Source organism: Hyperoodon ampullatus, assembly GCF_949752795.1.
Source record: "Hyperoodon ampullatus genome assembly, chromosome: 2".
Taxonomy (NCBI): domain Eukaryota; kingdom Metazoa; phylum Chordata; class Mammalia; order Artiodactyla; family Ziphiidae; genus Hyperoodon; species Hyperoodon ampullatus.
In genome coordinates this window covers 34,830,126-34,972,692 of record NC_136915.1, presented here as the reverse complement: position 1 = coordinate 34,972,692, position 142,567 = coordinate 34,830,126, and the positions used below count along the sequence as shown (strand labels likewise).

General features: G+C 51.4%; 1 protein-coding gene across 2 annotated transcripts; it reads left to right on the top strand.

Annotated features, from left to right (window-relative positions):
• Window positions 1-67,128: 67,128 nt before the first annotated feature.
• HIVEP3 (HIVEP zinc finger 3) lies at window positions 67,129-124,654 on the top strand (the record flags this gene model as incomplete). Of its 2 annotated transcripts, none has more annotated exons than XM_079697368.1 (6): window positions 67,129-72,201; window positions 76,063-76,208; window positions 110,874-111,049; window positions 117,399-117,485; window positions 121,827-122,725; window positions 123,845-124,654. In XM_079697368.1, 6 exons carry the CDS (start codon window positions 67,129-67,131, stop codon window positions 124,652-124,654), a joined length of 7,191 nt encoding a protein of 2,396 aa, XP_079553494.1. The 2 variants fall into 2 exon arrangements, with proteins under 2 accessions (XP_079553494.1, XP_079553493.1); XM_079697367.1 differs by having other exon boundaries at window positions 123,842-124,654.
• Window positions 124,655-142,567: the final 17,913 nt, after the last annotated feature.

Genomic DNA, 142,567 nt, shown 5'->3' with positions numbered 1-142,567 from the left:
TGGGCTTGTGGGAGTCACAGGACGTTGCACTTCTAACCTACGCTGTCATTCATTCATTTATTCTTCGGCTGTGGGTGGAGTCCTTCCGTGGGCTCAGCGTGGGGCTAAGCACTAGGAGTGCGCCTGCGTCCTCGCGAAACTCAGAATGTAGCTGATCCAACCACTCACTAGCCATGTGGCGTAGACACGTTGCATTTCCTCTCCCGATGTGTTTCATCATCTCTAGAATGGCATTGTTCTGGCTACTTCACCAGAGGCAGATCTTGGTGTTTTGAGGCCCCACCCCTCTCTGGAGTGCTGTCGAGGTTTTAGAGTCTCTACTAGAGCGGGCGGGCAGAGGACAGGGCTTCGGAACCGGCAGGAATTCCACTCTGCTGCTGGCTCTGCCAGGTACTTGCTGTGTGAGTCGCTGCATTTTTCAACTTCTCTGCGTTTCCTTTTCCTCGCTTATCGAATGTGGTTATGGCACCTTTGTTGTAGGGCACTGTGAGTGTGAGGTGAGATGATGATAAAGGGTACCTGGCTGTCAGTAAATGTGACCCCCATTTCCTTTCTGTCTGGCTCTTTACTGTCCTGCGTTTTGCTGCTTTTGGAACGTGACCTCTACCCACTGCTGCCCAAGATCATCAGGTCCCTGGGAATGGGCAGGGGCAGGCAGACAGCCCACCCGGAGCTCAAGGAAATAAGCACATGTCCCTTGGTGAAAAGTGGGCCTGGGGAGGTGGTTCCAGCCCAAGAGGAATCAGGGCCAGGATGCAGAGCCAGGAGTCCTGGGTTCTGTCCAGGACCTGCCACCAGGTCACTGTGTGTCAGTTGCCAGTTCCCTCTCCTCCCTGAATCTCAGTGTCCTCACTGAGGCCAGTCTTCCAGATCCCCTGGCATCTTCCTGCCCTGAGAAGCCCATGGGCCTTTGATGTGCACACTGAGTAGCCTCAATAATGGAGTGGGCTGGTGGGGTATGGGGGTTTCACCAGTTTTTTCTAGCCTGGGCTCTACTGGAATTGATCGTGTGGAGAAGCCAGCAGACAGACTCTGGTTTCTAATTGGCAGAGCTGCTCATGGGAGGGGAGGCAGATGAAGGGACATTAATAGCATGAAATTAAATTAAAAGAAGGGCATCACTCCATTTTTCTCCCTTAAAGAAGACCCAGAAGTCTCAAAGCCACCTGCTTGACAAATAGCTTTTCTCTCATTTGAATTCAATAGTGTGTTTGGATGGGAAGAGTTTGTTTTCAGATGATCAGGATGGAGGCAAGAGGTTGCAGAGTGACCCTGGGAATCCAGTCATTTACCGAACGTCTGTTGAATACTTCCAAGTTCTAGGCACAGGGATGCAGCAGTGAACAAAACAGACAACAGTCAGTGCTCTCCTGGAGCTTATAGACTAGCAGAGGGAGGCATACCGTGAACAAAGGAGCTCATAAATGTGTAATATGTGAAATGGGTTAAGTGCCATGGAGGAGAAGCAAGTAGGGTAAGAAGTTCAGAGAATGCCAGGGGAAGGATGCGGGGGCTCTTGTATGTAGGATGGTCGGAGAAGTTATCACTAAGGTGACATTTGAGCAGAGCCTCGAAGGAAGCATAGAAATGAATACACAAATTTAAGCAGAGTTGTCTTTCTCTACGGTGTACCTGAGAGCCTATGGAAAGATCTCATTTGAGGCTGAAATGGTCAGCTCAGTCAGGCAGCTCAGTCTCTGGGCCATCCTGCTTTAGATACAGGATGCCAAGTCTAATTCATGATCGTCGTTACACCCGCCTTAATGATAATAACAGTGAGCTGGATACGACTCTAAGTGAATGGGTCCTTAAATCTTCAAAACGCCTGTCCACATAGACTGTCTTATTCAGTCCTCTAACAAGGTAAAGGTATCATCTCCATGTTGTAGATGTGGAACCTGAGAACTCTATATATGGAGTGACAAGCCCAGGACCATATCCCAAGTGAGGGACAAAGTGAACATTCAAACCCAGACTCTGCCACCCATCAGATCTGTGTTTCTCCCTGTGGGGCAGCTGGGCACCCAGCCTACCACCTTGCATGAAGCAGAGGATGATATTTATTTTTTTGAAAACAAAAATAAAACCATAGACTAAGAATAAATCCACATACACTCCGACTCGCCGGCCTCCTCAGGTTAATGAGGAGAGCCATAATGGGTCATCAAGTAATTGAATCCTTGCTGCTATGAGTCATCCCTAGAGTTGCCTGTGTGAGAAGGAGCAAAATTATAAACCAATGCCTGTAACCACGCTAGAAGAGGAATGGAGGAGGTATCTCCCCCGGAGGCTGCCCCTAGGTGAACTTCTCGTATACCGTATAACCTATATTTTAGGCTATACCAAGTTTGCCCTTTATATGTGATGAAAGGTCACCAACTCATTCTCACTTGATGCTGTAGCAGACAGATGGAAACCTAGTTTTACTTGTAGGGCTGCCTCATGTGACTCTATGAATCGGGGTGACTAATGGCAGTGAAAGAGTGGCAGGAGGTGGTGAGAACAGAATCGGAGAGGGAAGGTGTAACGCCGGTTGTCTCTTATGGTAGAAAACATCAGGGCCAGGGAACGGTGTCTCCTGGAATGAAGGAAAGAGAGCAGGGTCAAGGGCTTCCTTGCTGTGATTTCCTACTCACAAAGCAAGCGGGCTGGGGATCAGTCCCTCCAGCTGAAAACCACTGAGTCCAGAGCAAGTGATTGGTCCAACCTCGCTGTGCAACTGCCCGGGAGACACAGCTTAGCCTGTCTGGGTGACCTGGCCTCCTAACGGTTTCCAGAGGGCTTGTTCCTTGGCATGTGGGCATTTGGTTGGTGTAGCCCTGAAATGTAGGACAGGCAGAAGATGCTCAAATGGACAGGAAACCATCACCACGAGTCTGTTAGAAAGCATCTAATGTTTAAAAGAGTAGGGCAGCCACTCCAAGATAGACTTTATTTTAAGCAGGCTCTGATCTTGTGAAATAAAGAAGTCCGGCATTTCCCATAGTGTGTTTTCTAGAACACAAGTGCCATGGATGGAAAGATGTGTTACAGGGAGAAAATAAAAGTGCTCTGTGTGCAGTTTTCCAAGCTTGATTGATCAGAGCACTCATATATATACACATACGGTTTTATATATATACTTATATATGTGCATATAAGGAATAGATTTTATATACGCGTGTGTGTGTCTGTATAAGGAAGATGTATACATATATAAGATCGCTGAACTAGAGTGCTATACAGAAACATTTTGGGAAACACTGAAGTTATCTGAGGTCAAAGCTGAAAAAAAACACCCCAAAATGAATGCTAAATTGTGACTCTAAAACTTGTTTCTGCATGTTCGTTTTAGCAAGTCAGTTTCCCACATTTTTTTCCTGTTTTGTTAACTTGACTGCCCTTTTCTCAGAAGAAAAACGGCAAATGGCATGCAGATGATCCTTCCCCCTCCGTTGTGTACTGTGTCCAAGGGAGACTGAAGCACTGCGTGTGTTCCCTGAGATGAGGGTAGCCAAGCCATGTGACAGCTCGGTGGTGGGTCTCTAACCCAGAAACCCACGTGTGACATTGGTATTTGGGGAGCTAAAAAAGAACCTCAGTAAAAATGCCACTGGAGCCCCAAATTCCGCCTCTGTCAGGTGTGGTTTTCACACAAGGGATCCCCAGCACTTCCACATACACAGGTGTGTTTGTCATCCTGTAAGACGAGCATCTTTACTGCTCCCAGTGCCAGGTCACTGGACATACCAGGCTAGGTGAGATCACTCGTTGACTACATGACGATTTCTAGCTAAGCTAATCCTCACCCCACTCCCTGGTACCAGACTTTCTCACCCCATGTTGCCCCCAGGGGAGAGTCCTCAAAACTGCCGACCTGACCTTTGGAAACTGCCTGCCAGCCCCTTCCCAGCCGGGGTCCCACCTCAGCTTCCACGTCCCCTGACTCTTTACCCCCATGTGTAAATTCTGCCCCCACCCAAATCCTGCTTCTCACTCCTCCAGGCATGTTCCCAACACGTCTGTGTCCCGTCTAAGGTACAGGGTCCAGTTCCATTTTGTGATTGCCTCTGTTAGAAACTGAACTTCAGTTTCCTACCTGGCATATTATATCAATATGTACTTAGACTCCACAAGTAAAGTAAAGGATAAGTAACAGAAAGAGGGACAATTTAAGGAAGGCATTTTCTTTCTCTGTAGGTTAGATGTCGGGGAGAGGGAGCTTTTCAGATATCTCATTTGAGGATGAAACGGTTGGTTCAGCGAGGCCCTCAGACTCTGGCCTGTCCCTCATCAGACATGTGTGACCTCAGACGTCATTTGAAGTCTCCGAGCCTCTCTTTCCTCGGCCATAAACATGGATTGACGCTCCCACTTCCCTCTTGGGGTTTTGATTCAATGCTGTGAAACTTGCGGGGAGCCTAGAGAAGTGCCTCCTGCATAGAAAGCTACGAGTTGTTATTCTTAGGATGAGAATTCCATCAACCAACTAAAAAAACAACCAAGTTGAAAAAAGTGTGCGAAGATGTAAACAGGTAGTTCAGAGAAGTGAAAATGGCTCATAAACATATGACTAATGCTCTAGGTACTAAAAAAACAAAGGATGATAAATAAAAATGCTTATAGATGGCAAAAATGTGAAAAAATAGAGACAATCTAGTGCTGGCAAGGGTCAAGGGGACTTGTGAGCCTAAATTGGTATCAATGAAAATGATAAAGGCACATACCTGCCCTGATCCTGAAATTCACCAGCTATGGAAGCACACATGTACACAAAGATACACACACACACACACACACATATAAGGGTGTTCCCTTGCAGTGTTGTTTGCAGTTGAGAGAGCTTAAAAATGACCTCAATGTACAGCAGGGACGGCGCTTTAGAAAATTATGGTGAATTGGTACTGTGGAATACTTTACGGCCATTTAAAAAGAAAGAAGTGAATCTATAGGTCCTGACATGGGAGGACATTTACAACATGCTTTTAACTGGAAAAAGGTTTCTGTGCGATATGTTTACTCTGATCCCATTTTTATACAGAAACAAACAGTTATATATGTGTGTGCACGTGTAGATGTGTTTCTGTGTTCATGGAAAGAGCATGGGAAAATACCAGGGAACTGTTAGTGGTAGCTTCATCTGGGGAGTAGAAATTGGGAGGGTGAAGGGGAACTGGTCCACATTTTCCTTTAAATACTTCTGTAGTTTTTAAAAAATATAGTTTTAAACAAAGAAAACAAAAAAGAAAGCCCAAGAAAATGAAGAGCAAAGACTAATCTTTATAGCACAGGATTATTGAGAAGATGAAATGAGATCATGCTTGGCAAACATCTAACACAGTGCCTGATGCTTACTAAGTACCCAATAAATGCTTCTGTCCTCTTGGCCCTCCCTCCATAGACTCTGGGCCACCCTGCCCCTCTGAGTCCATCCGGTGTTTTCCCCAGACCGCGAGCTCAATAAACACGCAATGGTGATCACAAGCTGGACAGCACACCAGGCGCTGTGTGCACCACCCCAGTGCCTGCCCTCATGGAGCCCCTGGTCTGGGGAACCCACCCTGTTTCATTTCCCAGCCGTTCCCTGGGTTCTTTCTTCTTGGTCTCCTTGTAAAAGGCTGCCTTCCTTCACTGGTTGCTGCTGGCCACACCTCCTCTCTCCCAGAAGGAGCCTCTCACCACCTCCCAGCGTGGGGCTGGCTTTGTCACCAAGCACATTCCAAGGGTGAATCTTATCATTTGGGTCAGGTCTGCTCACTGCTTTGTTTCTTTTCTGTTTCCGCTCATGGCCAGGCTTTCCCACTCCCGGGCGGGTGTGTGGGCTTTCCTGGGTCCCTTCCCCCACTAGCTTCCACCTGGCTTTGATGAATTCCATCATGTCTGCTTAAAATCATTTCACTTCCAATTTGCTAATTTAATTCTAGTCTTACAGAATTTTGGCAACCCTGCCAAATTGGGTGCCAGATGCAGATTTAATGAGCATATTTTCAGTTCTTTTTTTTCTTGTCTGCATGGAGATGCCGAAGAGAACGGGTTCTGGAACTAGTCCCCAGGGGGCTCCCTGGAACACCCCACCCAACGTTTGACCTTGAGGCCCCAGGCATGACCTTCCAGCCAGGTCTCTCCCAGTCTGACAGGTAGAGTTCATGTCTGCACCCCTGGGAAGGGAGCTGTTATTGCATCATCCTCCCAGTCCTAGAAGCCTCAACCCAGTTCCCATCGTTTGGGCTTCACAGGAAGTGTATTTGGAGAAAATTACTTATTTCCTTCAGCCCATGTCTTCCAGCAGCCATGTGCAGCTCAACAGATGTTCACGGATTCATCTCTTTTACAAACACATACTGAGCGTTTTCTAGAGTGATTTCTCAAAGTGTGGTCTGTTGACAACCTGCAGTGGAATTCGGGGGGGGGAGGGGGCGGATAATGCATATTCCTGGGCCCTGCCCACAGCTGTAGCATCAGTCTGGATTCCACCCCTGAGGGGATGCTAGTGCCTCCTGCAATTCCAAGTGTTACCTCATTTCAAACTCATATGGACCCATTACAGGGACATTTTAATCTCCAAGAGAAAGACTCAGAGAAGTCAAAGGGGTGGCTCAGGATCCACAGTGGCGAGTATCAAAGCTGGGACTTGGCGTGAGCCTTTCGGTTCTCAGTGTAGGGCTCTTGCCGTCTCTGGTCACAGTGGCTCAGGGCTGAGAGCTGTTGTTCTCGATCCCAGCGGATTCACAGCAGGCCTGTGCCTGCCCTTGTGCATCCACACACACCCTGCTTCACAGATGAGGACACGGAGACCACGTTCCCACCGCCAAGCCAGCAAGTCTGCAGCGCTGTCAAAGCAGGGGCCACGACTCATACCACATCTGGTTCTAAATTCTGTGCCAAGAGATGCAAAGGGCTGAATGGTGGAAAATGGTTGTTCCCTCGAGGACCAGAAGAAATGGGCAGAGCTCTCCAGTTCTGGCACGGAGGCCTGCCCTGCTGCTGGGCGAGTCACATCTATTCCTGAGCCTCGGGCTTGTTGTCAGTACAGGATAGGGTTGGCTACGGTCGGTGATTTCCAAACTTCTTTGGAAAGTTCTCACTTTGTGGCCCCAATAAAATCTTGTACAGTATGTACAGAGAGACAAAACTGGAGATGCCTGGAGTGGCTCAGAGCTTTCCAGGAGGCAATTTGGAACATCTCCTGTAGCATTAGCATGGGTCATCTGTGTGCGTCCTCCAGCCACCCCGCCCCCCAACATGACAGGTGGCTACAGCCTAGCCTTGGGGTCTGGCACCTCGGGCTCCCGTCCAGGCCCTACCACTTTCTGGCTGTGTGACCCTGGCAAGTTGTTTCCCTTCTTTGAGACTCAGTTTCTTCCCTGTGAAATGGAGACCATAGCAGTTGAGGTGAGGATGAAATGAACTAGTGCATGCAAAATACTTAGCACAGTGCCTTGCATGTATCAATAGAAGGTATGGTGACTCTTGTTTTCCTTTGATGGGATAGGATGTAAAACATGAGAAGTTAACAGTCATGGCAGAGATTTCCCAGGGCCCTAGAAACACCATGTCGTATGAGTGAGTGCTGTGGACGGTGAGGCCCGGATATTTGTGGGTCTATATATTTCAACAAATTTTTTAGCCCCTGCAGGGGGTGAGATCTTCTAAGAGAGAAACTCCTTGGTGGAGTGAGAGGATGGTTTCAACCGAGATTCCCAGGTGGGAGTCCCAGAATGGGAATGCAGAACAGGCTGGCAGGGCTCACCTGGAGCAGAGGCAGGGCGGGGAACAGCTGAGCTGCTGTGAGTGGGCCTCTGGCTGCCTCCTTCTGTGGGACCTGCTGCCTCAGGGCAGGGCCCAGTCACATCCCAGAGGCCCAAGGACGGGGCAAGATCAGAGCATCATGGGCTTCAAGCCCACGGGGGTGCCCAGTGGATCCCAGTGCTGGTGGCGAGAGGTCAGAGAAGGAAAGGTTGGGACACTGTAGGGACCTGCTGGAACCTCCCGTGCCCACAGTGCCACAGGGTTGGGGACAGTGAGAGTGAGAGAGTGAGTGGCACCGAGGGGGGGATGTTTTCCATCTCAGTGGGACTATTTCTGGCTCTGCTCCTGCAGTCACTGTGGAAACTGCACGTGCCCAGTTCAGTGTGGAAACATGACGAGTTTTTCTAGAGTGATGTATACTAAGCAGCCAGCCAGGAAGCTGCCGCCACTGCTGCTGGCAGGGTGAGAGTGTGTGTCTGCCCGCCCCCCCTCCTCACCCCACCCACCCCCCATCTCCTTCTCTCTCTGCCTGGGCTGCCTTTCTCCTGGAGCTGTATTTGGGAGAGATGTGTTCTGTGCAGCGTAGTAGGTAGGCAGAAAAACGGCCTTCAGCAGACGTCCCCATCCTCATTCCTAGAACCTGTGAATACATTACATAGCAAAGAGGAATTAAGATTGCACACGGAATTATGGTTGCTAATTAGCTGAATTTTTTTAAATAAATTTATTTATTTATTTATTTATTTATTGGCTGCGTTGAGTCTTCGTTGCTGCACTCAGGCTTTCTCTAGTTGCGGTGAGTGGGGGCTACTCTTCATTGTGGTGCGCGGGCTTCTCATTGCGGTGGCTTCTCTTGTTGCAGGGCATGGGCTCCAGGCATGCGGGCTTCAGTAGTTGTGGCATGCGGGCTCAGTAGTTGTGGTTCGTGGGCTCTAGAGTGCAGGCTCAGTAGTTGTGGTGCACGGGCTGAGTTGCTCCGCGGCATGTGGGATCTTCCCGGACCAGGGCTCGAACCCATGTCCCCTGCATTGGCAGGCAGATTCTTAACCACTGTGCCAGCAGGGAAGTCCCTAACTGAATTTTAAATAGGGAGATTATCCTGGATTGTCCACTTGAGCCCCGTGCAATCACAAAGAGCTTTAGATGTGGAAGGGGAAGGAGACTCAGTGTCAGGGATGTGATGTGAGGGAGGCTCCACTGCCGTGGCTGGCTTTGAGGATGGAGCAGGGGGCCGTGAGCCCAGGAATGCAGGCAGCCCCAAGACGCTGGAAATGGTGAGGAAATGGACTCTCCCTAGAACCTCCAGAAGAAACAGAGCCCTGCCAGCACCTTGATTATTGCCCAGTGACCCGTTTCGGACTTGTGACCTCCAGAACTGTAAGAGAGCGCGTTTGCGTTGTTTTAAGCCACTGCGTTTGATGGTTGTATGTTACAGCAGCAACAGCAGGCAGTGACCGGGGAGGCTGAGACTATCATGCGGAGAGGTCCGCAGAGAGGAAAGCTGCAGCCACCATCTTTTGTTTTCCTGAGGTCTGATCATTGCCTGTTGCCTCACTCTGGACATGGGTCCCCTCTGGCCAGCTTGCTCTCTGAGTGGGCAAGTGACTGTCCCCTCTTTTACCTCCAGGCTCCCTGTCCTGTCCCTTCTAAGTGACTTCTCATTCCTCTGACACTTGGCGCCACTCCTGGGGCTTGTCACTTGGGGACCTTGCGTTGTCTGCTTTAGCCACCAGCACGCTGCTGCCCCTACTCCCACACCCCTCCCCCCCACCAGCCACTCGCTGGGCATTGCCAGAACTTAGGGGAAGAATTAGTGACTTCTGCCTGTTGAAGCCAGTTGTGCTCCCAACTGGTCGGAGCCACGCTCTGTGCTGTGTGCTGAAAGGGCCTGGACTTGAACACAGGGTGCCTGGGGTTCGGTCCTGGCTGTGGCACCCGGTAACTCCAGCCCTCGGCTGATCACGTCCCTCCTTCCTCATGGAGAGGCTGGAGGGAAACAGGATTGGTGTGAAAGGCTTTGACAACACTGCTGTCCCGGTGAGCGTGGCTGTCAGTGTTACTTTTCTCTCCCAGAGCTGAGTCCAGAAGTAAGAGCTCCTCTTCCCACTGTGGCATATGTCACCACTCTGCCTGGAGCCCTTCTCCCCTTGCTTTAGACACTTCCCTCATGCCTAGACCTGGAGAAGCCTAGAGAAAATGTGGAGAACCAGGGCTGGGATGTGGGTGAGGTGCCCAGGGTGCAAAATTTCAGGAGGTCCTCACCCTCAGCATCATGCAAATGCGGTAGGGAAGTCTAACCCCACACTCCCTTAATAGACGAGGAAACTGAGACCTAGAGAGTGGAATGCCTTGCTCCAGGGCACATCGGGGGCTGGCGGTAGAGCTGGGACCAGAACCCAGGTCTCTCCCCTTCAGCTCCAGGGCAGGTCCGCTCTTCTTCCAATTAAATGCATGAGTGAGTGGCTGAATGACTTTATTACTCCAGCATGTATTTATGGAGTGCTTATTCTGTGTTAATAGTGTGCTAGGGACTGGGCTTCAGTTTGGGAACAAGGCAAGCAGGGTGTGGTCCTCCCCTGAGAATTTATATTCTGTGAGGAAAGAATAAGTAATGAGGCAGTTAGTTCTTTAATTACAGCGATGATGAATGCTAGCCAGGGGTTGGAAGTCATGGGCTGTGAATGGTTGTGTAGGTTGTGCACTGCACAAGTGCATGTAGCGGTCCTACCTTGGGGCCTCCATTAAGGAGGTTACAGTATAATTTGGAAGACAGGACTAGTATATCCTTAAAGTACCAGTACAAAATCATGAGTACTGGTTTTAAGTACCATCATTGTGTTTAAAACAACAGGCTGGAAGGAGGGCCCAGAATTGCAGCCCTCGTTCCTTCTTCTCCAGGGCTCTGGGCCCTCACCTTCTTTCCCTCCCTGTTTGATAGTCAGATCACCTGCAGTCAGCCCTCACTGGGAGTCTCAGAGGAGGAGCCCTGCAGCCAGAAGGGCCTGGGAGACCAGGAGGAATGAGGCATTGCCCTCTCTTTGGGGGCAGAGCTCCTGTTGTCCTGGATAGGGTTCAAAGGCAAGGAGTCCTGTGATGGCAGAATAGGCTGGAATCTTCAGAAATAAAAGCTTCTCTGCCTGGACAAAGTCCAGCTCTCAGCATCACCTGTTTTCTAGAATGGTGGGCCTGGAAGGAGTCTGGCTTCTAGGAATTAGGTGTCTCCCTGCCACCAGCGCATTGCATGGTTTTGCACTCCGCGCATCTCCAGATGTTTCCACAGGCATGGAGAAAGTGCATGGAAAAGCATGGGGAGGTGGGTGTTGCTTTACTAAAGTATCTTGCCTGTCTGTCAGGCAAGGCCAGCTCCTGGGCAGCCGTGGTGTGATGTCCTGTGGGCCAGCAGCACCCCTCCCACACACTAGTTGGGGGACTTTAACAAGCCCCTCACCTCCCTGAGCCTCACTTTATCTGTAAGACAAGAGTGAGACAGACCTGTCTCATCCAACTGTTAAATTTGAAAAGAAGGTCCAATGTGTGCAAGGGCGTTTTAAGTCTCTGGTTTATAAGGACACAGAAATTGCCACCAAATGAGGGCATTCCTTCAAGAATCAAAAGGCCATCTAACTGAATAGATAAAGAAGATGTGGCATATATATACAATGGAATATTACTCAGCCATAAAAAGAAACAGAATTGAGTTATTTGTAGTGAGGTGGATGGATCTAAAGTCTGTCATACAGAGTGAAGTAAGTCAGAAAGAGAAGAACAAATACCATATGTTAAAGCATATATATGGAATCTAAAAAAAAAAAAAAAAGGTTCTGAAGAACCTAGGGGCAGGACAGGAATAAAGACGCAGATGTAAAGGATGGACTTGAGGACACGGGGAGGGGGAAGGGTAAGGTGGGACGAAGTGAGAGAGTAGCACTGACATATATACACTACCAAATGTAAAATAGATAGCTAGTGGGAAGCAGCTGCATAGCACAGGGAGATCAGGTCGGTGCTTTGTGACCACCTAGAGGGGGTGGGATAGGGAGGGTGGGAGGGAGATGCAAGAGGGAGGAGATATGGGGATATATGTATACGTATAGCTGATTCACTTTGTTATAAAACAGAAACTAACACAACATTGTAAAGCAATTATACTCCAATAAAGATGTTTTAAAAAAAAAGAATGCATTGTAGAGTTGCAGTAAGTTGAAAACTTAATTATAAAGATTTAAATTTTTCTTGAAAAAAAAAAAGAAAAAAGGCCATCTAACATATTTCCTGAGTGAGAGATCCATCCTGGGTTTCAGGAGGAGCAGAGAAAGACACGTGGTACTCTGTTTTTTTTTAAAATAAGGAAGAATTATTCTGACTGGTAAATAAATCAACTCCTTGGCAGGGAGTTAAAAGAGAAGGGGTCCTTAGAGATGGGCTTGTTCTAGTCTCTGGTTTGACAGAAACTGAGGGCTAGAGGAGAACATGATTTGTCTTCGGTCACATGGCTGGTTAATGGCTAAATTCTGGGAATTTAGCTATTTAAAGAACAGTAGGTAGAGACAACCTGTCAGGGAAACAGGAGGGTGACCCCGGTGAGAGTAAAAGGATAGGAAGGTGGGCACAGTCCGGACAGGGGGTGAGCAGGATGGGCAGGAGGGAGGCAACAGCATGGAAGGTCTTGGTTCCAGAGGCGGAACGCCCTTCAGATTCCTCTCCTCCTGGAACCGCCCGAAGCCTCAGCCCATCTCCGGGTTCCCAGGATGTACAGCCGCCACAGAGGTAAGCCTCAGGCTGTTTGGGGTCCTAGGCTGCTGCACAAAGGGCGATGCTGGGGACCATGGACCTGCTGGTTTGGCAGAGTGACATGTTGCTTGTCCTGGAAAGTGAGTTCCTGAATGTGGTGATGTCAGGGGCAACACCCTGGAAGGCAGGCCAGTGGGGGTGTGTTTACTGGCTGTTACTCATCACTCATTCACTCCGCACGCCAAGCGCTGTGCTAACAAGCACCGGAGGTACACAGACGGTACACGTTGTTCTTGCCCCAAAGGCGCTCGCCGTCTGTGGGGAAGACGGACACACAGGAAGATCACTATCACAGTGTGGTGGGGCCGGTGTTGCAGCAGAGCTCTGGCTGGAGAGTCAGGAGCAAGAGAGAGGGTGGTTCCAGCCCGGTCCCTGGATGGTGGAGGGGCTGGGGGAGAAGGAGGAACTACCAGGGCCAAGCTTTCAAAGGGTGGGTGGGAGTTCGCCTGGCAGAGAGGGGAGGGAGGATCTTCCTGAAGAAGGGTTTGGAACCTGGGAAGCAGGTGGCGTGTCCAGGTATTAGGTAGCTGAAGAGCAAGGAGTAAGGAAGAGTGTCAGGTGATGGGTGAATCTGGAAGGTCACGGTGGCCGTATGGGGAAGAGGCTCTGACACCCACTTAAGGAACCTGGATTTCTAAGGGCGGTCAGCAAGCTCTGGAAATGGTTATGGCGCACCATGATACTTGCTTACTCTGAGATGCAGAAACATCGCTCTGCGTGGCGGGTAGAGTGGGCCCAGGGGCAGGGGGTGGACAGGAGTCTAGGGGCTTGAGAGACTCTTACGGAGCCAATTCACTGAGAACCTGGGGACACGTGGAATGTAGGGGGTGCAGGAAAGGGAGCAGTCAGCCACAGCTCCTGGACTTCTCAGGATGCCTCGGATGCTTTGCAAGGACCCTAGGCTGAGGTTCAGGGTTCCACCCTGGGCGGTGGGCTGCTTACCTGGGACAGCAGTAGAGCCAGGGCTGGTCTGGGGCTGTGAGCCCCTTGAGGTCCTGACTGACACCCCATCTGCTGGTTCCCTCAAGGAGAGCTGAGAACATGTGGATGCTCTGGGGCTGTTGACTCATCTTCACCAACACACCTACACTCAGGGGTGGTCAACTGAGAGAACTCAGAGTTTATCCCCTCGTTCATTGTCATGAATTATGCTCTAAGCTCTGTGAGTGATACAGAGATGTATCACACACATCCTAGTCCTGTCCTCAAAGGTCATGTGGTTTGTCTGTGATGCTGACAAACATTTGTATAAGTCTTATGTTCCACATATACAGGGGAGAAAAGGGAAAGGCCACAATAAAGAGACCACGTGCTGTAAATGAGAGATCATTTCTCTCCAGAGAGGGGAGGGCATGGAGGGCTTCATGGAGGAGGTGGCATATGAGCTGGGCTCACATGGGTGGATGTGGTTGGATGTGGCCACAGTGAAATGGAGAAGAGCATTCCAGACAGGCAAAACTGCACAGAAGCAGGCCAACTGTGAACATGGTAGTTTGGCAGGGGCAGGGGTTCTATAGGGGAGCATTGATGTCAGGAGCAGCCTGGCTATTAATAGAGGAGATCTCAAGTGTAGACTTTACTCTCCAGGAAGAACCACTGAAGACTTTGGTACAGGGAGGGGCATGGTGAGAGCTGAGTGTCAGTTTATCTGGCCTAGTGGAGAGGGTGACCTTTCAGACGCTGCTATGTACTGGTCCAGAGGAGGGGATGACTACTGAGGTCTTAGCAAGGGTGATGGAAAAAGAGAACTCTATCCATATTTATTGACGTTTATTGAGGTTTTAGGCCAGGCACTGTTCTAAGCACTTTATGTGGATGAACTGAGTCTCCCCAAGTCCAGCCATGCGGGTGCTACTGTTATTCCCATTTTACAAATTAGTTTACCGCAACCAGAGATGTTAGGTAAATAGCCTGCCTAGGCAGGTCACACAGCTAGGAAGTGGAAGAGGCAGAGATTCGAACCCAGGGGCCTGTCCTCTTAACTTCCACCCTAGAAATGGCTTCCCAAGGGGCCAGAGCAGATGAAAGGTGGCCGTGCCAAGGTTGGAATGGTTTCTCCCACCTGTCAGACCCACCCCGGAATGGTGGGGCTGTCTGGCTCTGAGGGCTGACCCTGGTGCTCTTCACCCCAATAAGCTGTGGGGGCCCCTCTGGGCCTGATTGGTTCACCGATTCAAAACAGCCTACGTATAGGAGGTGACAATGTAAATAACTGATGCAATGGAAACTTTCTATGGAAAAAGGTACCCACTCAAACAGCTACAAAGTCCAAAAAAAGGAAGAACAGCAGAGCAGACCCAGAGGGCTCTGTAGCAAACAGTTTCCTTTGGCACAGCCTTTTCTGTCTGCCTGAGGCTCTGAGCTGGTGGGGGAGGAAGCCAGCAGTACTGGACAGGTGGCAATCTAGACCAGAAGCTTGGCTGGATCCCTGGAGGGCCCGGGGTTGTCAGGCTTCCCCTCTTAGCTAAGGAGGTAGCCGTGTGGGTGCAGAAAGCAATTCTTCCTCCAAACACACACCCTGGTTCTCAGTCTCCTCCGAAGGCCTTGATTGGGGCCCCTCCCCTCTGCGGACCAGTGGTTGAGGTTTTGCAGTCCCCAGTGTCTCCCAGGGCTTCAACCTACTTTTTTTACCCCCGTGCCCTCCCTGTCAATAAGTTGCATCAGTCTTGTTATGGGATCTGAAATCTTCTTATTTTAGCACACAAAATCATTGTAAATATAAGTAAAGCTAAAAGATCAGAAATAACCAAAAGAGGAAGAGGAGAAGGCCATTTTTTGGAAAGTTGACTCTGTATTATTTAATTCTTACACCGACCCAAGCTCTGCACTGTTGCTCCCATTTTAGAGATGAGAAGACTGAGGCTTGAAGTGTTAAGTGACTTGCCTGAAGCCACACGGCAACAGAAACCAGTGGTGCCTGGTTTTATCTAACACTGAAGCCTGGTGCTCTCCTTCTGCTGTGCAAGGCTGTCCACATCTCTGTTTCCTCAGCTGTCAGATGGTAGCATCAGTGTGACAATGAGATAATAGAAGGGCAACACTGGCACATGGTAGGCACTCAGCAAATGTGGGTTTCCTTCCCTACCCCTCCCTTCTGCCTCTACAAACTGGGGAGATGTGATGAGCCTTCTTGTGGGGAAATAGCCCGAGTTTGGGGATCCTTGGGAGGAAGGGAGGTAACCATTGATTTTCTGGCCCGTCTCCCCTACTTGATCGAGAACACCCTGTGGCAGGGGCCAGCCCTTCTTCACCTTTGCACCCTGGGGTCTAGCCCAGTGACAGGGAGTGTCTTGTCCAAGGTGGCTGGATGCAGCTGGACCTCAAAGGTGGACCAGTCCAGTGGGCTGTTTATTGCACCCGGCTGCAGGAGATTTCCGGTGAGAGAGGGCCATCGCTAGGTGTGGCCTGGTATGGCAGGAAACAACTCCTCTACCCTTCTACCCCTGGCAGCTGTCAGCACCTCAACCTCACGTGCAGGCCCTGGGGTTTCATCTGCACTTTCTCTTCCTGCCACTCTTTATTCTCTTAGACTCCTGGGCTAGGTGCCCTCTATGTGCATTCAGGGCCTTCCTCCCTGCTTCCCTTCAGTGTCTTAAAACCGTGGATGTTTCTCCTGCTAATCCCCATATAGAGTTTGTGGGACCGGATATTCTTGCCTATCACTAAATGGAATCCATTACTCTGCACTTGAAGTTCCTCTTTTTCTGTCCTCAATACAAATGGAAATATATCACCATCCCCTATTTTTAAAAACTCTGCTTTTACTGGAAAACATTTCCCAGGTCTTGTCAAAGTATGTCCTGTCCATATCAAAGGCTCTAAGCTCCACTGCCTCTTCTTTCTGGTCATTTTTCTTGTTTGGGACACCTCACTCACTACTCCACGGGAGAGAGCAGCTTCTTGTCTGGAGAATGGAGCGAGGAACCAGGAAGGATCCAGAAGCAGCCCGTGAGCTGTCCAATGCCTGTGGCAGTGTTCTCACACTGAAATGCAGAAACGTGAAGCAAAGGAGCGCATCCCAGGAAAGGGAGAACCCGAAGCCTACCACAGGGAAGGAGGCAGGAAACCTTGCAGAGCCAACCCCAAAACAGGATCCAGAAAGAGGAGAAGTGAACAGAGAGAGGACGACTTGGATGGTCCCCCACTGTAACTGAAGAAGAGCACAGGCATTAATTGAGTGCCTTTTGTATGCTGGGTCCACGCTACATCTCTCACGCACTTTGTCTCATCCAGTCCTCACAACAAACCCAGGGAGGGGTGATGTTCTTCACTTTTTACTCATGAGGAAAGAGGCTCAGAGAGGTTAAGTAATTTAGCTGAGGTCACACAGCTATTAATGGGTGAAACCAGGGTCTGAAACCAAGTTCCTGTGGTATCAGGGCTGTCTCTCTGTGCTTTCCTGTGCTGCTTCCCTAGTGTTAGGTAAATGAGGCAGTAATTCTCCCCATTTCCCCTCCCAGTTGCTAAGTAGCCCCACATGATCCCCTGAGATTATTCCATGTGATTCTGCCATGTGCGTCCCGGTGTCTTGGATTTTTGTGTTTTCTTATTGGTTTACAGACCACCGTAACAGAAATAAAGATAAAAATTAGAAAAACCCGTCCCACAATTCCCTGCCCCAAGCAGATCAGACTCAGCTTATCTGTGTGCCAACCCCATCTGCCGATGTCCCATTCACAGTGGAGGGACAGTCTGTGTGTCAGGAGGGCAGCCGTGGCCTCAGAGCAGGCCTTGTCTACTTTCTCTGGGATCAGGGTGTGAGGCCCCTTGCTGGAAACCCAATCCCCCAGGCTCCCCTGCCAGCCCTTAGAAAGCCACTGTGTTGTGACCCAGTGAGGCTGGCCCCTGCAGGCATCCGGGGTTTTTCTTTAACCCTTCATCAGCTGAACTTCCCCTGCATTGATAACCAACCCCCAGTGCCCAGGCCGGATGTGAGGCGCCCTCCACCTGCCAGCGGAGGCCGTGCTGTGATGCTTTGGTTCCACAAGGAGGGTGGGGAGGGGAGAGGACGGGCCTCCCTCCTTGTGGTTTTGAGTGGGGCCTGCAGAGGAGCTGGCCCTGGTCCTTCCTGCCCTGGGTGGATGCCACCTTGCAGATGGGCCCCTCTTGCCCTAGTAGGCCTTCCATGTTCAGCTGCTTTCTAAAAAGAAGGCAGTTTTATATCATTTTAAAATTGAAATTTTAAAATTCTAAAAGGGATACATGCTTATTGTAAAAAAAAAAAAAAAAAGAAAAAGAAGAAGAACAGAATAGAAATGTACAAAGAAGAAAATGCATGCTCTGAACCCCACTCACTGCACAGTCCCACCCCTAGGATGTGCTGACTACTTAAACCTGCAGGTCCTTTGTGGCATTAAAAGCTACACAGATATGTGTGTGTCTGTGATGTTGCTTTTCCCCTTTTTTCACACCGTCCCATTGAGGGGAAGTGTGTGTAGCAGCTAAGTGTGTAGGCTCCGGAGTCAGACAGGAACCAAGGTTCACCACGTGTCAGGTCTCTTCGCCTCACTAAGTCTCATGTGGAAAATGGGACCAGCAATAGTGCCTTCCATCGAGCAGGCTGTGAAAAGTAAAGGAGGTCACCGTGAGAAGTGTTGAACCCAATATTCAACACATAGATGAAGTCACAACAAATCTCTATTATTGGTAGGAGTATATATTTTTAATTAAGAAAAGCTATTGTCCCATTATTATACCATTGGGTGGATTTATCATCATTTACTTATTAGGCCAATTCCCTACTGATGGGTATTAAGGGTGTTGCCATATTCACTGATAAAAATAATGCTGCAGCCATTGTGTGTGTGTGCATCTGTGCGTATGTTGTGTAAGATGTGTGTGTATTTGTGTGTGTGCACTTGTGAAGCTGCTGGGTCAACATAAATTTTGGTCAGTCCTTCTCTTCAACACTGGATGGTTAGCAGTCATTTTCTTCTTTGCCAGTCAAATCGGGGAAAAGGTGATATTGACTTTTAACATATATCCTTTAATTATTAATGAGGTCAAGCATCTTTGCATCTTTATTACACATTTTAATTTCTTGAGTAATGATCTGTTTATTCCCCCTCTCCATTTCATTAGCTGTGCATCTTTTCTTATTGTTTTGTGGGTGCTTTCTACGTATTATAGATGTTGACCCTGTTTTATATATGTCGCAGATATTCCTATCTAGTCTGTCATTTGCTTTGTAACTGTAAATGGGGTCTTTTGTTGTATGTAGTGCTTAATTTTTTTATGTAGTCAGTTTTATTAATCTTCTCCTTTAAGAGCACTGAGATCTACTTCAGGCTTTGAACGTTATTTTCCAACACTAAATTATGTAAATATTCTAATAGTTTTGGTGTTTTCATGGATTTGCTTATATGTTTTGTTTATATCTTTAATTCAAATAAATTTTGTTGTAAGTGTGGTACATGTACTCTATTTAAAATAGAATTCTACACCCTCCCTCACTCCGTATCCCATTTTATTGTCATGCCACTTATTATACCTACATGTTTGTTTCCTGCTCATCTCCCCTGGCTAGACCCTCAGCTCTACAAAGGCAGAGACCCTTTCTGTTTTGTTCATTGCTGCATATCCAGTGCACAGAATAATGTCTAACATATAGTAGGCACTTAGTAAATATTTGTCAAATGAATATACAACCAGCCAGTTGTCACAGCTCTCTTTAAGTAATCCATTCTTTCTCACTAATTTGGAATTCTATCTTTGGTAGCCTTTTCTGTTTCTTCTTTTGTTATTGATCTATTCAGATTTTCCCCCTCTTCTTTAGTTTTACACTTTATGATTTTCTAGAAAATCATCAATTTTCAAATTCACTGACATCAAGTTATGTATCACATTCTCTTAAATTTAAAACAGTGTCAATATACATGATTACATGCCTTTCTTAATGCTTATTTGTGATTTTGCTATTCACTGCTAGTCAGATTAGCCGGTGGTTTGTCCGTGTTGTTTGTCTCAGAGAACTAATTTCTTTTGTTGTGGTTGCTGTACTTTTCTCATTCATTCATTTTTGTTTTCAGCTTTATTCATTTCTTCCTTCTAGATTTTTCTGGTTTATTTTATTCTTTTTCAGCTTCTTAGGTTAGATGCTTAATTCATTTAGTTTCAATCTTTCTTCTTTTATCATAAAAGCATTTAAGGTTTGTATTTTCCTCTAAATGCAGCTTTGGTTATATTCCACAGGTTTTTAAAGTAGGATTCTCAATGTTGTACACTTATAAATATTCTACAGTTTCAGTTTTGCTGTCCTCTTTGACTCAAGTTTATTTAGAAAAGCATTTTTAAGTTGTCCTGTGCACAGTTTCTTTTTTTGGGGGGGGGTTGGTTGGTTGGTTTCTTTGCTCCTTGTTACTTTCCAATTCTATTGTATTGAGAACTGAGCCTGTGATATCCATGTTGGAATTTGAGATTTTCTTGTTGTCTACTACAAAGACATTTGACATAAATGTTTTGTTTCTTGAGTATAAATGAAGTTAAGCTTACTATCTTCAAATCCTCTATATTTTTCTTATATGAGGTTACATGTACCATCAAATTTTGAGCAATGAGCTCAAGATCTCAAGATGTTTCCTGGGTTTTTGGTTTGTTTTGCCTTCTTCTTGTGGTCCTAAGAATGTGTTATTTCATATACTTTATGGTTCTGTTGTCCAGGGTGACGGTAAAGGTTCATGATTTTTGTGTCTTCTTGGAGAAACAGACTCATTAGCAATATAAAATGCCCCATTTATTCTAACAGTTTTGCATTTTGACTGATATTAATATTGACTTTCCTGCATTCTTTTTGTTACCATTTTGCCTATTGATGTCTCTTTGCCATTTCTTTGATTTCAACCTTTATCAATTTGTGTGTTACTTCCAAACAGCATATGGCTGGATTTTTTCCCCCAATCTAATCTGTCCTAGAGTAATTTCATTTACTCACATTCTTGTATTTATGATATGTTTGGTCTTACTTTCATCATCTTACTTTATGTCTTTTGTTTGTTATACTTTTTCCTTTCTTGTTTTCTTTTCCCTTTCCTAACTCTTGCTGAATAATTGAATTTCTTTGCTCCCCCCAACAGTGTTTTAAAAGATCTGTATCTTATTTTTCTTCAGAAATGGTTACCCTTAAATAAAAAATAAAACCCATACTTCTCTGTCAATGTCAAGAATTAAATGGTATCTAATTTCCAACAAGATGAGACCATTATTATCAACAGCTGTTTAGATTTGACTGTGCGTTTTTCTACTCTTAGTGTTCATCATTGTTTCCTGTGTATCCTGTCTTGACCTTTCTTGAATTACTTATTCTGATACAGTTTTTATTTTGTTGGAGTAATTCCTGGAGTAATTTTTTTTTAAGAAAAGATAAGTGGGTGGCGTACTATTTTTAGTGCTTCTCTGTTTGGCTTTGAGACTTGGCTGAGTAAGGGATCTGAGGGCTTTAACCGTTTTTCCTCAGAGCTCTGTAGTCTTGGCTTTGTTGCCCTCTAGCAGTTAATGATGCAGATGTCAAGTGCAAAGTCAATTTGATTCTCAAAATTTGTATAGAGACTGTCAGAGAGGAAGCTGAGTTTATTGCTCACTGGGTAAGGGGGAACTTCACCTCCATGGAGCCTTGGCATATCTGGAGGAGCGAGGCAAGGTCAGGATTTGTTGAGGATTGGAAGTCTTTAAGATGGATATGTCAGCATGGGGGTTGACTAGGACTGTGTAAGAAATACAATACAGCAGTCGCGGACGGGTAGAAACAGTGAAGAGGAATTTTGAGGCAAGACAAGGGATTCAGAAAGCTTATGGAGCCTTCAGCACATTTCAGTAATGAGCAGTCAAGCCATTTGCCAGGGCTAGAGTCTCGTGGAAGCACTAAGTAATACTCATGAAGACAGTAAGGTGTGTGGGCAGGTGGTTTCTGTCCCCCGCCCCCACCACGCTGGTCTCTCTGGCACCTGAAGGATTCACTCATTATCCTTGGATTTCAGGAATTCCATCCCTCCTGCCCTGCCCCAGCTCTGCTGCCTCTGTGTGAGTTTCCTGGGTGTTTGGCAGGTGGGCCTTTCCCTTGCCGATGTTGGGTGAGGCTGGCTGAGCTCTGATTAGACTCTCTGTCCCTCCCACTTGTCTGCTTTTCCTCAGACTTGCTGGCCAGCTGGTGCTACTATGGATCTGTTCTTACTTGTACATTTCTCTTTTCATTTCAGTGGTGTCTGGGGGAGAAGAGGTAGACAGATGGGCCCAGTTTGCCATATAGAACCTCAAGTGTGTGTAACATTCCTGGTGACCCCAATGCAGGTGTGTCCGCCGGGCTCTCCCACCTGCCACCAGAGGCCGGAGTGGCATTTAGCTTACGCTGAATGAAAGAGAGGAGAGCCGTGGCTCACTCCTCCCACCTCATCCCATCTTCTCCTCTGGCCACACCCCTGGGCCTGACCACATTACCTCACTGATTAAAACGGTTTGGTGACCTCACTCCCCTACGAGATCAAGTCCAGACTATCTCATATACCAAATTCTTTTTTTTATACTTTTTAAAATAGATTTATTTATTTTTATTTATTTATTTTTGGCTGCGTTGGGTCTTCATTGCTGCGCACAGGCTTTCTCTAGTTGCGGCGAGCGGGGGCTACTCTTCGTTGTGGTACGTGGGCTTCTCATTGCGGTGGCTTCTCTTGTTGCAGAGCACGGGCTCTAGGTGCACGGGCTTCAGTAGTTGTGGCACACAGGCTCAGTAGTTGTGGCTCATGGGCTCTAGAGCTCAGGCTCAGTAGTCGTGGCGCATGAGCTTAGTTGCTCTGCGGCATGTGGGATCTTCCCAGACCAGGGCTCGAACCCGTGTCCCCTGCATTGGCAGGTGGACTCTTCACCACTGTGCCACCAGGGAAGCCCTATACCAAGTTCTTTCCCTGCCCAGCTCTTCCCTCATGAGCTATCACTGCCCGTTACCTCCAGCCATATGGCCCGCATGCAATCTCTCAAACCTTCGGTCAGTTTGGGATCTCCTGTCTATTTACACTGCTTCCTTTGTTTGAGATGCCCTCTCTCTCTCTCACACATTCAGATACCATCAGAACTGACTGCTCTTTTCTTTCTGCCTTCACCGTGTAGCAGCTTAAAACCAGCGATGCTGTAATGCATTCCTTTGATTTCTTGCCCCTCACCCATCCCCACCCCAACTGTGATCCCCTTGAAGGGAGGGAATAAATCTTTGCTGTCTTCTATCTCCAGGACCTACTACCCAGCCTGGCCCCAAGTAGGCACTGAATGCACATCTGTTACATGAATGAACGGCCGAATTAGGTTCTAAAGAGAATTGTTCTGTGCTGTGTGTGACACACCATGCCTGGCTCTAGGGGTGGGGGGATGAGTCAGACCAACCTGCCCCAGGTGTAGGCTGTCTACCGAGGCTTTAAGACTCCTGGAGTCTGTGCACAGGGGGTGCTGTTACTTACCCTAAGAGGCCAGCAGATGTGCTCTGGGCATTCTGGGGAAGCAGGACTTAAGTCCAGTTTGGCAGGAGCTGGGTGAGCCTTCTGAGGAAGGATGGGTAGGATTTGGCCAGGTAGACATGGTTATGGCGGGGAGGGGAGTAGCATGTGAGCAAAGGCTCAGAGGTGGGAAATTGTAGACTGTGTTTATAGAATAACATGTTCTGAGACATTGGTGTTTCTATACTCGGAGGGATAGAGCCAGCTGTTTTTATTAATAATTTGAGATCCGTTGGAGGGCATGAGGTCAGATCTGGAGATGATGGAAAAACATGGAGTGGTGAAAAGTTTGGGTGCCTTGGACGACAGAATTGGGAAATCATAGACAGGAGCCACAGAGCAAGTTCAACCATTCCTCTGTGTGGTGGTGCGATGCTGCCCTGGGGTGTGGGACAGGGCTGGCTGGATTTGAGAGCAGCATGTATAGCAGGGAGGGGACAGCAGAGGGGCTTCGGTTAGCTGTGCATTTGTAGGAATCAGCCGTAGGATGTAGTTGCCAAAACATTAACTATTCCAAGGCTGTGTCAATATAAAGCATGGTGCCCAAGAGAAGGAAGGTGACAGTGCCCCAGGCCTGCGTGCAGGTTACCCCAGACCTAGATCACTAGATGCACTGGAATAGTATCCATAGTATGACATGGGCTGAACCACGTGCCAGGCATGGGTCTAGGCCCTTTACATGTACTGAATCGTTAAAACCCTGGGAGGTACTTGCCATTCTTAGCCCCCCTCATCAGGCACAGCAAGGCTCAGCAACTTTCCAAAGCAGAGGTAATGAGGAGAAGGCCCAGGCTGGAACCCAGGTATCCCGGCCTTAGGTGCCCTGTTCTCAGCCACCACTCCACACCACCTCCAGCAGACATACCAGAGTACAGCTCAAGGCAGCAGCGTGGATGTGACACGCCATGCTAGATTCAACTAGAACAGCTCAGGCTTTCTAGATCATGAAACGTGTTCCTCTGTATTTTCTTGTTTGATTCTTACCACAGACTGATAAGTTGATTGTTAAAAACTGGTGCAATAAACGTTGTTGCCTCCCTTGGCCCTGAATGCTCTGTTTTGTTTCATGGTTTGGGGAATACAATGCACACTTATGTCTATTATTGCATTAATTCTCACCCAGGCCCCAATATGGGTCACTTTTGCAGGTTGTCTTGGTTTTTCTCTTGCCATGTAACAAATTACTCCCAACACCACGGCTTGAAACAACCCTCCTTTGTTAGCTCACAGTCCTATAGGTCTGAAGTCGGGCACAGAGTGGCTGGGTTCTCTGCTCAGGGCTGAAATCAAGGTATCTGTAGGCTGAGTTCTCATCTGGAGGCTCGGGGGAAATGCCGCTTTTCCAGGCTCATTCAATTGCTGGAATCCAGGGCCTAGGGGGTTGCAGGGAGTCAGCAGGGGGTTGCTCTCAGCTCCAAGAGGCTGCCCTCAGGTCCTTTCCACACGGCCCCCTCCACCTGCAAGTCAGCAAGTGCATGTCAAATCCTCCCCTTGATTCTAAGCCCTATGACTTCCTCTTCTGTGACAACCAGAGAGAAATCTGCTTTTAAAGGACTTTCTCAATTAGGTCAAGCCAGGGAATAATCTCCCTATTTTAAGGTCGAGTGCGCCCTATAACAGAACCTAATTGTGAGAGTAAAATCATTATATTCACAGGCCTAAGGATCATGAGTGATGCATACACCAGGGGGGACAGGAAACCTAAGGGCCGTCTTAGAATTCTGCTTACTTACTGGTGAAAAAATAGCAGCTTATAGAAGTTAGGTGCCAGGTACAAGGTAGAATATGGTAGGTGCCAGGGCCACCATGCCACACCGTCTCCCCAGGGATCATGGGGCTCTGGCCTGGAACCAAGACAAGCAGCCTGGGAGGAGTTGGGGCCTGGGCTCCTGGGACCAGGCAGACACTGTTCTATGTCTGAAGAAGTTGACCAGACAAACTCTTTGACCATGTTTTTCGACCGTCCCCTGCAGGATTCGGGGTACGAACCCGGCAGCCTCAAACTAGTTCATGGAGGAGCCTCAAGCAACGCTGGCCAGGAGAGCTCTCCCTTCCAGAGGGAAGAGCAGAGCGTGAGAGGAGGCAGCTGCTGCAGGAGTGGACATGAACGCTGGTTTTCAAAGAGAACAGCGTTTTAGTTTTGGTCATCGAAAGTGGTGCCTTCAGCACAGGTAGGAAACGGGCGGTCAATGAATATGCTTGCTGGGGGTTCCATGGGGTCTTTCTTGCCTGAGCTTGCTAGAGTCCTTCCTCTTTAAAATGGATGATGATGGTGATGATGGTGATGATGATTGCCTTCCTTGAGCCTCTGTGAAAGTTGGACGTCCTCGGGACTTCCTTGGTCAGGAGTAGAAACCTTGAGGGCCAACACTCTTTCACTGCCCCACACTGTCTCCCCCAAAATGCAGTCCTGTCTCCCCAGTCCCTCAGTTTCCATTCTGTCCTTGGCAACAACACCGCTTAAGGAACCACGGCCTCCCTACATGCCACCCCCACCATGCCGTCCTGCTGGCCAGCTCCACCCACTTCTCTGTGCCCCACCTCTGCCTCCCAGGATGGCTCTTGCCTAAAGGGGCCCTGCCACCCCCTCCCTAGTTAGAACATCACAGTGGGTATTGAAGACAGAGCAACATCTTTCAGGGCCCTCCCGGCTATGAAGAAATGAAAGGATGTTGGGTTCTCAGCCCAGGCTGCATATTAGAATCACCTGAAGTTTTAAAACATTCCAATAGCAGGGCCCCATCTCCAGAGAGACTGCCTGAATGGCCCTGGGAGAGGGCTCCAGCATGGCTATATATATGCCCATTTAATTTGTTTTTAGCTCTTCAGGTATGAGTTGTGGTTTCAGGTTAGAAGTTCAGGCTGTGAGTCAGGTTAGGTGTGTGGTGTTAGAAGCTCTTTGGGTCAGGAATATGTCTTTGGATGTTTCGTCTGGCTGTGGAGTGCATCAGAATCACCCAGGGAGAAGGAGAGGGAGGGGGAGAGTGCCTCTTTTTAAAAAAAAAAATAGACTTCTTGGCCCACCCAGGCATGTTCTCTGAATCAGACTTTCAGGAGGTGGAGACACAGGCATCTGTGTTTTTATTCTGATGCAGCCAAGTTTGGGTGCTCTGGGGCCTCTTTCTGGGGCCTCTGGAGATGCTTATCCTGTGTTTGGGTCTGTGGGCTCAGCTGTGAGTCCCAGCGGGTGCTTCCCAGCCTGGTGTGCTGTGAGCAGTGCTCATTCCCTTCCTCCAAGCAGAAGTGTTCTCCCTTACAGAGAGGAGGACGGGGACTCAGGCAGCCCTCAGAGACAGCATCTCTGTAGCTGTCTGAACTGTCCGGTGGCTGGGCCTGGGCCTCTGCCCACAGCTCTGCTGTACCACGTGGACCCCCCTAGACCCAGGCCATGATCAGGGTTCTCCAGAGGAGGTGGAGGAATCATCCCCAGGACTCTGATGAAGAATGACTGGGCATTTAAGCCTCAGTTTGAGGGCATGTTTGATGTGGTACCTAATAGTGGAGGCTCTGGATCTTCCCAAGCTCAAATTCCAGTTCCAGCCTTTACTGCTTTGGGAGGGAGATTGCTTAGACTCTCTGCCTCATCTTTCTTCCTTGGAAAATGGGAGAGTCATGGCTCTTGCCTTACAGGGCTGCTGGCGAGATACAGGTGAGGCCCTGGGATGTTGCCAGACACCTAGCAAGGGCTCCCCAACATGAGCAGCCCTCTGACTCATGCAGGCAGGTCTACCACCACTCCGCCCTCCTCACTGCAGCCCTGTGACACGTCTGCCATACTGTGCCATCTGGTCCCGGTACATGAGTTCCTAAGAGAGAGGCAGGGTGAAGTTAAGGGCCGCTGCTGTGCGTGGGGCCTGGCGATTTGCAGACAAGACTGAGTCCTGCAGAAACCACAGTGAGGCTGGTTCTGTTGCCTCTTTTGTACAGGAAACTGAGAACAGAGAGGTCCAGTAATTTAAAGACAGTCACACAGCTAGTAAGGAGCAGAACCTCTGGCTACAAAAGACCCAGTACTTTCTTCTCCACTAAGATGCTTCCGAAAGAAAGGCAGTAACAGCTTCAAGGAGGACTTCTCCCCCAAGAGTATCTACCTTTTTTTTTTTTTTTTTTTTTTTGCGGTACGCAGGCCTCTCACTGTTGTGGCCTCTCCCGTTGCGGAGCGCAGGCTCCGGATGCGCAGGCTCAGCGGCCATGGCTCACGGGCCCAGCCGCTCCGTGGCATGTGGGATCTTCCCAGACCGGGGCACGAACCCGTGTCCCCTGCATTGACAGGCGGACTCTCAACCACTGCGCCACCAGGGAAGCCCGAGTATCTACCTTTTAATAGAAATCAGTAGCACCATAATACAAACGAATGGGTCCCCCTTCCTCGGCATCCTGGGATACCTCATTGTACCTTGATTTAGCATTTGTCTCCTGTGCACGTATCACAGTTAGCTGTACATGGTCTCCTCCCCTATAGCAGTCTCAGGGCAGGGTCTGAACTTATTCAGCTAGGTGTGCAGTAGATACTTGAACTATGCTGAAAGTAGAAACTTCTGAGGGTTGCAAGCAGAGAAATTGGGACACTGTCATGGGGAATACAGATGGGGGAATCCTCCCCAGACCTGGCACTTGCCCTTTCCTACTTCACTCTCAAACTCTCTTTTTTTATCCACGGGGGCCCTGGCAGCTGCATGGAAGCATCTGCAGGGGATGGGACCGGCCCAGAGGGAAATGAGCTGTCAGTTCCAGCGAGAAATCTGGTCCCCACCCCTTCCCGTGCTCCCTCTGGGGAATACAAGCATACCTGATTAATGGGGTGCTGACTCAGTGCTTCTGGAGTGTCCAGGCACTCAGGGCCCACTGCTGGCACAACTTCCCCCAGCCACCAGTGGGGAGGCTGGAATATATGGCATCTGAATGAGGTGGAAGGCTCAGGCCCAGGCAGGCAGGGGTGCCAGGTAGGAGCTGGCCGCGTGTCGGTCTTCCACGGCCTTGCAGAATCCCCCGTGCCAGGGGGGCCCATTAATACCATTTGAGGCTTGGGAACAGGTATGTTGGAATTATTTCAGAGCAAGGAGTTGTGGAGTCATGGCCCCTCGCCTTTAGTACAGGCCTGGACTGGGGCTCTCTCCAGAGTAAAGGTAATATTTGAATAAGCGATTGGAGGATGAATCTAATTTGAAGATGGGTGTGAAAGCATTTTCTTAGCAGCAAAGCTTTCTGCTAGTAATTTTCAAACGTTTATAGTTTTAGAAACCATTTTAAAAAGTCAAATCCTGCATGGAATGCGAAGTTAAAGTGATAGTTTATTAACACACATTTATTTTCTAAGTTTAAAATGTTAACATCTATTTATTATGAGAATCCATTAACAGAGCAATGACTCAGCTTTGATGCATAAAAACATTGAAAGCTCAGGGTCTAGATCAAGTGTCAGCAAACTACAGCCCGTGGTCCTAACCCAGGCTGCCGCCTGATTTTTGTAAATGAAATTTTATTGGAACGCCACTATGCCATTCGTTTAAACATTATTTATGGCCGCTTTCTCACTCTAATGGCAGAGCTGAGTAGTTGTGACAGAGACCGTCTGTCCCACAAAGCCAAAAATATTTACTATTTGGCCCTGTATAGAAGAAGGTTGCTGATTTCTGTTCTAGATGATCGTTGTATCGGAATATCAGCTGTAACATCCAGGATCGCTTTGTCATTTTTGTTTTGTTTGGCTTGGTTGCACGATATTAAGAAAATTCTAAATAAGACAATGTGAATTGGTAACAGATTTCTCATAGCTGATCTTGCGGCCCAGGATGGTCTTCAGTTCAATGTTATGTAGACATTTAGGGAGGAGGAGAAGGGAATTCTGGTTTGCATCACTAACAGTGTCAAACATTTTCTTGGATTCCTTCTTATTACAGCACTCAGGAAGCACACAATCATTTATGACATCTTCATGATAATCCATGTAATCCGTTCTCATATCACTGAAAGCTTTAGCATGTACTTGTTTGTGTGGTTTTACAGAAGTGTGTATAGTCCTGAATTTTTAAAACAACAACATAAAGATGCCCAGTTAGAAGCTCCAGTCCTTCTAGTTGAAGACACATCTCAATACTGAAGTTCAAGATCCACCCAGGCCTTAGTCCAAGGTCTGTACAAACCAGGTTCTGCTGGCCGCCCCCGTTGGCTCGACTCCGTGTTACAGTGTGCCGTCGAACATGTTTGGAAGTTCAGGTCCGTTTTCCATAACAGTTTTATTAATAGGAGTCAAACTATATTTTTAGAATAAAATTCTCACATGACATTTGAAGAACCTCTGAAACACCTCTGCAGAACAGAGTTTGTAAACCGCCCCTTCAGCAAATATTAGTGGTTCTCGTTTCTGTGCTGAAGGATAACAGAGAAGCTAAGGATGCTGAGAGTTGGGGTTGGGAGGCAGAGGAGTAGGTAGTGAAAGACGGTGGAGGAGGGAAGTGAGGGGATGCTGTCCACGGTGGAGAGAGTCACGGGGCAGGGAGCGGGGGGTGGTCAGTAGTGGGAAAAGTACTTGGGAAACACAGAGAAGCCCCAGGAGCTCCTGCCAAAGCTGGAGGTGTCTCCTAACCATTGTTGGTGACTTAAACACAGCCCTCCGGAGCTGCTCTAATAACTTCCAGCCATGGGCTTGGAAGAAGAGGTCCAGAAGATTAAAATATGCTCAAAGACATGGTGGGGGAGAGTGTGGAAGGCTCTTACAGATCGCTTCTAATCATCATGCCGAGGACCTCTGAGGTCACTCAGCAGATCCGGGCAGGGGAGGGGCGCAGGGGAGAGGGAGAGGGATGGCCGAGGGGTCCTCTGGGTCAGCATGCCACGCTGGTTTATGCAGGAGGAGGACACGTGAGCATGTGCAGTGCTTGTGAGTGACCTGGATGGGGACAGATGTCAAGGCCCCAAGGAGGTGGTGACTGGTGTTGGGCAGTGGCTTTGGGCATTCGAGGCAAAGCCCATACAGCCAGGACTAAAACCCAGGAGTCCCGGCTCCCAGGCCCCCTGCCTTCCCCTCAGAGGGTGCAAGGAAGGGAGGGGCAGGCTGGTGCCTTCGGGAGGCTGTGGGCTGGAGAAGGCCTCTCGGGAATAAAAAAGCACAAGTTCTTTCTGAGGTTTTGCTGCTCACCCCATAGAAAAAGAACAGTGTTAGATTTTAAAAGGGTGACCTCATTTTTTTCTTATTTACATAGCCCTGTTTGTTTATATAGCCCTTTAGAAATAGCAAACGTGTGCTAAGCTTAGTGCTCCCCCCACCACCAGCGGCAGAACCACTGTGTGGGGAGAAACACCTTTTCATCTAAGAGAGGGGCAGCCTTGTTTCCGAGGACAGATGGGAGCAAAACAGGACAGGTAGGAAGTTTCGTGGTTTTTCGTGTCGCTTTTCCAAAATAGCCACATGCCTGCCTCCCACTTCCTGCCTGGCTCGACTCAGGGTAGGTTTTCTCCTGCAGAGGACTTGTGTTCTGTGAATTCTCAGAGAAGCTTGAAGAGATCCATCAACAAGCAAACAGGCTCGACCCCGGAGACCTTGAGCTTGGCACTTTGTGTCCCGCCTCTGCTGCTTACCAGCTGTGTGACCTTGGGCAAGCTGCTTCACCTCTCTGTGCCTCATCTGTAAAATGGGGATAACAACACTACCTGCGGTGGCTGTGCAGATTAAATCAGGGAGTATGTGTGAAGGGCCTAGCCCAAGGCGGTCACACAGCAACTCTTAATAAATCTCTTAATCCACAACAGCGATTGTGATATGCATCCCCCACCTGGACAGTTAGTTATAGCAGCTTCCCAGCCACCTTCCCTTCCTGCCGGCGTGTCTGCTCCAGCCCATCCCTATGTTGGCCCAAAATAATAGATAAAGCACCAATCTGACCGTACTGTCTCTTCCTTAAAATCCACCCAGAGCTTTCAAAGCCTGTGGCCAGGATCCACGACACTTTCTTTCAAAATGGCCAGGTGTAAATCTTTTAAGCTTTGCCAGCCATACAGTCTCTTGCAGCTACTCACCTCCGTCGTTGCTCCGTGAAAGCGGCCATGGACAGTGTGTAGAAGAACTGGCGTGCCTGTATTCCAGTAAAACTTCATGGACGAAAACAGGCAGCGGGCTGGACTTGCCAACCTCTGACCTAGAGACGAGTCCAACTCCTTAGCTCAGCATTCTTAGTCCAGCCATTCCCATCATCTCCATCCCTCTTCCTCCTCCTCCCTGGCTCCTGGGGAACTCCTCACACTTTAATCCTTTGCGCATTCCCCTGCCTCCTGTGTGCCCCTCCCCCATGGCATTAGGAAGCTTTGCTCTGGGATTCTGTGGTCCCCTATCTTTACTCCTACTCTGTCTTTACAGTTAGAGCACCCCCAGGCAGGAACTCTGCCAACCTCCTATGACACTGCAGTGCATGTTTTGGTCTTTGTAGATGCTCAGTAAGTGTTTGTGATCAAACACAAAGATCTGCGAGATGATGGTTGCCCTCAGGGAGCTTATGGGCTGGTTAGGAAGCTAAGATGGGAGCTGGTAAAAAGCCAGCCAGCAACCTAGGCAGGAAATGAGAGTGCATGGATGTGTCGGGATACCGATGACAAGTTGGAGGAAGGAGAAGGCATTTGAGTCGGACCTTACAGGATGGAAAAAAGACTCTCAGAGAGAGGGAGGTCAGGAAGGCTTTCTGTGCTGGGGAAATGGCAAGAGAAGAGCAGACTCAGTTCTGGGTTCAGGGTGATGAATGGACAGACCAGTAGGGTGAGGGTCTGATCAGGGGTTGGGTGGGTGGTGAGGGCATTTGGACTTTATCCTGAGAGCCAGAATTTCTCTAAGTGTGATCCACAGCTCCCTCCGCTCCAACAGAATTGCCTGGGGTGTTTCTTTAAAATGCAGTTTCTGGGGCTCTGTCTCAGACTGGAGGCTAGGAGCTGCAGGGGGTTACCGCCACGGTCTATAAGAAGCTGCAACATTGTTGGGGGTGATGATCATGAATATCCTTCAGATTGACGTCACCTGCAGGCATCACAGCCAGGCTGGGGAGAGTTGAGGTAGGGATGCTTGATCTTCTCCCAAAGCAGATGAGGACACTCAAGCTCAGACATGGCAAGTGACTTGCCCAAGGTCACACTGCAAATTACTTGCAGTTATGGACCTGACTAGTTCTGGAACAGGGCCTGGCGTGGTCCTGGAGATTCCACAGAGGGAGGAAGGACAGGCATGGTGACTGTCCCAGTGCCCAGAACAGCCTGGTGCACACTGGTACTTGGTTAGCAAGTGCTGAACAAATGAGGGAATGGGTGGGGTGGGTGGATGGATGGATAGTATGAGGGCAGAGGAGAGTGGAGGTAGTTTTGAGATAGTTCTGATGTTGCAAGCCTGAAGGTTTAGAAGAATAGTGATACCAGAAGCATAGGAGAAGAAAAGATGAGTTTGGTGCTAAGCATATTGAATTTGAGAGGCCAGCAGGATGGCCAAGCCAAGAGGTTGGCAGCTGGAAAGGCAGGGTTGGGGAGTTCCGGGGACAAGGCAGGTGATGTGTGCAGCTGTGGAAGCTGCTAGTAAGACAAGGTGAGAAATGTAGAGAGAGACAAGTAGGGGATTAAGGACCAAAACCTGAGGAACGAGCGCAGGCATCCAGGAAAAAAATGGTTCGGGTGAAAGAGTCAGAGAAGTGCTCAGAGGGCCGGGAGCGGAGTCGGGATGGGCCGGGGCAGACGGAGAAAAGAGAGATTTCACCAGCCAGTCACCTGGGTAACTCAGCTTGGGCCCCCTCTTTAGAATAAAACCAGCCAACCTCAAAGAAATTGTGCCATAGGTAAATAAAAATGTCAATCCAAATAAAACCAAAATCACGAGTTTCTGTTTGCTTGGGATTTGTGCTCCCTGCCGGCAGAACTGCAGGTGTGGGAGAGTGGGCGAACCCTGGACCCGCCTGTCCCACCTGTCAGGACAGGCCCTGCTGTTTTGTCTCTGCCCGGTTCTGGTTGGCATGCTTCCTGGGGATCACTCTGCCGCTTGGAGCCTTCGCCTTCCTCTCCTGTGCCTCACTTTCCCCCTTCCCTTCCACCTCTCTCGTCATTCATCCAACAGATATTTATTATTGGGAATAAAGCTCTGTGCAGAGGAACTCAGCTGAGGCCCCTAAACACAGCGGGCCTATAAGTCACCCACTGGAGAGATTTTTTTAAAAACATAGAGAGATTCCTGAACTTGCAAATTCAAGTTGCCTAAAAGCAAGAAGGAGCCAGCGATGCCTGCGTGCTCACAGCCCCATCTGGGCCGCTTCTGTGTGGCTGGCTCTGTGAATGAGCCATTCTGGATCAACTCTGCCTGGGCTGGGTCGGGGAGACACTGAGGCCCAGGTGTCAGGGTGTTTCCCCCATAAGGCCCTAAAAATATAGCATCTGGGCCAGCTCTAGCTGGCCTCCCTAGAGCTTTCAGAGTCTCTCCTTTCATTGATTCTGCTTGTGCCACCAAACTTGTCCCCTCCCTCCACCCCTAACACACACACACACACACACACACACGCACACTATGTCACAGTGACACCAGGACCTCCGTCACTATCATCCATCCTCAAAGGGGTAGATCACCTTTAAAATCAGCCCTGCCTGGACAGATGGTACCACGCACCGTTTTAAGTGACAAAACACACACATTCCTGCCTCTGAATATATTGTCACCTTATCACATATTGTTTTGTGAGATATTAAAGACATGAACATATTATCTATAAAATAAATATAAAGGTGTCTTTTACTTATATAAAGTATGTAGTACATGACAAGATGACATCAGGAAAGGAAAGGAATCAGGTGGTTAGGGCGGGCCCACCAGAGAAGTGGCATTTGAGCAAAGACCTGAGGGGTGAGAGAGTGAGCCCTGGGGCACCTGGGGAAGAGTGTTCGGGCAGAGGCAGGATCCTGCCAGGTGGGAACAGCAAGGAGGCCAGTGTGGCTGGAGGGGCAGGGGTGGGGGCGGAGGAGGAAGATGGTGGCAGAGGGTGAGTGTGTGCAGATAATTGAGAAGCCGCTGGAGGTCCAAGCCCTGGAGTGGCCTGATCTGCCAAATGTTCTGGAAAGCCCAGCCAGCTGTATGTGGAGACCACACTGCAGGAAGCCAGGGCAGCATGGGAGGCTGGTGCCGGCATCAGGAAGCGATAATGTCGCAGACCAGGGTGGCAGCTGTGGCAAGTTGTTGGGTTCTGGGTATAGTCTGAAGGCAGAGCCGACATGATCCACCAGCAGATGGGATGTGTAGTGTAAGAGAAAGAGATTAGGGAGGAGAGCCCTGCTGGTGCTCACATTTGCTCACTCTGCTCTCAGGCTAGTCAACCTCTCTAAGCCTCAGTTTCCTCATCTGGAAAATGGGGCAGTTGGATCGATAACTTCCCAGATCTCTTCTGGCTTGAAAACTCACCACTTCAGCTTAGGTCACTGGTGGCTGGCTTTAAGGATGTGGGGTGGAACTTGTGCTTTAAAAAGGGGGCTTAGGGCTTCCCTGGTGGCGCAGTGGTTGAGAGTCCGCCTGCCGATGCAGGGGACACGGGTTCGTGCCCTGGTCCGAGAAGGTCCCACATGCCGCGGAGCGGCTGGGCCCGTGAGCCATGGCCGCTGAGCCTGCGCATCCGGAGCCTGTGCTCCGCAACGGGAGAGGCCACAACAGTGAGAGGCCCGTGTACCGCAAAAAAAAAATAATAATAATAATAATAAAAAAGGGGGCTTAGACTAGACACAACTGACAGAGAAAGAAAAGGGAGAGGAGCATTCCAGGCAGAGGGAACAGCAGGAGCACAGACTAGGGGGCAGGGTCAAGAGGCCCAAGAGCAATGCTGAGGAGCAGTGAGCAGACTCCATGGCTGGGGCCGAGGACCTCGGGAGGAGGATGCCGGGGGCTACAGGGATGGGCACACTACGCCCTTTGGAATAAACCAGCAGGTTCAGGGCCTGAGCATTTTTTGCAAATACTGAGGCCCTCAATTTTGAGCCTTTTCAGATGGATACACTCAGGCAGGAAGGAACAAGGCTTGGCTGCTGTCCGGGGAGAGTTAACCTCCTGGCCCGGCATTGCATAACCGCAAAGCCTGCTGAGTGCAAGGAGACTCTTCTGTGTGGCAGCCAGAGTGGCAAGCCTGGTGGCTCTGGGCTCTGGCACCGTCCCGCAGCGGAACAAACAGCCCTCCCTTCCTAGATAATGGCCCTCATTGAGCATTGTGTCCATGGCCAGCACCCAGCACAGGGCAGCTTAGCCTGGGTAAGTTTCCTCTCTTGGCTGCTTAGCAAAATGTTTACACTAAGCCTTTCTAGTAAGACGGTTCCTACGAACCAGCAGGCGGAGAAGCTAGAGAAAAGTGCCCCCCAGCGACCCTGCTCCCGGCTCAGAGAAATGCTTTTGCACACCCCACGTGTGAACCTGGGTTGGTCATTGCCCTCCAGGACTCTTTTGTAAAATAAGGCATTGAGCTGGAAGATGCGTGAAGGTCTGTCCGGCTCCAAAATTATTAGCATTTTCTCTAAGTGAAGAATGAGTCCATTTTCTCATTGGGTGGGGATAGAATTAGTCTGTCCTTTAATATTTCACAAAGGGCCTTTTTCTCAGGAAGGCATGTGTGTGATTGGGGGGAGCTGAAGATAAGAACTCTGAACCCTACTGACTTGGATCTCTCCTACTACACCGTTGGCACCAGCAAAGACGCTGGCCCTCTGTGCGTGTGTCCTTCAATGGGGAGGAGGTCACCCCAGAGGATGCTGCACTTTAAGAGGTATCTGGACCAGCCGTAGGGGACACCAAACCATGTGGACAGAGGAACATTTGGGGAACCTGGAGTAGAGAGGACTGTCATCAACCATCCTAGGGGTCATCCTGGAGAAGAGGGGTCAGAGGTGTTCTGTGGGGTCCTCGGGACAGAATCAAAACCAGTGAGTGAAAATCTCATGGCTCATCCTTAGGAAGACGCCTGGAACAATAGGCCCCATAATACTCCAGCCCAAAACACACATACCCTTTGACCCATGGTCCCACTTCTGGGAATCCGGCCTATGGAACAATAGCACCAGTCCGTAAAGATATGTGTACAAAGGATGTTTATTGCAAAATTCCAGTGGCAAAAAAATTAGAAAAAAGTATGAAACTCAACAGTAGGGAAAGCTCAAAGGTATTATGTTCAACCCGTGGCCCATCATTCAGCTATTAAAAAAGAATGAGGGGATTCCCTGGCAGTCCAGTAGTTAGGACTCTGTGCTTTCACTGTTTCACTGCTGAGGGCCTGGGTTCAATCCCTGGTTGGGGTACTAAGATCCTGTAAGCCAAGGTGTGCGGCGTGGCCGAAAAAAAAAAAAGAGAGAGAGACAACCCTGTGTCTGTTTAGAAAGGCAGTGGAGTGCAGTGGTTAGGAACACAGAGGCTGGAGGCAGGCTGCCAGGGTTCAGATCCGGATCCCGCAAACTGTGTTACATGACTCTCTGACCATCAGTCTTCTCTTTGGTGAAGGAGGAATCATAACAGTGCCTGCCCTATAGGCTTGATGCAGGTGCCTGGTATATAGGAACTGCTCAAAAAATGTTGGCCTTTGACCTAGAAAGATTGTCCGTGAGAAAAGCAAGGTATGGAGAAGTGTACACAGGGTGATTCCATTTTTACAAAAACAAAAAAATGCTTCCCCCACCCCCCCTTGAAAAAAAAGAAGAGCAATTGCTGCCGCCCCAGGTCTTGAGTGGCCTCCTGAGAGCAGTCCCTAAGGGAGGCTTGAGTCGTGGAGAGGAGCGTGCACCAGCGCTCTGAAAGGTCCCTTCCAACCCTGAGACTCTGAGACTTTGTAGGCCCATCTTGTCAATCTCAGTGTACATCCTTGCCTGGCATTTGACCCAACCAAATAGTCTGCTGTTCACAATATGTATGCCAGGAAAGACTTGTCATTTTCACAGACAAGGAGCGAGGACTTGTTGGTGGCTTGGTTTTATACAAATGCTCATTGCCCCAGTGTGGTGCTCATTAGTGGGCCCCATGTGGATCCAGCTGGGACTCTCCAAGTGGGGCCCAGACCCCACTTGGCTTGTGTGAGCCACACCAAGGATGCTATGGCCTAGGCTTGAGATGGACTCTGCCTCGGTTGGCCTCAGACACACTCGGATTCACCCCCACCAAGTGCCACAGGCTTCGGGAGTAGAGGGAGAGATGGCAGGCTGAGAAGACCCCCAGCTGGGGTGTACCTGACATGGAAATCAGAACCATTTCCTCCGCTCCAGTTAGAGCCGCTTGAGATGGGCGTTATATTAGCAGAGAGAAAGCACACTTGTTTAAAGGGCTAGTACTAGATTTATTCATGTATTTAACAAATACATTTAAATTTTTAAAAAATATTTCAACCAAACAACGACAGCAAAATGCAGAATAATAGAACAAACAGTGGTAAACCCACTAACCCACTTAAAAAAGACTTCAGCAAACACAGCAGAAGCTGCTGCATATCCTTCCATAATCGCACGTCTCTCCCTGCACCCCCCCAGAGGTGACCATCCTCCAGAACTTGCTGTGAACATCTCAGGGTTGTTCTCTGAACACCTACTATGTGCCAGGCAGAGTGCTGGGTGCCGATTCACCCTGGGGAACAAAACAGACACGGTTCCCACCCTCATGGGACTTGTGGAGTTGGGTGAGACCCCGGTCCCTCTATTAGAGGCCTTCGGTGAGCGCCAGTCTTTGGTTACGTAAATGGTCACCTGTCCATCTGGGGCAATGACATAGGCAAGCCTGGAAGAAGTCCTGACACCTGCCCTGTCACCGGCCTGTGACTGGGGACAAGTCTCCTGAGTGTCGGTCTGTCACACATGAGTTTTGAACTAGATGACATTCAAGGGCCTTCCAGCTCCATGATTATGGGGGGCATGGGGGAGCCTAAACCACATCTGCCCAGGGACCCGCTCCATCACTCTGGCAGGTGGAGGGGGTGAGGGGGAACTTGGCTGTTCATGAAAAGGGGACGCACCCTCGTGCATCCGAAGTGAAATGGTGGGGGGAGGCTTTTGTGCAGGACACAAACCACTAGTAGAACATGAGGTGGTTTTAGGGGAACATGGGTGAAATCCATTTTTTGAAGAGTAATTTCTTAATATTAAAACAGTTAAATAAAAACCTAGAGTTGAGGTCTTCCCTGGTGGCGCAGTGGATGAGAGTCCGCCTGCTGATGTAGGGGACACAGGTTCGTGCCCCGGTCTGGGAAGATCCCACATGCCGCGGAGCAGCTGGGCCCGTGAACCATGGCCGCTGAGCCTGCGTGTCCAGAGCCTGTGCTCCGCAACGGGAGAGGCCACAGCAGTGAGAGGCACGCGTACCACACGCACAAAAAAACCCCTAAAGTTGGCAGTTACACCCATGATCCCTACTGCTAAGATGAGGCTATGTTTTAACAAGTCAAATTCAAGTCAATGTAAATTAAAGTTTTATATAAATAACCGTACAGATGGTATGTGTTTCTGGCGAAACGTGGCATGGTGGTCACCAAATGGCACAGCATTTCCCAAACAAGAGCTAATGATGTAAAGGGTGGGGCCCACCTGGCATCTTTAGAGGCCGGCAGAGCCAGCCTGGAGCTGGCACGTCACAGCCCAAGAAGTACTGGAGGAATGACTTCATGAATGGCTCCCTCTTTGAAACAGCAGGAGAGAAATTCCCTTCAGATCTTAGTGCCAAGAAGAGCTGCGCTTTTTCTGAGAAACTGCTGTGTTTATCGTCAGGACACCGAGAAGGTACGACTAACTGTGTTGTCCTTCCTTCTTTTACTGCCAGGAAGCCCTACCCTGAACCTAAGGCCCAAACAGAGCCACCACGTGGGGCTCCCAAGCTACTTATCCATGGTCTTTTACCCCTTCTGCTGTAGACCTTACGTCTTCTATTTCCCCTGGGTTGATGCATCATTTTTAACTCAAGCTCCGATTTTGTTTGTGTAAACCAGCTCAGGTCCTCTGTGGAATAAAGCAAATTAAAATTGAAAAAAAAAGGGAAATTAATTAATCAATTCCTGTACAAACTGCCTAAGACCAAAGCATTCTTGGAGCTACTTAGCCTGTTGGGATTTCCTGCCAGGAGGTGCTGCTTCCCGGCTAATGTCTGGGTTAGACAGAGACGGTGGCCACTGACGGTTCTGCACCCCTAGATCTGAACCAGCCAAGTGCTGGGGACCCACTCCTCCAGGAGTTGAACTTTGAGGCCACCTCAGAAATGGGACTCTCTCTCCAGACTCAGGGCTGGGCATGGCTCTCTCCCTACCAGAGAATCGGGTTTGCAGGCAGCTGTTCCCTTGGGCATTCCTGAGTGCACTGCAGGGCTCTCAGTCCCCCTGTGTGATTGGTTCCTACCAGCTGGTTCTGCTGCTGGCCCTAGACTGCCCAGACTGTGACAACATCTTCTGTCTGACTCCCATACTCCCCAGTCCCGTACATCTGCTGCCAGACCCTATGCTGTCCTGAGGGCTCATAGCACCCACTCCAAACTGTATGATCTCCCTGGCATTATGGCCTCAGAACCTCTGGGGGCCAGGGTGCTCTTAGAAGCACCATGAAATACTAATATTTTTAAAGCAAATGAGTAAAAACATTATGCTAAGTGAAAGAAGCCAGACACAAAAGACCATGTTCCATTTATATGAAATGTCCAGAATAGGCAAATTCATAGAGACAGAAAGTAGATAAATTAACAGTTGCCAGGGGCTTGTGGGGAGGGGAATGTGGATTGACTGCTAAGGGGTATGGGGATTCTTTTTGGAATGATGAAGATGTTCTGGAATTACATAATGATGGTTGCACAATCTTGTGACTATAATAAAAACCACTTAATCATACATTTAAAAGAGTAAAATTTATGGTATGTGAATTATACTAGATACCGTCTAATAGAGCAGGTTCCAAAAAGTTATGTTCATGAGAAAGACACTCAAAGTTTAGAAAATTCTATTTATTAATAGATTACTATCGTCACTAGTCTTGAAAATGAATACACCCCCTTTTCCAGAAAGGAATCAAGGTGACTTCTGTAAACTGTCCATTAACTAAGGTTTTCCACAATTAAAACTTCATTCATTCATTCGTTCTTTCACTCACAGACACCCATGAGTGCCTACCATGGGGCAGGCACAGAGAACGTCAAGGGAGTTAAAAACACAGTTCTGGGGACTTCCCTGGTGGTCCAGTGGTTAAGACTTTGCCTTCAAATGCAGGGGGGGTGCGGGTTCGATCCCTCGTTGGGGAGCTGGGGTCCCGCATGCCTTGCGGCCAGAAGGCCAAAACACAAAACAGAAAGAATATTGTAACAAGTTCAATAAAGACTTTAAAAATGGTCCACATCAAAAAAAAATCTTAAAAAAAAAACAAACAAACAGCTGTGCTCTATAAAATCTGTAGCTGGAGATACGATATGTGAAACCATCAGTACAGTGAGGGGTACGATAGAAACTGTCTTGAGCCCAGCATGTAATAGTAAGCATTCAAAAATTGGCAGCGGTCTTTGCCACAGGAGAGGGGAGCTATGAGTGACCTGGACAGGGAGATGGGTGTGATCCTGTTTGGGAAAGAGAAATCACTCACTTGGGCCAAAACCCATTAGGAAACCCATTTGGAGAGGTTTGTGGCATGTTAGAAGGACTTGGAGTTCTTGGGAAGGGAGTGGGGAGTCCCTGCAGGCCAGTGAGCAGGGCTGTGCCTTGCCTGGCACCCAGGGAGGTGACTCAGCAGCCAGCAGTCCTGGCTGCTCTCCACCACTCCCTCCCCGGGGCATCCCTGTAGTTCCCCCTTCTAGGTGCCCCAGAGCCTCCAGGTCCGTGCCCTGGAAGGGGGCACCGTATTAATCCTGCCAGACTCGTGGGGACAACAACTAGCAGAGGCCACCCCCTTTCTGCATAACAAACAAGAAACACCATTGGGTCTCCTGAGTTTCTGGGTGAAGGAAAAAGAGACCAGGATTTCAGGGTCTCAAGGTCCCACCCCTGCCCATCTTCCAACCCCTGCCCATGTGTCTTTTTGAATTATGGTTTTCTCTGGGTATATGCCCAGTAGTGGGATTGCTGGGTCACATGGTAGTTCTATTTTTAGTTTTTTAAGGAACCTCCATACTGTTCTCCATAGTGGCTGTATCAATTTAATTCCCACCAACAGTGCAAGAGGTTTCCCTCTTCTCCACACCCTCTCCAGCATTTATTGTTTGTAGATTTTGTGATGATGGCCATTCTGACAGGTGTGAGGTGATATCTCATTGTAGCTTTGATTTGCATTTCTCAAATAATTAGTGATATTGAGCATCTTTTCCCGGACAAAACCATAATTCAAAAAGACACATGCACCCGAATGTTCATTGCAGCACTCTTTACAATAACCAGGACATGGAAACAACCTAACTGTCCAGCAGCAGAGGAATGGATAAAGAAGATTGGTACATATATACAATGGAATATTACTCAGCCATAAGGAGGAACAAAATTGGGTCATTTGTAGAGACGTGGGTAGACCTAGAGACTGTCATACAGAGTGAAGTAAGTCAGAAAGAGAAAAACAAATATCGTATATTAATGCATAGATGAAGAATCTGAAAAAATTGGTATGGACGATCTTATTTACAAAGCAAAATTAGAGACACAGACATAGAGAACAAACGTATGGATACCAAGGGGGAAAGGGGTGGGTGGGATGAATTGGGTGATTGGGATTGACATATATACACTATTGATACTATGTATAAAATAGGTAACTAATGAGAACCTACTGTATAGCACAGGGAACTCTACTTAGTGCTCTGTGGTGAATGCTCTGTGGTGACCTAAATGGGAGGGAAATCCAAAAAAGAGGGGATATATGTATACTATATATGTATAGCTATATATGTATAGCTATACAGCTATATATGTATAGCTGATTCACTTTGCTGTACGGTAGAAACTAACACAACATTGTAAAGCAACTATACTCCAATAAAAAAAAATTTTTTAAAGGTGAAAGGTTGGGGGGGGGCTGACCTCGTAGGGCTCTGGATGGGGACACTTAGGAAGATGATTCTAGGCCCTGATGAATTAATTTTTCACATCAACATACCGCTCCTGGTTCCTGAGTTCAGGATACCATGTTTGTCAGGGCTAAGGGTGGGCCAGGAACACAGAGTCAGATCCTGGGTGCAGATCAGGGAGCAAGGTACCCTCGAAGAACATTGGTCTGAGAATGAGAGGCCTGGGCTGTGGATCCCGCCTGGTTACATTCCAGCCCTGTGTCTGGGGAGTCCTTCAGCCTCACTGAACCTCTGTCTCCTCATGTGCAAAATGAGATGATAAGGCCCTAACCAGAGGGCGGTCTTGGGGAACTTTTCAATTGGGAAGTGATGTTCAGACCTTGTGATTACAATCTAAGGGGGGAGAGGGAGCATAAACAGTAGGTCGTCTCTGCAGGGAAGAACCTGGTAAAATTAGATGAGAGGATGACTATGAAAGCCTTTACTGAGCTGTAATCATGGCACCCATACAAGGTAGCATTATTCATATTATTGTTATTATTTGAAATAGAGGTGTAAGCACAACCCAGAGGAAGGGGGAAATTGGTTCTGTCTGGGACACTGGAGGAGACCCCAGGGAGGGGGCTGGCAGCATTGACAAGTAGGATTTGGCCAGACAAAACAAAAGGGAAGAAGGGGGACCAGGCAGCAGGGCTGAGGGAGGGGTTTGAACCCTGGCCAGGAGGCAAAAGGGGTGGGAGGAGTGGGGCACAGGTGAAAGGGAGTGGAAGTAGGGGGTTGGGAAGCTGGAGAGGTGGAGGGCATGGGGCCCAGGGTGGAGCATCACAACCAGCCGGAGGGCCAGGTACTGTACAAGAAGCCTGGAATGTCCTGGGCAAGGGGTGGTCTGTATCCACACAGGCCTCATCAGAAGGATTGTTTGAGGGCCAGACTCAGGCCTTCTGGGGGAGTGGGCCTCAGGGCAGCTGGGAAGACCCAGGCCAGGGAGCAGAAGCATCCAGGGCGGTCAAGTCCTTAGAAACCAACTATGGTCAATACCCTCTTTTTCAAATACGGGAACAGGCAGCACAGATCGGGGACGACTTGCTCAGGGAGCCCAGTGAGGCAGGGCAAAGCCAAGTCTCTAGATCTCCAGGCCTGAGCAAAATTCACGCCTTAAGCAAAACTCCATTTTTTCCTATTTCCTCGATTAAATGTGCCAGTGCCATGCGTGGAGGTTATATGGGGAGGTGGCTGCAAGCACAGCACACTCGTGAGCCACCTGCTTGCCTGGACTCCCAGTCCAGCCTTTATTGAATGTGTGCCCCTGGGCAAGTCATGTGACCTTGTGTGCCTTATTTGCCTCATCTGTCAAATGGACTTAGAGACATTACCTACCTCGTGGGGCTGTGTGTTTCAAATGCGTAGCAGCGTGCCCGGCACGTAGTCAGCGCTCAGTAACATTAGCAACCCTTGAAGTTATCCCAGTTGATTGCCAGTTTGTCTCTGTCACAAAATCCGATTCATCCTTCTTAAACCACCAGTCCCTTTATCAGTCTCCAGCTTATCTTTGCTTCTGGTTCTTTTTCTTTTTCCTGAGTTAAATGCTCTTGGCCTGAGCTTGTTTTATAGGGAGGAACTTGGGGCATGTTATAATCCATTCAATTTAGCATCTGTCTGTTCTATTCATTCACTCATTCGTTCGTGCCTGATTCCCTGGGCAGCCAGTGACCTGTGCTTAGAGCTTTGGGAAACACAGAGCCCTGATTCCCAAAGGGTTCACCTCCTGCCCTACACCCCCAGCCCATGGCCTTCTGCCAGGTGGAATTTTCAAAATCATCTGGTTTGGATGGAGAAAAGGATGTGTGGATTGCAAGAGCCTCTTTTTGTTTTTTCCCCTGTAATGCAGTCTTAGAAAATTATGCCTGACTATGTCTCCTTGCTTGGTGAGGACAGAGCACGAGAGATTTAGGGGGTGGGGGTTAGAGAAGGCTGAGAGTCGCTCCCCTCAAGGACACAACAGTGCCCCCCAAGTGCTTGCAGAGTTCAGCTGTCATCAAAAAAGGAAGACCCAGATCAGGACCCAAAGTGAGACTTCCTAACAAGAAATTGAGGTTAGAATTCAGTGAGTATTAAATTAAACCCAGCTCCCTGGGGCCCAAGAAGCTGGGCTGGTTGTACACTGGCATACGGGTTAACCTCCCCTACGTTAAACTCACAGAGGGCTCCCCTCCCCCACTCAGTGACCTGTATTTAGGAGTGGGGCTGTGAGCCTGGTTTTCAGGAACTAGTTATCTTGTCCCTCTCTGGCCTATCTTACAGGGTCTCTTTCAAGAGCCTGACCTGATCCCTTTATACAGTAAGACTCCCCTAGCCCACTTGCCTTGACCCTCTCTTGTTCTCACTAATTTACCCACCCTTTGGCCAACATTAATTATTAAGCACCATTTATTTGTATGCCTGCTACTGTGCTAGGGATATAATGGTGAATGAACGAAGACCTTGGCCTAGAAGAAGTCTGTCTCTTAGGGGGAGAAAAGCCCATAAAGAAATAAATTACAGCATGGTGTGAGATGTACAGAAGTGTTTGACTGAATGCAAGAGGGTTGCAGAAAGCTTGCTGGAGGATTTGATGTTTGGGGTGATGTATTAGTCGGGCGTCTCCAGAGAAACAGAACCAACAGGACTTAAATATATATAGAAAGAGATTTATTTTAAGAAATCAGCTCACACGATTGTGGAGGCTTAGTAAGTCCCAAACCTGCAGGGTGGCTGGGAGGCTGCAGACTCAGGGGAGTTGCAGTTGGAGTCCTAAGGCTGTCTGCTGGCAGAGTGCCTTCTCTCTGGGGGAGGTCAGTCTTTGTTTTGTTAGGCCTTCAACTGATTGGATGAGGCTCACCCACATTATGGAGGATAATCTGCTTGACTCAAAGTCTACAGCTTTAAATGTTCATCTCATCTAAAAAATAACTGCATCTAGAACAATGTTTGACCATACATCTGGGTACCATGGCCCAGCCAAGGTGCCATCACAGGTGGGTTTGGAGGACATTGAGACATTTGCCACATGTGTAGGAAGGACAGGGCATTTGGGCAATGGGAATGGCATGTGTTCTGAGAACTCTTCAGCTGCCTGTGGCTAGAACACACAGATTGGAGGGAGAAGGGAGAGAAGAGGCTGGAGACGCAGGCAGGAGCCCACTGAAAAGACCTTTAAAGCAACACCCTAGAGCCAAAACTATGTGGGGAGCCTAGAGGGTCTTGGGAAGGGGAGTAACTATGGACTAGAAATAGCCTCTGGAGCCCCTTCTCCCAGCACACTTAATTTAGACAGCTCCGTGGCTCTCAGCTCCTGGGTCATAGTGGGTGACAGGGTACAAGGGTTGGCTAATTAGCTACCTCCAAAGGCTCTCCCCAGAATCTGAGAGAAAGCAAAAGAGCATGCCAGGTGCCCATGCAATGACTTGCAGGCCTCTGAGACAGTCAGGTCATTGACACTACCTGGTGGGCCACCAGGCTACCCAGGTGAACAGGACCAGCTGTTCCTGCCCTTCATGGAACCTCAGTGGGGAGGCTGGAGTTGGGAGCATTGAATGTGCTCTCTGCAAGACTGGACACTGTGGGACCCTCAGCTGGAAGGGCCCATCTTCCCCTGGTGTGTCAGTCTCCTAGAAGGGCCATGGGCCTCTCTGCCAATGAGTCACAGCCCAAAGATTTCCTAACAGCGGGAGCACAAGTGTTCACCTCCACATGTACCCTGAGAATTATTAGATGGCAGAGAAAGCCACGTTTGAAAGGATGACATCATAATATTGGAAAACAAGATAGAATGCCTTCCATGAACCAAAAATGTTGATAAGTCCTAGGAAGTTAGGAAGCCCATGAGATGGGTTAGATGGAGAAATCAGAGCAGAAGACACTACAGCCAAGACTAGAAGCCTGAGTGATTTTTATCCCAGAGAAGCCAAGTATAGGTCAAGCCGAGAGCCAGCAAAACAAAGAACAGGAATGGGCTGCCAGGGTTGCAGAGTCCCTTGAAGAGCTTTTCAGAAGAGGAATTCCAGTGCAACCCCTCTCACTTTCTACATGCAGAGGCAGGCAGCCAACGACAGGCCGAATCCCAAGAAATGCTCTCTAAGGAAAGTAATGGGGCCAGGATCTAAGAGACAAGCCCAGCTGAGGGAGTTCCAGAACTCCCTAGCCAACTCAGTGTTGTGGTCAGGGACAAGCAGGGAAATATGGCAGCTCTGCCTTGGAGTGAAGGATATCACTGTGCCCAGTGTGGAGTAAAGCCCTTCTTTTGGCAATTGCAGGAGTCCACTGGCCAGCTTCCCCTCCACAGTCCTTACAGGGAGACTTGCCATCATAATGCTTTACTCTTTTATAAAGAACCCTAAATAGGATGGGTTCATGATTCCATCATCACATTCAAGGGCAAACCTGTCAGAAAAATAGACCAAAGACCTCATAGGAAGCTCTATCCAGTTCACTGTTTCACCACTATCCTTTTTTGCTTCTTCTGCAGTAATGAAAATTTTATCAGGGTACATGGCCACCCAGCTAATGACTACATTTCCTAGGCTTCCTTGCAGCTAGGTGTGGCTCTGTGGCGGCTGTGAACCCAAATCACAAGTACAACTCCCAGGCTTGCCCTCTCCTGTCTCTTTCCCTCTGAATAGGGTGTGGACAAAGGAGATGGAAAACAAATGCTGTGGGTTACAGAGGAGATAGATCAAAGAAAGCCGCACTGTGAAGCCACCATATTAGCCCACAGCCACTTACACTCAGACTGTTACACAAGACACAAGTAAACTTCTCTTGTCTAAGCCACTCTTACAGTTGGGTCCTTGTTACAGGGGCTAGAACCTGTATCCTAACATGTATACTATCTTCACAACATAGTTCTTCATTTATAAATATGTATGGACAACCAGGGTCACCAAACATTAGAAGAAAACCAATAGCAGAAAAAGAAGGCCCAAAATGGAAAAATAGAAGAGCTCACTCCAAAGGAAGGGAGTTCAAACATAAGTGAGCCCTAAAATAAATTACCATTAGTATCCTTGGCAATAATTGAGAGATTATCTCATTTAATAGAAAGGAATCAGTAGCTATGAAGATGGAGCAATCAGAGAAAAGGAAATAATTATTGAAAATTTAAAATATGACTCCTAAAATAATGCAGTGGGTGAACTGAATAACACAGTGAATATAGAGGAATACCAAATTGGTAATCTAGAAGTTCAAACTAAGAAAATATCCCAGAATGTAGAGCAAAACATCAAGGAGAAAAAGTTGGTGGATAGATCCAGGAGGTTCAGTATCCATTAAATAGGAGATCTGGAAGCAGTGATGACAGACAGTGGCAGAGGGAGAGGGAGGCATGGAAATAGTCAAAGATGTAACAAAAGAAAATTTCCCTGGGTTGAAGAAACATGCACAGATTTTAAACTTGAAAAACCACACTGATTTCAGGACAGGAATCAGTGAAAAGGAACATTTAGACATTCAATCTTACTGAAACTTCAGAACATCAAGGATAAAAAATGAAAAGCTTCCAGAGAGAATCAAAACTTAACATCGGAATCTCTCATCAGTAACACAAGATGCCCAAGGACAGTGGACCAGTGCTTTCAAAATTCTGGAGGACAATGATTTTGAACTAAGAATTCTATCTCCTCAAACTTTGAAAGCAAAATAAAGACTTTTTATGTGTAAGAATTTAGAAAGTTCAGAAATTCCCTGGTGGTCACGTGGTTAGGACTTGGCGCTTTCACTGCTGGGGCCCGGGTTCAGTCCCTGGTTGGGGAACTAAGATCCCGCAAGTTGTGTGGACAAAAAAAAGAAAGTTTATCATTCAGTCAGTCATTCATATTTCTGGAAGAAAAAGAAAAACCCTGGAGTTATTTCTATCAATACAAAAAGGAATCCAAAAAGATGATGACAGAGAATTCAAGAAGTGAAGGAAGCCATAAATACTGTGTAGGAGCATTGCTTGGTTCTTAACTTGTGGAAGACTTTTCTTCTTGCGACAAAGTCTTAGTCATGTGGAATTACATTTCTTTCTCTTGGGTCTATTCATACGAAGTGGTTCCCCAGGAAATGATCTCTTTACAATCATATTGTTTATTAGCTTCAATTTTTAGAATTAACCTATAGACTAGACTTAATTATAATATGGAAGAAAATGTAAATGTTATGAAACTTGACAATATATAAGAAGACTGTAATAAATGTGTAACTAACAGGAATTTAAAGGTGGACAGAAGAAGGGAGGTGGAAAGGTGGGAGGGTGCACGAATTTCTTCGTTGTTCATAGAAATGAATAGATCCCGTCTAAAGTTGACAGGCCAGGAAATAGCAATTTAAGTATATTATTGGAAGATGTTAAAGGCAACTGCCAGAACAACCAAAAATATATAATGGTGAGATGGTGTGGAAGGAAGTTGGGAGAGAGGGTAAATACAAAAAAAAAAAAAACAAAAAAAAACCCCTCAGCGTTCATAGAGAGTCAGTACTGAAACTGAGTGAGGATCGTTTCTAATTCTGGGGCCTGGAAGACATAGAACCAAAATTCGAAGGGAAATTAACAATTTTAGAAGAAACGGGCTGCACAGCCACACCGGGGCTGTATCTCATCAGTACGTGTTGCCATGCAAACATGCTGTGCCTGTGACTCCAAACATCAGATGCGTCGTGACTGTGGGAAGGCTCATTCATTCCCTCAGCCAGTGCTTATAGGGAGCTCATTTAAATAAACAGATCTGAAGACTGACTTGATTCATATCTTCAGCTTCATGTCCCACCACTAAGCTCTACACCCCCAACCCTCTAACCACACTGACCTACCTTCTCACACACTCAGGGTTTCCCCCAGCATCATCCTGCCTTTGCTCACACTGGTCCCCTTTTCTGGTTGGTGAAATCCCGAGCGTCCTTCGGAGCCCAGTGTACCTTCTCTAAAGCCTCCCCTTCCTCCCCACCCCCAGCCTGTACTCAGAGCAGCCTCTTTCTATCATGGCATCTGCCACACCTTATAATCTATTTTTGTTTGTGTCTCTCTTCTCATAGGCTTTGTATTTTTCAAGTGCAAAGTCCATGTCTTTTTTAAAATTGCGGCATAACATACATATAATTCTGAACACACATCATAAGGTTACAACTCAAATAGTTTTTACATATATACACTCATGTAATATATATGTAACCAAATCAAGATGTAGAACATTTCTATCACCCCAGAAACTCCTACATGCCCCTTCCTAGCCAATACCCCACCAGAGCTAACCACCATTCTGATTTCTAATACAATAATTAGTTTTGCTAAGCTTTAATTAAATGGAATCATACAGTATTTAGCCAATTGTGTCTGAACTCCTTTGCTTATTATTTTACCTGTGAGATCCATCTGTATTTTTGTCTGTAGCAGTACTTTGTTCTTTTTAATTACTGTGTGATAATCCTTGTATGAATATACCTCAACTTATTTATCTATTCTGTTGTTGGCATTTGGGTTGTTTCCAGTTTTTTGCTGTTTCATAACATAAAGCTACTATGAACATTCTTGTCTGCATTTTTTGGCAGACATTTACATGCATTTCTGTAGGAAACATTCTTAACAGTGGAATTTTTAGGTCATGGGATAGGTGTGGGTTTGACTTTGAAGATTTTGCCAATCAATTGTCCAGATGGTTGTGTCTATTTACTTTCCCACCAACAATGTACAAGAAGAGTTCCAGTTGCTCCACATTCTTGCGTTTGGTATCATTTTGTTTGTTTCACCTTAGCCATTCTGGTGAACGTGTGGTGGATTTAATTTGTATTTTCCTAATGAGTAATGGTGTCGAACACCTTCTCATATGCTTGCTGACCATTTAGATAACCTCTTTTTTTTTTTTTTTTTTTTTTTTTTTTTTGCAGTACGTGGGCCTCTCACTGTTGTGGCCTCTCCTGTTGCGGAGCACAGGCTCCGGACATGCAGGCTTAGTGGCCATGGCTCCCGGGCCTAGCCGCTCCATGGCATGTGGGATCTTCCCGGACCGGGGCACGAACCCATGTCCCCTGCATCGGCAGGTGGATTCTCAACCACTGCGCCACCAGGGAAGCCCTAGATAACCTCTTTTTTAAAGTACCCGTTCAAATCTTTTGCCATTTTAACAAAATCATGGTAAAATACACAAAACATAAAATTTACCATCTTAACCCTTTTTAAGTTCAGTAGTATTATTTTCACATGGTTGTGCAATATCGGTGACTCTCCAGAACTCTTTTCATCTCGCAAAACTGAAACTCTATACTCAATAAACAACAAATCTCCATTCCCCTTTCCCTGCCAGCCCCTGGTAACCACCATTCTTTTCTGTCTCTATGAAGTCAACTCTTCTAGGTACTTTGTATAAGTGGAATCATATAGTATTTGTCTTTTTGTGACTGGTTTATTTCACTTAGCATAATGTCCTTGGGGTTCAACCACATTGTAGCATGTGTCAAAATTTCCTTCCTTTTTAAGACTGGATAATATTCTATGCATGTATATACCACCTTTTGTTTACTCATTCATCCATCAGTGGACACTTGGATTATTTCTACCTTTGGGCTATTGTGAATAATGCTGCTTTGAACATGGGTGTACAAATAGCTCTTTGAGACTCTGCTTTCAATTCTTTGTGGAGTATATACCCACAAGTGGAATTGCTGGATCATATGGTAATTCTATTTTAATTTTTTTTGAGGAACCACCATACTGTTCTCCAAAGAGGCTGAACCATTTTGGATCCCCACCAACAGTGCATAAGGTTTCTCTACATCCTTGCCAATTCATGTCATTTTCTGGGTTTTTTCTTTTTGTTTTTTTAGTAGCCCTTCTAATGTGTGTGAGGTGGTTTCTTGTAGTTTTGATTTGTATTTCCCTAATGATCAGTGACATTAAGCATCTTTACATGTGTTTTCTGGCCATTTGTATATCTTCTTCGGAGAAATTCAAGTCTTTTGCTCATTTTTTAATCTGGTTGTTTGGTTTTTGTTCTTGAGTTGTAGGAGTTCTTTATATATTCTTCATATGACCCCTTATCACATATATGATTTGAAAATATTTTCTCCCATTCTGTAGACTGCCTTTTCACTCTGTGGATTGTGTCCTTTGATACACAAAGGTGTTAAATTTTGATGAAGTCCAGTTTATCTATTTTTTTTTTACATCTTTATTGGAGTATAATTGCTTTACAATGGTGTGTTAATTTCTGCTCTATAACAAAGTGAATCAGCTATACATATACATATGTTCCCACACCTCCTCCCTCTTGCGTCTCCCTGCCTCCCACCCTCCCTATCCCACCCCTCCAGGTGGTCACAAAGCACCGAGCTGATCTCCCTGTGCTATGCGGCTGCTTCCCACTAGCTATCCACTTCACGCTCGGTAGTGCATATATGTCCATGCCTCTCCCCTGCTTTGTCACAGCTTACCCTTCCCCCTCCCCATATCCTCAAGTCCATTCTCTAGTAGGTCTGTGTCTTTATTCCTGTCTTACCCCTAGGTTCTTCATGACATTTTTTTTCCTTAAATTCCATATATATGTATATGTTTATCTATTTTTACATTGGTTTCCTGGGCTTTAGTCTCATATCCAAGAAATCATCGCTAAGTCCAATGTCATGAAGCTTTTCCCCTATGTTTCCCTCTAAGAGTTATATAGTTTAGCTCTTATGTTTAGATCTTTGATTCATTTTAACTTTGGCCATTTTTAATTGGGTTGTGTGCCTTCTTAAAATTTATTTTTAGGAATTTTTTATATTCTGGATGAGTCCTTTGTTGAATATGTATTGAAAATATCTTCTCCCAGTCTGTGGTTTGTCTTTTTACTCTATTATTGGTATCTTCTGATGAGCAGAAGTTTTTCATTTTAATGAAGCCCCATTTATCAACCCTTTCCTTTATGATTATGTGATTTTTTGCTTTTTGTGAATGGTGTAAGAAGTCTTTGCTGACCCCAAGTTTATGAAGATATGTCCTTTTGTTTTTTTCTACAAACTTTATTGTTTAATCTTTTGTATTCAGGCCAATCATCCTTTTCACATTAATTTTTGTGTATGCTGTAGACAAGGTTCATTCTTTTCCATATGGATATCCAGTTGCATCAGTACCATTTGTTGAAAAGGCTAACATTTCCCCCACCAAATGCAATCACACCTTAGTTATAAATCGGGTGACTGTATATGTGGGGGTCTGTTTTCTTACTCTGTTGTTTCCACTGATTTTTGTTGTTGTTGTTGTTCTCTCCCTTGTGTTGATGCCACACTACCTTGATTACTGTAGCTTTTTATAGTAAGATCTATAATTTATATCTGTTTTCATAAACTGGCCTGGCATTGAGAAGGCCCACGTAATATTTGCAGACTGAGTGAATAAATGAAGAAATGAGTTGCAAAGCAATCATTGTAACTGCTGTATCATTACTAGTATAGTTTATAGCCATCTTGCCACATGGGCAAGAATGGTGGAGACCATAGGTATTCCCTACTTTTGTCATTGTCCACTTTGGAATACACTTTGTATGTCACCCAGTCTCTCTGGTCATTTGTCCTTATAGAGTTTATGATGTGTGCATATGTGTGTTATAGTGTGTTCTATATATTACCCTTTAGAGTGGACCAAAACACCTTAACTACCTAGGAAGTTTGTAGGCAGGTGTGACTTTTGTACCATGGGCATTTGTATAGAAACAAAATGACATCAAAGGAACAGCTAGACCTGCTGGACACCCATGAGAGAGCAGGCCATTGGGACAAACGTGGAGTGCAAGTGTTTCTTAGGACTGGCAGAATGCGAATGGCTGGAAGACAAGTCTGCCTGACTGTGCCCAGCTTTCATTTCAGGCCTTGTTCTTCCTTAGGCTCTTTTACCCACAAGTACTTCCTGGCCCATTTAAGATAAGCAGGTCGAGTTAAGTTCAGATGCTCACCAAGTTCTTACAGGTGTCCAGAAGCCTCTTTTAATCCTTACAAGGCGGTTATAAATAAATAATGAGATAGGTGGGTGGATAGATAACTAGATTTATAGCAGTAGGTAACTTCATAAATTAATCAACTACAAGCATCTGGGTTTCACTGGGCCCTTGTTGAGTTCAGGCTACAGTTCCTGATCTTACTTCATTTTCAGTCTCAGTGGGAACAAGACTTAAACACAGTAGCTACCTTTTTTGGTGAAAGAGGGAAAAAAGTACTCTTCACAAGGCCAGTCCACAGGATGGGAAGGAATGCTGCTAGGAACAGTATTCGGTTACCTGAAGTGTTAGGACTGTGATTCATATCTGAGTCCTGTCTGCAAGGCTGGCATGGCTCCAGCTGCCTTGAGGGTCTCCACGGCAGAAGTTACCCGATGACCCAAGTTCCAGCTCTGCCATTACCAGCTTTGTGATTTTGTGTCTCAGTTTCCTCATCTGTAAAATGCAGATGATAATGGTCCCTGCCTGATAGAATTATTGTGTAAAACACTAAGAATGGCCCTGACACATACTAAGAGTTCAGTTGTTTGGTCTAGACACAAGGCATTGGTGAGGACCATCTTTGCCTTACTTATCACAACCACAAATAATCGGGCTAAGTCTGGGCTTCCGAAGGTCTGGCGGAGTGGAGTTCTGGCTGCATTGTTGTTTGGTCTTGACTATAAAACCCGTTCCTGCTCTCCTGGAGATGTCTCTGGAGATGGCCCCTCCCCTGTGATGTCAATTCCACCTTGATCCCTGGGCTTTCTAACAGGAAGACAAACACCAGCCAGTTATAACTCACCCGGGATTACCTAGATTTCTCTTTGCTATGAATAGAATTTGCTTCTCGACCAGTGTGTACAAATTCCAAGCCTTGTCTGGGTCTTGGGGTTGGAAGGGAGGAGGAGAAGGGAAAGTAGGAACACAGAGACAGTCATCTAAGGGAAATGATTGGGGAGCTGCCCAGACAGTGAATAATCTATCACTCATTGTTTATAGAAAGCATTTATCAGGAAACTCAGCCCTGAGTTTAACAGGGTCATGCAGAGTGATTGCACATAGGGAGGAGAGCGGTGTAAGCGGAGATGGCTGTGGTTAACTGGAAAGACTTCCTGGAGGATCTGGGTGCTGGGAAAACAGGCAGAATCCACTCAGGGCCCTTCTGACCAAGGTCAATGCTCTTGGGGGTTTTCTAGGCAGTGGCCTGAACTCAGGGTTCACATCCTACCTCTGCCCTTTCTTGTATCATCTGAAGCAATTAGCTTCACCTCTTTGAGCCTCAGTGCTCTCAAAAGGGCATCTGTGTGAGGATCAATATGTTAATGTTTAGTATAGTTTGGGCACACAGTAGATGCTCATTTAAGTAATTTAAAAAAAAAATTTTTTTTTTTCGGTATGCGGGCCTCTCACTGTTGTGGCCTCTCCCATTGCGGAGCACAGGCTCTGGACGCGCAGGCTCAGTGGCCATGGCTCACGGGCCCAGCCGCTCTGCGGCATGTGGGATCCTCCCGGACCGGGGCACGAACCCGTGTCCCCTTCATTGGCAGGCAAACTCTCAACCACTGCGCCACCAGGGAAGCCCTTAAAGTATTTTTAATATTTTACTCAGTGCTGGGTCCAGTGCCCGGCACTGAAATACAAAGATGAATAAGGCCCAGCCACTGCCCAGTTCAGGGAGAGACACATTTCCCAGGAAGATACTGATGAACTGGTTAAGCCACAGGTCTGACCCAAGGCAGACATCTCAGGCTTCTCAGGGAAGCAGCACTATTTGACCTGTTGGACTAGTGGAAAACTTCTTCTTCCCAGCATAGGCAATCCGTCAGACCCTAGATGCTGCCTGTTTCCAGGACAGAGGGTGTGAGGGTCTGGTCACCCTGGAAACCTGATCCAGCCCAGCAGCACACCCTGGGCCACCCCATAGGACCAGACTGTGCCTTCTACCTGCTTTCTGAGGGTCAGTACTGACCCCAGCTCAGTTGGAAGATCTGTTTGGCAGAACTGAGCCTTCACAGTTTGGGGCTTTTTCCTGTCATTCTAGGACCTAGGAGGGAACTTTTGAAATCTTCTGCCCACACCCTGAACGGCCTGCACACGGGGCTCGGGAGCCCCAAAGCCCTGGAGGGGAGAGAGGCAGCAAACTCACCGTTCCCTGTGACCACATTCCGGCCTCCCGAGCACTGCATGTGTTGAACCTCCCTGCTAGACTACAGCCCTTTTCTTTCAAGTCTAACCATCAAGATTTTCCCCATTTTTCAAGGCCTAGTTCAAGCACATGTGCTTTCAGGAAGCATTCCCTGACTCCTCTGTGAAATCAACCTCCAGACTCCTTTCTCTGTCTGTTCCCTGGGGAACAGCACTGTGTTCAAGCAGAGAGGTCAAGAGCCTATAGGTTAGAGTTAACGCAAAGTGAAAGCGCTGGGTGGAGAGAGGAGGCTGGACAGGCTGGGCGGGGCCTGGTTGTGAGGAAGCTGAAACACCATTGGCTGCATCTCCCTGCAGTTGGGAGCTATTGAGAGTTCTTGACAGAGGGAGGGGCCTGGTGAAGTTGGCAATTGAAGAGATTTCACTTTCCACAGTAAATGGTGGGGTGGGGTGGAGGAGCACTGGGGGCCTAGAGGTAAGGTGATTAGTTACAGGAGGCAACTAGAGGAGTTTCATCAGTGTCCCCAAATATGGGGCTGTAGAAAAGTTTATGTCAGATTTTTACAGAGAGTTTTGTAAAAATATAGATTCTGAGGCTGTTTTCCCAGAGATGCTCTTTCAATGGATCTGGATGGGGCTAGAACCTGTGCTTTTAGAAGATGCCCCAGGACATTTCAATGGAGTGAGGGTGGACTATTCAATAATGGTGTTAGGACAACTGACTAGCTATATTGAAAAGACACTAAGCTTTATCTCTACCTCACTCCTTACACAAAAATAAATGCCAGATGGACACAAGATAGAAATGGAAAGAAAGGGAGGGAGGGAAGGATGGAAGGAGGAACAGAGGGGTGGAGGGACAGAGAGAGGGAAGAAAAAAGAAATCATAAAGGGGCTAGAAGAAAAGTGGGTGACATTCTAAAAAATAATCTTGGACACGAAACCTAAAAGTCATAAAAGGAAAGATTGATGATGCATTTGATGACATAGAAACAAAATTTTTCTGTTCAGCAAAGTTAAAGACTAATAATAAATAGAGAAATATTTGCAGTTCATATAGAAAGGATTAATATCCCCAGTATCGAAGAGTTTGTATAAACAAATAAATATATAATTCATTAGAAACATACACAAAGGATATGAAAAATAATTCCCTGAATGAAATAATTGTTTGATAAGCTTATGCACAGTTCTAAGCCTTGTTCTAGAGAACGAGAAATACAGATTTAAAAAATATTAAGGTATCTCTGTGGTAAGCAGACTAATGATTACCAAAGATGTCCACATCCTAATCCCTGGAACCTGTGAATTTGTTGCCTTTCATGACAGAAGGAACTTTGTAGATGAGATTAAATCAAGGATGTGGAGGTGGGGAGATTATTCTAGATTATCCAGGTGGGGACCAACATAATCACAAGAGCCCTTATAGGTGAAAGAGAGTCAGAGCAGTCAGTCTTGGAGTGAGTCGACGTGAGAAAGATGTGGCCAGCCACTGCTGGCTTTGAAGGTGGCAGGGGCCAGGAGCCAAGGAGTGCAGGTGACCTCTAGCAGGTGGACAAAGCAAGAAAATGTTGAGGATCACACAACAGAGCTGTGTCAGGGGCTTCCTGCTACAGGTAACTGGGTCCCATGCAGGCAGAGTGACTCCAGGCCTCTCCCACTGCCCTTGCTGGAGGAGACACACAGAGCCTGAGAAACAGGGTAGCCGACTATGGTGAGGAGTCCAGGTGCTCTGGCCCCTGGCTCTCTTCAGGTGCCCTACCTGCCATCCTACCTGTAGCCCAGATCTGTCTTCTCCTGAGGAGCTCCCAGGGAAGCTGAATCAGAGTCAGGCAGTCCCTGCCATTCAGGGGAAATGGCCCCAAACAGAGAATTGGAGGACTCAGGAATTTCCTTCCATTTGGCCTGAACACCTCCTAGCTGGCTCTCCATGGGCAGGTCATGCTTCTCCTCTGGGCCTCAGTATCCTCCAAGAAGCAAATTACGGTGATGGGTACAAAGTGCTGTGAGTCTGAGGACAGGATATTCTCATGCAGTTCATCCATTTGGCTGTAATGGAGGCCAGGATTCAGGCCCCTCTGAGAGCTGTCCTGCCCTGGGCCTCACTGACCAGTCACCATTTCACAGGAAGCCAGTGACCAAGAGGTACACTGGAGGCTCCAAAATCTCCAGCCTCTGTAGGAGAACCATCTAGTACAGCTTTCATCGAGGCAGTGGGATGGACCAGCCCATCTGGGAAAGCTGTGTGCCAAGATTGCAATGACTTAATCCATGAGTATCTTCAGTTCTAGCTTGAGCCCTGGGTTGGTATGAAACATTCAATCTGAAAAGTGTCCCAGAAAGTCAGGTCCATAAGACCTGTCACCACCTGATCACCTGCCTATGCTTTTGTCCCCACTGCTGTTACCACTTGGCCCCGCCCAGCTTGGGAACCAATACCTCTCTTGTCTGGGGGACTTAGAAAGGCTATACCACTAGCTGAGTGGTTCAGCATTGTGTTGGCTTCTTTGGAGGCCCTGCTTTGACCTACAGATTCAACATCTGCTCTCATTTTTCAAGCACCAGTTGTGTGCCAGACACAGGCAGACCTTGAAGATGTTGTGGGTTTGGTTCCAGACCACCGCAGTAAAGCGAGCCGCACAAATGTACTGGTTTCCTAGTGCGTATAAAAGTTATGTTTACACTATACTGTAGTCTACTAAGTATGCAATAGCATTATGTCTAAAAAAAACAATGTACATATCTTAATTAAAAAATACTTTATTGCTAAAAAATGCTAACCCTCTTCTGAGCCTTCAGTGAGTCATAATCTTTTTGCTGGCGGAGGGTCTTGCCTCAGTGCTGATGGCTGCTGACTGATCAGGGTGGTGATTGCTGAAGGCTGGGGCAGCTGTGGCAGTTTATTAAAATAAGACAACAGTGCAGTTTGCCGCATTAATTGACTGCTTCTTTTCACGAACAGTTTCTCTGTAGCATGCAATGCTGTTTGGTAGCAAGTTACCCTCAGTAGAACTTATTTCAAAATTGGAGTCAATCCTCTCAGACCCTGCTGCTGCTTTATCAACTAAGTTTGTGTAATATTTTAAATCTTTTGTCATTGTTTCACAAAATCTTTTTGATTTTTTCTTCACAAAATCTTCACTAAGAGTAGACTCCTTCTCAAGAAACCACTTTCTTTACTGATCCCTAGGAAGGGATCATGAGATCCCTTTATCATGAGATTGCAGCAATTCAGTCACATCTTCAGGCTTCACTTTTAATTCTCTGGCTATTTCCACCACATCTGCAGTTACTTCCTCCACTAAAGTCTTAAACCTCTCAAAGCCATCCATGAGGGTTGGAATCAACTTCTTCCAAACTCCTATTAACGTTGATACTTCGACCTCTTCCCATGAAATCACACATGTTCTTAATGGTATTTTAATGGTGAACCCTTTCCAGAAGGTTTTCAATTTACTTTGCCCAGATCCATCAGAGGAATCACTGTCTATGGCAGCTATAGCCTTATGAGATATATTTCTTAAATAATAAGACTTGAAAGTGGAAATTACTCCTTGACCTATGGACTGGAGAATGGATGCTGTGTTACCGGCATGAAAACGACATTAATCTTGAACATCTCCATCAGAGCTCTTGGGTGACCAGGTGCATTGTCAATGAGCAGTAATAGTTTGGAAGGAATCTTTTTTTCTGAGCAGTAGATCTCAACACTGGGCTTACAATATTCAGTAAACCATGTTGTAAACAGATGTGCTGTCATCTAGGCTTTGTTGTTCCATTTATAGAGCCCAGGCAGAGTAAGATTCAGCATAATCCTTAAGAACCCTGGGATTTTTCAGAATGGGTAAATGAGCATTGGCTTCAGCTTGAAGTCACCAGCTGCACTGACCCCTAACAAGAGAGTCAGCCTGTCCTTTGAAGCTTTGCAGCCAGGCACTGACTTCTCCTCTTTACCTATGAAAGTCCTAGATGGCATCTTCTTCCAAATAAGGCTGTTTCATCTACATTGAAAATCTGTTGTTTAGTGTAGCCACCATAATGAATTATCTTAGCTAGATCTTCTGGATAACTTGCTGCAGCTTCTACATCAGCACTCACTGCTTCACCTTGCACTTTGATGTTATGGAGAACGGCTTCTTTCCTTAGACCTCTTCTAACTTCAAAATTTTCTTGTGTAGCTTCCTCACCTCTCTCAGCCTTCATAGAATTGAAGAGAGTTAGGGCCTTGCCTTGGATTAGGCTTCAGTTTAAGGGAACATTATGGCTGGTTTGATCTTCTCTCCAGACCACTCAAACTTTCTCCTTATCAGCAATAGGCTGTTTCGCTTTCTTATTCGTGTTTTCACTGCAGTAGCTCTTTTAATTTCCTTCAAGAACTTTTCCTTTGCAGTCACAGCTTGGCTAACTCTTTGGCACAAGAGGCCTAGCTTTTGACCTATCTCAGCTTTCAACATGCCTTCCTCACTAAGCTTAATCATTTCTACCTTCTGATTTAAAGTGAGAGACGTGTGACTATTCCTGTCAGTTGAACACTTAAGAGGCCACTGTAGGGCTATTCATTGGCCTAATTTCAACATTGTTGTTGTCTCAGGGAATAAGGAGGCCCAAAAAGAGGGAGAGAGACGGTGAATGGCCTGTTGGGACAGTCAGAAAGAACACACAGAACTTTTATCCATTAAGTCTGCCATCTTATACGGGCATGGTTCATGGAGCCACAAAACAACTGCAGTAGTAACATCGAAGATCACTGATCACAGGGACTTCCCTGGTGGCGCAGTGGTTGGGAGTCTGCCTGCTGATGCAGGGGACGCGGGTTCGTGCCCCGGTCCGGGGGGATCCCACGTGCCATGGAGCGGCTGGGCCTGTAAGCTGTGGCCACTGGGCCTGCGTGTCCAGAGCCTGTGCTCCGCAGCGGGAGAGGCCACAGCAGTGAGAGGCCCACATACCGCAAAAAAAAAAAAAAAAAAAAAAAAAAAAGATCACTGATCACAGATCATCATAACAAGTGTAATAATAATTTAAAAAAGTTTGAAATATTATGAGAACTACCAAAATGTGACACATAGACAGGAAGTGTTGGAAATGGTGTAGGAAAAATGGCGCTGATAGACTTGCTCGATGCGGGGTTGCCACAAACCTTCAATTTGTAAAAAAATGCATTGTCTGCAAAGTGCAGTAAAGCGAAGCACAGTTAAATGAGTTATGCCTGTACTTTCTATACGTGATAATCACATTGAGTGCTCACAACGGTCTGCGGCCTAAAAGCAGCAGAGCCAGGATTGGCATCCAGGCCAGTGCTCTTTCCACAAGGCCAGGGCAGCCCCTCAAACAGAAAGACTTCACCTGATAACAGTGATGGCCATTATTTCTTGACTGTTTACTATATTCCAGGAGGTACTATACTAAGCGTTGCTTATGAAATAGCTCAATTTAAACCACATGTGGTACTTTTATTGTCCCCATTTTATAGGTAGGGAGACTGAGGCCTAGAGAGGTTCCCAAAATTTCCAGTTAGGAGGTGGAGAAGCCAGGGTTCAAACACAAGCTGAGTTGCAAAGCTGCCTTTGGGGTCTCATGCTGTGTTGCTGTGTGTGTGGGCTTGGTGACTGGACACCTGCCCCTTCGCAAGAGCCCATCATGTCCTTTAGGCCTGGACCCCGGTCTGTGTTGCTGCATTTCCCTGTATCCCAGTGTTCCCAGGCCTGGGCTCTGTCAAGCTCTTATTAGACTCCCCAGGACTAATATTGCACTGCAACCGTCTGTGTGAGTTAGTGTGTTTGTTTGACTGCTCTAAAAGGGACCGAGTAGATGTGGCTTAAGACGAGCTAGACGGTGTCGTTCTCTCATGGGGGCAGGTGACTTTGCTTCATGCCGTCCCTTGAGGTCAGGTTCCCTTCCATGTGGTCAGAGTTGGCTCACCACCACCACTACTTCCATGTTCCTTCCTGAGAAAATGTGGACGTGGAGGGCAGACACCTTTCTTTCTGGCCATGACCTACGAGATACATCTGTTGGCCAGAACTAGTTGCAAGGGAAGCTGGTAGATACAGTCCAACTGGGTGACCACAGATCCAGCTGATACTCTGGGGCTTCAATTACAAAAAGAAAGGGGAGCGGCTAGTGGGAGACATTTTCAGTCTCTGCCACGTTCCCCATTCCCAGCCAGAGCCCCACCACTGGCCTTGGCCACTCTCTGTCCAGACTTCCTTCAGTGACTCTCTGACAACCCCTTCCGTTAGTCTCCAGACCCACATCTTCACACTCACCCTCTCTTGCCACCAGCTGAGCCCCCAGCCACTTTTACTTTTCTTTGCAGCAAAAGAATTCTGCCCCGTCTTGTACACACACACACACACACACACACACAGTGTCACACACAGAGATTCTCAGAAGGGGCACTGGTTTTGGTGTTGGGTCCTTAAATAAAAACACTTACTGTTTGCCTCCTGTCCAGCCTGTGGCCTTCTGTGCTGGGTTTCAGCTTCTGAAAATAAGGGGAAGACTTGCTTTCCTGGTGTTTTTAACATCGGTATGTTTTATTATTTATGGTCAATAAAATTTTGACCAGATTTTGGCATATTGGGGTACATGCATGCATGTATATGTGTAACTAAATTATAAGAACTTTATGCCCCAAGTCTGGGGCAGATTGACCTAATAGCCCCTGGACATCAGGCTCCTGTCCCTGTCTTGCCTCAGTTTTCTCTAACTTGGCTGGTGACCCAAGCTCCCTGGTCTAGAGCCCGTGCAGATTCAAGTTGGCCCCCTGCCAGGACTGGTGGAATTGACCACCTGACAGAGCCCACCTCCCACCTCCCGTTTGGTAGAGCCCCTGGGAGCCCACTCTGGGCCATGGCCACCTTATCCCTGCACCTTGGATACGAAAGTGGTTTCCAGTTTGGTTTCAGAGCTTCAGCCCCCCTTGCCTCGGCCCTGTTGGCTCTTCCCTCACTTCCCACTCCCCTGAGGCCTTTGTGACTCCAGCCCCAGCACCCTGCTCTCTTCCTTGTTGGGCTGTCTTAATAGCTAGACCTATGGAAGCTTCCAGAAGTGGGAGCCAAGTTGTCTGATACGCTAGCCAACTGGATCTTGAAACTCAGGTTCTCTTCATGGTCCTAAGCTGGCTTCTAAGCCAGAGCTCTGAAGGCTGTGGCCTCAGTGGCAGACAATGTGGACCCCATAGCCATTCTGCCACCATCAGCAGAGGACATCCATCCTCCCTCTGGCCTGAGGCTCAGGCCCCTGTTGGCCCAGCTTCTGGGCCCTGTCAAGAAAACCCTCTACCTCTGACCTCATGTCACTGGTGACTTTTACAGGTGTGCTCACCAGTTCTCTGCAGAGGCAGCTTTTTCTTCTGTTACTTCAAGTTTATATTAAAACTTGACACATACCTTCAGAAGCACAGAAGATAGAAAAGAGCCATTTTCTTAGTGACACTTGGTCACAGTGATTGGAAACAGTCCTTCTAAAGGGATTAAAGAGTTAAGTAAACAAGTGATGATGCCAGTGTGAGCTGGAATCCATTCTAAGGCTGAAGCCTTCTTAGCCCTCATAGGGTTGCCCCAGTCCTGCTGCCACCTCCCATTGCCTCTCGTATTAAGGACCTCTGGCCTGTCATGAGGTGTGAAGCAGGGCAGCAGAGAGCACTGGCCCAGGAGCCCGAGGACCTGTGTGGCCTGAAATAGTCATTGCCCCCTGCAGCTCAGGTGCCCTCTATGCAGAATGAAGGGGTGGACCTTTCGGCTCTCGGGCCTCACTGACCCACTCCTTCTGGGTCGCCGATGGTGCTGACATGTCCTGGATGCTCCTGCCCCAGAGGGTGCTGGCAGGAGGGCCCTCTTGGGAAGAGCACTGAGCCCGGCTCACAGGTGCAGGCTGGATGCTGACCCCAGGCAGGTGGTGCTGGCCCAGTGAGTCACCTGAGGACACAATAGTCACCTGTCTCCCTCATCCACCCCACCCCTCCTACCTGGCCTGGGAATCTCCAAACCCCAGCCTCTGGGCACTTCCCCACCTGCCCCTGGAGAGCCTGTGGCTCGGTGAAGGGAGAACCACAGGACTCGACGATGTAGAGTCCTCCTCCTTGGCCAACTGACCCTCACCCAGACTGATCATTCACCACCCAGTCATGTGGAGGGTCACTTCCATCCACTGGAAGAAGCAAAGCTTACCACTAGCTAGTATTTTGGGGGTGCTTTGAGATCCTTGCATGAAAGGGTCACTAGAAATAGTAGGTAGAGTCAACCTTTTATTATCTATACAGAGCACCCAGGGGCCTCCCCCTCCACCCCTCCTACAGGTACAGCCAAGCCCGGGAGTTGCAGACCAGTCCGGAGCACAGTTCTCCATCTACACTGCAGATGCTGGCTGCCTCATCTGACTTTTCTATGACTCAGCACTTCTGCCCACATTAGCTTGGATAAATGAGGCCTGGGGGTAATGCCACCAGGATGGACTCCCCAACCTCAGTCTGCTCCCCATTTCTCCTGTCCAGCAGCCAAAGTGAGGTTAGGATGTACGTTGAAAGGCCCCCTTGATTGTTAAGCCTCTGGACACCCACTGATGCTCATTGCCAGGGATACAGCCACATCCTGTGGGGCCAAGCTGGTGCCTCCATCAAACAGGGAGCCACAGACTGCAGTGCCCATTGTGCCACAGTGGTCCTAAGGGGCATTTATTCACTGAGGTGGAGATGAGCCCTGGCCAGAGGGTGGGAGGCAGACGGTGGTCTGCCTCAGCTACCATCACTGTGCAATTTTTAGGGGAAATCACATCATCCTTCTAGGCTTCAGTTTCCCCATATGTCAAGTGAGGGGATGAGACTAGGCAACCAGTCTCTAGGAATCCACAGGAGACCATGGTGTCATTTCAGTCCTCCCAGCAAAGACCAAAAGTTTGTACCAGACCCCCAGAGATGGTACTTTTGCCTGGTTTGGGTCACAAGGTAAATATTGACTGTAAGGGTAACCATTTGTTCTGATTTGCCTGGGACAGCGCTGGTCTTTTGCTTTTGCTCCTCCATAATTATTAATTGTACCTCTTTCACTCTCAAAAGTGTCCTAGTTTGGGGCTTCCCTGGTGGCGCAGTGGTTGAGAGTCCGCTTGCCGATTCGGGGGACACGGGTTCGTGCCCCAGTCCGGGAAGGTCCCACATGCCGCAGAGTGGCTGGGCCTGTGAGCCATGGCCGCTGAGCCTGTGCGTCCGGAGCCTGTGCTGCGCAACGGGAGAGGCCACAACAGTGAGAGGCCCGCGTACCGCAAAAAAAAAAAAAAAAAAAGTGGCCTAGTTTGGATGATATCTTACATGGCCACCCTACTGACAGTAATATGATGAAATGAGATTTCCCTGCTTTGGGAGGATGCTCTCTGCCTGAGTCAAAGGAGGGCTTTGACTGCTCAAAGAAGAGCCTTGGAGGGATGTCATTTGAAGACATAGGTGATCTTATGCATCATTCACTGCCCCTGTCTGAAGTACCACATGAAAAAGTTCTTTTCAATCAATCCTCTGCTTCCTGCAAGGAACTTATATATTTCTTCCTCTCTGGATATAAAGACTCTGTAATGGACCATATTTCTCTTTTCTCCTTGACTGCCAGGAAGCTCAGATATAAGTGTATAGCTGAACTATAGAAGCACCGTAAGCCGTTATGATTGTTATACCAATATTCTTTCCATCCCACCAATCCTGACCTCCTGCCTTATTTACATTTTCCTTTGTTCTGATTTGTTATTCTTTTTTTTTTCTTTTTGCGGTACGCGGGCCTCTCACTGCCGTGGCCTCTCCCGTTGCGGAGCACAGGCTCCGGACGTGCAGGCTCAGCGGCCATGGGTCACGGGCCCAGCCGCTCCGCGGCATGCGGGATCTTCCCGGACCGGGGCACGAACCCATGTCCCCTGCATCGGCAGGCGGACTCTCAACCACTGCGCCACCAGGGAAGCCCTGTTATTCTTATTTACAACTTTCTTATATTTATTTATAGCTTGTCATTCTTTAAAAAATATTTATTAAATTTTGTTATAGTTACATTGAAGTCTCTATAGAACCAAGATGGAAAGAAACAAAAAAGGAATAAATTTATAGAATATAATTTTTAGTTAGTTATTGAACTACCTGCCCTTCCATGGCATGTTACTATGTCCGAGGTCCTGCCATTTGAGCGAAAATTATTTGAGTCTTTCAGACTTGTTAACTTTCTGAGCACTCTGTGAAAGTAGAAGAAGGAAACTTTTCAACACTGCATCAGCAAACACCCAATGAAAATAAAGGTGAGGTCATGAAGGGAGCCTGAGGTCAGGATGCCAGGGGCAGAGCAAGCCTGCAGGAAAGGGAAGAAAGCTGCAGAGACACGGTCACCCCCCAGACCCTCACCCAGGGGACAGACACCTGCAAGGTGACGGGGGAAGAGAATCTGGCTGTGGGGAGCCTGAGTTCAAGTGCTGGCCCTGCCTCTTAGGAACATAGAACCTTAGCAGGCCACCCTCCCTCTTCAGTCCTTAGTTTTGTCCACTGGAAAGTAAGGTGGCTGGCGAGACAAAGTTCACAGTGACTTCCAGCTTTGAAATTCTCACCATGCTCCTGGGGAGAATGGCTCTGCAATGCCCTTGGAGCCCAGGAAGCCTAGGCTGCCCGACTTTTGGCTGGCCCTGGCAGGGCACACACACGTGGGGCTCTGCTCTGATCAGCTTTGCCCCTCAGTTTGGCAAGGACCCCCATTCTGAACTACTTCCAGGGTATCCCTGGGGCACTGACTGGACAAGGAAAGCTTGAATACCTGGAGGAAACTTCCAGAATGACCCTCCAGGTATTGCTTGGCAGATCTGGTGGTCATGCTGTGTTAGACTGTGAGCTCCCACAGGCTGGGGCAGTGGCTTTAGCTTTTCTATGAAACACTGGTTTGGGAGGTGGGTTAGCAAGGGTTAGCAAAGCCATGAATGATGCCCTTCCTGGACACCCTCAGAAGCCAGGGCCAGAGAGAAATACTAACCCGAGAACAGTCCCCCTCTTAGAAAGCTTATCTCCAAATAACCCACCGGCCCCAACTCTTGCACCAGCCACGGGACCGGCCGGGGTTCATCCTACAGCATCCACATCCATTTCCATGTTGGACCCCACCACAGCCCGAGATGCAGTTGAGGCAGGAATTGCTGTTATCCCATTTCACAGATGAGGCAATGAGGCTTAGGGAGCTGAAACCCACTTGGAGTCACTCTCTGAGCAGAGACCGGAGCCCAAGCCTCCCATCGCTAAGTGCCCTGAGGTTCCCAGAGCCCACCCTGCCTCCTGCTCCCAGCGCTCCACACAGCCACAGTCCTCAGAACCACAGTGGGCATCCCTGGGAATGCAGACAAGGGAGGCACCAGCAGTGCTTCAATGCACAGAGCCTGGAGCTCTGGGTTCGGGTCGGGTCTCCCTGGTTAACCTGTAGGGATCTCACCAGGTCGGAGCTGCCCGAGCTGTGGATAAGTCGCAGTAACTCTCTCTTCTCTTCTCTTCTATTTCTGTGTGTGTGCTCTTGTCAAGTAGAAGAGCGTGAATTCCCCTCCGCGGCCGTTCATCTCCAACACGGGACAAAAGGGGAGAAGAGGCGGGACAGAGCTGCCCGCGGTGTCCAGCGTGGCTTCTCTCGTGCGGGGACCAGGGATGCCTGGGCCATGCACACAGCCGTCTCCAGCCGTCAACGGTTCACATAGCACACAGGGGACTTGTGGGGGGCCACTTGCCACTGCCAACTGAAACAATACAATGGCAACACTGACATCCTTCATGACGTTTCCACGACAGACATTCAGGCAGAAAGTGCTGGCGCGTTTTCTGTCTGCAAAGTAGAGGGCCATGCCTCACTGACGTGAATAGTCTGGGCCCTGATGACCTGCTCTGAGTCCACTAGCACCCAGTGACACTTGCAAAAAAACTCCCAAAACCATCTTGGGTTTGGCTTCCATAGCTCTTGACCAATGTGGCCCAAGCCAGACGCCTCCTTGGGACGCTTGGGTTATTCGTAAATGCAGCCTGCCCCGACCTTCCCTGAATAGCATCTGAAGTCCCGTGGAGGTCATGGATCCTGAACAAAGTGTCAAGGGCACCAAGAAGGCTGAGGGAAGTCCCCGGAAGCGGCTGACCAAAGGAGAGGCCATTCAGACCAGTGTCTCATCCAGCGCCCCGTACCCAGGCAGCAGCACGGCTGCCACCCAAGAGGGCCCCTTCCAAGAGCTCCTAGCCCCACAGCCCTTCCCAGGCCCCTCATCGGTTCTTAGGGAAGGCTCTCAGGAGAAAACAGGCCAGCCGCAGAATCCCCCCAAGAGGTCCTCCATCGAAGCCTCGGTCCACATCTCGCAGATTCCGCAGCACCCTCTGACACCAGCATTCATGTCGCCCGGCAAACCCGAGCATCTCCTGGAGGGGTCCACGTGGCAGCTGGTTGACCCCTTGAGACCCGGACCCTCAGGCTCTTTCGTGAGCCCTGGGCTCCATCCTCAGAGCCAGCTCCTCCCTTCCCATGCTTCCATCATTCCTCCCGAGGACCTGCCTGGCATCCCCAAAGTCTTTGTGCCCCGTCCCTCGCAGGTCTCCTTGAAGCCCACAGAAGAGTCACACAAGAAGGAGAGGAAACCACAGAAGCCGGGCAAGTACATATGCCAATACTGCAGCCGCCCCTGTGCCAAGCCCAGTGTGCTCCAGAAACACATCCGCTCGCACACAGGTGAGAGGCCCTACCCCTGTGGCCCCTGCGGCTTCTCCTTCAAGACCAAGAGTAACCTCTACAAGCACAGGAAGTCCCATGCCCACCGCATCAAAGCTGGCCTGGCCTCGGGAATGGGCGGAGAGATGTACCCCCCAGGGCTGGAGATGGAGAGGATCCCTGGGGAAGAGTTTGAGGAACCCACTGAGGGGGAAAGCACAGATTCGGAAGAGGAAACGGGCGGCACGTCCACTCACCCCGCAGAGCTGTCGCCGAGGCCCAAGCACCCCCTCCTGTCCAGTGGCTTGTACAGCTCTGGGAGCCAGGGTTCCAGCCACGAACGCTGTTCATTGTCCCAGTCCAGCTCAGCCCCGTCGCTCGAGGACCCTGCTCCCTTCGCAGAAGCCTCATCCGAACACCCCCTGAGCCATAAACCCGAAGACACCCACACGATAAAGCAGAAGCTGGCCCTCCGCTTGAGCGAGAGGAAGAAGGTGATCGACGAGCAGGCGTTCCTGAGCCCGGGCAGCAAAGGGAGCACTGAATCTGGGTATTTCTCACGCTCCGAGAGCGCCGAACAGCAGGTCAGCCCCCCAAACACCAACGCCAGGTCCTACGCCGAGATCATCTTCGGTAAGTGCGGGCGGATCGGGCAGCGGACCGCCATGCTGACGGCCACCTCCACGCAGCCCCTCTTGCCCCTGCCCACCGAAGACAAGCCCAGCCTGGTGCCTCTGTCTGTGCCCCGGACGCAGGTGATCGAGCACATCACCAAGCTCATCACCATCAACGAGGCCGTGGTGGACACCAGCGAGATAGACAGCGTGAAGCCCAGGAGGAGCTCCCTGTCACGGCGGAGCAGCATGGAGTCGCCCAAATCCAGCCTCTACCGGGAGCCCCTGTCCTCCCACAGCGAGAAAACGAAGCCCGAACAATCACTGCTGAGCCTCCAGCACCCGCCCAGCACCACCCCCCCTGTGCCTCTGCTGAGAAGCCACTCAATGCCTTCTGCCACCTGCACCCTCAGTACCCCCCCACACACCTTCCGAGGCAGCTACTCCTTCGACGACCACGTCGCCGACTCGGAAGCCCTGAGCCGCAGCAGTCAACTGTTTACCTCCCACCCCCGGATGCTCAAGCGTCAGCCGGCCATCGAACTACCTTTGGGCGGGGAGTACAGTTCTGAGGAGGCGGGGCCGAGCAGCAGCAAAGAGGCAGCCTCCAAACCCGCAGATGAACCGGAACCCAGGGAAAGCGACCTCACCAAAAAGACCAAGAAGGGTTTGAAAACAAAAGGGGTGATCTATGAATGTAACATATGTGGTGCTCGGTACAAGAAAAGGGACAACTATGAAGCGCATAAGAAGTACTACTGCTCGGAGCTTCAGATGGCAAAGCCAGTCACCGCAGGTGCTCACGCGTCTCCGGAAGCCGAAAAGAGCCAGGCAGAGCACGAGCCCTGGTCCCAGATGATGCATTACAAACTGGGGACCACCTTGGAGCTCACTCCACTGAGGAAGAGGAGGAAAGAGAAGAGCCTCGGAGACGAGGAGGAGCCTCCCGCCTTTGAGTCCACAGAGAGTCAGTTCAGCAGCCCCGGGCCATCGGAGGCTGCTCGGAACCTTCCCTTGGAATCCACCAAGTCACCAGCAGAGCCGAGTAAGTCAGTGCCCTCCCTGGAGGGATCCGCCAGCTTCCAGCCAAGGACTCCCAAGCCAGGGTCCAGTTCAGAATCAGGGAAGGAGAGGAGAACCACGTCCAAAGAAATTTCTGTCATCCAGCACACCAGCTCCTTTGAGAAATCCGACTCTCTGGAGCAGCCCAGCGGCTTGGAAGGGGAAGACAGGTCTGCGGCCCCGTTCTCATCGCCCCCGCCCACCCCGCATGGACGCTCGGCTCACTCCCTGCAGCCCAGGTTGGTCCGTCAGCCCAACATTCAGGTTCCCGAGATCCTGGTGACCGAGGAGCCCAACCGTCCAGACACAGAGCCGGAGCCGCCCCCTAAGGAGCCCGAGAAGACGGAGGAGTTCCAGTGGCCCCAGCGCAGCCAGACACTTGCCCAGCTCCCAGCAGAGAAGCTGCCACCCAAGAAGAAGAGACTGCGCCTGGCAGAGATGGCCCAGTCATCTGGGGAGTCCAGCTTTGAGTCCTCCATGCCTCTGTCTCGCAGCCCGAGCCAGGAGAGCAGTGTCTCTCTGAGCGGGTCCAGCCGCTCCGCCTCCTTCGAGAGGGATGACCACGGAAAAGCTGAGGCTGCCGGGCCCTCATCCGACACACGCTCCAAACCCTTGGGCACCCACATGCTAACTGTCCCCAGCCACCACCCGCACACCCGTGAGATGCGGAGGTCAGCCTCAGAGCAGAGCCCCAATGTTTCCCACTCCACCCATATGACCGAGACACGCAGCAAATCCTTTGACTACGGCAGCTTGTCCTTGACAGGCCCTTCTGCACCAGCCCCAACAGCTCCAGCGGCCCCAGCAGCCTCAGCAGCCCCAGCAGAGAGAAGAAAATGCTTTTTGGTGAGACAGGCCTCTCTGAGCAGGCCTCCCGAAACCGAGCCAGAGGCCACCCACAAGGGAAGACAGGAGAGTGAGGAACCAAAGCCCTCATCCAGTAAATCTTCAGCCAAAAGCCCATTGCCTCCGATTTCCTCTGCCGCCACCTCACACAGCGGGCACCCGGGAGGCAAGAGCCAGGTGCAGGACAGACCCGCGCTGGGAGCCACTCCACCCTACACAGAAGCACTGCAGGTGTTCCCCCACCCCATTGCTCAGCTCCCCTTGCAGGAGAAGCCGTACCTGCCCCCGCCCGTCTCCCTTTTTTCCTTCCAGCACCTCCTACAGCATGAGCCAGGGCAGTCTTCAGAGTTCTTCTCCACCCAGGCCATGTCCAGCCTGCTCTCCACACCGTACTCCATGCCCCCGCTTCCTCCCTCCTTATTTCAAGCCCCCCCACTTCCTCTCCAACCGACTGTTCTGCACCCAGGCCAACTCCACCTCCCCCAGCTCATGCCTCACCCAGCCAACATCCCCTTCCGGCAGCCCCCTTCATTTCTCCCCATGCCTTACCCTGCCTCCTCAGCACTTTCTTCTGGGTTTTTCTTGCCTCTGCAATCCCAGTTCGCCCTTCAGCTCCCTGGTGATGTGGAAAGCCATGTACCCCAGATCAAAACTAGCCTGGCCACACTGGCAACAGGAACCCCTGGCCTCTCCCCCAGCACAGAGTACAGCAGTGACATCCAGCTGCCCCCCGTGGCTCTCCCATCCAGCTGCTCAGCACCCACGTCAGCCCCTCCGCTGGCCCTGCCTGCCTGTCCAGACACCATGGTGTCTCTGGTTGTGCCTGTCCGCATCCAGACCAACATGCCGTCCTATGGGAGTGCCATGTACACCACTCTTTCCCAGATCCTGGTCACCCAGTCCCAGGGCAGCTCAGCAACTGTGGCTCTTCCCAAGTTTGAGGAGCCCTCATGCAAGGGGACGACTGTGTGTGGGGCAGATGTGTACGAGGTTGGGCCCAGACCGGCTGGGGTAAGTGAAGAGCAAAGCAGAGGTTTCCCGACTCCATACCTGAGAGTGCCTGTGACATTACCTGAAAGAAAAGGCACTTCCCTGTCATCAGAGAGTGTCTTGAGCCTGGAGGGGAGTTCATCAACAGTTGGGGGAAGCAAACGTGTCCTTTCACCAGCTGGCAGCCTTGAACTTACCATGGAAACCCAGCAGCAAAAAAGAGTAAAGGAAGAGGAGGCTTCCAAGGCAGATGAAAAACTCGAGCTGGTGAAACCGTGCAGTGTGGTGCTTAGCAGCACCGAGGATAGCAGGAGACTAGAGAAGTCCCACTTGGGCAGCCAGGGCCAGGGCAGGAGGGAAGTAGAAACACTGTCCAGCCTGTCCTCAGATCCATCCGACCCAAAGGAAATTCCTCCCCTTCCTCAGCCCTCATTGCCCCGTGTGACAACCCCGGGCTCAGAGGCTTTGAAGGAATATGCCCAGCCGTCTGGTAAACCTCACCGAAGAGGGTTGCTCCCACTGAGTGTGAAGAAAGAAGATTCCAAGGAACAACCTGACCTCCCTCCACTGGCACCTCTCAGCTCACAGCCTCTGTCAGAAACATCCCCCAGGCCAGCCAAGTTGCAAGAAGGTACGGACTCAAAGAAGGTACTGCAGTTCCCCAGCCTCCACACGACCACTAATGTCAGTTGGTGCTATTTAAACTACATTAAGCCAAATCACATCCAGCATGCAGATAGGAGGTCCTCTGTTTACGCTGGTTGGTGCATAAGTTTGTACAACCCCAACCTTCCGGGGGTTTCCACTAAAGCTGCTTTGTCCCTCCTGAGGTCTAAGCAGAAGGTGAGCAAAGAGACATACACCATGGCCACAGCTCCGCATCCTGAGACAGGAAGGCTTGTGCCATCCAGCTCCCGCAAGCCCCGCATGACAGAGGTGAGTTCAGCCTTGTTTTTCTTCTCCCCACTGATGTTAAAAGTCTTTGCTGAGCTTTTAAAGCCACGTTCTCCTCAAGTTCCATTTGCAAAATGAGAGCCAACTGAGTGGGCAGATTTCCTCTCTATCAGCTGTGACTGATCACCTTATTTATTGGGTTTCTTTGTCAGTGTCCCTTATATCATTGGACTAGGTACATTTCAATAAAGTGAGCTTTAAAGTGATCCACTTTCCCATTAGCTTCTGTTGAAAAATCAAAGACACAATCTCAGCCAAAAGACAGATGGAAAACTGCCACTCCAACATACATTTCTCCCTTGTCTGGTTAGTCTTTTCCTATTCTTCACATCTACTATTTCTGTTCTCTGGTGCCACTTGAAATCTTCCCATTGTCAGAGAGTCTAGAATTTGACACAAATGACTCCTGAAATATTCCTTCTTTCTTTTCTGTGAGTAGGAGAGCAAATAGAGCTTGGCTGCAGTATCCCTCTTTACCAGTAGGTGGCAATGTCACAGCTTGACTCATCTATGCTGGTGGTAGTGCACAGCCCCGACTAAGGGCTCATGTTTACTCCTCCATTGCCTCTGACTTGAGGCTGCATCAGGAGGCATAAAATGAGCTGATCCCTGCAAGTTCAGGAAGATTGACATTTGATAATTCCAAGTTTGCTTAAGACCGTGACACCTCCATATCCTGACAAGGCCAGCATAAGGATTTAGGCCATGATGTGCTATGCTGACTTGATATTTGTGGAATAACAATTGGTCTTATTGGTTGAGTAACCTCACTGTGCCAGGCATTGCTCTGTGCCCTTGAATCCAGTTGAAACTCATCTCCACCTGTGAGGTAGCAGTATCATCTTCATTCTGTAGATGAGGGAACTGAGTGTCAGAAGGTGAGAGAGGTCCAGGTCACATGACAAATATTTGGAAAACCCAGAATTTGAACCCAAACCTGTCTGACTCCAGAGAGTCTATTTTTCTTCTTTCAATTATTTGAGGAAAGAAAACCTTAAAAGTGACTGCAAGTTTAGAGATGTTCATTAGTGTGTCTTCAGACCAGATTCTTTGACCAAATAAGTTCCCTAAATTCCTATTGTAGATAAATGAACAAAACTATGTTCGATGACTTCTCCTATATTTGTATCCTGCTCTTTTATTGAGTGACTTTTGTGCATTGAATTTATCCTTAGCTCTACTGGATATTCTTCACCAAACTGGTTCCCAAATTTATTCTCTAAATATCCTTGTCAGTCTACAGACATCCTTAAATGAGGTTTCCACTTTCGCCATAAACATCATGACAGATTTTCTCTCCAGTGTCTCTTACTGGCTATGGCTACTCCCAAGATGCTGTTGAAATTATATTCACACTTAGAACTTGTAGTGCACTTACTATGTACCAGGTACTGTGCTCAGTGTTACTTTTATCCTCACAACCACCTTGACAGGGTTCTATATCACTATATGATTGATAAAGAGACCAAAGCATAAAGAAGTCAGGTAACTTGCACAAGGCCCCACACACAGTAAATATCCTGGATTCAAAACTAGATCTCACTCCAAATTTCTTTTGGATGCTCAGGACTCCTCCTCTGCTTTAATGATTGAACACTGAAAGGTGGTTTAAGAAAAACAAAGAGTTAATTTGGCTTAACTGGGTTTGACAATCATTTGTTCAAAATGCTGCTTTCCTAAAATGAGCTGAACCATGCACACTTTTTCCTGGAATATTCCATTTGATTCACTGGCATGTTTCCTACCAGAAGCTCACCAGTCTGGTCCATTAATGTAACTGCATGGCCCACTGATTGATGCCTTTCTATAATTACACTTCTCTCTGGTCTCTACTTGCATATGTCCAGTGACTGGGCACTCACCACCTCTTAGTACAGCCCAGCCCATCTTGGGACAGTGCTTTAAGAAAGTTCCCTATTATACTGAGCTGACATTTGTCATCCCATAGCTTCCATTCCCTGTTAGTAGCTCTGAAAAGGCCCTTTGGGCTATATCAGCATTTCAAAGCTCTTCCTAACCATCTTTGTGCAGGTCTAGGCCACCCAATCAGGTTTGAGTTTGGTCACGTACATTTTTTTTTCAATTTTAAGCCCTGGAGAAACCCAAGCTTATACAAGAGTTCACTTTGCAGCCACATTTCATCCCCCAGGTTTCTCCTTCCTTTTTTCTCTTTGGGGATCATTTTGACAACCACATGCACTATTGCAAAGAGATTAAGAGCAAGGGCTTCAGTGCCAAGTTGCCCAAATTTGAATCCCACTATCTCATTTACTAATTGACCTTGGGCCAATTACTTAACCTCTCTGCACCTTGGTTTCCTCATCTATAAAATAGAGACAATAATAATACTTGGCTCATAGGACTGTAGAGGTAGTTAAATGAGTTAAAATATGCAAAGTGTGTTTAAAACAGTGGTTGGCACATTGGCACTTGATCATCATTATCTGCAGTTATTCACATTATTATCATTAAAAGCTAAAGTGGATCCCTGGTCCCCTGCTCAATTCCAACAGTGTTTCCTGGTAGAGTGGCTCCTGCCACCAAAACCAGCCTCCTCTAGCTTGGCCCTGACATCACAGCTGGTTGTGAGACAGAAGTCATTCACCAGCCTGGGGGAAGCCTCTTGGTCCTTCCATGGATGGCCCAGATGGCAGGCTGAGATGGAAGTGAAAACAGCATGCTCTGGAAATCCCTGGGTATTGCATAAAATCACCTGCCTTCTGCCAAAGCAGCAGTCCATAGCCTCACTTGGTTTCCACTCCCCATCTCCAATTCCGAAGAGATTTTTTTTTGGTGGGGGGGTCACTGAGTCATAGGAATTGACCCTGGAATGAATCTCCAAGATGGTCTAATCCCCTCAGACTCTGAGGCCCAGAGAGGTGAAGTAATTCACCCAAGGGTGGCTCAGCATGCAGTGGCCTATGTGGTGCTAGAACTCAGATTCCCTGATTCCCAACCAGCTACCTTTCTGCTCAGCCCCAGCCCATCCTGGTAGGGGCAGGTGTGGTGACTGGCACAGGGACTTCTGTCCTTAGATTGTCTCAGCACCGGGAGACAGGGTTGCTCCTCCTGTCGGCTGTCAGCAGTGCAGTTCCTCGTGACCTTAATGACAGTGGCATGAAGTAGGATAAGAATCTCACTGCTGGCCCCAGCCCCCAGCCCAGCATCGCTGCTCCCTATTAAAGGGTGCACCCACCCCTGCCACCATCAGAGGATCTAGGGGACATGTTATCCAGCCAGCTCTCACCACCGAGGCCCTTATCTCTTGAAGAGAACAGGTTCCCTGAGATGCACGCCCGCCAGGCCCATGCCCATCAGTGGGCGGCACAGCTTCTCTGTGTCCGGCTCGGGAGCGAGGGACTGTGGGGGGTGCTATTGGTCAGGGCCTTCAGGAGACCTGCGTTCTGCTCCCAGCAATGCCCTTAACTTGCTGTGTGACCTTGACTTTCTCATCTATAAAAGAGAATTGGGCTGGTTAATCTCCAAAGGTGGAGCCTTCATTTATGTATTCAGCCTTCCTCAAATGCCTTCTCTGAGGCTGGTGTGACCGAGGAGACCAAGATGAGGACCTGTCCCCAGAAGCCCCTAGACTAGTGTGAAAAAGAGAGCAAACGCAGCTCTCATGGGAAGGCCTGGTCTTCCCCTGAAAAAGACCTGGTCAGAGTCCCAGTTCTGACTTCACCTCTCTGAGGATCTGTTTCCCTCCTTCTGTAAAGTGGGGCTAATAGCACCTCTTCACTGGGTAGAGGGAAGATGAAGTGTAGGTGTGTGATGCCATCAAAGGCATCATTCCATGACCACCCGTTAACCAGCCATGATTTTGTCGTTCCTGCGGTGGGCCAGGTTCGCCTCCCTTCGCTGGTTTCCCCGGAAGGCCAGAAAGAGATAGCTAGAGTGGAGAAGGAAGAGGAGAAGCGAGGGAAGCCGGAGGAGGACGCTCCTGCCTCCAAGAGAGGGGAGCCGGCGAGGATCAAAATCTTCGAAGGAGGGTAAGAATCACCTTTGGTTTGCAATGTCTGCTTCCCATGCAGTAAGAGCCCGCGCCCGCCCGAGGGCTGGGGGAGGTGTCATCTGTGTTCAGAGGTGGTGAGCATCTCAACGGGCAGGGCTGTGCCCACGGGAGCCCTGGGCTTCCAGCCTTCCAGGAGGTGCCATCTTTGTGGGACTCGCTGACCACCTCTGTTAAGGAGTGCGGGCTCCTTGGTTGGGGGTGGGGTATGCCAGGTATGTGCTGGGGACTGGAGCCGCCTGGGTCTTCCCCCAGCCCCTCTTTCCTCACGTGCTGGCTGGGTTCCTAGACCCCGCATTGGGATTGATAGTGATTCTCCCAGGTCCTTTCCGGACTGCTGTTAACCTTGGTGTATGTTCCCCAAAAGTCACCTCTGTCCTGCCTAAGCAGCCACCATGGCAGGCCTGATGTCCCACAGGGGGACTCGGGCTCTGCTGACAAGGCTGTTTACAGGGCTGATAGCGCACTGCACATACCAGCTGTGTACACCGGTCTCTGTTCTGACTGGCCGGAGTCCAGGACTCGTCGGTTGGTAAATATTTAGAATAATACCCCTGGTTTTTCTCCGTTGGTGCTTTGTCTTTGTAAACCTAATGATAGAAACATCTCAGAACTCTCAACTGTGGGGCTCCCCGGGCTCCAGCAGGCTGTCTGGTTTCAGACCTGCTTTGTGGAAGTGTTGTGCAAGCTGTGTTCTTTGTGACCACGTGTGTGCTTCTTGGGACGTGGGTGTCTGTACGCAGGTCCCGTGGTGTCTGTCTCAGGGTCCTGTGTCTGTGTCCCCAGTGTGATCAATGCAGCCCTCGTCCTGCCCAGTCCTGAGGGATAACAGCACGGAGGAAAACCTACCTACCAAGGAGGATGGTCCCCATGAGCCCCAGCCAACGCGGAATGTTATGGGACCTACGATCCTCCAGCACCTGCAGGTGCCTCACTCACAAAGTCAAAGTGGGAGGTGCTGGATTCCTCTATGGCGCTGGGAGAGCAGACACTACCCAGCTCCCCAAGGCCACCAGTGGGCATCCTCCGGTGGCACTCACCAGCAGGGGCTCTCAGGAGAGGGAGTGTTTGGAAACTGAACTTGGGGGTTTGGGTCGTCATAGTGACAGGGAGGGGGTCAGGGAGGGCAGACATCCTGCAGTGGCAGGGACACGTCCCCCGGGGGGAGAAATATCCTTTTCAGAGTTCCAGGAACTGATCCACTGAGAAACACTAGACCAGAGGTTTTTCGAAATATTTGCCCTCTTTCCATCTGAGGACTGACGGGTATCCTCTTCTGCTACTTGGTTAGAGCGCCCCCGTGTGTCTCTGTGTTCTCACATCATTGGGGTCCTCCAAAGGCCACATAAGACTTCATCCTGGGATTGGTGCATGGGTCACAGCCTTCTCCCAGCAGTTTCAAGGACCATCTGTGGGGCCCCAGGGGGTGGCTGAGTGTTAGCGGCCATGAAGGAGGGGGTTTGCTTCTGCCCTGAGAGGCAACTGTCCTCCCCCAGACTGGAGATCTGGTTCCAGGCGGCTCCCTGCTGCCCTCATTTCCCCCCAGGAAGCCTGAGCCCCCGAAAGGGCAGTTGGCAGGAGCCTCTCCCCACTGCAGTTAGTTTACAGCTTCAGCCACCAGAGTCTCTGCCACACGGTCTACCTTCAGCTGAAAGGTGAAGGCCACACCTGAGTCCCCTTGTCCTCTTCCTACAGCGTAGGCAGGGGTCCTCACTGTAACCTACCCCCACCGTCCCACCCAGGTCATCATTTAATCCTACCTGCTCTGTTCAGAATCTCCCTCTCTTCCCAGGTCCAGCATCCCTGCCCCCGAGCAGCTCTCCCACTTACCTGTTCCACTCAGACAATCCCCTCACCTCTGCAGCTCTGCTTCCCATCTGTAAAAGAGGATAATTACATACTTTGTGGATTGTCAGGGGATCCTGTTGCTGCCCCGTGTAAAGGCTGCAGTTCATGGTGCTGACAAATGGGCATCGGAGCATTTTTTCACTATTGCGTCCATCGCTTTTATCCCCTCCAGGATAATCTCACTCTGTCTGTCAGCTGCGAAGAACATCATCCTCACTGTCTCTACTTGTCACATCTAATTTGAGCACTTTGGTGGGGGGGGTTATGTAATGCCGCCGGTCAGGTCATCTTCTCCTGCAGCCCCGCTGTCCCATCTGGGCCCCCTCTGTACCTCCCACCTTCCCTTCTGGTGACCCCTCAACATTTACAGCTCTCTTGGGGCTGGTGTCACCCCCAGGAGCATTTGCAAATGTGGGCATGAGAGTTTGGGTTGTCACAGAACTGCGGGCACCTCTGGCATTTCATGGACAGGGCTGGGTATGTGACCATCCTATCACCAACCACAGAACCACTTGTCCCACCCAAAATGCCGAGGGTGCCCCCACCCAGAAACACTGAATAGACCCTTCAGGCAGACCCACCTGAGGTCACCAGGGCTTTGCCTTAGGCCCATTCCTTCCCTCCTTCCTTCCTTCCTTCCTTCCTTCCTCCCTCCCTCCCCTCCCCACTCCCTCCCTCCCTCCCCTCCCCCTCCCTCCCTTCCCTTTTTTTCTTTCTTTCTTTTGTGTTTTTTTTTTTTTAACACAGCAAGTATTTGTACTTCACTCCAATACCTGTTTGACAAGGGTCTGCAATGGGGTTCTGTTCCTGGGAGTCACTCAGAGATCCAGGCCAGCCAAGGCCGAGATGGTAAGATGGGACAGTGGTGCCTTGTGCACTGACTCTTCAGGCTTCCACCCAGAAGCTTCTGCTCCCATCTCATCTGCCAGAGCAAACCGCAGGCCTCACCCAGGTCCCTGAGAGGGGGGGAAGCACAGCCCTTCCATGCACAGGGGAGGACCAGGGCTCTTTGGTAGATAGCACTGACTACTCCAGAGGATTTACCATACATCTGCAACTTGTTGTTTCTACTCAGTGATGTTCTGAGATGTAGTCAGGTTGATCCATATAGATCTAATTCATGACCATGAGTCAAGAGACCAGACAGCAAGAATAGATGCTGGATGAGTCCAAGAGGCAGGAGTCTTCTCATCACTAGTCTCCTTACTATTCTTCTTGACGTCCAACCCAGCAGTTGATCAATCACTCAATCCATCCAGGAGGAGCTATTTATTCAGTGCCTTATGAGTGCTCTGTGTCAGAAGATGCCCAGAGCCAAGGGGGTAAACTGTGGTTCTCCTCTCAAGGAGCTTGGTTCAGGTGCAGCACAAGGCCCGGTGCTGAGGTGTGGACCCCCAATATTGAGATGCTCACAGCAGGCAAGGACTCCCAAGGCTGGAGTAGCCAGAGATGGCTTCCTGGAGGGGGAGGGCTAGGCCTGGAGGGTGCATGAGACTGGGACAGGCAGAGAGGAAAGGTGGGTCGGTCGGCAGTCTGGGTATAATGGTGACTCATGCACCTGGTCAGTCGGACTGGTTTCTTCTGGCCTTGAGTGGTCTCCCTGGTCGCTGTCGTCCACCTCCTTGGCTTCAAACCTCACTGTGCCAAGGACACTAAATCTGAGTCTCCAGCTAGGACCTCACTCCTGAACTATAGACCATTGCTTCTGATGCCTCCCAGGCACCTCTGCCTGGGAGACTAGGGCACCTCGAACTCAGCATGAGTTGGACCAAGCCCTCCAATTGCCACCAACGACATCTCCTTCCACATCCAGAGCCAGATGATGTGCCCAGCCCTTCACACTCAAAACCTTAGTGTCATCTTGGACACCTTCTTCTCCCCCAACCCTCCCCCTTCCAATTAGTCCCCAAAGTCTGGTGTCCACACCTAGTGGTCCATGACTCAGAGGTGGTCTCTCTGCACTCCCTGTACCATGGCTCTTACCCCCTCTCTCCAGGCCCCCATGTTGGTGCTATTGGGTGTCCTTGATCATGGTTCTGCCTTTGTCACACCTCTGCTCCAGAGCCTTCTGTGGCCGCCTTACCTGCCTGATCCGGTTGAAACTCAGGCTGGTCTTCCCGGCCCCACAGTCTCACTCACCCCTGTTGTGCTTCACCTTCTGTGCCTGCTGGGCTCTGCCCATTGCCAAATCCTAGCCACCTCCAAAGGGCAGTACTCAGCCCTCTCCTCTAACTAACCTCTCAGATCCCTCCATACTCCCTAGTTCTCTGCGTTACTTCTGGAATAACAGTGGTACTGAAATCCATTCCTGTCTCCCCTGCAAGTGCCCTCTTGGCTTGGGTCCTAGGGCCATGCTTTGTCCACGCTATGCATCCGTTCCTATTTACCGCATTGATTTCCGGCACACAGCCCCCGCCCTGCATTCCCCATCCCTTCCACACCCGAACAGTCTGCATCTTCCAGGCAGCCTCCAGGAGTGCCCATCAAGAGTACGTTGACTTTCTCGCCCAGCATCCCTGCATTTGCCTCGGTTGTTTTAGAAGGGCTCCTTTGTTAGGAGAACGTTGACTTTACACCTACAAAGTTATACGGTTCATTGAGGGTAATGCCTGTGTTGTCCTAACTCAAGTTCACTTGTTGCAAGGAAAGCTGAGAGCTCAGCCCAAAGGGCTGCTGTGGAAGAAGAGGCTAGAATTGATAGGAACTACCTGGATGCCAAAAGTGGTCATCCAGGCCCAGCTGGGGTGGGGGTGGGGGGGTCGGTGCTTAGGCCTGAAGGGAATGATGAGATCAGAGGGTGAAACCATGGAGGTCAGGCCCAGCTGGGGTGGGGAGTCCTCAGAAAGGTGGCTGTTGTCAAGGGTAAGGGGTAGGGTGGGTTTAGAGGGGCAGCCCAGCCTCAGCTTGGAACTGGAATACAGGGCAGGGGACAGAAGCCCAGCTGTGGGCTGGGCCAGTGCGTGTGGGTATGGTGACTCACAGGCATGGGGCTGTCGGGGGCTGCCTCCCAAGCCCTTCAGGCCTTCAGCAGAAGGCATCCACGCCAGACCCTGCCACGGCCAATGGCAGGACTCAGCCATTGAGGGAGGACCATCTGTGCTCCTGTCCAAGGGTACTGACTCCCATCTCTTCCCAGCTCCCCAGCACCACCCAATACATCCCTCCAGCCACTCCTCTCTCCTAGCCCATTCAGTTCAGTACATCCAAACTTAAAGTTTCCCACCTTAAAAACATTCCTTTGACTAAAGGGCTTATTCGCCAGATTTTTCTGTTTTCCTCAAGAGGAAAACTCCAGAAAGCGATGACTGTACTTGCTCATGTCTCATCTCTCCTCCCATCCTCTCTCAGACTCATGCCAGCGGGGCGCTGGACTCATCACACCTCAAAAGCTACACTTATCAAGGTCAACAATGACCTCCAGTGCTGAAGAATTCCGTGGTCAGTTTTCATTTCTCTTCATTTCTGACCTGCTGGCAGCATTTGACACAGGTGACCCCTCCACCCTCCTCAAAACACTTTGTCCCCTGGTCTCCAGGCGGCCATCTTTCTTGACCCTCCTTTTCTTTGCCAGCAGCACTTTCTCGTCATCTTTGGTGATTTCCCACCATCTCCTGATCTCTAAACATTAGGGCCCCCAGGGCTCAGCCCCTGGGCTTCCCCTTTTCTCTGTGTAAACTCACTCCCAAGGTGGCTCTGTGTACCATCTATAGGCTGATGACTCCCAGACTCGCATTTCCCGCCGGACTTCTCCCCGGAGCTCCATGTCAGGTCTCAGCCATCTGTGTGATGGTCACCTGGGCATCCAATGAACTCATCCTTAGAACACAGCACAGCAGATGCTGAAGAACCACTGTGACTCCTGGGGCTCTTGGTATATTTGTTAAAGAAATTATTTTGAAAGTTTGCTTAATTTGGTACAGTTCCACTTGAAGGAGTTATATTTTTAACAGGTGTGCTTTTCTATCTCATGTATTTTCATTTCTAATAGCTGAATTTGTTTTTATTGAGGTCTAAGAGTTTATGCAGTATATCCACATGTTGTTTATTGTGTACCTATATTTTTAAAAGCAAGCACGCATGCACACACATATGTGTGTATGTATTTATGAAATAGTAGCTTGGAGAGAATAGTTTTAATTTTAAAAAATTTAAAGTTTGTTTGTTAATAATTTTTCACAAACCCATTCCTTCTTGGACTTTGAAACGTAAAAATGCAGCATATTTTCTATCCTAAATTTCTAAATTTCTACTCTGTGTAGCCCCATCTTACTGTGAACTCCAGGTTAAGGATGCTGTTGAATTATGCCTTTGGGAATATTTGTTACCTCTATATTTATTGGGGAACAAATTGATTAAACTATGAATTAAATACATAATAATAAGTTGGAGGTTTTTGGATAGGTGTAAAGAATAAACTCCGCAGGTAAACCACTCTAAAAATCCAAACTGGAACAAAAAAAACTTGCTACCAAAGTGTTCATCACGTAAAGGTTATGAAATGTAAACATAGGCAGAGAAACTGTGTGCATTTGCTCATTCGCCGAATGTCTTTTTGAAAGTTTTTTGAGTGGCCAAAGAAAAAAAAGATATACTTTGAAAGAAGGACGCAAAATCACTCGTTCAAACTCTGCACAGGCAGCTTCATTTTTCCTGTCTTCAGGCCCCAAACGGCTCTCTCTCACCTCCATTAACAAATCCTGTTAACTCACCCTGTGAAACCATATCCAGAATCTGCCCATTTTTCCCACCTCCTGGGTCAAACCACTGCCAAGATTCATCTGGTTTGTCACAGTGTCCTGCTGTAATCTCCTGCTTCCACCCTTACCCACTACAGTGTATTCTTAACCCGGCAACCAGAATGATCCTGTTTAACACCAGCAGAGCCTGTCACTCCCACTCTGCACCCTCCACAGCCCACAAGTGGCCTGCGTGTGCTGACCCCAGGTCCTCCCTGACCTCTGCCTACCCCTCTACCCCTTGCTTCCTGTGCTCCAGCCGAGGATCTCTTTGTCAGACATGCTTCTGCCTCAGGGCCTTTGCACTTGCTGTGCCCACTGCCTTGAACACTTTTTTTTTAAATAAATTTATTTATTTTATTTATTTATTTTTGGCTGCGTTGGGTCTTCGTTGGCTGCACACGGGCTTTCTCTAGTTGGGGCTAGCGGGGGCTACTCTTCTCCGCAGTGTGCGGGCTTCTCATTGTGGTGGCTTCTCTTGTTGTGGAGCATGGGCTCTAGGCACGTGGGCTTCAGTAGTTGTGGCACGTGGGCTCAGTAGTTGTGGCTCGTGGGCTCTAGAGTGCAGGCTCAGTAGCTGTGGCGTACGGGCTTAGTTGCTCCGTGGCATGTGGGATCTTCTCGGACCAGGGCTCGAACCTGTGTCCCCTGCATTGGCAGGCAGATTCTTAACCACTGCGCCACCAGGGAAGCCTCTACCTTGAACACTTTTTCCAGGGTCCCGCAGCTCCTTCACTTCCTTCACTCACACTTTGGTGAAGCCTTCCCAGGCCACCCTCCCACACGTACCCTCCTCGAGCATTTCTTATCCCCCTTCCCTTCCCTGCTTTATTTTTCCCCAGAAAGTCACTAGTTTGTTTCTGTTTCCTCCCCCAGAATGTACACCCTGTGAGAGGACAGGAATTGTGCTTTATTCATTGCTGTATCCCCAGTGCTGAAAATGGTGCCTAGCAGTGCTAGAGAATGTTTATTAAATGAAGGAATCTCCCTTTAACTGAGACCTCAGGTGAGGGGCTGGATCCCTGACCTCAGCAGCTCTCAGAATCTGTGACAGGGTGGACGCTCTGGGTCTCAGGAAGGAGCAAGGACACAGAATCAGGGCCAAACCAAGCCAGACAGGACCAACCCACCAACCTGGAGTCAGGCTTGGTCTGGGAAGGTGAAGTCAGGTGGCCTCGGCTATGGCGAAAGCACATGGGGCTGGGAGCCAAGGTCGTTTGCTTGCTGACCTGCCTTCAAGTGTTACAGGTAAAAATGAAACGTTCCGAAAAGGACCGGCTCATGGGCTGCCAGCTCCTAGGCCAGTGCCTGCTCTGAGCAGATCCCTTGTGTCTTGGGGGCCGGAGAGAAGTGGTCTTGGGCGCCCAACTCTGGATAGAGGCTGCTGTCCTTCCTGGGTGAGTCCAGGCTGCCAGGGCCCTGTCTTCTTCCTGATCCAGTGCCTTGGTTTCTCTTTAATTCTCAGAATTCTCCCTGGAAGTGTAGACATGCAGCTCTGAGTGTGGCCCCAGTGGGCTGGGAGTGAATTGTCCAACCTCCATCACATGCACCCACACTGTTTTTTTTCTCTTTCTGTTTCCCCCAGATCCTGTTGTTTCATCTCTCCTAGGGAGTGTGACCTGAGCTTTGAGAATGGGGTGGGGGTAGGGGAGGGTGAGATATTGCAGAGTCCAGGTGCGACATCCAGTGGCTCAGACCAGGGAGACCACATTGGAGATGGGAGTGGAGCTAGAGGACTTCTGGTGAATTGAATACTAAGGGTGAGGACGAGAAGCTTGGAATGAAGAATGACTGCCGTGTTCCTGGCTCGGGTAACAGCTGGATGGATGGTGCTGCCATTTACCGAGATGGGCAGGGATGGGGAAGACAGTAAGAAAAGGGCTCGGGGAAGGGGAGATCAAAGCTTGGTGGACACGTTCACTTTGAAGATACCAGTCAGACACCCAAGTGTTCAGGGAGGCATGTGGCAATTGGATATGTGAGCCTGGCCTTCAGAGGACAGGAAATACACATTTGGGACATGCGTTTGTCAATGCGTAGATGCTGTTTAGGAGGATGGAACTGGATGGGGTCAGTTAGGGAGAGGGGAGGAGAAAAAAGAATAGGGCGTCCAGGACTGAGCCGGAATATGCCAGCAGTCAGAGGGCAGGTAGAGATGAAGCTGCAAGAGTCTGAGAAGAAGCCAGAGGAGTGGCGGAGACCTGGCAGAGGGAGAAGTCATGGAAGCCAAGGGCAGAGGGAGTTCAAGGTCATCTGTGCTGAGGGCCGCTTAGAGGCCCAGGACAGGGAGGCCAGGCAAGTGTCCACGGGATGTGGCCACATGTGGGTCACTGATGGGACCTTAATGGGAGCTGTTTTGGGAGATGGAGTCCTGAAGGCAGCACATGTAAGTAAACCTGTCCCAAGAGGCTGGCTATGGAGGGAAGGAGGAAGAAACGAGGGGGTGAGGGGTGGGACCTGGGTGAGTGTGTATGAGGCTGAGCAGGTGGGTGTTTACACAGAGAGATCCTCATTGTGCTTGTGCTGCTGGGGGTGTGGAGGTGGTAGGCGCAGATGGCAGTGCCGGGAGAGAAGGGGCCGAGCGCAGGGCGGAGTTCTAGAAGAGGTGCAAGGGGTGGGGCTGAGCTGATGAGAAGGGGGTGCTTCTCCTAGAGTAACAGGAGGAAAGACAGATGCAGGTGTGCTGCAGGCAGACTGATGGTTTGGGGGGGACTGGGGAGGGTTCTCTCAGCCCCCATCCAGACCTCTCCTCACTGTTCCTGGACAGCTACATTCCCAGCAATAGATTTGTGAATGGTTGTTTTGAAAACAAAAGCAGGAAATGTCTCTTCCTAGGAAGCCACTTAGATTCTTGGAAAAGTTATTCCTTTGTAAAGATTATCCTCCAAATAAATATCTCAGATGTTAAATTGTCTAGTTAGGTTGACTGCCTGTACTGGCCTAGCATCTTTCTCCTGAGCACTCAAAAGACTTCCCAGGGAACACTGGCTCCAGGCATTAGAGAAAGCTGATTATGTCACTATGAAACCCAAGTCACCGACAGTGAAAAAAAAAAAAAGAAAAAGAAAAGACATATTGATCACGGGGCAGACTGAGTGTCTGAGTATGCTGGGGCCAGAGTCCCCAGAGCCCTGAGGATGGTCAGGGAAGACCTAAATGCATCCTATTAAAATTTAAAGGAGAATCCATTTCTCAAGCAGACACTGCCTCTGGTTGCTGTAAGGGGTCTAAGGCAGCAAGGGGCTCAGCCTGAGGGTTTGGGGGTGCGGGAAGTGGAGTCCCCATGCCAGCAGGTAGTGGCCCCTGGCGGCTACAGCGAGGACCAGGCATCCCCTGGGCCTGGACAGCATCTACCTGAGTCCCAGCCTCCTTCCTGTCCTGGGGAATCAGCCTGGGCGCCCAGGAGGAAGCTGGCTTCTCGCCTTCTCTTCTGTAGGCGAAGCAGCCTCTTAGCCAACAGTGGCACATACTTTCTCTCTCTCTTTCAGTTTTTACTTTTATCAAAATTGCACAGAGTTGAAAAAGCCAAATACTTCTACAAATTTTGTTATGGAAAGCAGCAGCACCCTTCTTTCCCCCACATTTTCTGCCCAGCACCCCACCCCCAGAAGCAATAACTTTCATCTCTTTTAGCTGACTATCTTGGTTGACCTCCATATCTCTAAATAATGTGCCTGGGTTGCTACTACCAGGCGCTTCAGCTTAGGTATTAGCTAGTGACTCAAGAGCCTTTCCTGGTCCACATATGCCCCCTCATCCCCCATCCTCTCATTAGACTGTACCATTTATGCTTCACAGCTATGTCACGTAATGAACTGTAGTTACTTTGGCTTTCCTATACAGCTTTTATTTTCTCTAGGAATAAAAATTGTGTATGTGTTAACTTCATTAGTTTTCTATATATGTATTGCTAATTCAACCCCCCAATTCTCACCTCACCAACTCTCCCCTGCAGATGTTCAGATGCAGCGGGTCCTCTGTAAACTCATCTTGCTGACACAGTCCCTCCCTGAGGGGTCCAGCTGGCTCCTGGCCACACGGGCTGCTCCCTTTGCATGGGGCACAGCTGCCATCCCAGGGCTGCCTTCACTCTCGCCCTGGAGATTCTCTTACCTATGTTGGATCTCCTCATCGACTTACGTCTTCCTTTCCCCCAGTTTACTTCCTCATTGTCACAGAGACCATCCTTCAGCATGGTCTTCTTGAGAAACGGCCCATGAGAGGTGAGCCTTTTGATGCATCACATGACTGAGAATACTGGAATATTCAATTCCTCAGTTGATTGAAGTGTCAGATTCCGGGTTGAAAAAGTTTTGAGAGCATTGCTCCCTTGTCCTCAAGCTTCCAGGTTGCTCTCAAGAGTTCCAGATCCATTCTGATTTCTGCTCCGTCTTCTGCAACTGTCTAAGGCTCCTCTCTTCCTCCTTAGAGCAGTGACATTTCACAGGCGTGAATCTCGGTGTGGGGTTGTTTTCATCACTCAGCAACTCTTTTAATCTGGCAAGTCAGGGACTTCTGCTTTAAAAAATCTTCCTGAATGGTTTCCTTGATGATTTCCTCTTCTCCGTTTTTCTCTCTCCTCTCTTTGGAACTCCTGTTATTCAGGTGTTGGACCTCCTGGCTTTTTTTTTTTTGGCTGCGTTGGGTCATCGTTGCTGTGCGCGGGCTTTCTCTAGTTGAGGCGAGCAGGGGCTACTCTTCATTGCGGTGGGACTTCCTGGCTTGTTCCTCTAATTTTCACACCTCTCCGTCAGAATCCCCATCTCTTCGTATTTCTGCTCTACTTTCTGGGTACTTCTCCCCATTTTGTCTTCCAGCCACTCATGTTATCATTTTTCAAGAGTGCTTTCTTTTCTCTGAACATTCCTTGTAATAATATCCTATTCGTATTTGGTTGATTTCAGTAGCTTCTCTCTCAGAGGCTATTAACTTTAGTTAGTTTTGTTTTGTTTTTAGAGTTCTTTTCCATTTGGTTTCTGTTTCCCTCAGGTTCCCTTCATCCTTGTGTTTGTTTAATCTCTTCTCTCAGGTGTCTGATAACCTCTGCTGTCTTCCTATGTTAAGAGTGGGAGGTTCAGAGACGGCTGGGCGCCTGGGTGTGAGAGCGAGGCTTCACCGTGACTGCCCATCTGGGCTTTTCCACTGGGGAGGCTGCAGTGGCAGAGTCTTAGGTCGTTCTTCTTGGGCGAAGACTCCAGTCTCATGCCTAAAGATAGCAGGGTTCATTTCCCATAGCCTGGGAGCCACAGAAAGGAAAAAGGTGGGAGGGGAAAGGGAGAGGAGTCTCAGCCTCCAGTGATTCATTCACTCCATCCCTTCATTTCTTTGTGATTCCCCTGCCCTGCCCTTACCTGGCCTGATGTCCCCTCAAATGCCTTCCATCTCCCCCTTTGCAGAGAATAAACCTCCAGGCTTTCTTAGGGATGGTCTCCTGGCTGCTGGAGTTGAGGAAGGGATGGGGTCTGACTGCTTCTAACAAGACTTTCCACTAGTCATCCTTATCTTGGTTCCCCCCATCCCCACCTGCAGAGACCTTGAGGGGCCCTGTGGTGTAAATTCAGTTGGTTCTCATATTCCCTGCTGTCAACTTAGATTCCATTGTCTTGAGTCTGCAAAGTCTTTTTCACCCATCCATCTCTTTCCAGCTTCCACAATTTTATTGTCAGTCTCCTCTCCTGCTCTTTTCTTCTTTGTGGGTTTATTATGCCGAGAGAGAGAGAGAGAGAGAGAGAGAGAGAGAGAGAGGAAGAAAGAAAAGAAAGAAAGAAAGAAAGAAAGAAAGAAAGAAAGAAAGAAAGAAGAAAGGAAGAAAGAAAGAAAGAAAGAAGAAAGGAAGGAAGGAAAGAAAGAAAGAAAAAGAAAAAGAAAGGAAAGGAAAGAAGGAAAGGGAAGGGAAGGGAAAGGAAAGGAAAGGTAAATAAAGAATGTTTCTCCACCATCTTCAATAACAGACTCCTAGTAGGTTTTTTGTTTTTGTTTTTGTTTTTTGTGGTATGCAGGCCTCTCACTGTTGTGGCCTCTCCCGTTCCGTTGCGGAGCACAGGCTCCGGACACGCAGGCTCACTGGCCATGGCTCACGGGCCCAGCCGCTCCGCAGCATGTGGGATCTTCCCGGACCGGGGCACGAACCCATGTCGCCTGCATCGGCAGGCGGATTCTCAACCACTGCGCCACCAGGGAAGCCCAGGTTGTTTTTAAATACGTTTTAGGCACAGAACTCATTCTTCCAAAGAAGTCTTCAGGGAAGGTCACCCTCTCAACCTCCCCCACAGGTTCCTGGGGCCCCTGTGGCACCTTCCTGAACTTCTAGGACTCAGAGGAACACAGGGGAAAGGGCCAGTGTTGTAGGAAGTCTGGAAAGTCCTTGGGCATTGGCCTGAGACAGAATCAGATTCTAGGCCCGCCTCCAGCAATTACTGGCCAGTCCCTAAAGTAGGACAGTGGTATCTACTTTACAGGCTCCTTGTTAGAATTGAATGGTAAGATACTATGGGCTGTTTTCCCGGGCCTGGCGTAGAGGAAGTACTCAGCAAAGAGACCACTTCCTTCCTTGCTTCCTTTCTTCACTGTCTTTACTTCCTTCCATCTTCCTTTCCCCCCACCCCCTTCCCTCCGCCAGCATGATTGTGATCTTCCCCAGGCTCAGGTGGTCTTTCTTCCCAGTCAGTAGAAAGCCACTGAAGGTATAAGCCAGGGTATGTCTCTGATGGCTGTGTGTGCACAGCACATCAGGAGGGCAAGAGTTAGAGTTTGATCTCTGGACAATAAAAATGAAATCAGAAAAGAAAAATGACACATGGGTTGGGCAGATGGAGAGTCTGACACTAGGGTCCACCTGAATTTTATTAGCTGCAAATCACAGGAAACTTTACCTTTTCCATCTTTGGGTGTTGTTTGAAATGAGGCCTCACATGGAGGGAGGTAAGTGGGGTGAGTCCTGGAGCTGGAGACTTGGGGCGAATCATGTTTCCTCTCTGGATTGCAGTCTCTCCACTGGTAGTTCGAGGATGTGGGAAAGGGCTTGGATCTTGGAGTCCAGGGCTGGGGACTGTGTCTTGACTCTGCCTTTGCTAGAGCTGAGGCCTTGGGCAGGCCTTTGCTCCTGTGAACCCAGGTTTCTCATCTGTAGCATGAATGATGCCCATGTGGCTTGGGTGAACCATCTCTGGCTCTTGTGATGTGCTGTGTAGGATCTTTCCAGCTCTTGTCAGTCGATGAGCCATTTCAGCTCTGCACTCAATACTTGAGGAAGGTGTTGCTCAGAGGCAGCTTACAGGGAAAGGGCTGGGCGAGGGGTCTGTGCGGGCTGGTTGCAAGCCCTTGTCTCTGCCTCAGAGAAGCTGCCTTTTCTAAAGGTCAGAGAATCTAAGCCAAGCTCATCTGCAGGTACCCCTTCCTGGGCAGGAGACCTTGACAGTGTGCCCCGGCCTGAGATAAGACATCTGTTGGGAAGAGTTTCCTTTTGGAGCCCAGAGTTGGGTGTTGGGTATTGCTTGCCTGGACACACACTGGTGAGGAGAGGAGGGGGGCAAGAGACATACCAAATCTCCAGAACCCACTAGAAAAATGAGGAGCTTAAAAAAATGAGGAGAGAGTTGGTCTGGAGTCTCTTGGAGGAGGGGTCCCTGCTGTGGTCTATCCCCCCAAGCATCAGCTGCACCTTGCTGCCCAAGGGGTGAAGGCCCAGTCCCAGGAGACACTGATACCCTCCAGTGGCCACATCCCACCTGCGCCTGCCCACCTGGGTGCCTTCAATCATGCTCTTTGGTGACTCTCTGGAGGTGGAGATACCTCTCGGTGCTGTTGTGAATGTTAAATAGAATCAGACGCGTGAATCAGCTGTCCAGGGTCTGGCCCTCTCCATCCCACCGCCCTGCCTATTAGAGGGGATGAGTGGCATCCTTCACTCCCACCCTCTGAGCAGAGCTTGTGTCTCAGTTCAGCAGCAGAACATGGTGACAAAAGCACGGCTTTGGCATCAGCCAGACCTGGGTTCAAATCCTGGCTGTGCTACTGATTAGAAAGTCACTTAACCTCTCTATGGCTCAGTTTTCTCATCTGAAAAATGAGAATAATAATAGTAACCTATTGATCAAAGTTGTTGAGAAGTAAAGGAAACGAAGATGTTGGTGTATAATGTACCCGGCACAGTGTCTTATTCTGCCATGAATGATCAATATTTCCTTACATGATTGCCTCTTCAAGTAAGGAGTCAACTAATGTCTCCCCCTTCTGCAAGCACGTTGTGGCAGAGTGTAAACACTGAAGCCAAACCACCCGCGTGGGAATCCTGGCTCTATCACAGTGACCAGCTGATCTTAAGTGAGTTATGTAAATGCTCTGTGCCTCAGTTTCCTCATCTGTAGGATGGAGACGATAATAGTAATTACATCTCAAGGAGTTCATATGAGGCTTAACTCATGTAAAGAATTTACAGTGCGTGATGAATAATAATAAGCACTTAATAAAAGTCCACTGTTATTATTATGAAAGCGTCCCTAGAAATCATTTAATCCAAATTCCTCACCTTGCCAATGAGGAAACCATGGCCCAGGGAGGCGTTAACACAGCATAGGAATGATAGAAGCCAGCCTCTTGGCGTTCACTCAAAACACACCAACAGGAGGAAGGGAGGAAGGCTGCGTGGTGAGTGTGTACGAGGGTACAGGACCTGTGCCATCTCGCCGTGACTGTGGTGATGGGAGGGAGGTGGCACTGTGGTGAATCAGGCTGCGATTCTGAAGCACTTTCAGCTCCCGTGAAAAGAGACGTTCAACTCCAGAGGATTCCTTGGGTTCAAGAGATAACAGGGTGGCCTGGTTGGAGAGCCAAAGCCAAGCAGGTTAAGGAGGGCCTCCCCTCAGGGGCGGACCCTGCACGGGGAGTTAGAGCCTGACCAGGCAGGGAAACCTGGCATGGCCTTGGATGGAAGCAACATACCCTGGAGAATTCAGGGGTGATGGTTCATGGGGTTGGCAATTTACGCTTAAACAGTTCAGGAAAAAGAATTTTTTTCTAACTATACTTTCAACTTTTCTGTATGTTCGTGATTGGTTCAAAATAAAAACTTAAAATAAAAAAGAGAGAGAACCAGTTTGGCTCAGAAGAAAGGAGCCCAGGGGAGCCAGGAATTGAGGAGAGTTTAAAAGGGCAGAGGCTGCCAGGGGCCGCCGGGCAGATCTCTGAACAAGTGGAGTCAGCCAAGGCCAAGAGAGGAAGCTAAAGGCATCAGACCAAGGCAGGAGCAGGGCCTGAACTCCAAGCAGAAGTTTGGATCTGTGCTGTGAACAGGCGTCATCTGTCACCATGGGTGGCTTGCAGACCAAAGAAGGACAGCCCAGCTGGCGGGAGAGTTTGGGTCCCCAGGAGAGTGTGTCCCAGGGCACAGCAGCCAGCAGAAGGCAGATTGGGCTGGAGCCCGGGCAGCAGGGGGCGGGCGTGCTGGGCAGGCAGGCTCCCAGGAACATAGTGGCAGCAGACAGGGCGGACACAGGAGCCAAAGTGAGCCTAAGGCAGCCAGGGAGAAGCCAGGCTGTGAGCAAGGTCTTATAACCCGCTGGCGAGTGTAGCTGGCAGACTGGGGCCAGGAGGCCGCCAGCCAGGGGCCAGGCTGGGCTTCTGGGGACTGAAGCCAGGAGCAGGCGGGACACCTCCCCAGGGAAGATGGCAAGGACTGGAGGCGGCCGGTGGGCCCGAGGGCAGGGAGGCTTGTCCGGAGGCTGTGCTCTTCAGCGGGCGGCCGGACCTTTAGGGGCCAGGGAGGAAAGTGTGCTCGCCCAGGTTGGATGCAGTCTGATTCAGGAGGAAGGGGAGCCATCCCCTAGTAGAGAGGAGGAGACCAGTTCCCGTAGACTTTCAAAGCGTCAGCAGATCTAGCAACTGGGCTGCCTCAAATCCATCTCTCGGAAGTTTCTGGGACTGCTTAGCTCGGGAGCTCAGGTCCAGACTCTATAAACCATGATTTTCCTGAGCTTTGTAACCTCCTAGTGGCTGCCCTCTGGCGGCTCTGGTTTCACCGTCAAGCGGTAAACCATTCCCGTAAGGAGGGCAGCTGGGGACTTGTGTCCCCCTCCTTCATGGTCGGGGTGAGGAGGGAGGAGCCTGTGGGGCAGAGTGGAGGTGGGGACTTGAATGGGTCTGGACCAGGGGAACAAAGTGTCCCCAGCCAGCCAGCTACCTCCCAGGGAGGCAGTCACTCCCCAGGGAGTCACTGCCCCTGAGCAGTGACCCAGGGGCTCCAGCTGGAGCTGAAGGAGGCAGCTGTGCCATGGATTCATACTGGGCAGGGGGCCGTCCCCCACCCGGACTCCAGCGCGGTGCCCGTGGGGTCCGGTTGCTGCAGGAAAGGGCAGAGCAGTACCACGGCTCTCCGCACGCTGGCCCAGGCTCTCTTCCTTCCAGCTTCGAGGGGCCAGAGTGCCTTTAGTCAGCCAGCCCTTACCTGAGGCGGGGGAGAGGCTACTGTGAACGCAGTGGGGCTTTGCCTGGGGTCTAACAGCACTGGGCATCCATTGTGCTTGCTCAGATCCTCACAAAGTGTCTTCACCTTTCACCCTCTTCCTTGGGTCTCCTCTGCTCAGTGTGCCTGGAAGGGCCCTCCCAGCAGGGCCAAAACACTGAGAGTAGCCAGCTGGGCTCCCCCAGATGTCGGGCCAGCCCTGGCAGAAGCCCGGCCTCCTCACTTTTCTACCTAGTACAACCATGAGATGCCCAGATGAGGGTCAAGCACCGGGTCCCCGAAGGAAGGAGTGAGGAGGTGGTCTGGTTTTCAGCAGGCTCTGCACGCAGGCCTGACCGTCCACCGTGGGGCCGGGCACCCTCTCAGCACCCCACCTGCTGGCTGGGCCTGGGTGCTATCCCTCTGCTCGCGAGGAATCAAGGCGATCGCGCCCATATCACGCTGGGAAGGTTGCTTCCGTCCTTGCAGGAATCCCTCACGTGTCTTGTCCCCTCCGTGGACTCTTGGGCCTTTGGCTCCCATCCTCCCTGGCCCACTTCATACCAGGTGCATCGTGCACCTGCTTACCCAGATGAGAACCTCCTTCAGGCTGTGATGCAAACCGTCAGGTTGATTTCAGGCGGCACCTGGATAAATGCTGCTTATTACATTTGTCATGTTTTATTTTAATGTCTGTTAGGAATTTGTAACCTGCGCGTGAACCTGAGATTTTGTGACTGTGAGCCCTTGGGGTGAAGCTTCGCTGGGGCAGGAAGCTCAGGCTTCTGCTCAGGCAAGCCTGTCTCTGAGCTCAGACTCCTGGAAGGCCCGAGATGTGGGTCCCTGGTGTGGGTTTTGAAACGTGACTCTGAGGACCATCGCCACAAGCCTTTATGCAGTTCACGGGAAGATCACTTCCTGTGGGTCAGGTGTGGCGATAATCGGGAAGGAGGCTGGGCACGCTGGCCTGGGCTGTCTTCTACGGTCTCAGGGAAGATCACTGCGTCTGGAGTCTGACAGACCTGGGAGCCACCCTGGCTCTGCCCTGATGGGCTGTGTGATGTGGGGCAGACTGTTAGCCCACCTGTGCAGCCGCTCCTCACCTGGAGGGTGACAGGAGCAGTGCCATCTCCAGGGGTTGAGGTGAGCACTAAATGACAATACGGCCTCGAACGCACCGCCCCAGCAGCTTGGAACCAGCATGTGTCTGGAGATGGAGCCTGGCATGCCTGCAAGGAAGCTGGCAGGGCAGGACAGAGGCAGGGATGGGTGGGGGTCAGAAGCGTGGCCTCTGGGGCCGGGCCACCTCGGTTGAGTCCTCGCACCATCACTGCTGGGTATGTGACCTGGAGCAGGTTGTTCAGCCCCTCTGTGCCTCCCTTTCTCGTCTGCAAGGTGGGGAGAGTACTGATGACACAGCCAAGGGCCGTTCTGGGGACTGAACGCTCAAAAACGGCAGCTTGCGCTTCTGCACCTCCTGGCTGGCTTTGCACCTGTGTCCATTGACCAGGAGGGCTGGGCAGTGCTCAGGAAACACCTCTGAGGACATAGCAGTGAGCTGAGCCTGAGGACGAGGGGCAGTTAACAAAGGCAGAAGGCGGGGGAGGGAAGATTGTTCCAGATGGACGAACTGGCCCAAGGCTGGAGGATCAGGGTGCTGGTGAGGCTGAGGCTGGAGGGGGAAGGGAGTGGCAGTGAGTGGGGGGCGGCCTGAGAGGACGAGAGAGATGGGTAGGCTGGGGAGGGGCCTGGGATGGGGTCACAGGTGTCAGTGGGGGATGGGGAAGGACTACTGTCCCTTTCCCATCAAATAAAAGAAGCTATATCATTCATCTCATGTTTTTTGCTGGGAAAGTGGGAATGCACAAATGAAAATAATTATAAATTGTAAACACTCCACGCATTTGGGGCTATTTTTAAATCCCCAAAGCCTGGTATTCCTATAACTCCACCAGACATTTGGCCTTAAAGCCGGCTCAGAAAGAGCCCTTACTAGCTCCCCGGGTCCTTCCAAAGCACACTGTGGTTGATTAGGCCCCAGACCATCTCCTTAGGCTCCTCTCTCGGCCCAGCCTGACCCTCCATACATCCCAGGCTCCTCTGCCCTTGCTTTTCCCTCCACCTGGAGGGACCTCTCCTCCTCTCCAGCTCCAAATCCCCACGGTGGACTGTCCTTAGAGCCCAGGTCAAATGTCCCCATTCCATGGAGTCTCCTAGACCTTTCCCCACCCTGCCACTGCCTGCCAGACATCGCCTCTCCTTCCGAAGCCCCTGGACCTGTTATTTCACCTTATCTTGACATTTATTATTTTCTGTTTGGTTCAGACAAATGGATGTTTCCCCTGATGGCCAACGTTAGAGCCCACGGGCAGGGGAAATCCATTTCATACAATGCGTGTACCGTTTACAACGTGTAAATTTTTTCCAACTATGTATTTTTTTTTTTTTTTTTTTTTTTTGCGGTACGCGGGCCTCTCACTGTTTTGGCCTCTCCCGTTGCAGAGCACAGGCTCCAGGCGCGCAGGCTCAGCGGCCATGGCTCACGGGCCCAGCCGCTCCGCGGCACGTGGGATCTTCCCGGACCGGGGCACGAACCCGTGTCCCCTGCATCGGCAGGCAGACTCTCAACCACTGCGCCACCAGGGAAGCCCCCAACGTGTAAATTTTAAAATGTAGACGGTGGGCCGATCAGAACGATCTGTGGCATGCTGTGGTGCCACTTATGAGCTGTGTGGCTGAGAGCAAGTCTCTGTGCATCTCTGGGCTCAGTTTCTCCATCTCTGGAGCAGAGGCAGCTGTCTCCGCCTCCCACGCTGTTGTGAGGCTGGAGGACACGTTCGGCATCTGCCTCCACTCTCAGGAAACACCGAGGAGATCTGCAGGAAGCCTTAGCAGGCTCTGTTCTCATTCAGCTGCTCCGAACTGATTCTGCATCTCATCTGAACTTCATTCTAGCCACGGGGTTGCCTTCTTGCTGACAGTTGCTCTGAAAGGCCCTTCACATGCTGTAGATAGCGGTTGTTAAGTGATGCTCCAGCCAGGCAGGGCCAGCGTTGCTGGAGAGCTGCCCTCGGGCTTTCTGGAGACACGGTGTGCTGACTCAGTTCTCTACTGGCACCGGGCCTGGTGCAGGGAGGTGCGTGGGGATGGAGTGGTCCTTTATGAGGAGGTCACACCCAGAACCATCAGGCCCGGACCCAGGTTGGGGACAGCAGACTCTGGCCATCGTAGTCCTGGCTCTACTGTCCATGCCTGTGTATATTTGAGGGGGGACCTCAGGCAACTTACTGACCTCTGGTGACCACTGATTGAGATGCAGCACATGGCCTCCTAGATGGAGCCCTGTCCCACCTGGCAGTCCCCTTGCCCTGCTGCCCCTACACTTCCACCAACCTCCCCTTCCACCAACCTCCCCTACCCTCCTTTGTAGTAACAGCAACCATTGTCTGTTGAGGGCCTGCTGTGCCTCAGGTACAGAACTCAGCACTAAGCACTTCACAGATATAATTTCTAATCCTCATCATCCCCTGCTGAATAGTACTTATATGTATATACACACGCACACCCATTCTCCAGATGAGGGGTTGAGGCTCAGAGAAACGAAGGAACTTGACCATGGTCACTCAGGTAGTGAGAAACAGAGCAGGGATTCAAACCCAGACCTCTGTGGCTCCAAATCCTGTGTTCTTTCCTTCACAGCCCCCTGCCACTAACTGGGGACCCTGCTTTCCGCATCCTCTGACTCTCAGCCACCTGCAGGGCAAACCCCAGCTGAACCCTGTTCTTGCCCCTCCATGTGCCCATGGCCAGGCCCTGAGTGGACCCCAGTGAATGCTTATGGATACAGATGATGATGATGGTGGTGCTTCCCCAGGGCCCGTGGTGTAGGACGGAGTTGGCAGGGGGAAGCGTCCTCTCCCCTCCCCAACTATCTCTCCATGCGCTGGAGAACACTCCTCCCGTCAGCAGCATCTTCTACAGACAGAAGAGCCAGAAGGGTGCGTAATCCAAAAAGGAGCCTTGAGAGATTGGTGCTCACTGGCTGTGTGACCTTGGGCAAGTGACTTTACCTCTCTGAGCCTCCGTGTCCTCATCTGAAAAAGAAGAATGCCATTACCCACCTCACCGATTTCTAGTAAGGGATAAATGAGGTCCTATAATTTGGAAGATGTCCAGTAAGTGCTGAAGGATCACAGATGTTTGGTTTGTATTATTATCACTGCTGCTCTGTCCAGTGCAGAAAAGGGCTGAGCAGTAGTGTCAAGTCCAGTAGCCAGAGGCAGAGGCATCATGGGCAACTCTGTCAGACTAGAGACCTGATCATAAAGGTGACATGGAGCTCTGACCAATGAGAGTGTTGCTTCATACTCAGGCAGACCATAAAGAAGACCCTTTTGAGACTGTGTCAGAAGCTGTAATCTTTTGAGACTTGCAGCCCCAGGGTGAGCACTGGAATTAACAGAAATGAGGAAACCGGCTCCCAGAGGTGAAGGCTGTAAGGGGACTGAGGAGAGCAGAGCGTGACAAAGGCCACACAGGAGACGGCCCACTGTGTGAGGTGTAGTTCCCAGTCCATGAAAAATGTCTTCAAGGAGGTTCAGAAGTTTCTACTTGCCCTGTACATCAGATGATTCCAAAAGGGCCATGTCCCTGGTGACCAGCACCTCATTTCCGTACTCTGGGTTTGCTTTCTCACGTCCGGCGCCTGGTCGTGTCAGGTTCACTGCGCTGGGAACAGATGAAGTGTTCTCTGCTAAGTGGTCAGCACATCTGCTAACCTCTGACAAGGCTTCATAGACATGGCATTTCTGAAGGCTAACCCAGCCAGCGGTGGCAACAGTCTGATCTCAACGTACGCGCTCTGGAAGCTTTCAACAGCCATGCCTCTCACCCTGTCTCCCTCTGTGCAAAGTATCCAGCCCTTCTGTCATGCTAAGAACTGTCCAAAGCATAGAAAGCTTTTAACTGAAGGAGAGATGAGATATGATCGGTCGGCAGGAGCTCACGTCGTCCATGGACCATTCCTGCTTGTGTCTGTGCCATGACCTCAACCCCACATTCCAGTGGTGAGGACGCTAATTTGGCTGCATCTTTGGTCAGTCATTTAAGGTGAGGGGTTGGTGAAAGGCTACCTGTAAACATAAAGCTCATATGGTCCAGTCTACCACCCCTCCCTGGGAAGTCCTGTTTCCTGTTTTTCAAATGCAAATAACCAAATCCCTTTATTCTTAAACTTGGAATTTCTTCTAAAGCTGTTCCCCATCTTGCACCTCTATCATCCTGATATAAATCTGACAGTTTGGTTAACTTCACTGAGGCTTTCATGACCCCTGCATTTTCTTTATTGGGTCCTGATCCTTTATCATACTGATTTCCAGTTCAGTGACTGTGCTGTGTCCACTTAGATTCCAACTAGACCTATTTACCTCAAGTCCAGCCTCCCTCCCAGCATAGGAATCTATTGATATTTTGCCCCAAATCTGAGAGGTCATTTAGTCTGTGCTTGCACACTGTCCATGGCCGGGAGCTCACTACCACTCAAGCTTGCTTTGTTCCAAGTTTGTTGCTCTGGGTTTGGAAAATTCTTTTTTCAAATGAGCCCACATCTTCCTCCCTGTCTTGGTTCTGCTTGTGGACTGAGCTACCTCCCAGGAGGCTGGCAGTGGTTGCACCTGTGACCTAAGGTATCTGTGGGCAGATTTTCCATGAGCCCAGTTTCTCTTCTGCTCCCAGCTGGTGGTGAGCAGATCTACTCAGAGCAAGGGCCAAGAAGGTGCCTGCCATCATGGGACAATTAGAATGGCCTCTCTTTCCTTCTCCTGTAAGATTTGAGTCTGTAAGTCTGAGGCCTGAACACACAGCCCACTTGTGTGTTCTGCAGGTTGAAGCAGCCATTGATGCCAGCCAGCCCCTTCTTGAGAAAGGGTCTGATGTGCCTCACAGTAGCTACCCCAGTGCCTTCAGATGTTTGGGACAGCCTTGCCAAGGTCATTACCTCACAAGTATTCCCCAGCACAGAAATGATACCTTGCATTTATTATGGGAATTTAATACAGTTCACAGCCTTTTCTCATCTTATTTGCTTCTCAAGGCACATGAATCTCTGAGCATTGAGGAAACACTGAGGTTTCCCAGGGTGTGGTGACACAGCAACTCATAGCCATTGGCCCACAGGCATTGATCAGGCACACAGTGTCTACAAGTATTTCATCAGCTGCTACCACAGATGGCTTCAGTCAGGGTCCCCTCAAGCTGCTGTTGCACGTAGCCCCAGAGGGCTGCTTCCAGAGCAGGGCTGTAACTGAACACCTTCCCCATCCCCCTCTGCCCACAAGACACAGGCCAGGCTTTTGCGCCAGCCCCTGAGGTTTTCTAAGCCAGCCTCCATTCTTGCTTCTTGCCATATAGAATCATGCCAAGGCTTCCACAGTATAATTCCTGTAACACACGCCTACCACAGAGTAAACACTCCACAAATGCTAGCTGTTTCTTTTTCCATGACAAAAGAAACACCTCTGACCCTGGCTGACTTTCTTTTTAGTGTTTTTTTAGTAAAGAATAAGACATGCATTCAATCTCCAGGATCTGGTCACTTCCCCATTCTGGGCCTGTTTCCTGTCTGGGGAACAAGGAAGTGAAGCTGGGAAACTAGCTGACCATAGTCCTGCATCAGGCCAGGCTGGCTCCAGCCACAGTGGGTGGGTTGGGGGAGCGGTCTCTGGGTGCTCCGGGCCTTCCTATCTCAAGAAGGACAATCTGGAGAGGTTGGGAAGGTCTGGGGAGGAATCTGGAATCCATCTTGAGCGCGCCTGTTTGAGGCCTCGAGCAGAGAAATCTTGGGTAGAACAGCATCCTTTGGGGACTGTCGTGTGCAAAGAGGGTTTGCACTAAACAGAGCTCAGACTACAGAAGGTCAGCAACTTTAGCTTAATTGGGGGAGAGCTGCCCAGAGGTGGAAAGTGCTGCCTGGGACACCGAGGGACCCCAGGTGCCAGAGGTAGATGCGCCCGTGGTGGGGTGTGGATGGGCTGCCCTGAGAATGACCACATCAGAGGATGCACGAGGCCCCTCCCACCCAGGAAGTCAGAGGTTTTAAGGTCCTTCCGAGCATGGTTGTGCTTTAACAGTAATTTCAAATTGATTTTAAATTCACAGAACTCTTTTTTACAAAGTGCGGTTTATATAGATGCCTATTCTGAAAAGCAGCTCAGTGTGGTGGTGCAGGTGAGGGCCCAGAACCCTGCTGCTCGGCCTCCCCCGCCGTGAATCCTGAGCACAGTGTGAAAGTCATTGTTCTAGACCCTGCAGGTCAGGGCCTGCTGGAGGCTGGGACACCCCATGTAATGGGCACCTTTAAGAAGTCCACTCCTCCTCGGTAGTTTCATTTCTCTGAACACGACAGCCCCAGTTTCTGGCATCCTGTCTCCCTCCCTAATCTCGCCGTCTGGTCGGAAACGGGGCCTTGGCTGCATTCTTTGGACCTGAGCTGGCTTCAGCGAGGTTGGCTGCCTGCTCGATGGTTCTTGGGCTTCTGCACTTGGTCATGCACTGCACAGCGTCTCAGCTTATCGTATCCATTTCTTTAGAATAAAAGTCACCTCCTCTCCTTAGACCAGTGCTGGGCATCAGACCCCTGAGCTACTGTCTTCGGGTAGCTGATGCCGATTGCTGATGTCCCCCTAGAATGAAAACTCACACCAGGAAAAGTGAGGAAAGGGCCCAGACGGCACAAATGCAAACCTGCAAAATGGACGAAGGCTGGCCTCCGTGGTGGGAGTCCTGGAAGCTGTAAAAGAAGGCTCCTGACCGGCTCTCCCCTCCTGCCTCTGTCAGACAGCCCCAACTTCTCAAATCTGTGTCCTCTTTCCTCCTGCCCTTGCCTCTGCCCCGGCTGGGGCTCCAGACAACTACAACACCACTCCCCAGCTTCCAGGCCTGTCAGCCCACACCATCCTCCACCCTGCACCAGACGGGGGCTCCCAAAGCAGGAGTCTCACCAGTCAGACCCGACTCACCCAGAAAGACCGGGATGAAAAGCATTTCTTCTGCAAAAGCCACCTAAGACCCACCCTGCTGGTCCTCCTCTGATCCTCCATGGCACTTTGTGCGTTGTCTGGGTTACGGATTCTACCTCTTTGTTTTACAGTCTTTTAAGTACCTGTTATTCACACTCAAGACTGAGGTCAGAGTCTTATTTAGCTCTGCGTTTCTGAGCCAGGCTCAGACCAGGTCTTAGTAAGTATTGTTGAGTAAATACAAAGAATACTGCTTAAAATAGACCCTCCGCTGGTGGGCTCTGAGCCCGTGCTTGTGTTACATATGTGCCGTGGAATTCCGGGCACAGCAGGCCTGTCCCTGGACAGCACATTAAATGCCCTCCATCCCGGATGTAGTGATGTGATATGATTTCTGCAGAACCCTGACAAAACCAGAGTCTGGGATGTGCCCAGAACCCGGTGTGAACTTCCCCCATGACCCACAGCTCAGCCTCCCCAGTACATTTGTCACCAAGGGGTGTGTTCCCGACCTCTTGGCAACTGAATATTTTTAGCAAATACACAGCTCAGTGCCAACTGGCACTTGCTCCTCTTCCCACAGACATCCCTTCCTTTTTGAGCTTCACCCGGAGAACAGTGCGTCACTGCAGACAAGCTGGTGGGCTCGCTGTGACCGGACCTCCTGGGGGCCAGTGACCGCCAGGAGCCGACCCTGAGCCTCACTTCATGGGACACAGGCTGCCCGCAAAAGTGGGCCTCCGAGCAACAGTGTGGACGTTTCTGGTCGTGTCTTCCTCTCGCTTTGCATGATTATATCCAAGCTGTATGCCCCTGGGGGAAAGCATATTTGGCCATCAGATCATAATAAAAACAGAAATTTGACAAGACTTAAAAATATCCATGGGCTTCCCTGGTGGCGCAGTGGTTGAGAGTCCGCCTGCCGATGCAGGGGATACGGGTTCGTGCCCCAGTCTGGGAAGATCCCACATGCCGCGGAGCGGCTGGGCCCGTGAGCCATGGCCGCTGAGCCTGCGCGTCCGGAACCTGTGCTCCGCAACGGGAGAGGCCACGACAGTGAGAGGCCCACATACCGAAAAAAAAAAAAAAAAAAAAAAAAAAAAAAAAAAAAATCCAAATTTGGAGAACAGGTGACAGTTTTATGATAAAATATTGATATATGAAAACGTCAATAATATACATGCAGAACAGCCTCCTAGGAGCTCAGATTAGGAAGGTCACTCGGAGGTCATTGAGTTTCTCCCCTCATTTAAGAGAAAAATGAAGCTTGGTGGAAAGAGAAGTCATGGGTTTGAAGGTCAGGCATCTACTAGCCGCATGACCTTGGGGAAATCTCTTTGAGCCAGAAGGTTAGCTCTGGGCTATTTCTGCCTCTTCTATTTTATTTGCCTTAAACTGTGTTTTTAAAAGAGGAGGGTTTTTTTAATATTTATTTATTTATTTTTGGCTGCGTCAGATCTTAGTTGCGGCATGCGGGATTTTCGTTGCAGCTTGTGGGCTCTTCGTTGCAGCGTGTGGGCTTAGTTGTCCCGTGGCATGCAGGATCTTAGTTCCCCAACCAGGGATCGAACCCACGTCCCCCTGCATTGGGAGGCGGATTCTTAACCACTGGACCACCAGGGAAATCCCAAAAGAGGAGATTTTAAGTCTTAGAATTTCATAGCAATTAAGCACCTGAACTTTGTAACACGTGACCTGGTTTCAAATTCTGACTCTGTTAACTTACCGGCTGTGTGACCTTTGGCAGGTTACCTAACCTCTCTGTGACTCCATTTTCTTATGTGTACATTGGGATGATTAGAGTCCCTGCATCATGGGGCTGCCTTGTGGTTTAAATGAGGAAAGGTATGCAAAGCATTTAAAATACTGGTTGGCACCCAATAAGAGCTATATAAGTGTATGCTAATATTATTAGTTTTTTAAAAATCTGGATTTGTGGTTTTCTTGAAAACCTGGAAGATCTGACAGCCTCATACAACACTTGGCTGGAAAGGTGTATCCACTGTTCCTTTAGAGAGGGACTGTACTCTGCCTTCCAGCTCACTTCAATCCCGACCCCTCCCCCCTCCTTATACCTCCTTTGTTTTGTGCAGTCATGTAGCCAGCTCACACACACACCCCCATCTAGTGCCCTGAGCCTCCATTTGGTCAGAAATGAATATATCTATTTATATTTTTTGGATAAATATGGAATATTTGAAGGATAAATATATGCATTTTACAGCATTGTTACAGGAGCAAACAGGCTAATCCACTGAAGGCTGCCTCTATCAGTGAGCTGCCATAACCACTCATTCCCTCCTGCTCTAGGGCCTCCCAGCCTGGCCTCTGGGTGAACAGCACTAGTGATGGGGAGCTCACTACCTCATAGAGCAGCTTCATCGCTGAGTCTTTGTCATATGCAGAGTCCAAGAACAACAGCTCACCCATCATCTTGCCTGAAATGCCATTTAACTTCCACCGCATCCCCTCTTCTGGAATCTGGAGCAGAGGGATGTGTCACCTCCTTTGGGAGCTGTGCTCTGAGTTCCCAAGTGCTTGGTGGAAGTTTCAGGTTTCAGAAATGCCTGCCAAGAGTCTAGAGCCACAACCCAAGGGGTCACGTGCTGAATGATCAAGAGTCAGGCAGCTCAGCATCTCCAGTTGCAGCATTGGAAGAGGCGCAGCTGAAGGCAGGAGGGCAGACTGTGTCACCCATAAGAGCGGTGGGGTCAGACCTGGGTTCCAGTCCCTGCTTTGCCACTTTCTAGCTGCCTTGTGACTTTGGGCAAGACACACAACCTCTCTGTTTCTGTTTCCTTCTCCGGTAGATGAAAATAATAAGACCCTCCTGATTAAGGGGTTGTGCAAGATTCTTTTTTATTTTCCTTTGAGTCCGTGAGTCTTAGACCTGCAGCATAAGAATGAAAAGAGACCCAAGGGCTTCCCTGGTGGCACAGTGGTTGAGAGTCCACCTGCCGATGCAGGGGACACGGGTTCGTGCCCCTGTCCGGGAAGATCCCACATGCCGTGGAGCGGCTGGGCCCTTGAGCCATGGCTGCTGAGCCTGCACGTCCGGAGCCTGTGCTCCGCAACGGGAGAGGCCACAACAGTGAGAGGCCCGCTTACCGCAAAAAAAAAAAAAGAAAAGAGACCCAGAAGATTCTGGCAGCTCCACACCCCTCCTGGCAGCCTCACTTACCTCCTGACCCAAGGCAGTGGAACAGAAAGCTGCTTCCATGGGAGGATCCAGGACCCCTGGTGCTACATGACCTCAGGCAGTCAAGCTCAAGGCCCCTTTAACTAAGACATTCTGGAATCCACAGAAACAGCTCTTTTTTTTTTTTTTAAGAACAAAACCAAGCATTTTCCAGACTGGCTGACATCCTTGGCTTGTCAGATCAGCAGAAGACAGGCAGGTGGTGGGGCTCAAAGAGCCATGAGTCAGCTGTACCCAGGCAGTGAACTGTCTTGCAGGCTCAGAACAGGCAGGAGGCTGGGCGGGCGCTTCTTCACTGGGTGAAGGGCAACCTGTGGCACAGGCCTCCAAAGGGCAGCCTTGGGTGGAGGGTGGGGGGGCCAGCAGACCTAGGGGACAGGACCATGCCCCTGGGGGCCCCACCATGCTTTTCTGGCTTCCTTCCCTGGCTCTTTGCATGGCATTTTTCTGCAGCTGTCAACACCCTCGGTCCCACCCAGAGCTGGTGGCCTTTCAGGAAGGGATGCAGGGAGAGTGATGCCGTTCTCATCTGTCTGTGGTGTTACAGGGCCCTGATAATCTCCATGAAAGAAGGTGCTAAGGAAACTTGGTCAGCATCACCTAAAAGCATTCGTGCAGCGTCTGTGTGGGGACGGGGATAAGTGGAAAGATCGCTGATGGTGTGATCTTGGCCATGTCACTTGAACTCTTTGGGCCTTGGTTCACATTTCTATAAAATGAGGACAATGGCAAAGGGCTGATGGGAGGACTGAATGACGTCAGGCATGTGGCGGTGGTTGGTGTATCTAAGGGCAAAGTTTGACTATTCGCAAGGGAGGGGAAGTGACTTACCCAAGGTCACCCAGCAAGTTCACACAGGAGCCAGAACTCAGACCCAGGTCTCATGCTGACTTCTACCTTCTGACTTCTAGCACAGTGGTTCCTACCAGAAAGTGGGGAGTGTTTAGCCAGCCAGTCCACCATGGTTACGGGGGGACTGGCTGTGTGCCGCGTCCATGGGGAGCCCACAGTGTCAGGCTGAACTTGTGCTCAGGGACTCTTGGAGTGGGAGCGTCTCAGCTGAGAGTCTCTAGCAGACACGAGGAAAGAAGGCCTTGGCTTGGCTTTCCTCTGTGCAGCGATGAGTACCGAGCACTTGCTGGGGATCAGGCACTGAGCTAGGCCCTGGGGATGCGCTAGTGAATGAGGCAGATGTGCCCTCCGCATGGGGTTAATGGGGACGACATTGTGAGAGGCCACACAGTACACACAGCTTGACAGGCACCGTGAAGGAGGAGTGGCGGGAGCCCCAGGCCCAGTGGAGTGGGAGAGGGCCCCGAAGGAAGGGGCCTTTTGGCAAAGCCCTGAAGGAAAGGGGAGCTGGTCAGACAGTAGCGGGCGGTGGGAGGGGTGGGCGGGGGGGAGGGAGAAGGCCAGAGGAAAGGGACTCGGAGGCACTGGCTGATGTTCAGTGTTGTTGGTGGGGAAGTGCAGTTAAGAGAAGAGCTGGAGAGGTAACTGGGCCAGGTGGTGCCCAGGGCCTTCTGCACCCGTTGAGTGAGGGGCAGGACTTTATCCTGAGAGCAGTGGGAGGAGCATTGAAGGGGCCCCTGGGCTGGGAGGAGTGTATCTGGGGAGAGCCCCCTCTGGATGTTTTGTGAGGAAAGGATGCTGCGGGTTAAGAGAGGGGATGGTGGCCTGGGCTAGTGGTGGCGAGGAGGTGGGCCTCCCTGGAGCATATGAGGGATGCAGCCTTGACGGGCTGTGGTGATGGATTGACAATGAAGACTGAAGGAAGTAGAGGCACTGGGGACGCTGGCCTGGCCACCACAGGACGGGCACGCCATTTACTGACGCGGGGACCCAGGAGGCGGTCGTACAGGTGGGGGGACATGGAAACATGGTTCAGGGCACGTGAGCTGTGAGGTGTGAGGTGCCTAAAGACCACCAGGGAGGTGCCGAGGGGGCAGGTGGATGTAGAGCAGAGGGGTCAGAGCTGGAGAGAGAGACAGGGGAGCCACCAACATCCAGGTGGAAAGTCAGGCGTGTGCGGGGAAGCTCACCTGGGGGAAGGTGTGAGGGGAGAAGAGTGCAGGTTGGTGCCTGGGGAGCACCAGCATGGGAGGCGGGGGTCTAAGAAGGAGCTTGCGGAGGAGACCCGGTCACCAAGCCAACAGGTGTCTGTCTCCAGAGGGCGAGCAACAGGGCAATAACGCCTCTGCCACTTGGATTTAGCAGTCTGTGTTGTTGGCAGGAACAGTCAGCAGGGAAGCTGGGCTGGGGCGGTGAGGAGGTGTGACTCTGCCAGCGTGACAGCCCTTTCCAGACTCGGGCTAAAAAGGAAAGCAGACAGAGCGGTCGCTGGAGCGGGCTGAGGTCCAGGGGGAGTTTGGGGTTGGTTGGTACTGAGAGAATTGAGCTTGCGTCCGTGTTGGTGGGATGTGTCCGAAGGCGGAGGCCTGAAGCTGCTGGGGAAGGGGTGGGACCTTATAGAGAGGGGCCTTGCACAGGCTGGAGGGGCTGCCCGTGCGCTGGGAAGGGGAAGAGGGTCCAGCTCACACTGGACAGCGGCCCCGTACCTGTCCCTGGACTTGGCCCTTTGGGAGCCACACAGCTGTACAACCCCAGTGGCCTTCAAGGAGCAGAGAAGTCAATAGGCTCCAGGCTGGCCAACCAGGACTGCCCTCTTCAAGTCTCAGGACGCCCAGTGGCCACCCTCCTCCAGATAGCCACAACCTGGACCCTCCTGGCCGCCTCCTCCTCTAACCTCCTTTCTCTGGCTCCCAAATCACATTCTCTCCTGGTTCTCTACCAGGAGATCTCTGCTTGGGGGTGGCTTTTAGTGCCATCTTTCTCCCCGCCCTTACATTTGGGTGCCTCCTGGGCCCTCTCACTGCCCTCTTCCTGTTTTCATACTCTCTTGATCTGAACCTGCCTGCCCCAAAGCCCGTCCATCCCCCACAAGGGGTGACACGCGCTAAAACAGTCTGCTAGGAGGCCACCCAGACACGCGTGTGAGGGGAGGGACGAGGGCTTCATCATTTCCCAGTCCTCAGAGTCTGGGAACCAGGGGCCCCGCACTCTCTCCCCCGTCCCATCTCCAGCCGAGCCGGAAGCTATCAGGACCCAGATTCCAGCCACCTGGCCTCTCACACGGCCTCCAGGGATCACTTGGGGTCATAGCGGGAAGTGCCAATAGCTTTCAGGAGCCTCCTGGGGTGGCTGGACCACCTGCTGGGCCTCAGCGCAAATCTACATGTCCCATCCTGAGTCCCATGGATTTCCAGCTGTGTACTGGACATTTCCTCAACTCACACTCAGCAGTTAAGGACAAGGGTCCTGTATCGCTTCTCTCTAAGCCCACAGATGGTACCACTTGAGCTGGCCAAGTTGAAAACTTTCGATCTTTGTTACTCCCTCATGGTGGCCCCTGCATCATCCAGATGGCCACCAAGGCCTGTAGATTCTACGTCCAGAAGGACTTGAATCTCTGTCCTAGAACACGTGCCTTGTACCCAGATTCTAAGTCTCTCTTCTTCCAGACCATTCCCCATGGTGCCAAGGAAGGATCTTCTCTTTAGACTTTATCTTTAATAAAACTTTCATCAAGTCTCAGCTTCTTAGCATAAAACTTTGATCAAGTCTCAGCTTCTTAGCATGGCATTCAAGGCCGATGGTGATCCAGCCTGTCCTGCCCACCAAACACTCCAGGCCTCTTACCACCCGTGCCTTTGCTTCTGGGGTCCCTGCCTGGGGTCTTGTCTTCCTGCCTCCATCTCTCAGCATCCTCTCTGGCCCCTTCCAGCCCAGGCTCCTCCTTTGTGCTACCCAGCAGGTTGTGCACCTTCCATGGAGTGTGACAAAGTGGTATCTGGGGTTACATACATGCCTCCCCACCCCACCCCCAAGTCAGGGAACCACCCACAGAGGGTCAAGCAGAGTCCTTTCTCTGTGTGTGTGTGTGTCTCCATTCAGGCGACCACAGGTGGTTTAAGCTCACTATGGAAGGAGAACGAAGGGACTGAGAACAGCCAAGGTAGACGGACTCTAATGCCTTCTTCTGAATTGGTGTAAGCACAGGGGGAATCCCACATGTGGTAGAAGTCAGGGCGGCTGTGGGCCTGGGTAGGAGGGGGTGTAGAAAGGGGGACCCTGATGGAGCCATCATCGTTGGAAGTGGGGGACTGTCATGGACCCGCCAAGCAGAGCCAAGTGGAGGCTGGTGTCCAGTGCCAAGTGGAAACCAAGCCATTCTCGCTTCTTTCTTCTCCAGATGGGAAAAGGGCACCCCAGCTCAGACTGGGTCCCAGGGGACAAAGGGACCTAGGAATTAAAACCCAGGTGGCTAGGGCTTCCCTGGTGGCACAGTGGTTGAGAGTCCACCTGCCGATGCAGGGGACATGGGTTCGTGCCCTGGTCCGGGAAGATCCCACATGCCGCGGAGCGGCTGGGCCCGTGAGCCATGGCTGCTGAGCCTGCGCATCTGGAGCCTGTGCTCCGCAACGGGAGAGGCCACAACAGTGAGAGGCCTGCGTACCGCAAAAAAAAACAAAAAAAAAACAAAAAAAACCCAGGTAGCTGGTTGAGGTCTGGGGGGCGTGCTGCGTGAGGGTGAACTGCTGGCACGGGGAGGCAAGACACCCCCTGCTTGCCCCCAGGGTGCTCTCCCTAAAAGCAAAATGAGTCTCTCTCCCTTTAGCCCCCCATGGCCTTCCATGCCTCCCCTTGAAAGCAAGATGGTGCTTGCCCTGGATCAGGGCAAGAGTTGGCCCCCAGCCTGAGGACTGGGCGCCTAAAACTGGCCCATCGGGACCCGTAATAGGAAGAAAGGGTGGTTTTAGACAACTTGAGAGGCACTGGTTGGCCAAAGCTGAGGCTTTGTACTTGTACTCTTGTAGAGCAGTCCGTGCATGAGTGCGCGGGCACGCGTGTGTGTGTGTGTGTGTGAGAGAGAAAGAGAGTGTGTGTCACTGTGTGGGTGGGGTTGAGTGTGCCACTGTGTGTGTCAGTGTGTGAGTGTGAGTGCATGTGTTTGCGTGTGAGAGTGGGGAGGTGGTGTGAGTGTGTGTGTATGTGTGTTGGTGATCACTGTGCCGCTGCCTGCCAGCTCCCTCCCTCAGAGTTCCCTCCTGCAAGCCCATCCTTGTGGCGTCCTCTCAGCTGTAAGCTGATGGCCCCAGCGGAGCAGGACTGAGTCCCAGCCGCTGTCGCGTCCTCACCTCCCCCTGAGCCCCTTCCTGCCTCTCTGCACCACCCCACCCCCGAGTTTGGGTGCCAATTCCTGGCCAGGGGGTGACGTGCAGGGTGAGTGTGGGCACAGGCAGGCCTCCTGCAGGCCAAGAGACCACACCTCTCCCAAGGCACCCGCGCCTTCAGATCCTCAGGCCTCATGAGTCAGAAAGCTCTTCTCCTGGAATTACGCCAGGATCCCCTCCCTGGACCCCGTCGCAGCCTTCCACATCCCCATCGAGACACACACATCCACAGCATTAGACCAGCATGGCATTTTGACAAGGGAGGGTATCAAGTGAGCCTGTGAGACTCGTGGGTTCCTTCCAAGTGGAAATAAGAACATTCTGGTTCTGGGCCAAGAGCCCAGTGGCGCTGAGGCCCAGCGGGTGGGCCAGCCGCCCCAGGAGGCTCCTGAAAGCTATTGGCACTTCCCGCTATGACCCTGAGTGATCCCTGGAGGCCGTGTGAGAGGCCAGGTGGCTGGAATCTGGGTCCTGAGAGCTCTGGCTCGGCTGGAGATGAGACAGGGGAGAGAGTGCAGGGCCCCTGGTGTCCAGCCTCTGAGGACCGGGAAATGATGAGGCCCTCGTCCCTCCCCTCTCACACGCGTGTCTGGGTGGCCTCCTAGCAGACTGTTTCCGCACGTGTCGCCCCTCGTGGGGGATGCACAGGCTTTGGGGCAGGCAGGTTCAGCTCAGGTTCTGTCCCTTTCTGGCTGTGGGAGCCTCAGGCTCTTAAGGGCTCTTCGTGGAGACTGTGATTGAATTCGGGCAACGTGCCCAACACAGAGTGAGCACTCCGTCCATGGTGGCTTCCAGAGCTGTGGTCGTTATCTGTTTCACTCTCTTTGTTACACGGTGGCCCAGAGCGGCTGCTCTTTGGAAGCAGAAGCTGGCACCGAGGCCGGGTCTGGACCAGAGGCCCTCTGTGCCCCTGTGGCTTCCCTCCTGGCAGGGAGCACCAGGGTCTGCCGCCTCCGAGGGAGAGAAGGGGGCAGCCCCCCTGTGTGAGGGCAGGGCAGGTGCAGGGCTCCGTGGCGGATCCCCCCACCCGTGGTTCTCTCTGCTCCGCGTCCTCCTCTCCCGATGCCCCTAAGGGCATCCTGGATGCAGCCAGGAAGCGCGCGCATCTTCTGAGGTGGGAACCTGCCTCTTCTCCTACTTTTTTGTTCCTTTACCATGACGCCTGTTGCTCATAGGTACAAATCAAACGAAGAGTATGTATATGTGCGAGGCCGCGGCCGAGGGAAATATGTTTGTGAGGAGTGTGGAATTCGCTGCAAGAAGCCCAGCATGCTGAAGAAACACATCCGCACCCACACTGACGTCCGGCCCTATGTGTGCAAGCACTGTCACTTTGCTTTTAAAACCAAAGGTAAGAGACGGTCAGCGGGGCACTGGCCCTGCCCGCTGCAGGGAGCTCCCCTCTGGGAGCCCCAGCACAGAGCCCGGGGCCCGGACCTCTCTGCCTGGGGCCTGGGCACCCCCGATTCCTGGGCTCCCCAGTGACAGAGCAGCCGCCTTCCAGACTGGGCAGTGGCACCCCTCGGCTGCCCTGCCCGTGCTCTTGGATCCCACGCCGGCCCCTCCACCCTTCACCCGTGCGATTCCCACCACAGCCAGGCAGTGGCACTCTCGCACACAGTTCCTGGTTTCGTATTTGATCTCATCACCCCTTCCTTCTGCATGTCTCCTTAGCCCTTTATCCACCGACCTGATGAGCTCCAGCATCCACACTGGTCACTGCCGCTCTTGAGTTTGGAAATCCATTCCACCCCGAGCCACTTAACACACTCGCATGGTCACCTCTCATGCCAGACTTTGCCCCTGCCTCCACCCCGCCTCACCACTCAGACCACGTTCCTGCTCCGTCCAGCTTCTCTGCAGCACTTGACACAGGGGTGGGCTCTCCCAGACCCCCGAACGGCAGCCCTGTCATTCCTGCCCCTGACACTGCACAGCAGGGTCAGCTCAGGCTCTGGCAGTCACCTGTGAAAGGAAGGAAGACTGGCCGGTGAGGGTACGCAACCAGAGCACTGTGATGGGTGATGGAGGTGGCCAGGGCCACTGCAGCCACCCAGGACCCGGGTGTGGACCAGTGAGGCTGTGTCTACGAGACTTGGACCGAGCTCTTCTCTGCTCCTTCTGTTGGCTGCTCCCACAGGGCAGGCAGGAAAGGCATCGCAACCCGCTTCTTCCTTCCTGGTAGCTGAGCAGACTGAGGTGCCTCAGAGGGAAGCCTGGGGCTCTCGAACCCCTGGTGGCTTCAGCCTCTCGTGCTTCGCAGTTTCCTGGCTCAGGGTTGGGCACGAGCGTCCTGCCTTCTCCTCTGGGCAAGCTGGGGGCCTCCACACCATCCCCCACCAGAGCCACATGGTTTTTCAGTAGATGGAACTGGAGAGCTTTGACGCCTGTTGACCTTCCTTTTGTTGGTAAAGCTGCTCCCAGAAAGAGCAGTGGGCAGTGGCTCTGAGGAGGGCCCCTCCGGGTCTTTGAGCCTTCCTTCCTTGCCCCTCCTCTTGCTGGCCCCTTCTGTTCTCTTGGTGCTAGGTCAGGGGGCAGTTTATCTCATCCCCTCGCTCATGGCCCCCTCTCTGACCGGGTGTCCATCTCTGGTCTCCTGACCCCGTTAGGCTGCCCTCGTCTGTCCTCTCACCATCATTCTCAACTGGAGCTCAAACTTTCCCACCAAGGTTTTGGTTTGAATAGAGGTGATCATCCTCCTTCCTCGCCCTGACCCTCTTCTTTCTTGGTGTCTCATCAGCAGCATTCCAAAGGGCATTCAGAGAGAACTGATAGGCCTGGAGCCCCGCCATGTCCAGGACAGCTCACCTAGCATGCCTCGGTCCTGGTCGTGGGCTCCGTCCCACACACGCCCCCTACAACCCCACTTTCTCTGGCCTTAGGCGGTCAGTTGAGACTTTATGGTGGAGAGAGATGGGAATAATCCACCAACAGTTCAAATAACGGCCTTTGACTCTGAACACCAAAAACCTTTTTGTCCAAGCCCCACTTGACGGTGCAGAAAATGGGTCCCTCAAAACAAAAATGACTGTTAAAGCCGGAGCTGTAACTATAAGCCAGGACCCCTGCCTCCTGGGCATCACCCCCACCACCTTCCTCTCTGTGAGCAGTTGCCCCCTTGTCTGGAAGGAGTGGCAAAATCAGGTGGCCAACCAGGTGGCCTCCAGAGTGGATCACAACTGCTGGCCCTATTCCCAGGGTGTGTCCAGGGGACCACACCATTCTGTTCTCAGCATGAAGTGCCCAGTCCTGAGAGTGCCTCCCAGCCCAGGGCCATGAAGAGCTGCCCACCACCGTGGAGAACCGTCATCCTGTCACGTGAGACTGGAAAGACCCATGGGGCTGAGTTCCCAGCCAGAGCAGTCTCCCAGAGCAATCCCTATTCAATTCCCTCTGGCTTTATTGAGAGGAAAGGCCTGGTCTTTTTCTGTCAGGTCTGAAAGAGGCCTGGGTCCCTGGCAGGAACACCCCTTTTCCAGGAGATTCCTGCATTGGAAGCCACATGCCAAGCTATCTGCCGTCCCTCCCCGGGTCCCTCTGAGCCGGCACACAGCCCTGGAGGGTCCAGAGCTCCTAACCTGAGGGGAGGGTCTGCAGGCCTTCTGAGTGCCCTGGGGGTGGAGCCTGGGGTGGAGCCCTGAAGGCCCCGCCCAGGAGGGTTTGCTCTCACCCTGTGATGAGGGAAGGGCTAAGCCCTCTGCAAATGCTCCTAGAGGCTTCTGGAAGATGACACCTTCCAGAGCCGGAGCAGTGAACGCACCCGAAATCATGGAATGTCAACCTCTGGGACTTAGAGGGGGGCCGGTAAGGGTGGTGGCAGGTGGAAGCAGAGCCAGCTCCCTCTTGAGGCTCTCTCTAAACAAGGCGGGGAGCGAGGGAAGCCGCAGGACACTGACACTCCTGTTTCTCCCTGGAGTCATGGACCCTTCAGCCACCAGCCCGGGTGCCAAAGGTCCCCTCCTCTCAGGGCTCCTGCCTCCATACAGCTGCTTCCATCTCCTCCCTCCCCTCATCCTCGGGCTCAGGCCCAGCCAGGCTGCATGAGAGATGAGGCTGGGTCAGGTGGTCCTCAGGGCCCTCCATCACCACCACCTGGCTGCACCCAGCCCGGGAGCCCTTCCTGTCTGTCTCTGTCTGCCTGTCTGTGTCTCCGTCTCTGTGTTAGACATCGTGGCAGCAGCTCCGGCCCCTGGGCGCTAGCAAGGGGTTGTCTCGGTGGGTGCGGCCAGAAAAGGCCCACTGGGATGTCCCTGTGGGGGCCTGGGGTCCCATGTCATCTTCTCAGAAGGTTCCCAGAGGCCAGCAGAGTGGCTGTGCTGGGTACAGGCCGTTGCACCGATCGCTTCGGGACAGAGCTGGCAGTTTGGGGCAGGCCTCAGGGACCGAGGGAGGGTGGTTGGTCAAAGCCCAAAGCTGAATGGGGCAGACAGGGTCACTGGCTGATGCCCTCAGTGGAGGGTCCACCTCTGTTCCAGACACCCATCATTTTCCATCCAATTGCCTTTCCTCCTTCATTCCAGGATTGTCGGGGTTTTGGTGGGGGGCGCTGGGACGACGGTGAGAAGCTGTGAACTCTGCTTGGCAAGCCCAGGCTCTGACCCTTGACAAGGAAATGGTGTCCAGGCCAAAGAAAGACACCTGAGGTCATTTGGTACACCTCCCTCAATTCACAGAGGGGGAGGTAGGCCCACGGAGGGGAAACCAAAAGCGGGCGCCGGATAACACTCAGGGCTGCGCATCCAGTCCTGTAACACCGTGGCCTATCTGGGCAGCCACTCAGACTCCCACCTCCTCCCTGCAGCCTCCAAGGGCAGGGGCAGAGGAGAAGCTGGCGTCCAGGGCCTGCCCGGTGCCTTCTCCTGGGGGTTCCTGAGCCCAGACTGACTGGTAAAGCCAGCTACAACACGAGCATCATCTCAGCATCTCTCTCCTCCACACCCCCATGACTGTGGCAGAGTCCCCCGGGTGCTCAAAAAAGAGTGATTACTTGGTGGGGGGGGCACACAGTATGGGAAGGAAGGAGGCTCCACGTGGTGGGCATCTGCTGTATGCCAGGCACACTCCACTGTCACTACATGTTTCCTCATCAGCTCCTCCCAGCGTCCCCGAGAGGTAGGTATTACTTTACAGTTGCAGAAACGGGGGCTCAGAAGGTTAAGAAACTTGCCCAAGAGCACGCAGCTAACAGGTGGAAGAGCCCAGACTCAAACCCAAGGCCATCAAGCTCCTACACGTGCTGGTTCTGTTCTGCCAGAGTGGAGCAAGCAAGGTCTCTGGAGTCCTGAGACCTGGTTCCACGCGGGGCTGTGCACTAGCTTGCAGTGTGGCTTTGACTGGTTGGTTCGCCGTGTTGGTGAATGGGAGCATCCCTCCCACGGCATCCCGTCACCTGATAATCTCGTCTAATGGCATCATCAGCACCAGGGCCGGGAGTTAGAACAGAAGCAGGAAGACCCTGGGCCTGGTGGGCGTGGATTACAATGTCTGTGAGGTCCCTTCCAATACTTTGCTTCTGTGATGAGAAGAGCATTTCCCACTCGTGGTTATTACGCACCCGTTGTGTGCTCAGCATCTAACTTGGTTGAGTAGAGACCCGAACCTTCCAGGCAGAACAGGTACAACAATAATGTCATAGCCAGAATGAGCAGTGTGCATAGTCCCCTGGGGTCTGGGATAGTCAGGGGATGGCGGGCTGGTCTCAGAACCTCAGAGGATATTCAGTTTCTCTGGCCCGTGGAAGACCCCAGCTGCCTTTCCCACCCCCTTGACGTCCTGCTCAGGCTTTGCCTGCTCACAACAGTGAGGGCAGAGGCCCACGATGTTGGACGGGGAATGTTGGGGACCCTCCGGCCCTGGAATGACTGGAAGTTATGGCTCTGCTCTCCATTTGGCCACGAGTAGAAGATCCAGGTTTCCGTCTAGTTAAAGGAAGAAGATCTGACTTGGGAAGGATGGAGTCACAGCCTAGGACCAAGGGAAGGAAAGAAAGAGCTTCTCTCCATCCTTGCCGTCCTAGACCTGCACACCTCAGGCGATCTCAGCTTAAGGTTCCCTTTACCCTCTCAGCAAAACCCTAAGGTCCCTTAAAATTCTCAGAATGATTAAGAAGCACCCTTCGGTTCATCCATGGGCCCTCTCTCCCTATTCACCCATCTATCCACCCATCTATCCTCCTGTTTATCCATTTCTCCCATCCTCTCATCCGAATAGTTTGTCTTCCTATCCATTTATCTTCCCATTTATTTTCTCATCTGTTCCTCCACCTCTCCCATTTGCCCTCCCACCAATCCATCCTTCCATTCACCTGCCCATTCTTTTATCCTCCTGTCTGTTTGTCCTCCCATGCATTTGTGTGTGCTGCATCCAGCCAGCTATTCTCCCGCTCACCCGTGTCTCCTCCTCTCCCACTCTCCATCCTCTCATATGTTTATTGATCCATTTTCCATCTATCCTTCCATTTATTTTTATCCTCCATCTGTCTATCCATCTGCTTATCTACTCATCCAGTATCCCATCCTTCTGGCCAGCTCCTTCCCGCTCATCCTGTTCATCACTCCATATTTTCTCTTACCCACTTATCCATCCATCCATCCATCCATCTCTCTATGTGTCTCTTCTTGGAGTCCATTCTTCTCTCTTCCATCTATCTGCTCAAACTTGCTAACTGATAAGATTAGTGAGACAGAACACCTGACTCAAGGAATTTACAATTTATTGTATGAACTACCATATGGAAATTCAGCAATCTACAGAGCAACAGCGAGCACACCACAGTTTGGAGGTGATTGCTGAGCCCAAAGGAGCATCCTGAGGCATCTGGCCTGCATCCTGGGGCAGGCTGGAGGCCCTCTGCTGCGCCTTCAAAGAGCAAGCCTGCCCACAGGGCTTCGTGGCCTGTGAAGTGCTGTGCGCACATGGGGGAGAATTGGTGTCGCTATCTTTACCCTGATTTCCACAGAGCGGCCACCTCTGCTCTTCAGCCCACTGGGGACAGAGTCAGCCACACCCCGAGGGCTTCGTAGGCTTGGGGAGGGGCAGAGCCTTAGTTCGGCCTTCCCTGCACGCACCACCACCCCCGGCTGTGTCTGCACGGCAGTGACCTTGGAGGCCCGGGAAGGGGACATGACTCTCTAAGGAAGTCAGGACTTGGGCCCCAGCCTTGTGGCTCCCAGGTCCGGGTCTAGCAGATTTCTCTACGCCTTCTGCCCTCTCTCCATTTCCAACAGTAACTTTGTCCTGGTTCCTCTTCCCAAACCCTAAGATGCTGCCCTGTGGGCTGCCCTAACGGTGCCCTCAGCCGGAAGGGCATCCTCAGTACCCATTCCCCATGCTGGGTTAATGGGAGCCCTGATCTCATCCCGGTATTTGAGATGGCCCGGAATCCTCTTTGATGAGTGTCACCAGCTCCTGGGCCCAGAGTTAAATCAAAGGCAGGAAAAACTTATTGCACATGACTTGTCTTTTAATTTCTTTTTGGTTTGTCTTTTTAATCAGCATCTCACTTCTTCATTCTACCCTTTGTCCCCTCACACCCCTCCCCCACCCTCCCCCAGCTCCTCAGTGCCATCCTGCACGGGGTCTGTGGCTGCACATCCCACCTGAGCACCTGGGCAGAGGGACGTCCCAGCACCTGCCAGCCAGGCGCCGCCCTGGGCCCCTGCCCTCCAGCCGACCCTGAGTCTGTTCTCATTCCTTTCCAGGGAATCTGACTAAGCATATGAAGTCGAAGGCCCACAGCAAAAAGTGCCAAGAGACGGGGGTGCTGGAGGAGCTGGAAGCCGAAGAAGGTAATGAATGGCCAGCTCCCGCCTCCCCCTTCTCCCTCCTCCCCATCTCCCCTTCTCCACCTGCCCCCCTTGTCCTCCCCTTGCTTTCTGTCCTCCTCTCTGCTCCGCCTCCTCCTCTCCCCCTTCTGCGCCCTCTCCTCTAGTTTTCCCAACTTCAGGGAGACAGAGGTTAAATTTACAGGATGACCGCCCCCACCCCCTAGACTTTTACAGTGCGTGCTAGGAGTCGTAGCTGTGGTGCATTAAGGTCTGCCAGGCAGGTGGAGCGCCCGGCACCCCGTGGGTGCTCAGTGAATGTATGGTGAATACATTGACACATGAGTAATTACAGTCAACATTGATTGAGCACCCACTCTGTGTCAGGCATGCTCTAGACACGTGCCATGATTATCTTGGCAAATTCTCACGATGACGCTGTGAGGTACACACCCACACTCACACTTACACACTCTGGGCATGAGCCTGACGCCCGGGCCTTTTAGAGCTAGAGGTTTTCAGACAGACCTGACAGCCCCATGTCACCTCCCAATCCCATCCCCTATCCCAGCACCGCACCCTGACCTCAGTCCCCCATTAGCAAAATGAGAGCCACATTAGAGCCAGTTTCTGAGAAGACAAGGCAGTGTGTGTGGCTGCGCCCTGCCCAGCCTCAGCATTCAGGGAGGAGGCCAGAGGGGCTTTTTTGGTAGGTAGATGAGCGGCCAGAGGTATTCCTCCTGCACTGGGCAAACCTTTGACCAGATTCCCTAAAATCAGAATCAAGAATTACAGTGTGACAAGGAGACGTCTGTGTGTCTGTGTCTCGTTTGTTTTTGTTTTTCTGATTTGGGAATGTATCTACAATCTTACAAAAGAGTTAGGTCACATTTCCTTTTAGGTGAAATAAATCACCTTTATTGAACAGAACACAGTGAACTTGGGGCTGTACCCCCAAAAATGAGGATGTGGGGTTACCATTCTTATCAAAAAAGCACATCAGGCCATTTACAGATGTCTCACTGAGTCCCCGTAACTGTGGTAGAAACTTGTGTTGCCCCGTTTTCAGTTGAAGACATTTAGTAAAGCTCAAACAGGTAAAGGCAGTTGCCCGAGCTCAGACAGAAACGCTGGCTGCAGTGCCTGGTGGGCTGGATGGGGCAGCTGCACCCAAGCCCAGAGCCCTCCCTGGGTGGGAGGCGGGCGTTCTGACGAGCACTGCACCGGGGGTCCACTGAGGGACCCTGAGCTGTCCCTGCCCCTCTCCCAGCTTCATTTTCCCAATGAGGCCAAAAAGGATGACCTTATTTGAGGATGAAATCAATGCATTCATTCCAGAAATAATTACTGAACACCAGACCCGTTCTAAGACCTGTTCTAGGTGCTAGAGATTCTGCAATGAATAAAACATAGTTCCTGTCCTCGGGAAGCCTGCATTCTAGAGGGGAGCTGGGCAATGAACAAATGTGGAATAGGGCAAGGGTGATGAGTATGAAGCAAAACATCCGTGAGGGGCTGGGAAGCGTGGGGAGTGGCCTCTCTGTTCGGTGGTGTGAACAGAGAACATGAGGCGAGGTGTCAGAAAGCCAAGTGGCGCCTGGAGAAGGGCTCTCCCTGCAAAGGGAACAGCAGGAGCAGATCCCCTGAGGGCCAGAGTCGGGCGGGGGTGGGAGGGGGAGATTAAGTCTGAGAGAGCCGTGGCTGTGAAGGCCAAGGGATGGACTTGGCCGCCTGGTGGAGCCACGCCCTCTGCCGTTCCCTGACTCTGTATGCAGAGGATGGCCGGTAGGGGGCGCGGCTGGAGGCAGTGATCCAGGCTGAGCACGTGTTGGACTTGGGTGGGCCGAGGGAGGTGGGGAGACGTGGTCGGATTCTGGATACATTCCGCAAGTAGAGCCGAAGGGGTTTGGTGACGCAGTGGGGCGGGGAAGCATGAGGGAGAAAAACAGCCAAGGATGACTCCGAGGTTTATGGCCTAAGAAACTGGAAGGACGGAGTTGCCACTTCCTGCGATGAGGAAGGCTCGGGGAGGAGCTTGTCCGTTAGTCGCGAAGTGACGGTTGGGAGCACAGCTTAGGAACGATTGCCTACGGGCGGCCGGGCGGGCGCCGCAGCCCCGCCCCTGAGGTTGAGGAGGTTGAGCACCAGCGCCACCGTGTGGCCGGACCCCCTCGGCGCCCCAGCGCGCTTCATTCCTCCGGTCCCAGGCCACAGAAAGGCGGAGCTCTGTGGAGCCTTGACAGTGAGGGGCTTTGGGAGTGGGCCGTCCGGCTGGGGCATCCCATAGAGCCCTGGGCGAGTCCAGATGTGGGGGGCTTTGCGAACCCTGTGCTGGGCAAGGGACCCTTGGCTTCCATCACTCCTGCTGGGTGCCTGGGGCAGGCCACCGGCCCTCTCTGCCCCTCAACTTCCTCATCTGTAAAAAGGGACATTAGGATCCTTCCTGGTGAATATCAGGAGCCGCTGGTCCTGACTCTGACTAGTAGCACCACCCCTCTGACCTTGAACTGCAAGATGAGATGCTCTCATTGCTGCCTGTCTGCTGAGGTTGTGAGGTACTTGGGATGAGAATAGCTAAGGTTTATGGGGTACTTACTAGGTGTCAGACCCTCACAATCCTCCCAACAGCTTCATGAGGTGGCTTTTATTAGTCTTACTCACATTTTACAGACAAGGAAACTGAATACAGAGAGAAACACTAAATTATTCAACATTATACAGCAAGGAAGGGGTGGAACTAAGGTTCAAACCCAGACCATTTCCTGCTTCTCAATGCATAAAAACATTTTTAAACTGGCAGTGTCATAATGCAAGGGTTGTAAACCTTAGTCCTGGACTCTCTGGGTGATCTTGGGGAAGCACTTGCCTGCTCTGGGCCTGGATTTCTCCGCGTGTAAATGGGAGGTGAGGCGAGGTGAGCTCCGGGGCCCCCCTGCTAAAGTCTTAGGCGGGAAAGTAAAGCGTGGGGCAAAACTTAGAGATGTTTTGCACCCCCTTGCCATCCCTACTCCTTTACCAATCCCCAGTCCCTTCCCCACTCTCACTGTTCTGCTCCTGGCTGCCAGGAGGCCATGCCCTTGGCCCCATGGCCCTCCCTTCACCTGCCAGCTCCAGCTCCACCCCATAGTTTTTGACCTACATCCTCTTGAATGCCGACTGTCATCCATTGCATGCATCTTACTGCTGTGTGTTGAGCTGTTTGAAAGCACAAGTGCTGGGCTTTCTACCCCCAGGGCAGCTCTGCACGGTGGGGTCCAGAAGCCTGGTTGCACCAGTGGCCTGAGTCAGCTGTGTGTCCAGCTCTCTTGGTCATTAGTTGAGTGGGTACTGACATGAGCTTAGTGTTGGGCCAGCAGGACCCAAACCCTCAGGAGCCTGCCAAGTGGGCTAGATGTTAGCAGAGCTCCCCCTGGAGTCCTGATTGATGCCGATTTCATAGATCCCCAAACTAGGCCTGTGTCCTGTTAGCGGTGACCCAGCTGGTTGAGCTGCCCCACCAAAAGCCAGACCAGGAGGCTGGTATTTCAGAGCTCCATTACCCCCCAGCTGGGAGCACCAGGGGTTCTGCAAAGACAGTACCTTCTCTGGACATGAGTGGCTGAGATGAGGCCCTGCTCTGCTGCCAGCCTGAGGCCAGCTTAGCCAAACCCCCAGAGAGGCCAGGGCCTGCCACCTGCCAGATACCGTTGTATCAGCCAGCAGCAGCCTAGCCACAGTGGCAGACGTGTATGTAAACTGACCATGCCCAGTGCTGCTGGACTGGCCACCAAGACTGCTGTGTCCCAGAGTAATAGATTTCTTCATGGATGTATTAAGAGTGACTATAATTATATGAGTCCTTGCTGTGTGTCAGGAGTGTGTTTCCTCCGCCTAGCAAACCCTGTGAGGTGAGACTGTCAAGTTCATTTGACAGAGGGGGAGACTGAGGCACAACAGGGTGACTTAACTTGCTCATGGTGGAGCCAGCACTGAAATACTAATGAAAAAAAAAAAAACAAAGAAAAGACCTCTCTTGTTTGCTATGGTTCAATCCCAGCCCTACTACTTACCTTACCTGGACAAGTGACTTCAACTCTCTCACCTTGGTCCCCCGTCTGTAACGTGAAGATAAGAATAGTGCCGACCCGGCGGAATTATTTGAGGACTAAGTGAATTAACACATGCAGGCCCTAGAACTGAACCTGGCACATGGTAGATAGAAGGTAATTTTTGCTGTGGTTATTTACAAAGCGTTCCCAATCCTCTCGACGATCTTGTGCCACTGCCGTGGCTGTCAGGCCCAGTTTGCAGACTGGGACTCTGGGGCTTAGAGCAGAGCAGCCTGGGGCTGGCTCTGACCTCGGGTCTCCTGTGTCTGCCCCTCAGGAACAAGCGATGACCCGTTCCAGGACTCAGAAGGGCGAGAGGGCACAGAGGCCGTGGCGGAGCACCAGTTTTCAGACCTGGACGACTCGGACTCAGACTCGGACCTGGACGAAGATGAGGATGAGGACGAGGAAGAGAGCCAGGACGAGCCATCAGGACCGTCCTCGGAGGCACCCCCGCCCGGCCCGCCAGCCACGCTGCCGGCAGACTCCTCACCTGTTCAGGGCCCCCAGCCCCGACATGCCACCTCTGGCAACCAGGCCACCAGGAGCAGCTCAGTCTCAGAAGCCGAGCGCTTGGCAGCTGGCAGCTGCTCCATGTCCAGCCAAAGCATCCTGTGCCTCCCCCGGCTGGGACCGGCCCCACCGGGCCCCATGGAGAAGGACACAGGCTCGGCCCTGAGCTCCAAGGCCGTGTCCCCAAGAAGGCCATGGTCCCCGAGCAAAGAAGCAGGCAGCCGCCCACCACTCGTCCCAAAACACTCACTAACCAAAAGCGACTCGTCTCCCCAGCGACATTCACCGGCCCGAGAGCCACTGGCCTCGGCCCCGAGCCCACCTGGCCCCCAGACGGGCCCTCTCCCTCGTGGGTCTCCGAGACTCGAGCTGTCTCCTCTCACCCCCCACCCCCTGGGTAGGGAACTGCCCCCCGAATGCGAGGGCACCACAGACCCAGGCCCGCACAGACACTCGCCCACGAGGAGATGGTCTCCAGGCCAGGCTGAGTCACCACCACGGTCAGCGCTGCCAGGGAAGTGGGCCTTGGTGGGGCCGGGCAGCCCCTCGGTGGGCGAGCGCGGCCCAGGCTCAGGGCTGGCCCCAAGGGCTCTCTACCCACCCGCGCCTCTACCTCACAAGCTTCTCGGCAGAAGCCCAGCGGAGACCTGCACCTCCACGTGGGTGAGTTCCCGTCTCCGGGGTGGCTGGGCCGCTTCTCGCTGGCAGGTGGGGGGCTGTAAGCTCACACCTCCCTGAGGCCTCAGACCTGGAGCTACACCCCTGCCAGCTCACCCCAAGAAGACGTGTACTGGGCACCTCCTATGCCAGGCACTGTGCTGGGTGCCTGAAACCAGTTAGTTTAGCGTCCGAAGCGGCAGAGCATGGACTCTGGAGCTGGACTACCCAGGATTAAAACCAGGTTCTGCCACTTATGAGCTGTGTGGCCTTGGATGTGAGTGTAAATACTTGTGCCTCCTCCCCCCGCACCCCCATCCCCATCCCCATTTCCACATATTCTTTGAGCAGATGGCAGAGCTCAACCCAAATCATCACATCTCCAGCATGACTGCCACCAGCACCCTCAGAGTCACTGCAGCCAACACCATCCCTGTCATGCCATCAGCACTGTCACTGTCACATCACCACTGCCATCTGCCATCATTACACTCCAGCCACCCCATCAGCTTGATCACGGTTGTCACAGTATCACCATCACCACCGCTGTCATGATCTCCAGCACTGACATCGTTATCACCGTCCACTTACCTTTCCCCTCTCAACACCTTTTCTGTCACCAGATTGTCATAACCCAACACTGCTGCTCACCACCAGCAGAGATTCAAGCTCCAGGGGGAACAAGATCTAGGAATCTTAACTTGATTTTTAATTTTGGGGTCGTGTGAAAATTCCTGGAGGTGGGAGAAGGCCAAGAGCCTGGAGTGGGAACTCATATTCTAGGGTTAAGTTGGGTCAGTACCATTTGAGGAACAAGAGAAACCACAGAACCAAGACAGAGGGCCAGGTGCATAGGGGCCAACCAGGCAGCCCCGTCCTCAGAAGACAGACAAGCTGGCTGGAGGCAGGGGACCATGTCCTGAGTGTACCCATGGTCACCGTTCCAGAGAGGGCGCCCCCACAGGGCAACACCGTAGACAGGGGTTGGGACTCGGTTCTGGGCCAGCTCAGCCAGGACTTGCTCTGTGATCTCAGCGAGTCCCCTCCTCACTCTAGGCCTTGGGGTCTCCATGTGCCCAGCACATCATCCTCGCCTTACTCTGTCTTATTTTCTGACCCCAGCAGAAGGCCGAGTCGCCAAGTCCCTCCTGTTCACCTGGCCCTGCTCATCCTCTCTTCTCCCGACCCTTCTCCACCCCCCATGACTTCCACGGCCACACCCCGGCCCGGACAGAGGAGAACATCTTCAGCCACCTGCCTCTGCACTCCCAGCACTTGACCCGCGCCCCGTGCCCCCTGATTCCCATCGGCGGGATCCAGATGGTACAGGCCCGGCCGGGGGCCCACCCCACCCTGCTCCCCGGGCCCAGCACGGCCTGGGTCAGCGGCTTCTCAGGGGGTGGCAGCGACCTGACGGGGGCCCGGGAGGCCCAGGAGAGAGCCCGCTGGAGTCCCACCGAGAGCTCATCGGCCTCCGTGTCCCCCGTGGCTAAGGTCTCCAAATTCACACTCTCCTCGGAGCTGGAGGCCAGGGACCACCCCAAGGAGAGGGGGAGGACGAGCAGGGGCCTGGGCAGACCTCCCGACTGGGAGCCCCGTGCAGCCGAGGTGCCCGCAGAGCCCGTGCCCACGCACAGTCCCCACACCCCACCCGAGGCCTCGCCCCGGCCACCCCAGGGCCGCCGGGCAGGGTCCCGGAGCCCCCGCCTGGAGTCACCGCGTGCGCTGGCCAACCCCTCGGCCTCCGCCACCCCACCGCTGGACCGCAGCAGTTCCGTGGGCTGCCTGGCCGAGGCCTCCGCTCGCTTCCCAGCCCGGAGGAGGAACCTCTCCGGGGAACCCAGGACCAGTCAGGGCTCCCCCGAGCCCTCGGGAAGTGGGGGGCCCGGGGCACCTCCACACCAGCCCGAGGACCGGGGGCCCCGGAGCACTTAGCCTCTCCCCGACCGCTTCAGCATCTGGCTTCCGGTGTTTGACAACAGACGTTTCCAGCCGACTTCCTCGAATCATCTTGCTGTCACGGGCTCCCTGTCCCATCTGTTGTTCTGTCCAAGAAGCTTCTGCTCAGCCCCCGTCTGTCGTATCTTCCCACCATGTATGCAGTTACCTGTGCCTTTTTCTGTGACCTTTTGTTGCTTGAAAAGATACAAACAACACACACACACACAAACATTTAAAAACCCCACGAGGTATTTGAGGCTGTGAATATTTAGGTGGGGCTTCACCTTGGGCCGCTGTGGTCAGCAGCCACCCCCCAAGGCTGGCAAGAGGCGGTCAGTTGCTAAGAGAAAGGGGAATGCACTGAAGCAGAGAGAGAGAAAAAAAGAAACTTAAAAAATATATATAATTAAATGTAAAAGCAAGCACTCCTATGTACAGTTGTTTATGGTTCCTATTTATTGCTGCTTTATCCCACCCCAGCTAGTGGCCTCCCCCGGCTGCCAGCAGAAGGGCCAGCAGCCTGAGGCAGAGGGACAGGCAGGGAGACTCCACGGGCAGGCCCAGAAAACTCCGACTTTCTTTCTCCTAGGACTTCAACACAAAATACTTGGAACGGGTAGGAAGGTAGGAGCTGGTTGGTTCCCCAGGACTCCCAGACGTCCAGGTGGTCTGTGTCACGATCCCATCCTGGCACTTGACCGGTAGACAAATCCCCCTGCCCCCTGGCCCAGCACCTCTGCTCACCGCACCCTCACCCTCTGGCCTGGGAAAGGAGTTCCTGACCATCCATCTCCTGGTTCCTGAGCACCTGACCTCGGCCTTGCTCTCAGGGTCCCAGCCACTGGCTGCCGTCCTTGTTCTAGAAACTACCCACAAGGCTGAAGTGACAGGGCCCAACCCCTGGGGGTCAAGATCCAAGGTGCGTTGCCTTGCCATTCCTGAGGCCAGGCTTGGGCTTCATTTTACATTTGGTCCCTGGGGTGCAAAGGGCCCTATTTCCTCCATGGCTGGGCTTTTCCAGTGCTGAGCACTGGAAGTTTGCAAGGACTCATTTCTGGACCACTTTGCAGCAGGACTGGTCCCCCTGTCCCCCTCCCACACACCGTCAGGCCTCCACTGCCCCCAGGAAGTACCCAAAACCATGACTGGTGGGAACTGCCCAGGCCTCCTATTGGTTGGCTTAAATCTCTTTTAAAAAATAAAATTAAATATATATATATAAACCTGGAAAGACAATGGTGTTTGATATTTCGCCCAGCCTCCTATTATCCAAGGTCATTTGAATTCTCCAAAGCAATCAGTAATAGCTAGTGCCTCTTTCCTCATCCCCATCTCCTCCTGTACGAAACTGCCCTGTGTTACCTGGTGCAAAAGCCTGCTTTGTTAAAAAAAAAAAAAAAAAAAAAGACTAGAAATTAAAATCCCAAGTTGAAATATGGAACTTGAACTCTAGCATGTTTACCCAGCCCTGGGATGGGTGGGGTTTTCCACAACATCCAGAAATCATTTTCTTTAGTTTCTACCAGGGGGAGAAAGCACAGGGACCACGGTCATGGCCCAGCCAGGCTAGGTGCTAATGCTGCAGAGCAGAGACCTCCTTGGCCAGTCCCCATTCCTCAGGCAGGCTGCATGAATCGTGTGGCCATAAGGGGCTCCTGAGCTGTTGTTTAGACAGGACACCATAAGGTGCATAGGGCTGGGGCACATCTGTGAGCTCCCCGCCCTCCGGCATAATTCCCTCTTCTGCCCGTTCAGGACCTTTCCCTGCTTGGCCTCTGCTGCCAGGACAAACCAGTCACAGGTCAGCCTCCAGCCAGACCACCTAGTTCATTTCCCTTTGGCTAAGACAAAAAGGGGACAATAGGGAAGGGCCTACCTGGGGGTCTGCTGGGCTCCAGGGTACAGGGGGTGGGGTTAGCCAGCACTTCCTGGCTGTCTGACCCAGAGTCTGGGGCTCCCGGCCCCCCTGGAAGAAGGCCAACAGCCTTGGCTGTACAGGCACTGGTCAGGTCTGGCAGGAGGTGGGAAGGAGCCTGAGCCACAGTCACAGCCTAGGCCAGAGGCCAGGGCTTTCCTCATCATTACCTTCCGGCTCCACCCCAGGGGGCTGCCCAAGGACTGGAGACTTCAAGCACTGAGGCCTGGGAGCTGGATAAAGGGCATTGCTTCAGCCCAGGCTTGAAGTATTCCTGGGCCAGATCTTCCAGCCCCAGACCTACAAAGTAACTGGGCTCTGCTAGACTAGCCTGTGACCTTGGGGTTGGCCGGGCCCCTCCCCCAAGCCCTGCACCCCAGCTCTCCTGGGTGCCATTCCCCCCTGTATTCAGACAGCCCAGCTGCCAAGGTTTCCTTTCTGGAGGCCTAGTCATATGGCCGGTGTGGCCAGCAGGGGAGAGTCCTCACGGCCACTGGGGCTCACAGGCACAGGCAGAGGGGATGGGGGCCGGGAATCACTGGAGAGCCATTTCTCAATGACAGAGACACACTGTGCAAGCAATCTGGCCAAAGGGCTACTGCCCCACACAGGTGCCCAGAGAAATGGAATTGATGCCACCAGCCCTGGCCGTGTGTCACTGAGCATGGCTCTAAGCCCCTCTGCCAGCCTCTCTTCTGGCTCCCCCAAGCACAGAGCTCCCAGCCCACACGCCCACCCTCATAATGTAGAAAAGACTCTCACTCCGCACTCTCTCCCACCCCGCACCCCAGGACCCACTGCCCTGCTCCCAACCACTTGCACATTTACAGCTTGCCTGTGACCCTGTTGTCCCTGTTAAGGGACACGGTAGAGAAAGCAGTGCTGATTTGTTGGCATGGACACCTGTCATGTGCTCTGCTGAAATGCGCCGGATGGCCGTTCCTTGGTACAGGCCTGCTGTGGTCCTCGGGTGTCGGCAGGGTTGGGGGGTGTGGGCCAACTTGCCGAGGTTTCAGAGCCAGCCCTTGCCTTGGGGAGTCCAAGCCACCTGCCCCCCAGGGCTACCCTCCGGGATGCCCTTCACCCTCAGCAAGCTCAGGGCCATTTTGGGTACTAACCTTGTTCCTCTCCAAGGCGCCTTTTTACAAGCCTATTCACCCTCCCCACGCCAAAGCCCCGACCACTGCGACCCTCCAGGAGGCTGACAGCAGTGAACTTCCCACTCTCCCTCCTCCATCAACTCCAACTTCCAGACCCAGCAGTCCCTCCTTGAAAAAGTCTGAAAGAATTAGTTTCCGGACCCCTCTAACTTATGCTCCATCCTCACCCGGCCCTTTTGAATAGGAGCAAGCAAGATAACAGAGCTGAATTGCTCTCTAGTCCTTTCTCCAGGCAAATCTTCTTTAAAGCAAAAGTCCTCCCTGGGCAGCCATCCATGGAGACAGATCCGCAGCACTGACCAAGGGGAGAAAGTTCCTAAAGACCTGTTCCACCAATTCTGCTTCTGCATCGCGAATCCCGTCCGCTTTCCATTGGAAAACTGCTTTGGCACTTATGATCACTTTACTAAACCTAGTGTTAAAAAAGGAAGAAAAAAGAAACCGAGAAAAGAAACGTATAGGCAAATGTAAGATACACGCTCTCTGTAAGATAAAAATTTGCCTTTTTTTTTCTAAAAGGTGTATGTATTCTGTATGTGAAATTGTCTGTAGAGAGTTTCTATGTTCTTATATGGCAATACATTCCAAAAATCGTACTGTAGATATGTACAGCAACCACACTGGGATGGGGTAGTTTTGCCTGTAATTTTATTTAAACTCCAGTTTCTCCACTTGCATCTTGCAATGTTGGTATGGTATATATCAGTGCAAAAGAAAAAAAAAATCTCAACAAAAAATCCTGCAGGTCTAAAGCACAGAGTCTGATGTACAAAAGGAAAAAACTGCTCAGTATTTATGTGTGTGACCTTTGTTGTAAATTACATCTGTACTGTGAATGAGAAGTTTTTACAAGTATAATAATTGCCTTTATTACAGCTCTGGCTGAGTGTTCAGCCTGAGGATATTTTTTAAAAAAAAACAGCACGTTGGAATAAATTTGAAAATCCCAACAGAGGCTTGCTTGCCTGGCTCATGGTTTTTCTTAGGGTTGAAGAATGGAGGGACCCTTGGAGTCCCAAGTGCTTCTTTTGCTACAGAGAATCAGGCCCAGAGAAGGCAAGTGAGCAGGCCACAGTCACACAGCCTGGGATTCAAGGGGCCCCTCCCTTCCAGGCTTGGCAGGAGGCACAGGTACATTGCCACGTGGTTTGGGGTCTATATTCATTTCCTAGGGCTGCCGTAACAAATTAACAAACTAAGTGGCTTAAAACAGCAGAAAGTTATTCTCTCACATTTCTGGAGGCCAGAAGTCTGAAGTCAAGGTGTTAGTTCCTTCTGGAGGCTCTGCAGGAGAATCCATTTTATGCCTCCCTCCTAGCTTCTGGTGGCTGCAGGCGATCTTTGGCCTTTGGTTTGTAGCCGCATCACTCTCATCTCTGCCTCTGCCTTCGTCTTGCTGCCTTCTCTGTGTGTCTCTTCTAAGGATACTCGTCATTGGATTTGGGGCCCACCCTAATTCAGTATGATCGCATCTTGATCTAAATAAGGTCACACTCACAGGTTCCAGGGGTTAAGATATAGCTGTGAGCCAGGCTATATCAGTCACACTTAATTTTGAGGGGTCACCATTCAGCTCACTACAAGGTAAGACCTGGAAACTGATCATGACACAGCTATTTACTGCCTGTGTGACATTGGGCGAGTTACACAACCTCTCTGGGCTCTGTTTCCTAATCTGTAAAGTGGAGGGTTGTTGTGAGGATTAATTGAGACAGTGTATACAGCATGGCTAACAGAACCTTGAACATAGTAAGCCTTCAACAAATATCCTCTGAGCGGACCTTGCACAGGGTGCTGGGGTTACAGAGATGAAGAAGACAGGTATAGGTCCCCACCTTTTGTATTCAACAATGACTTGCTGAGAGCCAGTGAGGGACTAATCATTGGATAGAACAGTGAGCAAAACAGACAGTCCTGCCCTCAAAGAGCTTACATTCTAACAGGAGAGGCCATCCTTAAGCAAATAATGACATCATGAATTACTCAATTGCAGTGGCCATAATTGCTGCTGCGGGAGAGAGCAAAGCTCTAGTCCAGAGTGAGTCTGAGTCATCTGAAGACCTTTCCTGGAAAACTCTTGAGGGTCCGGGAGTGGGGGGTGGGGGTGGGGGTGGGGGATGGTGGGGGTGGGGGCGGGGTGGGGGGATGGTGGGGGGGCGTGGCAGCAGGTGTGGGGGATTGGCAGGGGTGGGGGGAGTCCAGGAAAAGGAGCAGAGGAAGAGGTAGATGGACCATCAAGAGAGGTCCTCAGGGTAAAATGCCACCCACAAGCTCAGCACTAAGAACCTAAGAGGGCCTGCTTGTTTCAGCAGCAGGGAGATCATTGCTGACTTAGGGAAAAGTTGGCCTAGCCCAGCGCCTGGCCCACGGGAGGCCCTTGGTAGACGCTGCCGAGTGTTGAATGAATGGTGGAGGCCGGGGGTGGTGGCTGGGAGTGAGGAGAAGGGGGCAGTGGGGACAGCAGATCCAGACACCCTCCCAGGGGCCTGCGGTGGAGGGCAGGGGACAGATGGGGCAGCAGCTGGAGGGGTGTATGGGGTCCAGGAAAGAAAGACGTTGAGTGTGGGAAGGAGATGGTGAAACCCCAGCCTGCTTGATTAGGAGGAGATGCAGATACCTCTCCCAGTCTGACCCAAGGGAAGAGACGCAAGCGACGTCAGTGACAGAAGTTGAGGACATTTTCTCTGTGCAATGGAGTAAGGTCACCTGCTGAGAGGGGAGGAGGAAGCTGCAGGTCAGGGAAGATTGGAGACTTGAGAAGGTGTGAATGGCCTTTGAGGGGAGTGGGAGAAAGCCGGACAGGGAAACAGAAGGCCGGTGTGGCACCACTCCTGCTCAATGTGTGGTTTGTCCAGCAGCGCTCAGAGGCCACGCTGTGAGTGTGGAGAAAGTGGCCAGGTAGATTCATTCCAGGGCGGGGCGGGGGGGGTGTTGCCTGGCCACGGGACAGAAGGAGTGGGGTACGGGAGGTAAGAGAATTGGCCAATGAAGAGGTGACGTTATGGAGCCCTGAAGTCACGGGCTCGGAAGGAAGCAAACAGGGGTGGCTTCCACAGAGCAAGTCCAGTGGTCAAGTGACTGGGGATTTGGATGAGAACAGAGAAGAAAAGGCTGGGAATTGTCTTAGCTCATTTTTCCAGAGGCAGGACCGTTGTGGATGAGGGTGGTGTGGACCACAGGTGTGGGTGCTGAGCTGGAAGGAAAGAGGACACGAATGGAGATGAAGAAGCTGGGAAGCGAGTGTCCAGGATGCCAAGTGGGTCATGCAAGTGGCCTGTGCAGTCATCTCTGATGATTGCAGGGCTGGGCTGGAGACCTGAGCTGTGAGCCAGGCTACATCAATCAGCATGGGGGCGGTCACGCTGCAGAAACAAGCAACCTAGAAGCTCAGGAGCTGAAAACAATGAAAGTTGAGGTTTTCCCTTCTGCTATATGTCTGATGTGGGTCAGCCGCAGAATTGTACTCGTCCTCATCACTTGGAGACCTAGGCTGATGGAGACTTTATCCCGTGCTCCCATGACCTCAGAGGCAGAAAAAAGGAGACAGCTGTGAAACGTTGCATGGACAACTAAATGCTCTACCTGGGAACAAACATTCCTCCTTTCACATTTCATCAGCCAAAACGAGTCACATGGCTGTGCCTAGCGGAAGAGACGAGGAATATATGAATACAGCACTAATGACAATCACACGAGGCTAGGACGTAGTGTCAGAAGTGCCTAAGAGCTGAGCAGATGTCAGCAATGGGACAGGGGAGGGGCAGGGCCTGATGGCACTGGCCTCAAAGGTGCTGGTTGGGCTTCCCTGGTGGCGCAGTGGTTGAGAATCCGCCTGCCAATGCAGGGGACACGGGTTCGTGCCCTGGTCCGGGAGGATCCCACATACCGCGGAGCGGCTAGGCCCGTGAGCCATGGCCGCTGAGCCTGCGCGTCCGGAGCCTGTGCTCCGCAACGGGAGAGGCCACAACAGGGAGAGGCCCGCGTACCGCAAAAAAAACAAAAACAAAAAAAAACAAAAACAAAACAAAACAAAAAGGTGCTGGGTTTTTACAGGGAGTGAAAAAAATAATGGCGTGGAAGGAGGCCTGGAAGCGAAGATGGCACCTGGCGTTGGAATCATGGGATGTGGAAGGTGAGGAGCAGCTGCCTGGGAGCAAGTCCTTGGGGAGAACCCAGGTCTCAGTCGAGACCAGTGGAAAAGTGGAATTCCAAGGAGGCCCAGAAGAAGAAGAGCATAGTATCAGCCAGGCCCTGCGTTCAGCATTTACAAGCCCTGTTTGTAGTCCTCACAAAAACTCAGGGAGCTTAGAGTTACTGTCCCCATTTCTACAGAAGAAAACAGAAGTTCCAAAAGGCCCTCACCAGCCAAAGGTGCAGGGCTAGTCAGAGGCTGTGTGAGGACTGACTCTAGTCCGGCTCCAATGCAACGCCTCCGAGGACCCCAAGTTCCTCCCTCTGCTCTCCAGCCTGCGCTCTGACCCCACGGGGAGCCCTGGATCTCAGACTCTCCACCTCCTTCTGCCCAGGCACCAGTGGGACCAGGCGGGCCCTGGCCAGAGCTTCTTCCTGGCAGCTGCCTGGCTGCTCAGCAGTGCCATCTGGTAGCCACGTGTATCCCCGTGTCTGAGGCTGCAGGTACAAGGATGGACTAGCAGAACCCGGGGCTGGGAATCCAGTGTTTGAGAGCGTGGAAAGTGGATGTGAATTCTCTGAAGAACCAGACTCCCCAGCAAGCTGCAGGGCCCAAGGCCCACCAGTCACTCACACCAGGCCTCCCACGGCCGCTCTGGAGTTCACGAAGCAGTTTCCCTTTCGGAGCGAGGCAGGTTGGGGCACACATCCCCACTTCACAGAAGAGAGCCCAAGATCATACCTTGGCATGTGGCAGGGCCACCAACCGGGGTTACACCTGACTCAGAGCCTCAGGAAGGCTTGGGCTGCTGCCTGTTGTTGCTGAGGCCTGAGCCAAGCCTTGCTGCTCCCCCTTGGACCCTCACTCTAGGCCTGGACGCTCTCTGGGCTCAGGACCCGGAGGTCACATTCGGTCCTAGAGACTCCCAGGGACAGACCGTTGCCGGCAGGGTGGGCTCAGAAGGCAGGCCAGTCTGAGATGGGCTTGAGCAGAGAGAAACAGGAAGCCGGAAGAGTCAGGCGAGGACAGGGGACGGCTGAGGAGGGAGCAGAAGGGGCTACACCGCATGAGGCTCATCACGGCCAACTGCTCAGGAGCTCCTGGTCCACGGACAGACTTATCACCTCATCACCTTGCAGAGGAGGAAGACAGGGGCTCAGACGGGTGACACTGCTCCCAAGGTCACAGTGGTAAGGGGCAGGGCAGAGACTTAAAACCAGGCCCCCACATTCAGGAGTGGTTGGTTTCCTATGGAAAGAGAACCTGGGCCTCTTTTCTACCTAGTAGTCCTCAAACCTGGGTTGGGGGACCCCAGTGGACATATCCCCCAATCTTGTGATAGCATCAGCCACTTTAGGGAGACCCAGCTACTAACCTCCCCCCACCCTTTTTTTTTTTTGCGGTACGCGGGCCTCTCACCGTTGTGGCCTCTCCCGTTGCGGAGCACAGGCTCCAGACGCGCAGGCCCAGCAGCCATGGCTCACGGGCCCAGTCGCTCCGTGGCATATGGGATCTTCCCGGACCGGGGCACAAACCCGCGTCCCCTGAATCGGCAGGCGGACTCCCAACCACTGCGCCACCAGGGAAGCCCTAACCTCCCCTTTTTAGAGATGAGAAAACTGATGTCCGGAGCCCGGAAGAGCTTGGCCCAAGGCCAAGGCCAGGATTCCTTAATCCTCAGCAGAGGCACCTGCACCACTCCGCCCACCCCTCCTCTACCCCAGGCCCAAGTTCACCTGCCCGGCTCTGCCTTTTTAGGAAAGGAAAAGAGCAGCCCTGGTGGTGGGCAGGTGGGCAGGCAGGTGGCCGTGCTAATCTACCGGCTCCTGGAGGCTCTGGTTACCATAGTTTGGGGCCCGGGCAGCCCTGGCTGGGAGTGCCAGCCCAGCCAATGGGTGTTGCCGCTGAGCTTCTCTGTCAAAGCCATACAAGGCTCTGCTGTAGCCCAGTCCCGAGCCGGCACAGGGCACCCCCAGAGCTGGCACCCGCCCCGCCCGTGAGCCTGCCAAGCCGGCACGTCCTCAGACTCTGCCTAATCCAACCTGGGAGCAGGCAGGGCTGCGGTGCACGTGCACCAGGCCCAGGGTTTCCCCAAGGTCAGGAAGGTAGCACTGCCAGGGCAGAGGCCAGAATCAGGGCAAAGACCTAGCCAGTCATGGTGATCCCAGCTGGGTCCAGGGGTGGTGGATCCCAGGTCTGGTCCAGGCTGAGCCATCTCTCAATAAAATGACCTTCTGTTCCCATCACCCCTTGGCCTGAATGGTCACTTGTCCTTCCCCATTCACCTCTGGGAAGGGTCTCAGCAAAGTGAGTATCTGGTCCCTTCTGGGGTCTTCTCAGGGTCCAAGCTTCAACTCATCTCATCTATCCTGGGTCTAAGGCTGCATGCACCTCTCAGAATTGGGGTGTCCATTACTGAGTGCACGCTGTGAGAGTCAGATATGCATAGGTCCCCTTGTGGGCCTTTTGTGGGTCCACTGTCCCTGCCATGGGTCTGGGCCTGGGATGGTGGAAGCAGGTGGGGACAGGCAGCCCCTGCCCACCAAAACCCATCCTGTCTTTCAACTCATAACACCTCTGACTTAATGCTCACAAGATACCTGGGGAGTGGGAACTATTGGCCCCACTTGACAAGCAAGGAAACCAAGTCACAGAGAGGTTATTTGCCCAAGGTCAGGGTGCCAGGATTCAATCCCAGAGTGGTCTGACTCTAGACCTCTGTAGCTTGCAGACTTCCTCCTCTAGGAATTTCAGATCCTGGAGGGACAGGGGACTGCCATTTATTTTTGTTTTTGTTTTTGTTTTGTTTTTGCCGTACGCAGGCCTCTCACCGCCGTGGCCTCTCCCGTTGCGGAGCACAGGCTCCGGACGCGCAGGTTCAGCGGCCATGGCTCACAGGCCTAGCCGCTCCGTGGCATGTGGGATCTTCCCGGACCAGGGCACGAACCCATGTCCCCTGCATCGGCAGGCGGACTCTCAACCACTGCGCCACCAGGGAAGCCCGGGACTGCCATTTAGACCAAAGTGTGAATGGAGGAGCGAAAATCATTGTCCGAGATAAGAGGGTCCTTTGTTCCTGAGCGGGGTAGGGCTTTTCCCAGGCCCCCGGTGCACCACCATTGCCCAGGCCATGGTCATGGCTGTGCACATGTGCAGCAGCCCCTGTGGAGCTTCCCAGGCCACCACTGACAGTTAGGTTTGTCATGGAAGCCACTGGGTTCAAGCATCCTTTTGTGTCCTATGTGGGCCAAGCTGAGCTCAGGGCCATGACTGCGGTACGCCCCAGGGCCACCCAGCAGGTGAGAGAAACGTGCCAGCACTAGGGGGTGGCAGGCCAGGCTGGCATCAGGCTCTGTTTGCTCACCCAAGAAAGGAGGAGATAAATATAGACACAGGATTACTCAGACACAGCCAGGGAAAACCGGCTCTGAGCCTCAACTTCAGCCCTGGCCCAGTCTCACCTTCACCTGCCTGCCCACTTGATGCCTGCTGCCAGGCCTGCCCTGCCTGCTCCCAGGACTCCCTGTCTGCAAACTTTGGGACAGCCCTTCCTACCTGCTCTCTGGGGGCAGGGCAGAAACTGAAACCCAGAGAGAGTAGGGCCTTTGCCTCAAATCCCACAGTAAGTTAGGAGTGGATGAAGCTAGGGCTGCACCTGGCATCAGGAGTCAACTTTTCAGGCCCAGGCACTACAGCAGCCCAGACTCAGTTTCCCCATCTGTGAGATGGGGGCCTGGTACACCCAGCCTTCAACTTCCTTGAGCCTGCATGGAGGATCGAGTTGGAGACCACCCAGCAGAAAGTGAATGAGACTGGGGTCTCAAGCACTAGGAGATACTGAGCCGAGCGTCATGCGTAGGGCTTGGGCACTGGGACTCTGGAGCCAGACAGCACGGGCTCAAATCCCCGCTCTGCCATTTTCAGCTATGAGATTTTGGGGAAGTTACTTAACACATTGGTGCCGCAGTTTCCTCATCTCTAATTTGAGAATAATAAGAATTATTATTCTATACTATGATATAAATATTATATATAGTATTATTTACATATAGTATAATAATAATAGCCTAACAATAGCACCGGCCTCCAGAGTGTTGGTGAGAATTAAATGAGATGAGATTAGTGCAAAGCACTTACCCAGGGCCTGTCACAGAGCAACTACTCCATGCATGTTTATTATGATATATCCAGCCAGAGTAGGTTGGGGGCCAGGTACAAGAGGCCTGGGTGGGTAGCTCGAAGTCTCCCACCCTCCAAGGGAACAGCCCAGCCCTGAGCTGTACGGTGCACTGGTCTCTTCTGTGCTGTGGCCCCTGCAGCAGCTCCCTGCCCTCCCTGCCTAGCCTGAAATCTTCAAGAGTCAGGCAGACATGGATTTGAACACTGGCTCCACCACTTACAGGCTGTGTGACCTTGGGAAAGTGACTGGCCCTCTCCAAGCCTCAAATCCCACTTTTATCCCTCTTGGGATTGGTGTGAGGGTTAAATAGGGGAACCTGTGGGAAACACGCAGCTGAGCCAGGCAAATGGACTCTCCACACTTGAGCTCATCCTGAGCCCCTTCTCTTGTTTCCTCCGGCTTCTTTCAGTGGCTATGAGCTCGGCCTGGGAGAGGTCACCTCTAGGTGCATGACCCTCACACATGCAAGGCCCTCGGGTATGGGAAACATGCACTACTCCCCACATCATGAATGAGTGCAGGTCCCTCCCCATGGGTCCCTGGGACCCCCAGGGATCCATAAGTTCCCCCTGCATCCCTCATGCACTTATGCATGTCCACACAGGTGTCTGTACCCCTTCCCCACATACCTGCACACACACACATGCATGCATATAGGGACACACAGGGCGCAGCTCTGCACGAGCTCAGAGAAGCAGGTGTGTGCAGGTGTGTCCCTGCACACCTCGCCAGCACGCACGCTCCCACAGTCAGGGGTATCCCAGCCAGGCCCGGTCCTGAAGTGGCTGTCTTCAAAACAGAGAAATGCAGATAGCTGGGGATGCTCTGCCAGCGGACGTGAGGGAGAGGCCCAGGGGAAACCACACGGGCAGGAATCCGGGCAGGTGTGCCAAGACGAGGCGGGGCCTTAGGGTGCCAGGAAGTGTGTCGGGGGGGCGGGGCATGTGCAGACACTGGCTCACTCTAGTCTCTTCTCTCATCACCCCCTGTCCTCAGCCTCTGGGACTTGGAGGCCAAAGGGTCTCACAGACCACCATTCTCTACCCAAGGCAGGCAGCAAGCAGGTTCTACCTGCACAGCTTTGCTGCATGGCAGGGCACTGTGTCTCTGGGCTGCAGTGGCCTGGTCTAGGCTGTGAGGGGCCACACTGGGGAGTCTTACTCACTGGGAACCCAGAAGAATCAATGACCACAGAGATCGACAAGAGGAGGAGTGTTGTCATTGACTCAAGTCAGAGATGACAGAGACAATGTGGAAGTCACTAGAACACTTCAGGTAGGATTCATGCTGACCCAACAGCCACTGTGTGCTATGTAAGGCACTTGCATCTATCAACTCCCTGAATGCTTACAAGGGGACCCTGCTCCCATTTACAGATGGGGAATCTTAGGAACAGACGTGGCATAACCTCCTCAGGTCCCAGAAGTGGCTGATTCCAGATACCAGTCTCTAACCACTGTGCTGTGTGACCTCTGCTGCAGGGCACATCTCACACCCTGGTGGAGTGGTTTGCAAGTGAGGCCTAAACACTGCAGGCAGCATGAAAGTCACTGTCCCAAATGTAGGGATCTCTGGCCCAGGTGGCAGCGAGGTCTTCTCAGGCCCCTGCAGCATCAACCCTCTCCAGGTCGCAGCTACATGCAGGGGAGGAGGGCAGGCTGAGAGCCATCTGGGGGTTTTGGCCTCTTCTGCCAGCATCCGTCCCTGGGGACCAGCTGAGGCTGGGTGGGTGCCTTGTCACGGTTCCAAGAGAGGACAGGCACTAAGGTGGGGACATGGCCTCTGCAAGTTCAGCCCTGGAGTGGAGAGAGGTCATCCTCCATCTTCTTTGTATAGAAAACATGGCCTAAGAGGGACAGAAGCCAGAGAGTTCCCGAAGAGACTGAGCGAGGGAGGGGCTAGCGAGGGCCCCAACAAGGACCTGCCCAACTGCTGAGTCTCTGAGGTCAGGGCTGACGCTGGTGGCCTCCTGTGAAAGGCCCCCAGGCCAACTAGGAGCCCCACACTCCAGATCTGTCTATTTGCTGGGTGGGACTATGGGGGAAGGGCAGGCTATGCCCTGATCTCCAGGACCTCAGGATGAGGAAAGGAAGAAAGGAGTCAGTGCATGAAAAAAATCCATCTGGGGACCTTCCCTACACCCCAGCAGCCACTCTGCTTGCCCCCTGCAGATTCTATTCACAGACTTGGCCATTTACTTCCTAGGGGAGCTAAAATGGGGAAATGACAGTGCAGTCATGGGAGGAGCAGGAGGCAAGTGACATGCCCAAGGCCACACAGGGCAGAAGGATTCTGACTCCAGTCACGAATGCTCCTTCTGGGGACAAGCAGACAGACAGCCTCAAGGCTTCATGCTGCACTCACCAGGGCTGGCCACATCAGCAGCTCCTGGAAGCCTGGGGAGCCCCGCCTGGCCCTCCAGCCCAGGAAGAAAGTCCCAGGAAGAAAGTCCACACTCTCAGGAATAAGGGTGGCCGAGTCGCACTGCCTCGGGTTCCCACCCGCTCTGCAGTACCAGAGTGTGGCCTGGGGCAGATGACTTCGCTTCTCTGAGCCTCCAATTCTTATAAACAGCAATGCCTACCACTCAAGTTTGCTCTGATCTTTAGATGGCATCGCACTTAGAATGGTCAAAGCATGGCCCGGCACGGCACACAAAAGGCCTCACTGTAGCCACCTGTAGTTTCCAAAGATTTCTCAAGGCAGCTGCACTCCTTTCCAAAGCACATCTAGGCATGAGGCCTCATTACCCAGCACAGGACTTTGGGGAAAAGCAAGACAGACAGTGTCATCTCACTTGTCAGCTGGACAGACCCAGGCCCAGAGAAGGGGAGTGACTTGGGGGAGACACACAGCAAGAAGGAGTCAGGGCTTGGAGGCCTCCTGCCCTGCTTCCTTCTCCCACACCAGCCTCATGTAGAGAACGGGCCCTGGACCCCAAATTGTGTCCCCAGGGCACCCTGACGGTCTTGCTGTGGCTAAGCGACCTCTCGACCTCTCTGTTCCACCCACTGGCCCTTCCCCCCGGTGGCTGCTGCCCTGTTACCCACACAGGGCGCTTGGGCTGCCAGGACATTTTAGAGGCAGAGCCGCTGAGATTTGGGGAGGGGACCGGGCTCCCCGAGGTCTCCTGGGGTCCCCAGCGGGGAAGCTGAAACCGGGTCCCGGGGCGGCACGTGGCAGCGCTGCCCGCGCGGTGAAGTCAAGCCCCGCCGCGCCCCGGCCCGGCACGTTTGTTGGCAGAGTCGGGAACAAAGCGTCCTGCGCATTCCTACGCGCTGACTCATCGCCTGCACGTAGCGCCCGCTGCCGCCGCTGCTTTGCCCAAAATTGGTCGGGAGGCGAGGGCGGGCCGAGCGCAGCCGCTGCAGGTCCTCCGCTCGCTTGCCTGCTCCGCGCTGGCCGCGGGGGCCCCCAGTCCTAGGATTTCCTGAAACAGGCAGGAGAGCGAGAGATACCGGGGCCCCCGCTGGTCCCCGCGATGGCCGGGCAGGATCAGGCAGTGGGACCACCTCGTGGGAGTGAGGAGGGTGATAGGGCGCAGGCGGCGGGCTGGGGATGAATTCCGGCCCGAGGGCACTGCTTATCTTTGAGCCTCAGTTTCCCCATCTGCCAAATGGGGATGTGCCAGGCATGGTTGCAAGCACTTGGTATGAGTTATCTTCCGGAATTCTTACATCAACCCAATGAGGAGGTACTATTATTATCACCGTTTTACAGGTAGGGAACCTGAGGCATGGACACTGATTTACACGAGGTCAGGTGCCAGTGAGCTGCAAAGCTAGGATTTGAACCTGGATTGTAAGGTTTCGGAATCTGCATGTATCCCCTTTATGCTAAAGTGCAGGTCACAGTGTCTGGCGCACAGCGGGTGTCCTCCCCGCCTCCTGTCCCTTGGCGGTTGAGACCAGGTCCCTCATTTCACCTCACTAAACCTCCATGCCCTCACCTGTGAAGTGGGTGCCTGTGGAAGGGCGCCCTCAAGGGGTTGTCAGGGAAATTACAAGTGAAGATCCAAGTGTGTTCTGCGAAAGAAAAGACAGATTTGGCTCCACAAGACTTCCAACCACCGGTTCCTGTGGTCATCTGAGCCAACACCAAAGTACAGAGAGGAGGCGAGCTATGCCTGGGGTCACCAGCCAGGCCAGGCTATACTGGGCTGGGCCTCCTTAGGGCGCCCAGGAGGCTGGGGAGCACGGAGTTGCCTGTACCCCTTGGGAAAATGAGGAAGTGGGAAGATCCCTGCCATGATCCCTCTGCCATCCTGGCCTCTTTCCCCATTGCAACCTGGTTTCAGAGAAAGTGGAGCTCTTTGGACTTGTGGGATGTCGGGGTCAGAGGCCGGCCCAGATTTTGCAGGAATGAGGTGGCCACCAGGTGGCTTTGTTCTCAGGTGCAGAAATAGACTGGGCAGCTCTTCCCCTGGCTGTGATGTCCCCCACCTGGGGCTTGTCTGATAGTCCAGGGAAGGCCCTAGAAGGAAGTCCCCCCCAAGCCAGGACTGGTTTGAATCCTAGTGGGCCTGGGCTACCACGGCACAGATGTGAGCTGACTCCACTTTGAACTCAGAAAGAGGTCAGCTCTGGCGGGACGTGCAAAGCCTATAGGCAGGCCTCCAAGTTCCTCTCATCCCTGGGTCCCTTACAGTGTTTGCAGCAGCTCCTAGGACATGCCATGCTCTTTCAGACCTCCCAGCCTTTCCCCATGCCGTTCCCCTTGCCTGGAATGCTTTCTCTGCCTTCAAAGCCTCACTCGGATGTCTCTTCTGCTGGAAAGCCGTCCTGACCCTCCCGGCAGAGGCAGGCACTCACTCCTCTGGGGTCTGGTAGCTCCTTGTCTGTCCTTCCCTTTTGGCCAACACAAAGCCAGACACAGAGCACACACTGGCGCTTAGGGCCAGGGCCTTCATCACAGACGCTCCCAGGTCCCTATTCCAGGGAAATTACTTTGGGTCCCCTTCCCCCAAATCCCAGCTGGACCAGAAACCCACAGAACCATCCCAGGTCTGACAGAGCAGGCTCAGCCTGTCTACTGCATGACGGCAGAGGGCACGGCCTTGGGACCTGAAGACCCTTCTCTTCTGCTCCTGGCTGTGTGACCTTGGGCAGCTCATGCAGCTTCTCTGAAACTTGCTCCCTGGCCCTGCCCTGCCTGCTTCCCAGGCCTGTTTGGAAGATCAAATGAATGAAGGCAGAGAGAATGCTTGGCATGTGGCACAGCTTCCCACACAGCTGTCATTATTACGGACCTGCCTTGTGCCTGGGGCCTGGGTTCCAAGGTTGGGTGGCAGGCGGGCAGGCAGGCAATGAACTCAGAAGCAGCAGCAGCCTGGGGCTGACTCAGGCTGAGGAGGCACTGGGAGAAGTGGTTGCTTTATGGTCAGCCTGAGCCAGCCCAGCTCTGGCCCTCCCCTCCCACCCCCAGGCGTCACACAAATCTGAGTCCGCAAGGCCTTCCAGGCCCATTCAGGGCCTCTTACCTGGGGCGATAAAGGCCCCCTCCCCTTGGATTGTGGATCCATTCAGCTGGCTTCTGTGTGACCCTGGCAACCCTCACCCTCTCTGGACCAGCCTTGGGGAGTTCAGGGCCAGGGGCAGGCAGTGTCCTCCCAAGGCTCTCAGGCATGTCTTCTAGGCAGGCATGGTGGGGGGACTCCCCCACTGCTTCTGGACCCCAGAGAAATGGCTCCTGCTCTTTCCCTCCTTGATACCTGCCCCAGGATGGTGATGGGAGCTCCCAGCATCCTTCTGAGAGTCTGCAGTGATAATTTTTATTTGACACATGAGGAAACTGAGTCCCAGAGATCAGAAGGCCCTCACCCAAGGCTGCACAGCCAATAGCCAGGACACTGGTGTGATAATTTTTATTTGACACATGAGGAAACTGAGTCCCAGAGATCAGAAGGCCCTCACCCAAGGCTGCACAGCCAATAGCCAGGACACTGGTGTGTGGCTCTGCAGCCAGAGTCATCAGGAACCATCTACTACAATCCTCCATTCTCTTGTGGGCTCCTGGCTGGTGATGGCTGCCTCCCTCCCCACCCCCCCTGCCCTGCCCCGCAACACCCCAGGACAACAGCTCTGTGCCAGAGTTTGGACAACAATCACCAGCTTATGAGATCCTCACATGAATATAAAACGAAGGAGGAGGTAAAACCTCAGAGAACTGGAATTGCTTGGCCCAGGTCACACAGCACAGCAGTGGAGTGAGACTCAGTTTCCCATAACTCTGCTCTGTGGCCTATACCAGCTGCTTTCCCAGTCTGGCAGGGGTTCAGTGTTCCAGCAACACCAGACCTCAGGGAGCCTGCAGGGAAGCCCTCTGGTCTCCAGATACCCCCTGGCTATGGAAGGCCAAAGAGAAGGTATGCCTGTCCTGCGAGGGTGAGCCCACCAGGCCCACCTGGGCCTGAGGCTCCTTGCCAGGCTCAGATGAAAGCATGAGGTCACTGGACCATCTCAGCTCCCTATCGGATCTCACTGCTGTGAGTCGGCCCTGCCTTCCCCAAACCTCCTCCTCC